Here is a 120313-nt window from a genome sequence, read left to right on the forward strand (position 1 = left end):
CAGTGACCCTACACAACAGAGCAGAACTGCTCGATACAGTTTCCAAGGAACGCCTGGCGGATTTGAACTGCTGAACTCTTGGTTAGCAGCCGTAGCATTTAACCACTAAGCCAGCAGGGTTTCTGAGAACCATTACTATTAAAAAAAAAAAAAATTTTAGAGCAGTTTTATTATACCTAAGAATCACCTGTGGGTCTTGTTAAACTGTAAATTCTAACTCAGTATATCTAGGGTGGAAATCCTGGTTGCATAGTGGCTAAGAGTTCGGCTGCTAGCCAAAACGTCGGCAGTTCGAATCCACCAAGAGCTCCCTGACAAACTGTATGAAGCAGTTCTACCCTACCCGTAGGGTCGCTATGAGTAGGAATCAACTCCACAATAATGGGTTTAGTTTTTGGTTTTATATCCCAGGTAGAAATGCAAATTCTCAGCAAGGGTTAGACCTGGAACAAACCATTTTGAAGCCCTGCTAACAACAACAAAATTATCAGTCGATGAAAAATGAAATTTATTTACTAGAAATCAATTAACACGAGCCTTCGCAGTAACATATTACTTATGTAAAATTTGTAACACAAAAACTGTGACCTACCACAAAAATTTCCAGCTCACAGAAACTAAATAACAATAATGTGTTGTTCTATGACTTCTATCATTACCACATTTGTCCTGCTTATTAAATACTTACATTATTCTAGGCCTTTGAAACAAGAGAGCAAAGAACTTACACTAGCCTTTCATTGGAGAATACGTAAGGGCTAAGGGAGGTTACGTCACACCGCGTTCGGAAAGGTTTGACCCTCTCCGGCCCGCGTAGAACGTGGCCTGGGCATCCGCTTCCTCGCCTCCCCGCAGCGCCACGGAAACGAAACTGGACCAGGCTCCGCCCCGCGGTCTCTGGGCGAGCCAATCAGAGCCCAGCCCGGGCCGATCGCGCGCCGGGTGTCATGGCGGCCTGCAGGCGCTGCTGTTCGTGCCTCCGGCTGCGGCCGCTGGGCGCCGGGTCCCCCTGCCTGCCAGGGCGGGCTCGGCCACTTACCCCGCTGCAGGTGCGAGCACTGTGGGGCGGCGCGGGGCCCCGGGCTGTGGCCGTGGACTTAGGCGGCAGGTAAGCAAGGCTTGCCGTCCCTGTCTTTTCACGAGGCGTCGTGTCTGGCCAGTCCAAGTCGTTTCTGCTCCCGGTGTAGGAAGACGGCAGCCCAAGCCCTGCCGTCCTTAGTTACCCCAAGCCTGAAGTCCGTAATTCCCTTCTGGGTTTGGAGTCTGTCTTCTCGGGCCCTCCGCCTTCCCGCTCTATCTCTGCCTCGTGACCTTTGCTTCTCGGTCCTTGCTTTTGCCCTGTTCTGGGCTTCCCTTCCAGCTCAATCCGTCTTTCCGCCCGATTGCCGTTCTCTTTATTTTCGGGGGAGCCCTTGGATGGTGCAAACGGCTGAAACGCCTGGCTGCTAACGTCAGGGCTGAAGGTTTGAGTCCCCCCAGATCTGGTTGGTCTACTTCCGAAAAACCAGCCATTGAAAACCCTTCTGAGCACACTTCTTCTCTAACACACGTGGGTCGCCAGGAGTCCAGTGGACAGGACAAGAACCGTTTGCTTTTTTTTTTTTTTTTTTTACTTTGGGGAACCCCTGGGCTCAAAAATGGGAAACATTCCAGCTTGGGATAACAAGTTGACAACGGGTGTTCATGTCTTTCAATCCAATTGATTGCCTAAAAGCGTGACTAGTATGACCCTGGGTAGCAAGGGAAAGGAAACGTCAGTTTACTGAACGCCAGTTAAATGATCCACACAATCTTTTTAATCGAGTTTATAATTAAGACGTCAGAGACTTTAGAAAAAAAAAAAAAGTTAACTTCCCCACTGTCGGAACTGGTTGGATTTTGAACTTGTGTTTCTCTGGTTACAAATCCATGCTTTTTACAGGGGTCCATTTGCAGAATTCACTTAAAATTTTTTAAAACCTTGAATCGTTTTTAGAATAACTGGAACTGTTAATGTTTACTTTATATGTTTACATTGTTTACTTTTTTTTTTTTTTTTGGTACAACCCTGATTCAGACTGAAAACCAAAAAATCTGGCTTTGATTCCAGGCGTTCCTCATAACTTCCTGAGTGATTGACCTTGAACATGTTCCTTTATCACTTTTCTTGCAGCAAAATGAGGATATTAGAATAGATTAAGTGTGAAAATTTCTTCTGTAAAGGTCCAGATAGTAAATATTTTGGGCTTTGTGGGCTACATATTGTCTCTGTCCTATGTTCTTCTTTGTTCTTTGTTTTTTTAAAGAACTTTTCAAGAAATGTAAAAACCATTCTTAGCCTAAGGATTGTACAAAAATAGCTGACTCCTAGGTTGACCCCTAGACTAGATTATCTCTAAAGCTCTTTCCAGTGCTGACCTTCTTTAATGCTCATTTTTGCCGGGGAGGGACTTCTTTTGTTAAAGATCTGCACATTCTTCTTTGAAGAAATGCTCCCGAACATTTTACTCAACGAACTTGTTTGTGCTAGGCACCAGGGACCCAAAGCAACAGGACAAAGGCCCTGCCCTCCACATTTTCTCTCAATAGTTAACTTTGACTCTTTCATTTAGGAATCAACCTGGACCTCTCCTATGCTGTGTCATGTGTTGGAATAAGTGGCATGCCTTCTGGGTAAAGCAGTTCTTCCATCTTAGTCTTAAGTTTGTCCTTTGTAACATTTATTGAGTAGCAGCTCCAAGCACTTTGTATTTGTTATCATATGTGTTCTTTACAACACCATAACCCTAACCTAACCTGTTGCCATTGAGTCCATTCTGACTCATGGCAGCCTTACGGAACTGTCCCAGAGGGTTTCCAAGGAGTGGCTGGTGAATTTGAACTGCTGACCTTATGGTGAGCAGCCGAGCTCTTAACCACTGCACTACCTCTGTTCCTACAACACCCTAGGAGATCGTATATTACCTATTTTATGGTTGATGTAGAGGGGAAGGATAACTTTCTTTAAAAAGCCTACTCTGTGGTAGGAGTATTTCAGATAGGGTATTTAATGCTCACGTTATCCTTTGAGGCAAGTATTTCATTTTCAACTCTAAGCTTTTATTGAGCATCTACTGTGAAGAAGGCACTGCAGACTCAGAGTTTTGAGGGAATGATATAAACACAGGTTCAGCACTGGGGCAGTCATTGTGGGAGAGGCATGCACAGGGCCCTAGGGAGCACAAAGGAGTATTTGTCACACGCTCAGCTTTTCCTTCTGTTGTACATAATGTCGCTATGAGTCGGAAGCGACTCGACGGCACCTAACAACTAACGGTAACAAGCTTGCTATTGGGAGGCGAGGCTTGAAGGATGAAGAGGAATCAGCAAGGAGAAAGTAGCGCAGAGAGTGATGTGCGTTTGCAAAGAGATGAAAGAATGCGTAGTGCATTTGAGTAGCTAAAAAAATTCAGTATGGATGAGGCAGAAGGTAAGATATGAGTATAGCAGTGTAAGCAGGTGCCAAATCATAAAGGTCTTTTGGTTTTTGGTAGGCTTTTACTGGGTGTTGCTTGATGGATGTTAGTTGGTTGGATTTCATATCATGCTGCAAAAATCCAGATGGCTAATGACGTAGAGCATCTTTTCATGTGTTTGTTGGCCGTTTGAATATCCTTTTTAGGATGTCTGTTCAAGTCCTTTGCTCATATTTTGATTGGGTTTGTCTTCTTGTTGTTAAGTTGTAGGAGCATTTTGTATGTTTTGGGTATTAGACCCTTATTGGATATTATGGTTCCCAGAAATTTTCTCCTGATCTGTAAGGCTATGTTTTCATTTTGTTGATAAAAATCCTTTAATGAATAGAAGTATTCATAAAAATTTTGCGAGGGCCCATTTATCTGTTGTCTCTGCCGCTCATGCTTTTGTTGCACTGCCTGATAGCCCATCGCTAAAAACTAAGTCCTGCAGCTTCACCCCTGCTTTTTCCTCTAAGAATTTTATGGTGTTAGTTTTCACATGTCAGTCCTTGATCCATGAGAGGTCTCTGTTCTTAACGGTCCTTCTTAAGGACATGCTCCAAGAGTAAAAGAAATGAGAAGTGTGTCTGCACTGGGGCCGGACAGTCAGTGCACAGACATGTATTGGGTACCTGCTTTTCTAGATCGTAGGGACATAACATAGATGAGGTCTGTAACCTCAAGAATCTCTGAAAGACCTTTGACCCTTCATTTCCTTTCTCCAAATACCAATCAAGACATGTCTGTGTTGCAGTCTGGTTAACTCCAGAATGAGTTGATCTCACTCGCTCTTCTGAGGCAAGCCACAGGGCCTTCACCTGAACCGCTGCTGATGCTGAAGGCGGTAGGAAGCTGTAGGGAGAATGTAGGTTTTGGAGTGAGGCAGACAAGGCCTTACCTCATGGCCCCAGCACTTCCTGACTCTGCCTTCTGACAGCCTCAGTTTCATCATCAGTGTAGATGGGGCTAGGATGCTTACTGCAGAGGATGGTGAGAATTAAAGGGTCAGGCATGTGAAAGCAGCTCATGTAGTGCCTGGTACATAGTCAGATTTGAACTTGATCTTCTGCACACTTTTGTAACTCAGAATGTTTCTGATTTACCTTGTGGATAGGGACCTTGCTTGTATACCCACTTGTCCCCCAGGTTCTTCCCTTTTAGGAAAACCTTTAGCTCTGTACCCCTAAAATACTTTATCTCTTATTTAGAATTAAAGCTGTGCCCGTGGTTTCTGTATTCTGACTTAAGCAGCTCTTAAATTTCCCTTGTGCTTTTGGTAATGGTTGTGAACTCCATCCCACCCTCCCCGTTTATTTTTTGCTGGCTACAGGGCCATGGGACTTGGCAGCCTTTAGTTCTCTTAGAATCTTTGATTACTTAATACTAAGCCGGGAATGGCATTGATGACCTAAGTCCTTCTGTGTTGAATTTTTATTTTTAAACAGAAAATTAGAAATGTCCACTGGAAAACTGGCCAGATTTGCAGACGGCTCTGCTGTAGTACAGGTAAAAAGTCCAGGTTTTATCAATTTCATGTTAAAAATGCTTACAGAGTCAGGTCCTGAGTACGTCCCCAACATCCTAGAACTCCTTGGCGTGGTGCTACTGGAAATTAACTCAGGTACTACCGAGATCGTTTCTAGTGTCAGACCCTTTCCAGACGGCCAGGAAGTCAGAAAGCTGGGTATATGAAATGACCTTTAGGGTTCCTTCCAAACTTTGGGTTCTGTTTTATTCTGGTAATGTTAATGCATCCTCTTGTGCTTTTCTAGAGAAAATTATTTTACTGTTTTGTTCAGTAGTGGTACTTGGGAATATTTTTCCTTATTTACAGCCTAAATTTCCTCATAGGAAGTAGAAGATAGAGGCCCTCCATGACCCTTTTTCCCTTTTGGTTCTGTTGCTTTCGAAAAGCCCAGTGACCATCCTAATACTGAGTGTGGGCGTGGAGAAGGGATCAGGATTGGGCCAATTGTGAACAATTACGTCATGATATCAAGGGACAACAGTTCCCCTCCTTGAGTTTATCTGGAATAAGGATTCATTCAGCTGCTGCTTGTATGTTGATACCTGATCTTAAAGGAATTTACCAATGTTGCTGTTGTTTTGTTTAACTAAGTCAGGTGACACAGCAGTGATGGTCACAGCAGTCAGTAAAACAAAACCTTCGCCCTCCCAGTTCATGCCATTGGTGGTAAGTATCTGCCAATTTATCTGAACCGTAAACAGCATAAATGGAGGATTTTGAATATTTTTGCCCAATATCTAGTGAGCGCAAAATGTAAACCTTGCACAACAGAGGAGTTTTAGATGATTCATTAAAACTTTTGAGTCATTAAAAAATGTAAAATTAAAAAAGAATATAAACTGATTACTTCACACCAATTCTCACGCTAGTAGTAAGTGTACTGTAGAATGTCCAGGTATGTAAGTTGAGAAGAACAGTAGAAATGTGAAAACTCATTGCTTTCATAGGTTTCTTTCCAATGTGAGTCTGTTGTTGTTATTGCTTGCCATCGAGTGGATTCTGTCTCATAGCGACCCCATGTGTGCGGAGTAGAACTGCTCCATAGGGTTTTCAAGGTTGTGATATTTTGGAAGCAGATAAGGCCTGTCTTCCAAGGAGCCTCTGAGTGAGTTCAAACTAACAACCTTTGTACCACCCAAGGACTCCTGATGAGTCTACAGGTATATACTTAGTGAAGAGTAAGTTCATTAGGATTTTATGGGTTTTTTTCTTTTATAAAAAGGGGAATACAATTATATCTATCACAGTCATAATGGAAAAATAGGAATATTTGACTTGACCAGAATGAGCTACCACAGGAAATAGTGAAGCTAGGTAGTCATCTGACTGCTGGGAGGGAGGAGCCTGGATTATAGGGCATCTGGCGATAAATTATGGGATTTCGTGATATCCATAATTCAATTTACAGGTGTATAAACTTTTTTTTAATTGATTTGCTGAAACATTTTTATCAGCTCTCTCCCCAAAAAATACAAAAAGTAAAAGTAAATGAAATATTCTCTCTTCTTGGTCTAGAATACGTTGTTAGCAACTTCAGGAAAATTAGTATTTGTGTAGTAGTTCTTAAAGTATAGTTTGTTACTACAAAAAGGAATCATATGGACTTAATTTTTCCCATCACTGCGTTAGGTTGACTATAGACAGAAGGCTGCTGCAGCAGGTAGAATTCCCACAAACTACCTTAGAAGAGAGATCGGTTCTTCTGATAAAGAAATCCTTACAAGTCGAATCATAGGTAAGATATGAAAACAGAAGCATCGACCCTCTCCGACATCCCTGTGTTAGCATCTCTTCCGTCTGTGTGCTACCAAAAAACCAAACCCATTGCTGTCGAGTTGATTCTGACTCAGAGCGACCCTTAGGACAGAGCAGAACTGCCCCATAGGGTTTCCAAGGGGCAGCTGGTGGATTCGAACTGCCGACTCTTTGGTTAGCAGCCGAGCTCTTAACCACTGCATCACCAGGGCTCCACTGTGTTCTGCCATATCCCTTAAATTGTCCTTCACCGCGTTTGTACCACCTGAGGTTATTCTGTATATCCCCTCAGTCCAACTCGAACTCCATGAGAGTAAGAACTTTTCTTTGTTCTCTACTTAACCTCCTGTACCTGGCAAACTGCTTGGCACAGGATAGGCATTCAGTAAACATTTATTGACTTAATGAATGATTGTATTAAGCATTAAAATCCCATTGAAGCTGTCCCCAGTACTTCATTTTCATATTCACCATAGTAATTCTTAAAAGTATTATATTCATCAGCTATTGAAATATGTCTGTAATGCCTCAAATCTTTGACAGCTCTAAATTCTATGAAATTATTTGTGATTATTTGTAATCTAAATTTGTGAGTTGAACTTCTATGGGAAAAAATTACCTTGAATCTAGTGGTGATAACAGAAATTGCTCATGTGTGTATATACATCCATCAGACACAGAATACCAAGGAAGAGTTTCTTTTGATCTGCTGTTGGTCTTAACTCTTTCCTCTGCTTGTGTGTGTAACCCGTGCCCGTGAACCAAAACAAAAACTTGCCCCCAACCCAGTCTTTAGATTGTGGGCTCCTGCCCTGACAGATTTCTGTTGTTAGGGCCTGGTATGTATTAACTGAAGCATTGACGTTTATTTATGTCTTTTTTAGCAAGTCAGACTGTTGGGATAATTTTTTTTTTTTTTTTTTTTTAACATTGACAGCTAGCTATATTATTTTTTAGCCAGGTGTTTAATGGGGGAAAAGCTTTGAAATGTAAAGCAGCTCCTGATGGTACTGTCTAATGTCTTTTTTCCCTCCTTTGGCAGATCGTTCAATTAGACCTCTCTTTCCAGCTGGCTACTTTTATGATACACAGGTAGGCTCTGATTTAGGTTTATTTGGTTCCAGCTCAAGCAAACATTCCTTATTGGAGGGTTCCAGACAAAGTGGGAGAAAAATGTAGAACAAAATCCAGATTCACCAAAAAAAGACCAGACTTAACTGGTCTGACAGACACTGGAGGAACCTCCGAGACTAGGGCCCCCCAGACATCCTGCTGACTCAGAACTGAAGCCATTCCCTAAGTCCACCTTTCAGCCAAAGATTAGATGGGCCTATAAAACAAACAGTAACACATGTGAAGAACGTGCTTCTTAGTTCAGGCTCATACTGGTATGAGACTACGATAATCAGGACAACTAATCTTTATGCCCGGGTCTTCTAAAACTCTAGTTGATAGTGTTTTAAAACCTTGTAAACATTATTTCCTTTCACCATATAACCTGTATACTTTTCTCAAGTAACCATGTTCTTAATTTGATACAAACCAATATGTCCTTGCTCCATTTCCCCCCCTAGTGACCGCTTTGCAAGGATGTCACAGCCTCAAGGAAGTTATTAAGTACATGACCTTGACACAGCGTTACACTCTAAAGTAACACATTGTTTTGTTGCACCTGTGGTGATAAACGGAAGACAAGAAGATTCTTACGTAACAGAAACAGCTAACATTTACTAAATGCTTGTGCTAAGTGCTTTACACACAGTATTTTATGTAATGCTGGCAGGGACTGTTAAGGAAGGTGCTATTATTTTTCCCTTTTAAAGACAAGGATCTGAAGCTTAATTTAAATAGTTCACCCAAGGCCAGACATTTAGTTAAATCATTTCAAAATTAGAGTTTGATAACAAAGCCCATGCTTTTAACCATATAAAACTGTTGCCATGGAGTTGACTCTGACTCACGGCGACCCCATGTGTGTCAGAATAGAACGGTGCTCCTTAGGGTTTTCAGGGGCTGATTTTTTAGAAGCAGATTGCCAGGCCTTTCTTCCAAGGGGCCTCTGGGTAGTTTTGTACCTCCAGCCTTTCAGTTAGCCACCAAGCGTATTAACCATTTGCACTCCTCAGAGACTCACGCTCCCGTGTTTTAGGCCAGTATGGTAACTTAAATGAAAAGCCTCCCAAATCAATGTAGATAATGTTTAAAGTGCTTTAAATCTTTTCCCATGTACCAGGTCCTTTGTAATCTGTTAGCAGTAGATGGTGTTAATGAACCCGATGTCCTAGCAATTAATGGTGGTAAGTATAAAAATAGAAGATAAAATTAGCATTGTTGATTTAGAAAGCAATGAAATATTTTTATTTCAGCTCTTATTTTTCTGTCCTTTTTTTAAGCTTCTGTAGCGCTCTCATTATCAGATATTCCCTGGAATGGACCCATTGGTAAGTTACAGTTTCCAAGTAGAAACGTTGTTTTTTAGTGAATATCGGTGAGCTTGTTACGGCAACGGCATTGGCTCAGATTTATTGTCTCTTGGGGAGCTGAACAGGATGGCATTCTAAAACTCTTTTCCACTCTTTTGGACATTTTAATCCTTGCCTTGGGTTTTATTTCTGATAGCAATATGTTACAGTGTTACAGATTTTATTTCCCTAGGTACTTTGACTTCTTGGATACCTCTTTCTGTTCCGAGGACTTTTCTTTATTGACTGGGAAATCATGAGTGTGTGCTCTCCCAGGATAAAACAAGCATATGCTCATAACTTACAGTTCATTTAAGGTGTAATCACACAATATAAAAATGATTCATCCAGTAAACCATTCTTGAGTGCCCTAAATGCTAAATACTGAGCTAAGCACAAAAGAAACAAAAGCAAACTAGGCTCTGGCAATGTGAAGAGTGATGAAGCAGTTTGTGCTTGAAGAATAAGTAAGGGACCCGAGAGTATGGTCCCCAGACACCCTTTAAACTCAGTACTGAAGTCACTCCTGAGGTTCACCCTTCAGCCAGATTAGACAGGCCTGTAAAACAGAATGAGACTAAATGGGCACACCAACCCAGGGGTAAGGATGAGAAGGCAGGAGGGGGACAGGAAAGTTGGTAACGGGGAACCCAGGATTGAGAAGGATCATTGCGGGGTTGGCAACCAATGTCACAAAACAATGTGTATGAGTTGTTTAATGAGAAACCGATATGCTCTGTAAACCTTCATCTAAAGCACAATAAAAAAAAATGGTGGCATACTATTAAAAAAAAAAAATAAGAGAGATGGTGTTGCTACCCTTCGTGAATGTCTTGTTCAAGGACTTAATAGATGAGTCCTGATCAAAAGGGGGGGGAAATGCGAAACTGGATTTCAAATTTCATATGGAATCCACTGAGGCTGAAGGAACCCCCATATCTGTTGCCCTGAGAAAATATTTGAACCTTGAACCAAAACTATCCCCTTAAGTCACCTTCAGACTAAACAACAGTAAAGTATGTTTGCCTTGAGCATTGTGCTCTCTTAAAGAATTAGATCAAATTGACAGCAGTAACTAAAGCATAGACAAGTAGTTTACGGGGCAGTGAGTCTAAGTCAGTGGTTCTGAAATAACACAGAGAGAGAGAGCGAGAATGGTGACACGATATGAGGAAAGTCATCCATGTCTTTGAACTGTACATGTAGAAATCGTTGAATGGGTGTGTGATCAGCTGTGTATATTTTCACCAAAAATAAAAAGAGCAAGGGAATCAGACAAATGATTGTAAAGATACAGACAAAATGTTAAGAAAATGAAAGAAGGGCAGGTTTAGTTTTGTGAGGTCAGGTTGTCAGGGAGGCCTTCTCGGTGGTCAGTGTGTTTAAGGTGAACCTTAGTAGGATCCGGGGCCTTGGTGGCGCAGTGCTTAAGAGTTATGGCATGCTACGGCTGCTAACCCAAAGGTCAGCAGTTCAAATCCACCAGCCGCTCCTTAGAAACCCTGTGGAGCAGTTCTACTCTGTCCTATAGGGTTGCTCTGAGTTGGAATCAACTTGCTGGCAACGGGGTTTTTTGGATTGGTTAGTAGGATCAGATGGTAAGCATTTGCCTTGGAGGAAGTGCATTCTAGGGCAGGAGAAGAGCATAAATGTAACCACAGAGACGTGGAAGAGATGGTCTGTTAGAGCAACTCACAGTGGTCTAGCAAGGCCAGAGGTGAGGTAGGTTAGGACGTTGTGTGGTCCTTAAATAACCATGGTGGAAGGATGGGTTTTATTCTGTGGTCATAGTCAAAGATGGGGAATTGAAGCCATCCCTGCGGTAATGTCTTGGAAACAAGGAGTTTTATTAAACAATCACCAATATTTTAATGCATTTTAGGGGCAGTGCGAATAGGAGTAATTGGCGGAGAATGTATTGTCAACCCTACACGAAAAGAAATGTCTTCCAGTACTTTAAACTTAGTGGTTGCTGGAGCCTCTAGAAGTCAGATTGGTGAGTCGTTTAAGGACTAGATGTATTCTGAATTCTTTTTAGAAGTTCTGGCTTTTTAAGTATGCATTCAAACTCTTTTATGTATGTGTTTTGTCAGTCACATAAAGGTCTTTGTTTCGTTTTATCCCTGCCCCGTCTCAGTAGTGTGCTTGCTTCATATTCAACACCTAAATGACAGGTAAGTAGGCAGGTGGCCGTTCAGCCTTCAGAAGCCAAGGCTGCAGCTGTATAGCAGGTTTTGGTTGGATACCGTGAAAGAAGCCCAACTACAGAGCTTCCCTGCTTTACGCAGGAGTTTTGCTTTTATCAAAGTGTAAGCAACCTTTTTTGTGATGGTAGCTGGGGTCCCCTAGTTGGCTTACTTGAAAAAGTATCACTGCGAAGATTTCCCAATCTGTGCTAGAATAAAATAAAATGACAGTGAGTCCGGATTAAGTGGGAGGTCAGATCAGATAACTGTTAAACAAGAGACATTTATTGGACACCTACTGTGTGGGGTAGTTCTAATTTCATCTTAAATACATATTAAAAATAAGCATGGTTGTATACCTTTAAAGGGTGAATTTTATGGTATGTGAATTATATCTCAAAGCTGTTAAAAATATGTATATGCATATTTTTCATTTTTTTTTTTAAGTGGGAAATGCCTCATTAAATATGAAAGAATATAAACCTAAATTTAAGTATCAGGGTTTCTCTATTCATTTACTGCTGTTTGTATTTTCAAACTATATTAATTCTGAGGAAAGAAACCAAAATATGATTACACCATTAAGAAATAAAGTTTTGTTAAAAATAATATTTAAAATAAATTATTAAAAATTTTATTAAAAATAGAATTAATCATGTCACAGTGTTTGAAAATGCTATGTTGGTAAAAAGTTCGACGGCAATCATCATCTTTTTTTTCCCCCCTTAAATAGTCATGCTGGAAGCCTCTGCAGAGAACATCCTACAGCAGGACTTCTGCCATGCCATTAAAGTGGGAGTCAAGTACACCCAGCAGATAATTCAGGGCATACAGCAGTTGGTAAAAGAAATTGGTGTTACCAAGAGAACACCTCAGAAGTTATTTACCCCTTCACCAGAGATGGTGACACACGCTCATAAGTAAGAACATCTGTTTGTACGGTAGAAAATATAAAATTGTCACCAGATATAATTTCTTCTCAGGAATCTCTGTTCACACATTACCTCATAAATTACACTTTCCTATCTTAAAAGTCGTTGCCAGAAACACCAGCTCTAATGCCTAAACAAGGGTGAGCCCACATCCCTCTCCAGTCCCCTCACCCTAAGTTTGAATCTCAAATAAAAGGGGCGGTAAGTTTATTGTTTAAAATTCAGATAATCCCTGTGTACCTCTGTCAGGATACAGAGAATACAGCAGAAAGTATTTAAACATCTGAGGAGGCTGTTGAACTTGTCAAAAGAAATCACATATAACCACCCACCCCTGCATGCCCGGTGCCTAGAATAGTGCCTGGTACACTCAATAAATACGAATGAATCACCAGAAAATTATTTCATACGATCTGAAATAAACTGAAAAGTTAATATTTTTGCTTAGTCTCGTGGCCATCAGTCAAAATTAAAGATTTGTATAAATTGTGCCTAATGATCGAAAGAGTTTCCTGCAATAACTGAGCAAAAATGGGTAGAACAGAAGCAAGCAAGGGTAAAAAGTGTGAAGTGTGTGTGTGTGTAACGAAAATCTAAAGTGGAAATTATTGAACAGGCAAGAAGAAGGGAGGGAGTAGTACAGTGTACGATTCTTTCGAGATGTAGAGAAAGGCATTGGAAAAGCAGGTGCAGAGATAAGCTTCAGGTAGTTATGTGTAAATTGAATATATTTGTAATAACCTGTTAAACTAAAAAAACCCAAACCCGTTGCCATCAAGTTGATTCCGACTCATAGCAACCCTATAGTACAGAGTAAAACTGCCCCAGAGGGTTTCCAAGGAGCAACTGGTGGATCTGAACTGCTCACCTTTTGGTTAGCAGCTGAGCTCTTAACCACTGCACCACCAGGGCTCCAATCATCTGTTATGTCTCCCAAATTTTTGCCTTAATATGATCATGCAGAAAAATACAAGGTGTAATTATAAGCAATTTATTGAGCTGAAAAGGCAGAGTGGGGTGATACACTAGATACAGTAAAACCTGCGAAAGCTGAAACCCTTGTAAGGCAGTAACCTGTCAGAGAAGGAAAACTCAAATATTTCCCACTAAAACGAATGATAGAAAAGTCAATGCTGGAAAACCCATGAGACCCGGAAAAACAAGGCAGTCGCCTGGAGTTCAGCTGTCCCAGGCTTCACTGTATATCACACATAAAAGCCTTCCTGATGAATAACATGCACACTGTGCAACCGATTGAATTCTTTTTAGTCCAACTGGTATATAATTTTTCAAAATGGAAAACTGTTTTTTTTTCCATTTAAAAAATAATATGTACTCATTAAAAAGTACAAACAACACGGTAAATATTTTTTCCAAGCCTTTCTTATTCTTGGATCTGTCATGAAGTTTTAAAAATCTGTTTTGTCTTTGCCTTAACAGTGTTTTATTTTTATGTAGCCAAACGTGTCAGAAATTCCGCCCCCCCCCCTCCAGTTTCAAGGACATGTTTGGGCCTCGTCTATCCAGTATTACAAAAATATTCACACATTTTTTTACATTAAATTTTTTTCTATACTTTTAGGAGTGAGAATTCGGTTTCGGTTTTTGGGGAGTTTTTTGTTCTTTTTTTTTTTGCCCCCCAAATGACTAAGCAGTTGCCCATAATATTAGTTATTAAGGAGTTGATCTTTTCTTCATTAAATTAAAATGCAAAATGGTATAGTTACATGGGTGCTGCTTTTGAGGAATGTGTTTAGTCTTGCAAATATTCGAATTCACTCTTTGCATTTATTGAAATTTGTGTGTTCTGTATCCTATAATAGATAGCAAACAGATGAGCAAGTAAAAGTTACTAGCAGATGAGGTATCTTTCAATTCTTTATGGGATGTGGATTATTAAAATTTTAGTTTATTGTTTTTACATATTTCAGTTTTGTTTGCAGTAGAAACTGCTTCACGTTTCCAGATATTGTGCCAACATTTATTTTGTGCTTAAAACAGACTTGCCATGGAGAGGCTGTATGCAGTTTTCACAGACTGTGAACATGATAAAGTAGGTGTAACTGAGTTCTGTCTTACATAATTGTTCTGGGAATTCTGTTTTGCCAGCTCACATAATTTTGTTTGTGAACATTAGTTCTATGTTTATGAAACATCTCTAAACGTAAAGCTAAAAAAAACCAAAAACATCCTTGTTTTCTTCTCTATTCTCCCTGTGTTAATAGAAATTTTAGGGAGATACCCAAACATATTTCAATGAATTATACAAGTAAAATTGCTTCTAAATCAATTACCAGTTCTAATCTTTGAAAGAATACTATTATTAGACAAATCTGAGTACTCTTACAACGTGTAAATTGTATAAGTTAAAGATAGAAATGTTCAATGTTGCCATACACGTGACAGCTGAACACAAGCTTTCTTTTAGGTTTCCAGAGACGAAGCTGTTAACAAGATAAGGTTAGAAACCGAGGAGCAACTAAGAGGTGAGTTTTATTTTTTTTAATTTAAAGAAAATAATAGATTTTCTTTTTTTTATTTCAGTTGTGAGACCTTGACAAAATCATTTTCTTCTCCTTGCTCCTCAATTTTGTCTTAGTAAACTTGTGATAATGGTACCTCACAGGGTTACTGTTAATTATTAAAAGCATGTTTCACACTGCACCTGACATAGTGGGTGCCTAGTAACTGCTGAGTTGAATGTGAAATATGCCTGATCTTTTCTAGATCAGACTCTTTACATTCTAAGGTGGGATTCTGTCATTTGAAAGTCCTGAAGGTAAATCCGGATTTCTTGATCTCTAAAACTGCAGATTTACGGGAATTAAGAGTCAGTCCTTTATATCCATATCTGGCACATAGTAAGTGTTCCATAAATATCAACTGGTGCTATTGCTGTTATTGGAAACCCTGATGGTGTAGTGGTTAAGTGCTACAGCTGCTAACCAAAAGGTCGGCAGTTCTGATCTACCAGGCTCTTCTTGGAAACTGTGGGGCAATTATACTCTGAACCATAGGGTCGCTATGAATCGGAATCGACTCAATGTCAATGGGTTTGGGTGTTTTTTTTTTCTTTTCCTATTATTAATATTGTGTGGCATTATAAAATATAGATTTTTAGAGAATTTAACTCTAGAAATTATTCAATAAGGTTTTCATTGTCTAAATTTTGGAAGTAGATTGCTAAGCCTTTCTTCTTAATCTGTGTTAGTCTGGTGGCGTAGCTTCCAGCAGCATGGCAACATACAAGCCACCACAGCACAACAAATTGACAGATGGGTGGAATTCCAGAACACTTCATTGTGCTCATGTGGAACCTGTACACGGATCAGGCTTCAGTCATTCAAAGAGAACAAGGGGATATCACATGGTTCATAATTGGAAGAGGTGTGTAGGCAGGGTTATATCCATTCACCTTACTTATTCAGTCTGTATGCTGTGCAAGTAATCTGAGAAGCTAAACTGTATGAAGAAGACCACCGCATCAGGACTGGAGGAAGACTCGTTAACACCCTGTGATGTGTAGATGTTAATGACTCATAATAACCTTGCTTGCTGGAAATGAAGAGGACTTGAAGTACTTACTGATGAAGGTCAAAGACTACAGCCTTCAGTATGGGTTACAACTGAACGAAAGAAAATTAAAATTCTTACAACTGGACTGACAAACGACATCATGATAAATGGTAAGGAAATTTAAGTTGTCAACAATTTCATTCTACTTGGATCAACAGTCAGGACCCATGGAACCAGTCAGGAAATCAAAGCTGTGTTGCATTGAGCAAATCTGCTGCAAAAGACCTCTAAAGTTTTAAAACACACAGATGTCACTTTGAGGACTAGGGTATGCCTGACCCAGGCTGTGGTCTTTTAGGTTATCTCATACACGTGCAAAAGCTGGACAGTGAAGATGAAAGACAGAAGAAGGATTGATGCATTGGACTGTGGTGTTGGCAATGAATATTGAATATACCATGGACTGCAGAAGAACAAATCAGTCTTAGAAGGAATACAACCAGAATGTTGCTTAGAAGTGAGAACGGTGGGACTTTGTCTTACTTCTTTGGACACGTCATTAAGAAAGACCAATCACTGGAAAAGAACATCCTGTTTGGTAAAATAGAGGGTCAGCGAAAGTGAGAGAAACTCTCCATGAGATGGACTGACATCATAGCCGCGACAGTGAGCTCAGACATGCCTGTGATCGTGAGGATGGCACAGGACTGGACGCCATCCCACTCTGTTACACAGAAGGTCACAGTGAGCTGGAGTCAACTAAACAGCAACGAACAACAACTAGGAAGTATTAAGCAGAAGATGTTATTGTATGATATTAATCTCACAAAAACTGAATATGAACCAAGTCTGACATACAGATCTTATAATTTTTTTTTACAAATAGACAAGTATACCCTCACATGAGTATTTTTCTTATTTTAAGATTAAAAACTCTGCCATTAGCTCGGTTTTTCTTTGTGTTTGGTATTAAGGCTTTTATCTGTAACTGCCATTGGGAAAGTCTTTTCTTACTACATTTCATCCTACGTATTAAGAATGAGAAGTTGTGTAACATGTTGCCTTACTTAAAAAGAAACATGATTTTGTATTTGTGTTAACACGTAGCAGAATATATTCATGATTCTCTGGGTTAATAGAATAATATTGTAAATGTTTGATACTAATTATTTTCCTTTCCAAATGCGACCTGGTTAAAGTATCAAAATTTTTATTAAAGTATAATATTCAGAATTATTCTTGCCTGACGAAGATAAAGATCCCTGGGTAGGCAGATGGTTTGCACTCAGCTACTAACTGAAAGGTTGATGGTTCAGACTGACTAAGCAACACGACAGAAGGCAGGGCTCGAAATCTGTTTCCATAAAGATCAAAGTCAAAAAAAAACCCGCGGAGCTCAGACTACCCTGTTACACGTGGGGTCGCCATGAGTCAGAATTGGCTCTATGGCAACGGGTTTGGTATTGGATTTTTTTGAATGAAAATCAAGCACTTAATATAGCTCTTTTTCTGTGGCCGTTTCTTATGTTCTGGTGACTTTATGTTTAATACACCATACACTTGAGATGAACCATACTTAAAGTTTGCCATAAATTAATCAAAAAAAAAGAATAGCTTAATGTTCTAAAGCCTAAGCTTTGGGACAGACAAATCTCAAGGGCTGCAGCTGTACAGATCACAGATGTATCAGTTATTCCAATTTTTTAGCCTCAAGGTTTTTTTTCTTCTGTAGAATGGAGCAGCCATAGAATTTACTTCATGAGTTATTGTGAAGATTGAAAGTGTTAAAACATGTAAAGTGCCTGGCTCATGAAAGCACTTGATAAATATTAGCTAAAAATGTTGATGTGAATTCGTAATATATAAAGAAAATTGCTCCCCAATTTGCAGATAAAGATAAAAATTCCTAACGAAAAAGAATAAAGGTGACTACTCTTAAAACCGTCAGTTAGACCTTCATAATACAGTTGTCTGGATTTGTCAGGGAACAGTACAGCAGGGAGCTAATTCCAGAGCAGTCTAATTGTGGTAGAAGGCTAACGAGCTCCCGATACCGGTACATATGAGGTATTTATCACTTGGCGTGTCTCCCCTTCCTGAGAACAATTGGTCCACTTTGTTTGCCCGACAACTAGATGTTCAGAGTCAGCTCCCTTGGTTTACTCCCATTAATTTGATGCTAGAAACTTAAGAGAAATGCTGTCTTCCGAAAAGAGAAAACCTTTGTTTTGATTTGTCTTTCTTCTATAGAAAAATTTCCAGAGGCCGATCCGTCTGAAATAATAGAGTCCTTCAATGTTGTTTCAAAGGAGATCTTCAGAGGTATTATTTTGAATGAATACAGAAGGTAAACATATCCATTTTTGATGGAATTGAAGCATGAGCTGTCTCTGCAAGGTGCACTGAAATGCTGTCTGCCTAAAGCAAGGAAATGTTGGGTTTTTTTAAGTGAACAGTAAAGAATCCTGATATTTATTTCATAAATGGGCACCTATTAAAGCAAGAATATGCAGACCGTGTGGATGTGTCCATCTGATTTGTGTGTGGAGTGGTGGTCACAACCCTAGCTGTCCGTCAGAATCACTGGTGGTGCGTGTTCATGCAGGTGCTTGGGTGACAGCCCTTGAGGTTCTGAGTCAGCAGTTGTTAGGGTGGGGCTCAGGAATCTATTATTGTTTTTAAAGTTCCGCCAGTGACTACATTACCCAACTGGAGATGAGAGTTTCCTAGGAGGGATAAAGAGATAATAGGTGATTTTTCTGATTTCCAACATTGTTTTACGTACGTACTTCCTTTATCACTGTAGGTGCGATGGTCGTGATTTGACTTCACTCAGGAATATAAGCTGTGAGGTAGATACGTTTAAAACGCTACATGGATCGGCATTATTTCAAAGGGGACAAACACAGGTAATACGTGTAAAAAGCTACAGTTATTTGCAGATTTAGGATCCTTTCATTAGATAAAAATCGTGTTACAGAGCGTAGTTGCTGCAGGTTTTTATCACGTGAAATATATTACAGTCATACAGTCAGTGTCTCAGTCCTGTTCCCTTCGCTTGCTTAGACACCACTCTTGTGTTGACTATGTCCAGTTCACTGCCTTTTTACGTATACGCGTATCGATTGTTTTAGATATGGAATTATGCTTTTTACCTTTTTCTTACACTAATCACTACTGTAATCACTAATTTTTGCCATCCTAATGGACACAAGGTAGAGGTACCTTGTTGCTTTGGTTTCTGTTTCCCTGATTATTAGTGAGGCTGACCATCCGTGTCAGCCACTCACCAGTCGCTGTGTAAACCATACCCAGGGGCACTGCACTGCCAAGGGGCACTCTTCACATAGATGCTGTTCCCAGGAGTTATGCAATGTGGTGGCCCTGATGCAAGTTTTCTCTTTTGTGAATTGCCTGCCTGCTCACACCCCTTTGGCCTATCTTTTTCTTTATATGGCTGTCATGGATTGAATTGTGTCCCCCAAAAAAATATTTGTCAGCTTGGCTAAGCCACGATTCTTAGTACTGTGTGGTTGTCCTCCGTTTTATGATTGGATATAATTACCCTTCATCTTGTAATGTGTTATAAATCCTAACCTCTGTGTGTTAATGAGCAGGGTCAGTGTGGTGTGTATTTTAAGTCACATCTTTACTCAGGTCATACCTTGCTTGAGCCACACCTTTTATCTTACAAAAGATAAAAAGAGAGAGAGAAGCAAGCAGAGAGGAGAGGGACCTCTCTGCCATTAAGAAGAAGAACCCGGGAGTGGAGCGTGTCTTTTGGACCCAGAGTCCCTGCATTGAGAACCTCCTAGACCCAGGGGAAGATGAATGCCAAGACACGTGGAAATCTCCAAGGAACGTCGGGCCCACAGATGGTGAAAGGAGACAAGGACCTTCTCCCACAGCCAACAAAGAGAGAAAGCCTTCTACTTGAACTGGCACCCTGAATTTGGACTTCTGCCCTTCTAAACTGTGAAAGAATACATTTCTGTTTGTTAAAGCCGTCCATTTGTGGTGGTTCTGTTACAGCAGCACTAGATGACTAAGATAGGATCTGGTACCAAAAGAGTGGGGCGCTCCTCTAACAAGTATCTAAAATGTGGAAGTGTTTTGGAATTGGGTAGACGTTGGAAGAGTTTTAAGGTGCATAACAGTAAAAGCCTAGAATAGTTTGAGGAGACTGTTGATAAAGTTATGAACGTCAAAGGCAGTTCTGGTGAGAGCTCAGAGGGAAGTGAGGAGAGCCGTAGAGAGAGTCTCTACCGTCCTAGAGAATCCACGTGGCGCCCGCAACAGAATGTTGCTGGGAACGTGGATGTTGAATGAGCTTCCGGTGAGGCTTTAAAAGAAAACAGTGAACACGTGATTGGGCAGTGGAGGAAGGGCGATGCTTTTATGAAGTGGCAGAGCACTTGTCTGAATTATGTTCCAAATGTTTGGTAGAAGGTAGAACTTGTAAGAAATCTATCTGGCTGAGGAGATTGCTAAGCAAGATCTTGAAGGGGCTGCATGGTTTCTCCTTGCCACTTATAGCTAAATGCAAGAGGAAAGAGATGGACTTAAAAATGAACTGTGCGAGATGAAAACAATTTAAACATTTGGACAGTTCTTTTGTACAAACTAAGGACACGTGCCCTAGAATGTCCACCAAGGTCATGGCTACACAATCTTTTGTTGCAGAAATCTAGCCTGTGACTGATGGATCTAACTACCACAGCAGAAAACCCATCCGCTTAGGCCGAAGGGGGCAGAGAAAGAATGAAACAAAGGAATGCTGTCAGCCGCTTGGAATTCTACAGGCAGGAAACAGGCACAGGAGCTACCTCTGTTGTCCTCTAAGAAAAGAAAAGGAGCATCCCTGGAGTGGCTCCGAGATCAGCAGAACTGTTGGAAGGAACACAGGAAGCAAGGCCTTCTCAGTTTTAAAGGACGGGGTCACAGCCTCCTAGGTTTCAAAGAGTCACATCTTCACCAACTTGGTTCTAGAGTGTAGTGCTGCCATTAAGGTGTGCGGGGAGGATGGGGCCACAGCCCAAAGCTGAGGGGGTGGGGCTGCCATGCCCAGGGGGCAGAAGAGCAGGGCCAAGGGGGCACGGTCGATAGACTAGGAGAATGGGGCCTCCCAAGGCTGAGGAAGCAGAGTTGCTATCCATGTTTTATCTTAGATAAAATGAGAGAGAAGCAAGCAGAGAGGAGAGGGACCTCACTACCACCAAGAAAGAAGAGCTGGGAGTGAAACGCGTTCTTTGGACTCGAGGTCCCAGTGCTGAGAACCTCCTAGACCCAGGGGAAAATTGATGCCAAGACACGTGGAAATCTCCAAGGAACATTGGGGCCACAGAGGTTGAAAGGAGGCGAGGACCTTCCCCCGGAGCCGACAAATACAGAAAGCTTTCCCCTGGAGCTGGTGCCCTGAATTCAGACTTCTAGCCTCCTAAACTGTGAGAGGATACATTTGTTTGTTAAAGCCGTCCACTTGTATTTCTATTATAGCAGCACCAGGTGACTAAGACAGTGGTTTCCTGTGTTTGTCCTGCTATTTTGTAGTAATTTCTTAATGTGCTTTAAATATTAATCCTTTTTCTAGAAACAAAGCAGACTTTGTATATGTTTTCTCCCTCCCTATCCTCTGTCCTTTAGCTTCGTCTGTGAGAGCCTACTCTATGTCTAGAGCGCACCTGAAATCTTCAGTTTTGACGTAATCATTCCTTCTCCTTTTCACTTTTGTGGTTTGTGCTTTTAGAGTTATATTTAAGAAACCCTTCCTACCCCAAATCACAGAATGATGCACCTACTGTTACTTCTGTAGCCTTAGAGGTTTTCATTTCTCTGTCTTGGAATTCACACTTATACGTGGTTTGAGGTGAAAACCTCCGTTGTGAATCAAGTTTACAGTAATATTTGCTAATAATCCATTTTTTCCCAAAGTTTATAAATTTAGTTTTAAACTCTATTCTCTTTCATCATTCCGTGAGTTTTCTGGGCCAGTATGAAACTGACTTAATTATGATTTTGGGATATGTCTTAATACCAGAAAAGGAAAATCCACCCTCTCCCTGCCCCCGTCAAAAAAAAAATTACATTAGCTATTCTTGTACATTTGTTCCTTTATATAAATTTTAGAATTATATCAAGTTTTCAAAAAATCCTTTTAGGATTTAGATTGGAATTTATGGATTAACGTGAGAAAGAAATGATGTTTTTCCCGTTTAAATAAGACTTTGCAATGAATATAAGCTATCTCATGATTTGGGTTTTTTTTATTATTATTATTCTGTACCATAAAGTTTTTAAAAGTATCTCCGTTAAGATATTCAGCAAACTTTTTTTTTTTTTAATCCATTCTGACAGTCTTTGTCCTTTAACTGGAGTGTTAAAGTCCATTAATGTGTATTTTAGTTAGTGTTATGTTTAATTTTAGTTCTGTCATTTTTATTACATGTTTTTGTTTGACCTCTGTCTTTTCTCTGTTCTTCCTTTCTGCCTTCTTTTTGGATTGAATATTTTGTATAATTTCATTTTCTTCCTTAGCTTCTTTTTTTAAAAATTATGTCTTGTTGTTGTAGTTGTTGAGAATTTATACAGCAGACCGTACACCAGTTTCAACAATTTCTACACGTGCAATTCAGTGACATTGATTACATTCTTTAAGTTGTGCAGACATTCTCACCTTCCTTTTCCTCATTGTTCTTCCCCTATTACCATAAGCTCACTGTCCGCTAAGTTTCCTGTCTGATCTTTGAAGTTGCTTTTGTCAATTTGATCTTATATAGATAGTTCTTAAAAGCACAATGCTCAACGCAGACATAGTTAAGCTAAACTAATGTTTAATTTTAAGAGGACTTCAGAGGATATTTTTGGTTTCAGATTTAAAAATTATCTCAGAGCAATAGTCTCAGGGGTTCATCCAACCTCCATGGCTCCAGAAAGAGTAGATTCCATGGGAATTTGAAATTCTGTTCTGCATTTTCTCCCTTTTGATCAGGATTCTTGTATAGAATCTTTTATCACAACGTTCGGTAATGGTAGCCAGGCACCAACCAGTTCTGATCTCGTGGCAGAAGAGGCAGTTGTTTATGGAGGCCGTTGCCACACATCCCATTTGTTTTCCTCCTGTTCCTGACTCTCCTTCCTTTGTTGTTCTGCATGAATAGATACCAGTTGTTGTACCTTGGATGCCACTTGCAAACTTTTAAGACCCTGGGCACTACACACCAAGCTAGAAGATAGAACACATCCAGTAAACACAATATTAGGCCAATTTACTGAGATGTCTCATGAAACATGACCCTAAACCTCCAAACCAAGAAACCAAATCTTCTTTAGCCTCTTGAGTTGAACATGATTAACTCATTCGTTTTCAGCCTTTTAACATCTTGTAATGAATGTCTTTAGATTCATAAATTCCCTTTTAAGTACCGTTTTTGGTGTTTCCCACAAATTTTGATCAGGAAGATTTTTATTACGATTCAATTCAAAGTATTTCTTAATTTTCTTTTTAATTTCCTCTTTAATTCAAGTTATTATTTGGTAGCTGTAGTTTACTTTTAGTTTCTAGACCAGGAAACATTTGATAATGTCAGGAGACTTTTTTGGCTGCCACATCCAGGGGAGGGGGAAGGGATACTGCCAGCATCTAATGGGTAGAGGTCAGGGATGCTACTAAATATCCTGCACCACCAGCTTCCCACACCGATGAATTATCTGGCCCTAAATATAAAAAAAATTAAAAAATAAAAAAAATTTTTTTTTTTTTTTAAATATCAGTAGTGTCAAGTTGAGAAGCTCTGTTCTAGACATAAGGGGTATAGAATGCACTTTTTTTTAATGAAAAGTTTCAAATATACAAAAGTAGAAAAATATAATGAACCTGCTGTGCCTGTGACCCAAATTCAACAATGATGAACTCATGGCAAACTGTATTTTGAAGCAAATCTGAGGCATCATTTCATTTTATCCGTAATTATTTCAGGGATTAAAAAATTTTAAAACATAGCATCATTAACACACCTAAAATAGCCATTTCCTAATATCCTTATGTCTCAATGTTCCCACTTACTCAAAGGTTCAGTAATTTTTTTAACACGCGGTTTGTTTGAATTAGGATCCAAATAAGGTTCATACATTACAATGATGTGATACGTGTCTTAAGTCTCTTTTAACGTATGGATTACCTCTTTCCTCTCTTTTTTTCTTTCCTCATAGTTTGTTAAAGAAACCAGGTTGTCTTGTGAGGTTTTCCGTGAACTAGATTTTGATGACTGCGTCCTTGTAGTATCGTTTAACATATAACTTGGTTTCCCCTGTATTTCTAGTAAACCGATAGTTAGATACAGAGACTTGATCTTTGGAATTCAGTTTTCTGGCAAGACTGCCTCATAGATGGTCGTATTTATGCCCATCAGGAGGCATATGATATCTGTTTTTTTGCTCTGTCTTTTGATGTTAATAGCCATTGAAACTTGTTCAAATCATGGGATTTTTGACTCTCCTTTGTTACTTGTTTCTAGCTTTAATGGCATCATGGTCAGAGAACGCAGTCAGTGTGGTATTGAACCTTTGCATTACTGAGGCTTCCTTTGTGGTCAGTTTTTATAAATGTTCCTTCCATACGTGCTAGCAAAGAATGTATATAATTTTGTTGGGTAAAGTTCAGTATATGTTTCCAGGTTGAATGTATTGTTATTCAGATTCCTGTGTTTTTATTTAATTTTGTCTTCTTGATTTATCAGTTTCTATGAGAAATGTTAATATCTCCAACTACAGTTGATTCCTCTAGTTCTCTGTATCCTGTCAGTTATCACTTTGCAGGTTTGAGTCTATATTGCTAGGTGCATGTATGTTTGCTCACTTGTTTATTTCACAAATATTTATTGAGTATGAACTGTACTAGTAAGGAGCCCTGGTGGCACTGTGGTTAATACAGTCGATTGCTAACCGATAGGTCAGTGGTTCGAAACCACCAGCAGGTCGTTAGGAGAAAGATGTGGCAGTCTACTTCCATAAAGCTTTACAGCCATGGAAACCCTATGGGGTCGCCATAAATCAGAATCAACTCAACAGCAGTGGTTTGGTTAACTGTACTGGTGCCAGTCACTGTTCTGGGCAATTTCAAAAAACAAGACTACAACTGTGAATATAATACAGCTACGTTGATTATGTAGTTGCCATCATAGCATTTCTTCAAAGATTCACCAGCAAATTAAGTGTTGCTTTCAGGTTATTGTAAATGAACCTTCAAATTTCCATAATTTTATAAAGTACTGTAAAACTTTCTAATTTTTTGAGCATTCTGATTACTTTAATTCTGTGTGAGCTCCTGGAAGCAGCGATCACATCTAACATATTTGCCCTCCACCCCAGCACTTCTAGCACAGGGCTGATTGTAGGTAGTCTGTGGTGTTCAACACTGGATCATTGAGATTTAGACGTAACTTGAGTATTCATAGAGTGAATAAATGTTTACTACATTAAGTACAATGGTAAGCTTTGTGTAAAAGGTGCTTCTCTTCTGCTTTTTAAGAGCTAATTGGGTTCTTCAAATACTTTGTTTTCATCTTTGTTGTAAGTATATTAAAGCCTGAGGACTTTTTTTTTTCTCTTTAGGTGCTTTGTACTGTTACGTTTGATTCGTTAGAATCCAGTGTTAAATCTGATCGAATTATAACAGCTATGAAGTAAGTTTATGTTTTTGGATTATGACATTCCAGCATATAACTTAAGTTCATATAGTATGTTTGTACTCTTTTTTTTAACCTGTACCTCTGTAGTTCATTTTTCTGTTTACATAACATCGATTTTCAGTGACCCTCGAGAGTTTTTGTTTTGTTTGTATTGTCTCTGACTTACTGGTTTGTGAACAGATACTGGTAAACCATTTAACCCCTTCACATGAGCCCGTTTACTTTATTCTCTTGTCTGTAGAACCGTTCCTCAGGACAGATTTCCTGGGTAATCTTGAATGGATGGGCTTGTGTATTGTAACAAACAAACAAAAGAGCATCAATTATGGGAACAGCCCCAGTTGCTGAAAAGAATTAAAAGAATTGGGAGCTGTTAAATTTGAAAACCTTGTCCAGGCACAAGCCACGTTGGATTTTGTATCTGGAATACTTGGCTCTCTTCCCTGTTCCTAAAAAATGAGCAATAACATCGTGTTGGTCAGCTTTAGGTGATGAGAACTGGTATTACAGCCCCCCACATTCCTGCCTCAGAGTCCAGGGACGCACAGCCACGGATACTCTCTTCCTCAGTGTCTTACAGGGCTGCTCCTTCTCCCCAGTTAAGGGTCCCAGACCCAGGGGACTCTGCCTGCCTCTTTCCACTACCCAGCTGATAGCCTCAGGATAGCCTCACTGATTTTTTTCTTAGATCTGATAAAATTGACAGATCTCAACATAATGATAATTGTTTTGGAAGCTCTTATACTTTGTATTTTATATTCCATTCTGGGCCAAAACATTGTTGCCCTCCCCTTCTTCACTTTGGCTTGTTTCTCTTCTAGGGAAGACAACACAGCTTAAGAAGAGAGCGCACTGGGTTTGGCCAGGGCCCCTCTGTGTTCTAGTCTTAGGTCTGTCTGTAAGCATGTAAGCGAGGGTCTCGTGCCGCTCAGCCATGGTGGCCTTTGGTTTCCTTGTAAAATGCAGATGCTGGACCATATGGTTCCTGTCTGCCTCTCTAGCTCCCAGAGTCTGATTCCTTTAATCTTTGGAAGGAGATTTGGTGTTTCGATGTCTTTTCCCAGGTCTGCAGTTTACGGTTGTGCAGAGTCTGCCCTGGCTCAGAGCTTCTCTAATTCTTCTGCACAGGGAGGTGCCCTTCTGTAATTCCACCAAAAGGGGGTGCTGTTGCTGCTAAGGCTCCGTCTGTGCCCGTCTTCTCCTCAGTTGTAGGTAAAGCTGGTTTCCCGCTGCCGAGAATTAAGCCTTTGTCATCCTTATTTTTCCCCAGTGTTCCAGATGGAGTCACAGCTGTTCACTTTTCATGCTCTGAAAAGAGTTTGCCTGTCAGATCTTCTGATTGCCCCAGTGGTATCGTTTCGGTTACTGGTCCTGATTTCATGTTGACTGGAAGAAAGGGCGCAACTCTGAGATTGGACTATTGTGGTCCAACATCGCGGATTCTCTCAGTTCATGCTTAAAAATGTCCACCGTTTTAGTATTCAAATCTAGATACTTAAGTGCCTGTATTGGAAACAGAATTGTTTTTCTCAATCAGCGAAGAATTCATTCCTAAGCTCCAGAAAAAAATAACGTCTCGGCATTTATCTTCCTAATAACCCTGGTTTTCCTTTCAAACCAACTCTCTTTAATAACCAGTGGTGTTTTTTTTTTTTAATTAAGATTTTTTCATTTATGGAAATAAAATGTTTGCATCTATATACTGTGTAACATTATGCTTTTCATTTGCAGTGGAATAAAAGATAAAAATTTCATGCTGCACTATGAGGTAAGGTGAATTTTTCCCAACGTTTTATTATAAAAAAGCAAAGTTGAAATAAGTTTTCCAGTGAACACCCGTATGCCCACCACCTAGGTTCCCCCACTGACATGGTAGCTTTGACAGTAACCGCTTCCCGGCCTTTCTAGTGGACGCCCCTAGGTACTATACTTTAGTCCTGTCCATTTTTTAAAAGTTGATATATTTAACCGCTTCCCGGCCTTTCTAGTGGACGCCCCTAGGTACTGTACTTTAGTCCTGTCCATTTTTTAAAAGTTGATATATTTAACCGCTTCCCGGCCTTTCTAGTGGACGCCCCTAGGTACTGTACTTTAGTCCTGTCCATTTTTTAAAAGTTGATATATTTAACCGCTTCCCGGCCTTTCTAGTGGACGCCCCTAGGTACTGTACTTTAGTCCTGTCCATTTTTTAAAAGTTGATATATTTAACCGCTTCCCGGCCTTTCTAGTGGACGCCCCTAGGTACTGTACTTTAGTCCTGTCCATTTTTTAAAAGTTGATATATTTAACCGCTTCCCGGCCTTTCTAGTGGACGCCCCTAGGTACTGTACTTTAGTCCTGTCCATTTTTTAAAAGTTGATATATTTAACCGCTTCCCGGCCTTTCTAGTGGACGCCCCTAGGTACTGTACTTTAGTCCTGTCCATTTTTTAAAAGTTGATATATTTAACCGCTTCCCGGCCTTTCTAGTGGACGCCCCTAGGTACTGTACTTTAGTCCTGTCCATTTTTTAAAAGTTGATATATTTAACCGCTTCCCGGCCTTTCTAGTGGACGCCCCTAGGTACTGTACTTTAGTCCTGTCCATTTTTTAAAAGTTGATATATTTAACCGCTTCCCGGCCTTTCTAGTGGACGCCCCTAGGTACTGTACTTTAGTCCTGTCCATTTTTTAAAAGTTGATATATTTAACCGCTTCCCGGCCTTTCTAGTGGACGCCCCTAGGTACTGTACTTTAGTCCTGTCCATTTTTTAAAAGTTGATATATTTAACCGCTTCCCGGCCTTTCTAGTGGACGCCCCTAGGTACTGTACTTTAGTCCTGTCCATTTTTTAAAAGTTGATATATTTAACCGCTTCCCGGCCTTTCTAGTGGACGCCCCTAGGTACTGTACTTTAGTCCTGTCCATTTTTTAAAAGTTGATATATTTAACCGCTTCCCGGCCTTTCTAGTGGACGCCCCTAGGTACTGTACTTTAGTCCTGTCCATTTTTTAAAAGTTGATATATTTAACCGCTTCCCGGCCTTTCTAGTGGACGCCCCTAGGTACTGTACTTTAGTCCTGTCCATTTTTTAAAAGTTGATATATTTAACCGCTTCCCGGCCTTTCTAGTGGACGCCCCTAGGTACTGTACTTTAGTCCTGTCCATTTTTTAAAAGTTGATATATTTAACCGCTTCCCGGCCTTTCTAGTGGACGCCCCTAGGTACTATACTTTAGTCCTGTCCATTTTTTAAAAGTTGATATGTTTTTTAAGTCTATTCAAATGTACAGGTTTTACCCCATCACATTCTTGCCTGTTGAAGCCCCAGAGCCACGTGACCCGTAGCGCTCCCCACAGCCTGGGTGCTGCTGTTTGCATGCTCATGGTGCACCTCGGACACCCCCCCACCCCCGGCCCCTCCTGCAGGCTGGCGGCTGGATCCAGAGGCTTGATCAGATTACATTCCCTTTCTCCTCTTATTGTTTTTGTTGTTGTTGTTAAAGAAACTGGAATACCAGATTTTTATGGGGGATCTTCCAATTTTTAAGTGATAACAACTAATTCATATTTCCTTAAACCAGCATAGCAGTCCAGTTTGCAAACTCTGGCTAAAATATTTTTTATTCCCACATTAAATAATTCCATTGTTAAAAGCTAAAAATACACACACTATATGGAAAAGATGTGCGCTTCCTCAGTATGCATTTTTTATTAAAAAACATTAATACTGAGACATTATGGAAATGATGACATAATTCCCCGTAATCATCTACTTTCCACCTGCTGAGTCACAGACACACTAGAAATAGCTACTTTTAGCGACTTGGTGTACATTTTAGATGTCCACACATTTTCGGTATATATGTTAGTGTGTACAGTTTTTTTCTAACAAAAATGGGATTGTACTATTTTGTAACTTGTTTTACTCTTTTATTAAGATGTCCTGGGCATCTGTCCATCTCAGTTATGGATGTTTTCTTTTTTTTAAGTTTCCTCCTTATGCAACTAACGAAATTGGCAAAGTTACTGGTGTAAACAGAAGAGAACTGGGGCATGGTGAGTACAAATCTGTACGCTTAATCCAGTATTCTTACAGAGGCTTAGTACCTTCGTTGCTCATTGTTTTCTGTTCCAATTTAGGTGCCCTTGCCGAGAAAGCTTTGTATCCTGTTATTCCCAAAGATTTTCCTTTCACCATAAGAGTCACATCTGAAGTCCTAGAGTCAAATGGTATTGCAATATTTTTTTCCCTAGTGGAACATACCAGATTCTTTGTTATCTTCCTAACTTTTCAGAAGTATTGTTACATTATGTATATTCTTACAGGGCCCTAGACTATTGTAAGAGAAAACGTGTTTAGTTAATCATATACCTACCTGAATCTCTGTTCTTAGTTAATAAGTTGTTTTGAGAGCAGTATAAAAGAGTGATTTCTCTTCACGTGTCACTAATATAATCTAATTTTGGTTATTTGTTTGTTTTTACAAACAAACCTCAGGGAAAGGCTGTCCTGGTGAGAGGAAGGGCCAAAATAGAGTGGTCTGTGAGGGGATGCCCGTCATATCACAAGAGAAGAAGGCACTACAGGGGGAAGTGGGGCTAAAACATCACATGTAACTCAAAAATCAGTCCAAGAATCAAGAAGAAATAGTCATTGAAGGCAGGGAGGGCACAGAGTTATCCTCAAAGGTCCAGCAGACATAGAAAGATCAGGTGGTCACAGGTTTTGAGGAGGAAACACCAAGGGAAACTTAGAATTTAAACTGAAGGCTTCTGTATTCTCGACTGGGTATGACTAGGCTAATGTGCTTATGGCCCAGTGAGAGCCAGAGCTCTCTACCTTTAACTGTCGTCTGAGTCAGCGAACCAAAGAGATGAGTTAGCCCTTCTAGAAGGTTTCTTAGAATCAAAATTTCTGTCACAGAACTTTGTGTGAAGATGGAAATGTTCTGTGTCTTGCTGTGCAATACAGTAGCCAATGTGGCTAGTACCGTGGAGGAACTGAGTTTTTTTATTTTAATTAATTTAAATGTGAGTAGCTGAATACATCAGAACATGCAGCTCTGTGTTTGTGGTTTAGGCCGTACCTGCTTTTATAAAGAAGGAAGAAAAAACAATTTGAACGGCCAACAGTAACAATTTTCTACATGAAAAAAAAGTCGGTATCTTTTAAAGCTATCATTTCTTTCTGTAGGGTCATCTTCCATGGCGTCTGCATGTGGCGGAAGTTTGGCATTGATGGATGCAGGTAAAAGGATTGTGTCTCAAATCTAGGAACTCAGACTTTATGCATACCTGATTAGATAAATACAAGATTTCTTTAAATTGGATTTTAGTAGGCTGGGAGGGCTCGGATTAGCAAACCAGACCAGAGCCAAGATAGCTGCCAGGTAGAGCTTCAACTCTACGAACATCTGCTGGATATGGCTGGCTAAAATCAATATGCCGTGAAAATTATTTTCTTGCCTGGCGACCCAGTGACCTTTTGCACCTTCCAAAAGGTGGAGAGCTCTGGGCTTGGTTCTGGTCACTGAGAAAGTTATGTTAAGCAAGAGTATTAGGATCCATAAGGGAAAGCAGCCGTGTAATCTTCCCATCAATTTTGTGAGCCACGAAAAGATAATGCCACTCCCAGAAGGCACGCTGCAGGTGGTTCACCATAATGCCCAGGTCCGAAACACCATATGGGAAAGTCAGCACTGGCACTTAAAGCCAGTTTCTGCCAGACAGTCACCGATGATGCTATTTGTGGACCAAAAGGAAAGAAACTCAAGGCCACATGGGGAGCTCTCTGATAAGGTCACATGCTTAAAGCACAGGTATGAAAGATGGATAACTGGGACGATGTGAACACGTCTAGAAAGACTGACACCTTGAACAGGCTGAAGCAAAAAACGCTAAAGGCAATTAAAGGCATTTTTCTAGTGTGCTCAAGGGAAGGAAAGCATAATTGATATTTAAGGCGGGGGTGGTGAGCTGTGTCGGGGGTAGTCAGCTGCTTCAGACAGACAGCTATATTTCATCTGGTTTAAAGGTGGAGTGATTGCTGACCAGGCAGATTAGGAGCAGAGCCCCTATTTCAGGTCAAAGGAACAGCATGTGTGAAGTCATGAAATTTGGAAACAGTGTAGTGTGTTTCTGGAATGTATTCGAAGGAAGCGTGGAAATAATGAACTGGAACCAGATTTTGAAGGCCATTGCATGTTAAGGAGTTTGTACTCAGAGCTAGCATTTCCCAACTCTGTGTTCCGTGGAATACTTGTTCACAGATTGTTGATACTTGTGTGGCATGAAAAATACTTATTCTGTTCTAAAGGAAGTTTAAGCAGGGTGAAGCAGGCTCGTTTACTGTGGGCTAAATAGCCTTTCTATGCTGATGTGTGTACTGAATAGCTAGGGTCAGGGTACGTGACTATTTCCCAAACTTCTTGACTGCAGAGCATCTATTACCTATAAGCAGGTAATGGGGAACGTGAAGGGTTTTATATAGATTCAGATCTGCATTTGGGGACTGAGTTAGTTTTTCCTATAGTTCAGCTGATGACTCTGGGGGATGAGGTTGGGGTTGGGAGGAGTAGAGGAGGGGAGAGACTATAGTCTGGGACTCAGGCAGGGAGACTGTTGCCCAGACAAAAAGTGACATGGAGTTCAACTAAAGGAGAGGCAGTGGGTATTTCATTGTTTAGGGGAAAAGGCAGCTTCCTAAAACAGTTATAGGATGAACGAAACATATCTTTGTGACTAGATGGGATATAGGATGTAGGAAATGTATTGATTCCGGCCCGAGTGTCTTAGTTGCTTTCAACCAAGATATGGAATGCAGGAGGAAAATCATTTATTAGGGGTGATTCAGTTTTGAATATAGATATTTAAGGTGTTTTGGAGACATCTAGGTAGAGGCAAATTGGATATACAGGTCCAGGGCTTGGCATAGAGAGCTAAGCTGGAGGGATAGATTTGTGGTCATCATCGTAAGTGGTAGATAAGACCATGGGTGTAGGTGAACGTGCTTGAAATGAGATCCCTACTGCACTTCTTTATACCAAAATAAGTTCAAAGTGATCAAAATGTAAGTGCATTTTAAAAAACGAAACATAGATTTTTTCAAAATCTCGGAGAAGAAAGCCTTCTAAGCAAAATTTAGAAACCATGAATTGCATAAAACTTTAAGAATTCAGCACAGAAAAAATCACCATTAAAAAAACTCAACAAACTAGAAAATAATATTTTCAATAGATAAATGTGCTGTTCATGTTGGAAAAAAAAAAAAAAAACCCACTGCCGTCGTTCATATTGAAAGAGCTCTTATAAATCACTAAGAATAAAACTAAAAACCAAGAAGAAAACTTGTGATGGGCATTACAGGCAGTTAATAGAAAAAGAACTATAAATGGTTTATAAACTGAAAAAAATGTTCAACCTCGCTTATAAAAATGGAAATCAAACTAAAAACAGTAAGCTACCATTTTACCTCTTAAGATTGGCAAAGATCAAACAGTTTGACAAGAATTGACAAGGATGTGGAGTAACAGCCCTTCATAAACTTGGTAAAAGTATAAAATACTGTGCACTCTTTGGAAGGCAGTTGAACAGTGTAGCAAACGTAACAGTATAACGAATGTAACTGTGTAACGAACGTAACAGTGTAGCACAACAGATAACTCTACCCTTTGAGTCAGCAATCCCACTTGTAGTATAGCCTGTAGACCCTGCAGCCATTGAAAAAAGTCAGGGAGAGCTTTGTGTGGTGGCAACTGTCAATGTCTAAGATAAATTGTTAAGTGAAAAAGGCGAAGGGCAAAATAGTGAATGCACGTGGTATACACCCATGAGTAAAGAAAATAAGAGATTACACTTAAACCAGTGGTGGGTGACTGCCCATGGGGAAGTGGACTAGGGTTCAGCTGGAAGGATTTACCAAATATATATTGTTACTTTTTGAAAAAAGAAAAGACACCATAGGCAAAACAGGAAAGAAATGGGTTACTTTTAATTGAGTTTGCTATTAGAGGGGTTTCTGCCAAGTATACTGATGATCTGTTAGAATTCTTTTAAGGGGCTTTATATATTCAAGACCCCAAGCCCTGGTAGCACAGTGGTTAAGAGCTCGGCTGCTAAGGAAAAGGTCAGCAGTTCAAATCTACCAGCCACTCTTTGGAAATCCTATGGGGCAGTTCTACTCTGTCCTATAGAGTTGCTGTGAGTCAGAATTGACTCATTGGCAATGAGTTTGGTTTTGGTTTTTTTGTTTGGTTGGTTGGTTTTTGGTTTTATGTGTTCAAGAAGAAATGAGCTAGTCGGATCACCACTTAAGACTTTTCCAGCTCAGCTTTGGTAATTGTCAATCTAGAGAACACTATCCATTTACACTAAATGTCATCAGAATGATAAACACGTGTGCTGGGCTAATGTAACACATTCCACGCAAAGGCTCTTTCTCCCGATTACAGGGGTCCCAATCTCATCTGCCGTCGCTGGTGTAGCAGTTGGATTGGTCACCAGGACCAACTCTGAGAACAGTGAAATAGAAGACTATCGTTTGCTGACAGATATTCTGGCAAGTGCATTCACACTCTCGGACGTTTAATGGTGGGGGTGACCCCTGCTTTATAGCATCCTGTGCTTACAAGAACACTGGCAGTCCCGGAGGAGCAAGGCACTTACTCCGTCCTCCCCAGCATGCTCGCCTGGGTTATTATAGGATGATAGTTAAGACTAAATTGTCGTTGTTGTTAGGGCTGTGGAATCCGTTCCGACTCATAGCGACCCTGTGCACAACAAAATGAAACACTGCTTGGTCCTGCGCCATCCTCTCAATTGTTGCTATGCTGGAGCCCATTGTTGCAGCGACTGTGTCATTCTGTCTCATTGAGGGTCTGCCTCTTTTTCGCTGACCCTCGACTTTACCAAGCACGATGTCCTTCTCCAGGGACATCATGGCTCACTTTCAGATATTCCTGAATTAATCCTTATGCACTTATGGCAGGAAACGTGATCTAAAAACATTTCCAATGAAAGTATTTGTAGCTTAAAAAGTCAAACTGGAGACACTAGTTTAATGTAAAAGATTTATGTGTGATCGCCTACTTCAGAAATTGAAATGCTTCTATAAATTTTTTTTTTTTCTTTAACTCTTCTATAGTGACTGTGGGTGAATTTTGTTTTTGTATAAAACTGTATCATAATGTTTTCAATTCCTGAAGGGAATCGAAGACTACAATGGTGACATGGATTTCAAAATGGCCGGCACCAGCAAGGGAATAACCGCGCTTCAGGTATTTTTAAAACTCGGGGGTTTTTTGGTTTGTTTGTTTGTTTTGGTTTGTTCTGTTTTTGTGATATTTAAATAATGTCATGAATCAATACTCGTGTCATGTTCTGGCTCTTCCAAATTAGGCCGATATTAAATTACCTGGAATACCAATAAAGATTGCAATGGAGGCCATCCAACAAGCTTCAGGTAAGCCAGTGTACCTGACTCACCTTTCTTCGCTGTCTAGCTTGCTAAATGAGAACTATGATTCCCATTAAACTTAACATAAAATACTGTTTAAAAATGAAATTTCATGGAACTTAGATCAAGAAATATTAAGTTAATGAGCACATGACTACCCACAAGAATCAGTGAAAATCTGATTTTTTACAAACTAAGCAACTCTTTTTAAGATAGGATTTATGGAGAAGGAATGAGTAATATTTGTTAGGGTAACTGGGGTGTGGAGAGCTTTACTAAGCTAAAAAGTTCAGATTTTACTCCATAAATGCAGCTGTATCAGGTCACATTTATTTTATGTAGTTAGATTTATTGTGTTATTATCTTTTCTAGTGGCAAAGAAGGAAATATTACAGATTATGAACAAAACCATTTCAAAACCTCGATCATCTAGGAAAGAAAACGGACCAGTTGTAGGTAATGCATTAAAATTATTACTCATGTCATGATAAGATAAATAATATATGAAAGCATATTACTGGTTTTAAAATGTTTTAGTCCTTATGTAAAATGAAAATATTTTATAGTTAAAGTACTTTGAATTGGGGGAGACATTCTTGGACATTAGAACTTTCAATATTTTAGTCAAGTAAACCGTTTTTCTATTTTTATACTGAAATATTTCTACATGTGTCTAGGTCAAAAAAAAAGAAAAAGTGGGAGTGACCAAGACATGTTTTGGGTTCATATATGTGTTTGAATTATTTATATTTTTGTCTGTATTACATTTCAGAAACTGTTCAGGTTCCATTATCAAAACGATTACGGTTTGTTGGACCAGGTGGATTACATTTAAAAAAACTTCAGGCTGAAACAGGTAAAAGTTGTATTTAGTTTGGGATTTTGTTATTAATGCTAGACCATGTAAGTGTGCCATTTTACCTCTATTCTGTTGCTTCAAAACTCTGTGTTTGAGAAATAAAGAGAAAGACCAGGAGAAAAGGATATGACATGTCTTCACTGTAAACCTTCTGATGCCTCTAGTAGATCAGCAAATGGTCATCTTTAAATACATTCAAGAAGAATGATCAAGAAGTCATCAGTTTTTAAGGCAGCACTTTAAACACCTAGAATAATTTTTAGTTTTCACTTTAGAGGAGTTATGCTTAATTATCTTTTACTATTTATTATTTTTGCTACTTTCACTTAGATTTATTTACCAAAAACCCAAACCAAACCCAGTGCCGTCGAGTCGATTCTAACTCATAGAGACCCTATAGGACAGAGTAGAACTGCCCCATAGAGTTTCCAAGGAGCGCCTGGCGGATTTGAACTGCTGACCGTTTGGTTGGCAGCCATAGCACTTAACCACTACGCCACCAGGGTTTCCCTTAGATTTATTTAGATGCTTTTATTTAAAGAGTATATTAGAAATACCAAAAACAAAACCAAAGCCTTTGCCGTTGAGTTGATTCGGACTTATAGCGACCCTGTAGGACAAAGTAGAACTGCTCCATAGCGTTTCCAAGGAGCGGCTAGTGGATTCAAACTGCCGTCCTTTTTGGTTAGCAGCCAAATGCTTAACCACTGCGCCACCACGGCTCTACGTTAGAAATAGTATGCTTTTTTTTTTTTTCCTGGAAGCAATCTTTGGGTTACTTAGTACTCACCAGCTTTGAGGTTACTGAAGGAGGGTGAGAAGCAGAGCCATCTTAGCCAGTTCTTAAGATTGAGGATGGAGAAAGGAAACTCACATGATTTCGTTCCTCCCATCTGTTGGCCACTCCAAAGGCTAAGAGGGAGAGAGGAAAAAGGTGAGAAAAGGGTTCTGGAATAGTTTCTACTCATAATTAAGAGAACAAAGCCAGACTCTCCAAAATTAGAATTGATTATGGGTTCCCAGAAATTGGGTAGGCTGGTGTATCCCCAGGACCTAGTGTAATGCCAGATACATAGCAGATACGCAGTGTGTATTTGTTGGTGAATGAATCCCTCGTTCCCTGCTGCCTGCAGCAGTGATTAAACAGCACACTCCTGCCCAGCTGCTCTCAGGTCCCACTCCTGCACTCACCTCTGCTTTTCAGACTGGTCTCCACCGAGACGGTCAGGTTAACTTGACTCTGTTAAATTTATCTTTTTCAAAGGTGTAACCATTAGTCAGGTGGATGAAGAAACGTTTTCTGTATTTGCACCAACACCCAGTGCTATGCATGAAGCAAGAGACTTGATTACCGAAATCTGCAAAGATGACGTAAGTATAGATGGTACGGTAGTTACTTTTTTCTACTTATTGTTGCTGTTTCCTTTATGAATCTTACGGCTTATTTTCCACTTACAGCAGGAGCAGCAGTTAGAATTTGGAGCAGTGTATACCGCCACAATAACTGAAATCAGGTAATTTAGAATAATATACTTCCTTGCTTTTTGAAGCTGTGGTATCACAGTGATTAAGAGCTCAGCTGCTAACCAAAAAGTTCCGATCCGCCAGCCACTGCTTGGAAAACCCTATGGGGCAATTCTACACTATCCTGTAGGGTCACTATGAGTCAGAATCGACTCAACGGCAATGAGCTTGGTTTTGTTGGTTTTCAAAAGATTTATATTACAAGGCCAGGTTGACTTATCGTATTTATTTTCTTTGAAATTGTAAGGTGTTTAGATGATATATCAATTATTGTATGATAATTATTTTCTAAGGTAGAATATGTTTTAGAAAAGATTTTTGGTAACATCATTCTGTGATTACAATTATAGTAGATTCTTCTAACTGAGTTTTTTTTAACCAAAGCTTCCACCTTTTAACTCTTCTCAATAAACAGATCCAAATAGACTCAGCAGTATATATATATATCCTTTATTTTTTACTTATTTTTTGCTTTTTGGCAGTTTCTTGTAGGCTTGTTTATAGATAGTACTACTTTATACCCAATTAGCACATTTTAAAGAATACCAGTTTATAACTTAAAAGCATTTTTTTTACCAGCTAAAAAGATTGGATTTTCAGGATCAGAAAATCCCCTTTTTAAGGGGAAAAAATCAATTGAGTATAGCATGAATATACAAAGCTGTTTGAAATGATTGGTAAAGGGCATTAGGATAATTTGCTTAATATTGCAAGTGAAAAATAAGGAAACAATTGCTTATTTTAGGAGAATAGAGGAAAAAGGAAGAGAAAATTTTTAATGAAGAACTTTTCTCAAATTACTACTTTTAATAGGTTGATGATAATTCTACACTATTTTAAAATAATACAATCTGTTTTTTTGGAAAATATTGTTAAGAGAAAAAGAATATTCTACAAGCTTTTTTACTTCCTTTCCTTTATCCTTTCTTTGTCCTTTGCCCCCAGGTATTTCAATAGAAGGGTACATTTTCTGTTGAAAAATAAACATGTGTTTTAGCCATTATAGATTTTATAGTTAAAAAAAACAATTACTGGTATGTGGTTTTTTCGGGTTTTTTTTTTTTTTTTTTTTTGGTGGTTGTTAAGTTTTTGTTTTCTTATTTTCTCCTACAAAAACAGTCACAGTTTGATTATCGATAGATAATACAGATACTTGTCATTTTACCGGGGTTGTTATTTCCTTTTTGTAGAGATACTGGAGTAATGGTAAAGCTGTATCCAAATATGACTGCCGTGCTCCTTCACAACACACAACTTGACCATCGGAAGGTAAGAAGCAGAAAGAAAGAAGTGAGGAGGGAGGGAGAAAAGGAAGCAGAAGAAAAAAGACAGATTTGATTATTTTGTAACTGCCTTAAAATTACCATACTGAAATTACCTAGGTTGGTAGGAATTTTATACTTTGTCTACCGTTAGCCCACGCGTAGAAAACCAAACACGGCAGAGACGCTGCTGGCTAAAGTTTGTACCTTATTCACCACAGATACTCCATGCTTTTCCTTCCGTGACTGAACAGACATGCCTCTCGTGTGTTGAGGTGGAACAACTTCTAGAGCAAGCGTGCAGCAGTTGCTCAAAATGTCTAGCCACAGCCCTGTTTTCCCAGTTTTCTTCTGGTCAGCCAGTCATCACAGGATGGCTCTTAGGATGTTTTAAAGTTTATTTAATCTTTGCTGTAGCTCATACATCTGGAAGACTAAGCACATAAGAATATTCCAGAAAATTATGGGGACAGAGGGAGTAATATGGGTATCTGTCTCACCAAACATTAAAATGTGGTAAAAGCTATGGAGAATGAAACGGTGCGTTACTAGCCCAGAAACAGATGATACGCAGAACAGGAAATTAAAACAAGAAACTAGAAACAAACCAGTTATATACATAGGAACTTAATACATGCTGTGAGGTGCATTTTAAGTCAGTAAAGAAATGGTTACTCAGTAAATATTGGTACAACTGATAATCATAAAGCAGGATCTCTACTCACTTTTACACTAAAATTCTGTCTGAATCGAAGAGCTAAATGTAAAAAAGGGATGGGGGGGGGACCCTAGGAGGGAAAAGGGCAGTAGAAGAAAGTATGAAGACCTTAATAATCTTGGAAGTGGAAAAATCTTTCTCAGCATGATATTAAAGCCAACAACTTAAATAACTTGATAAGATTTGACCTTGTAAATGTTTTTTTTTTTAATGATTTAACAAAAGTTATAACGAGCAGGGTTGAAAGAAAAATGAAAAACGAGGGGAAAAGTGCTTACAGGATGTGTACCATGTGCTTAATATACAGAGGGCTTTCATAGCTAAGTAAGAAAGATGAGTGTCAGGAGTAAAAGGAGTAAAGAACACGGGCAGGCAAATCACTTTAAAAAAAAGAAGCCAACCAAGAGACACGAGAAAGTATTCAGTATCACCAGCAATTTTCATAAATGCAAATAAACCAAGGTACCATTTTTTAACTTTCAGATAGCTGAAAATTCCCAGTGTGGGTACGAGATGGTGGTAAGGGGTAGACATGCTCATCACTGTTGTAAACCAAACCAAACCAGTTGCCATCGAGTCGATTCCGACTCATAGCGACCCTATAGGACAGAGTAGAACTGCCTCATAACGGTTTCCAAGGAGCTCCTGGTGGATTCGAACCACCAACCTTTTGGTTAGCAGCCGTAGCTCTTAACCACTACGCTACCAGCGTTTCCTCATCACTGTTGATGGGCGTGTAAATTGGGACAGACTTTTTGGAGGGCATTTGTGTGCGTACTTTTGGACCTAGAAGTCCCCTGCGTAGGACTTTGTTATGAGACAATAAGTAGACTGGATAAATACATCCAGAAAGATCATTAAAACACTGCAAATTACTTTTTTCCTCAAGTTTTTATTTCAAAGACTTTTAAACCTACAGAACAATTGGAGTAATAATATACTAAACACTCATGCTTTTCATGTGGACTCACCAGATAGTAACGTTTGCAGCCCTGGAATTTAAAACCGATGAAATAGCCACCTTTAGGGTATTGGCTAAATAAATTACACAATATGAATATTCAACTGTAAACCTTTTTTTTTTTAGATGAAAAGATGACTACAACATAACGGTGAATGAAAAATCAGCAAATTATAAAACAACAGGTGGTTTTTTTAAATGGAATACACACACAGGAGATGCTTGCTGGAATATTCACTGGGGTGTTAGTAGTCTTCTACAAATACAGGGGCTTCGAATACTTCTAGATACTTCTGTATTGTTTTAAATCTTTACAATTAACAGATTTTACAGTCAGAAAAATCAAAGCTGTCTTCCACTTGAGGAAAAAAATGTGCATTACCGTGAATGCTAGATAACTCTTCACAACTGCTAACAGGTTGACGTGTCCTCTTTCAGATTAGACACCCCAGTGCCCTGGGATTAGAAGTTGGCCAAGAAATTCAGGTACCTGTGTTCAGCCTTTTAGCATTGACATTGTCAGTTGTACTTGAAGTTTTTATTACTGTTTTCAAAAAGTAAAATGAAAGAATAGAACATTTATGGCATGTATTTGTATGTGGTGCTTCTTTTTTTAAACTTCAGTTTGCTTAAGCAAACTTATTCATGATTTAAGACGCAGTTATTTTCCTCAAGGACCTTGCTGTTTGGTTACAATAGTCAAGTTTAGAGCTCTTAAAAATACATGAGCAGGCCAGTGACAGTTATACAGGGGCAGTGATTGGAGACAGGACATGAGACCCCTGATAAGATATCTTGGTTGAAGGCCTTGCGTGTCATATTTGAGGAGCTGAGACTTTAATTGCTTTCCCACTACTTGAGGCTAAAAGTTTTCGAGCTTGATAAAAGCCATGTTGTTCAGGTCTAGAATTGTGATAACAATTGACCTTTTTTTTGTAGTCCTTTATGAGTGGATGAAAGAAGTCATTACCAGTCTCGTTTTTGTCGCTGGACCCCACTCTGTTCTGGTTATACTTAATACCCCTCACCTGGGTAACTAAGACCTCAAGTTTATTCCCAGTCTGTAGTCTCATTGTTCAAGTAGCCTCCAGGGAAAGATGGCAACTAAGACATAATATCTCTATGTAAGGTTGTGTGGTCAGGTTTTTTGTTTGTCTTGTTTCGTTTTTGATATCAGAACTTCTTTCGTTCTTTTTTAGTATCAGGGACTTAAAAACTGCTGCATTTTCCTCTGGCTTTTATTTTCCACGGTCAAGCCAAAGAAACTCCAATGTGATGGTCCTCTGAGGCAGTAGTGAAAACTGGAATGACCTAAGCGTAACCCTGTTTAGTTTATAGCACAGTCAGACCAGGAAAGGCCTTCTTGTCTAAGATCATTCACCATGGCTTGGATTGTTTCCCGATATAGGGACACAAGGTCCCACAGCTTCACGCCTCTATTTTCTTCTAAGAATTTTATGGTCTTAGTTTTCACATTTAGGTCCTTGACCCGTTTTGAAATAGTTTCTGTGTACAGTGTGAGGTCTGAAGAGAATAAAAAGGTACTGATTAGTGTAACAGAAGATTATAAGCGGTCAACTGAATGTCCCTGTCTCTATTCTTTTTTTATAATTATTACTTAACCAGATTACATTTATTAAGTATGTCCCTCCAAGCAGCATCAAGTTGTGCTTTCAGTGAACAAGTAAAAACATCAGTCATTGTCTTAACCAGGCCATGTAAATTTAAACATCTTAGAATTTCTGTGCTAATCACTGTGCTGGAGCTTTAACGCTGTTTCCTTAACACAGGTGAAATACTTTGGACGTGATCCAGCTGATGGGAGAATGAGGCTTTCTCGTAAAGTGCTTCAGTCTCCAGCTACAACTGTTGTCAAAACTCTCAGTGACAGAGGCGGTATTGTCATGGGGGAGCCTGTCTCACAGTCGTCATCTAATTCTTCCTCGTGATTTTTTAAGAGAGTTCTAGGGTGATAATCTATAGAGCAAAATTTTAGGACTATCTTCCAATGTGTAGATTTATATATAGTATAAATATATTCCAGTTATCTGTCCTAAAATACTCATTTACGTGTGCCATTTTTTCTTAGAGAGTAACTTATATTCTCTTATCCTTACTTACGTTATAAATCAATAAATATTTTTTATTAAAAGTAAATGTTTATACATCTTAAAAAAGAATACCCTTTAGTACCCTGTCTGAAAAACTTAGAAACAATAGATCACATTTGCTACTCTAAGGGACCTCTGTCTACACACCTTATTTTTCCTCTTTACATACTGTAGAGACAGTTTTCCCATAGGCATTTGACAGCTCACCTCTTTGCCCAACAGCTTTACTTACCTGCAAATATTTCACAGACAAGAACTTGCCATTTTCTTCTTTTTTTAATTCTACCACTGGATCACCTACACTTGGCACCAGTAGGTGCTGGAAAATGTGTATGTAGTTCCTAGGTATTTTGGACCACGGCTATGCACAACAATCACTGAACCTGGGTGAGACCCAGAACTTTCAAAAGTAACAGGAATGTCGGGGATTCTTTGCTCCTGTGCTAAACAGATGGAAGGTACCATCTTCAAAGCTAGTGCCTGTGACTCCAGAAGCGGCATCAGATATAAAAAGGAATTGAGGGAGCTGGTGTGACCTGTTGTTTATGATATGGTGCCTTTCAGATTGGTCACAAAAGCATAAACATAGTGAAGTAAACCTTATAAACTTTAAAACCAAACCAACTGCCATCGAATCAATTCCGATTCCTAGCGACCCTACAGGACAGAGTAGAACTGCACCATAAGGTTTTCAAGGCTGTAAACCTTTACGGGAGTAGATGGCCACATCTTTCTCCCAAAGTATTATAAATGGGACAACAGATAAGATGGTAATTTTTTTTTTTTAATTTGCCTAAATATGTGATAAAATCATTTACTCATCAAATAGGAGCTGTGTCATTTTCCTGAGTGTGTTCCTACCGGTAGTGTGTGGATATCCTAGGGAAGGGTAAGAGAAAGAGGTATCGTGATTTTCAGTTACTAAGTAGATGTCGGAAACAGTCATGTACACAGGTTGTTGGTGTAACTGTTAGTGATAATCTGTGAGATGCTCACTGCCATCATTTAAAATGTCACATCTTAAATCCAGAAATAAACAGCACAGAAAGGCCATAATTTAGAAATGAGTAATCCTCCTACTAATCTGATTAAATATTTGTAAATAAAAGACTCAGGGTTAACTAGTTCATAAAATACTAAAAATGTATCTGGCTGAATCAAAGGTTAGAAGCTAAGTCCCACTCCCTGTGGTGGACTGGAACCAGGGCTTCCAAGTCATCAGGAACTAAGGCAGTTCTCCCTTGCTACTTCCCTGTACAGCCTCATGGCCTCTCATTTGTGATTCTTGTCATACAACTGTTCTATTCTCCGCAAGCCTGCTATCTCAGTGTGGGGCAAAAGATGGCTGTCCCACAGGAAGTTTGTGTGTCTATCAGTTCAAGTTCTTTCTCCTGAAGAAAATGGTAGCTCAGCTTGAAAAAGGTGTTCAACCTGGTTAGGGTTGCCAGATAAAATGTAGGATGCCAAGTTAAATTGGAATTTCATATATCCAGCAAATAAAATTGTAATTTAAGTATATCCAATGCACTGTTTGGGATATACTTATACCAAGAAATTTTATCCATGTATCTAAAATTCCAATTTAACTGCCCTATATTTTTATTTGCTAAGTCTGGTAACACTGAACCTAGTCTAAACAGCTGTGATCAAGAAGTGTAGGGAGCAGGAGGAGGAACTAAAGGCAAGTCCATTAAGTTATTTGATTTAGAGGTTACAAGATTTTCCTTGTAACCTCTATTAAAGAATCCCCAGTGTTTCACGAAAGCCAAAAGTGAGTAGTTGGCTGTAGTTTCTGATATTGTGGCTATGAAATTTAATGCCATTCCCAAGGATTCATAAATTAGAAGAGTTGATGTTCAAAAAAATATAAAAATATGTAAACCATTATATTTTTAATAAAATGACAGAATATAGCAGTTTATTAAAAAGATTGAACAGTATGACCAAGTTGATCTACTAAAAGAATGCAAGGATGCATAAACATTAGGATATAATTCACTACAGGCATACCCTCTTTTATTGCACTTGCAGATACTGTGTTGTTTTTTTTTTTTTTTTTACAAATTTAAGGTCTGTGGCATCCCTATGTCCAGGAAGTCGGTAAGCACTATTTTTCCAACAGCATGTGCTCACTTCGTGTCTCTGTGTCACATTTTGGTAATTCTCACAATATTTTAGACTTTTTGTTATTATATCTGTTACGGTGATCTGTGATAAGTGATCTTTGATGTTACTATTGTAATTGTTTTGGGGTGCCACGAACTATGCCCACATAAGATGGCAAAGTTAATTGATAAATACTGTGTGTGTTGTGACTGCTCCCCATCCCACCCTCTCTTTCCCTCTCCTTGGGCCTCCCTATTCCCCAATACAGGACAATACTGAAATTAGGCAAATTAATAACCCTACATTGGCCTCTTAAGTGTTCAAGTGAAAAGAAGAGTGGCACATCTCTCACTTTAAATCAAAAGTTAGAAGCGTTAATGAGGAAGGCATGTCGATAGCTCGAAATAAGCAGAAAGCTAGACCTCTTGTGCCAGTTAGCCAAGTTGTGAATGCAAAGGAAAAGTTGTTGAGGAAAATTAAAAGTGCCACTCCAGTGAACAAACGAATGATAAGAAAGTGAAACACCTTATTGCTGATATGGAGAAAGCTTTAGTGGTCTGGAATAGAAGATCAAATCCGCCACAACATTCCCTTAAGCCAAAACCTAATCCAGAGGAAAGCCCTAACTCTCTTCAGTTTTCTGAAGGCAGAGGGAGGTGAGGAAGCTGCAAAAGAAAAGATTGAAACTAGCAGAGGTTGGTTCATAAGACTTAAAAGGCCATCTCCATAAGGTAAAAGTGCAAGGTGAAGCAACAAGTTATCCAAAAGATGTAGCTAAGATAATTGATGAAGGTGGCTACAATAACAGATTTTCAGTGTAGTACACAAAACAGCCTCATATTGGAAGAAGATGCCATCTAGGACTTTCATAGCTAGAGAGAAGGCAATGCCTGGCTTGAAAGCTTCAAAAGACAGGCTGACTCTTGTTAGAGGCTAATGTGGCTGGCTGGTGACTTCAAGTTGAAGCCAATGCTCTTACCATTCCAAAAATCTTAGGGCTCTTAAGAATTATGCCAGATCCACTCTGCCTGTGCCCTATGAATGGAACAACAAAGCCCGGGTGACAGCACATCTGTTCATGATGTGGTTTAATGACTATCTTAAGCCCACTGTTGAGACCTACTGCTCAGAAAAAGATTCCTTTCAAAATATCACTGCTCATTGGCAGTGGAGATGTACAAGGAGATTAATGTTGTCTCCAGGCCTGCTAACACACCATCTATTCTCCAGCCCATGGATCAAGCAGTAATTTAGACTTTAAAGTCTTATTATTTAAGAAATACATTTCTTAAGGATATAGCTGCCACAGATAGTGATTCCTCTGATGAACCTGGGCAAAGTAAACTGAAAACCTCCTGGAGAGGATTCATCATTCTAGGTGCCATTAAGAACATTTGTGATTCATGGGACGAGGTCAAATACCAACATTAATAAGGAGTTTGGGAGAAGTTGATTCCAACCCTCACGGATGACTTTGAGGGGTTCAAGACTTCAGTGAAGGAAGTAACTGCAGAGGTGGTGGAAACAGCAAGGGAACTAGAATTAGAAGTGGAGCCTGAAGATGTGACTGAATGGCTGCAATCTCATGATAAAACTTTAGCAGGTGAGGAGTTGCTTCTTATGGACGAGCAAAGAAAGTGGTTTCTTGAGATGGAATCTCCTCCTGGTGAAGGTGCTGTGAACACTGTTGAAATGACAAAGGATTTAGAATGTTACGTAAACTTAGTTGATAAAGCAGTGGCAGGGTTCCAGAGGACTGACTCCAAAGCAGTTCTAAATGTGGGTAAAATGGTATCAAACAGCATCGCATGCTACAGAGAAATCTTTCATGAAAGGAAGAGTCAAACGATGTGGCAAACTTAATCATTGTCTTATTTTAAGGAAATAACCTTCAGCAACCACCACCTGATCAGCCAGCAGCCATCAACATCCAGGTAAGACCCTCCACCAGCAAAGAGATTACGATTTGCTGAAGGCTCAGGTGATGGTTAACAATTTTTAGCACTATTTTTAAATTAAGGTATATGCATTTTTTTAGACATAATGCTATTGCACACTTAATAGACTACCAAAACCCAAAAAACCCAGTGCCATCGAGTCGATTCCAGCTCATAGCGACCCTATAGGATAGAGTACAGTGTAGTGTAAACGTAACTTTTATATGCACTGGAAAACCAAATACCTGACTCACTATGGCGATATTCACTTTATTGCGGTGGTCTGGAACCAAACCCGTAGTATCTCTGAGGTATGGCTGTATATAGATTACCTGAGAAAAAACATGATCACATCTGCAAAAAAGGCAAATGTGGAAGAGGGCCCTTCTGTAACCTCTCAGGGCTCAGGGGTGTCTACAGAGCCCTCGGGGGCACCCATCAATGTATCCCCGTCCCGTGTTTCAAAGCTTCGGGTTTTTACCAGGGCCCTGACCACACAGGTCGAGCACTCAGATGTCTTTAGAGCTCTGTGACTCTGTCAAATCCCACGTCTGCTCCTCAGCCATGCCAGCTTTTCTAGTGCAGGAGATAAGGGACTCTGAAGCTCCCGAGAGGCCGTCTGACTCCGCAACTTAGTCTTTAACTGTCTGTTAGCTGCCCTCAGTTTCTCATTATCCCTCCACAGAGCATTAGTACAACTTGGTAATACCCAGATATCTCTGCTGTACTTGTCGCCATTGTCTCCACCGCATCTGTCAAGCGCCTGAATTGTTGCAGAGACAGCAGCGTTCTCTTCCCTGGGGAAGTTTTCCTAGATCGCTGCTCAAATCTTGAGCATTCTCTTGTGCCAGAGACTGAGTAAACCATCCCCAAACCCCATCTTCCTGCCTGTTTTCTTGGACTACTCCCAGTACCGCCTATGTCAGTCTTGGTCTTCAGAGAAGCAGATACCAAGAAGGGATTAGACATGCAAGATATTTATTGAGGAGAAAAAAAAAGTGAAGGATAGAAGAGTCAATGAAAGCCTTCAGATCATGATGCAGGTCTGACTCCTGTAAAAGGAGGGAGGGAAGGAGGAAGTATTTGACAGGAAGGGCCTCAGCTTTAGACTAAAGTTCTAAGAAAACCTCAGCTGGGCTAATGAGTTCCCCAAGCCAAAGAGGCCAGTTAGAGGCATTTTGCATCAGGCAAGAAAGGATAAATACTAGTCCTCTGCCACGGTGCATCACTGGCTGGGAACAGCTCAAGGGACTTGTGGCCTCAACACGAATGCAATGGTGGATCCAAAAGGGGTGGGAGCTGGCTATCGGTCAACTATGCTCCCTGCAGTAGATTCTCTTGAAGGAGATCTGAACGACACATGTCTATGGCCACCACGCCAAGCATGTGATACTACTAGCACCTAATGGGTAGAGGTCAGGGATGCTGCTAAACGTCCTATAATGCATAGGTCAGTCCTTCACAACAAAAATAATCCAGCCCAAAATGTCAGTTATGCCAAGGTTGAGAAAACTTCCTCTAGAAATTTAACCTACGAATACACTGACGTACATGAAGTAACTTCTGCGCAATTATTTATTGTCTTAAACTATAAACGATTAGAAATGATACATAAACAGGAGACTGGTTAAATAAATTCCATCTGTACAATGAACTACTACTATGTAATCATGAAGTATGTACACTGACCTTAAACATTTTCAACATGTTTTTTAAGTTAAAAAAAAAAAAAAGGTGAACAGTATTATAGTATTTCAATATTTGTGGAAAACAGGTGACAGATGTAAATATTATATACATTTACTTGCAAATGCATAAAGTATCTCTGGGACAGGACTGACTACATACTTTGCAGGGCCCCGTACCAAATGAAAACGTGGAACCCTTGTTCAAATACTGATTTCAAGACAGTAATAAGAGAGCATTAAACCAAGGGCAAGCCCTACCCCAAAGGCCCAAGCCTGCTTCCAGGGTCTGCATTTCCCCAGTCCTGTACTAAGGAGTGGCCAAGGGATGACTATATTCAAGGATTGCAGACAGGGCTCAAACCAAAGGCTGGCGTGTCCTTAGGTGTGCACACAGGGCTATCCCAGTGCAGAATGGAGCCAAGGGGTGAGGAGAGACCGGGGGGCAGGATAAGATTTCGAGGAGGGGGGAACTATCCCAGAGGGAGACTAGAACTCTAAGTCCACCAATTCTAAATTCTAATCTGGCTTGCAGGTCATTATGAAAATATATTTGAGGTACATCCAAGTTAGTAGAGAATATATTTAACAGCTTACCTGTAAACTTACTTAGACTTGTGAATCCCTGTGACCTGAACGAAGGTGTGCCTGAGGATCCAGCAGGGGCAGAGATGAGTTCCTGGAGTTTAACTCTGTGTTCCCTTATTTCTCTGCATCTCCAGACTTTAGGGAGATACCAAAAAAGACTAAAAGGTCCTGTTTCTCCATAGCTCAAAAAAGTCCAGTAAATCCACAACTCAAAGTGAAATTCCAAGGTTCTTCAAGGTCCTATATGATGGCCCCTCTCCCACTCCTGATTTCCTTTCCTACCATTTCTCCCCTTTCTCACCCCACTCCAATCACACCAGCTTCCTGCAATTTCCTCTCACTCGTTAAGCATGCTGCAGTCTCAAGGACTTTGCACTTGCTGTTCCCGCTTCCTGGATCTCTTCTGCTGAGTTCATGCATGGCTGACTGCTTCCCTCAGAAAAGCCTTCCTCGACCATCCTATATAAACGGCATCACCTTTCCCGAACCCACTCTCTATAACCTTCTGCTACTCTTTGTTTTCGTCATAACATTTACCAGTACCTGGCATATATTTGATTGTTTTCCTACACTAGAATGTAAGCTCCCAGAGAAAAGGGACTTTTTCTATTTTATTCATTGTTTGCAACAGTGTCTGACACATAGTATGTGCTTAATAAATATTTGTTAGATGACTTAATGAATACAGGAAATAACTCATGCCACTTAATAATTTTTTCCAGGGTTAGATCTATTTATGGGATATTGACCTCAACATGTACGGTGTTAGTGACTTCTGACTTCTCATTCTTGTAAATTATAAGTTCTTCGAGGGCAGTAGCACAGTGAGTTTGTTCACACTGTTCTCTCTGCCTTAAACACCTTCGCTAGCCAAGTTCACACTCAGAGATCCTCTGACATCAGGCTCAAAACTTATTTGTGTAATGCTTTTTCCTGACCTTTCCAAGGCAGAACTGTTATTTTCTCTGGGCTTAAAAATACATTTGTCTACATCCATCATAGCAGTTATGTATGCTGTGTGTCGTCCAGCCAATTCCAACTCATAGTGACCCTACAGGACAGAGTAGAACTGAGCCGTAGGGTTTCCTAGGCTGTAATCTTATGGGAGCAGATCACCAGGTCTTTTGTCAGTGGAGTGCTAGTGGGTTCCAACCGCAGACCTTTCAATCACAGACTTCCATCCTAGAGTTTAACCCCTTCGTCACTAGGGCTCCTTTGTTATGTATATTAAGCCAAAAACAGACCAAATCTTGCCCTGGAGTTGATTTCAACTCCTAGCTTCCAACTCTTAGCCATCCTATAGGACAAAGTAGAACCGCCCCACAGAGTTTCCAAGAAGGGACTGGTGGATTCTAACTGCCCATCTTTTTGTTAGCAGCAGAAGCTCTCATCCAGTACCCACCAGGGCTCCAGTGCGCCTACTTAAAAAAAAAGAAAACCACGCCCTCCAGTCCACTCCGACTCATAGCGACCCTAAGACAGTAGAACTGCCCCGTAGCTCTTAACCACTCTGCCACCTGGGTTTCCGTGTGCATATTAGAACTACTGAATTGAAGTACTTTTACGGAGATCACCTTTAGATTAAAAATTTTTAAAGCAATGAATCCAGGTTTAGAAGTGAGAATGTGTGTCAGGCGCCTGTTGTGTGCAAACCACAGAGCAGTCTGGCCAAAACACAAGCACGTTCCGATAAGCAGAGACTACAACTCCCGAGAGGCACTGCAGGGTCGCCTCTGGGGCCAATGGGTGGTGAAGAACCCGCGGCCTCGCCAGCTGGGAGGCTATGACACAACGAATCAAGGGATTCCACCCAGAAAAAAAAAAACAAAACCGGGGGTAGGCAGGAACGACACGCCAGCCTGGCCGCGCGCGACCCCCGGGAATTCCGCCGCGCTCGCTCAGCGCGGAGGATCCCGCAGCCCAGGCGCCAGCTGCCCGGAAAGACCAAAGGACGGCCTGGGGGTGTCAGGACGGCGGCACCCCGCCACCTCCCGGCCCCGGGCGGGGACTCAGCGCCCGCCCGAGGCTGCCAGCGCGGGAGGAGCACGGTCGCCTGCGCGACGCGGGCCGTGCTCCTCAGCGGCCGGCTGCTCAAAGCCAAGCGGGGAGGCGCCCTGGCGGGACCCTCAGCGCCCCGAGCGCGCGCGTAACTGCAGCAGCCCCTGTAAGCGACTGGACTGCTTTTCGGCTCGGCTTCGAGGGGCCAAAGTTCCTTTGTCTTCCTAGAAAGGTTTCTCTTTTTTTCCTCGCTCAGGCTGATAGAGTGAGCGTCCATTAAGCAGTCTGAGCACCTCCCCTTCCCTTTTGCTCCCGGTAGTCCCGTCCAAGGCTGAGTGCCTCCCGAGTTTGCTCAGCTTCCTCCCGACGGGCGGACGATCAGCAGCCCGCGGGCAGCCAGCAGCCGGCGGCCATCCTCTTCCCCCGGCGGAATCTCGCGGAGCCTGCCGGGGCGCGGGCATCGCGAGAACCGCGCGCTAGCCGAGATTTCGGGCCCGCAGGCCGGGCCAGGAGAAGAGGAAGTCCCGCTTAGGCCCGCCCACCTCTGTCCCGAATCCCGCCTCGCGAGAGCGCCGAGCACCGCCGGCCCGGCGAGCGCGTGCAGACGCGGACGCTCCGCGCGTTGGACGCGTCGGCCGCCGTAGCCCCTGCGAGGACAGCCCGTACGAGGCTGCTGGAGGAGGAAGAGAAAGGCAGAGAGAATCGGGTTACAAGATGGCGGGCGTGTAGTGGTGACCGCGGCGGCGGCGGCGGCGGCGGCGGGACAGCGAGCGAGCTCTGGGGGCAAAGGGCGGGGAGGGTGGGCGTGTGCGGGGGTGAAGCGAGAGGCAGCGGGGACTCCAGGCGGAGGGGTCTCGGTGGCCGTTGTCACCGCTTCCCGCGGCTGAACCCCGGGAGCCATGGTGAGGTCGGGCCTCTCCGGAGCCGCCGCCGCCGCTGCCGCCGCCGCCGCTCCCGTCTCTCGGGCGTGAGGGACGCGGACGAGGCGAGCGAGGAGGCGGCGGCCGGAGCGGCGGGGGCTGCCGCCACCATGTCGGATACGCGGCGGCGAGTGAAGGTGTACACCCTGAACGAGGACCGGCAATGGGACGACCGAGGCACCGGGCACGTCTCCTCCACCTACGTGGAGGAGCTCAAGGGGATGTCGCTGCTGGTTCGCGCCGAGTCCGACGGTAAGGCTCCCGGATGGCGGGGCGCGGAGCCTCCAGGCGGGGCTCGGAGCCTCCAGGCGGGGCAGAGCGCCTCCAGGCGGGGCGCGGAGCCTCCAGGCCGGGCAGAGCGCCTCCAGGCGGGGCGCAGCCCGGGGCCTCGGGCCGGTCCCTGTTAGCCCACCTCGGGACGTCGCGCTGGCTTGGCCTCTGTGCTTCTGTCCGGTGAAACGACCCCCTGCCGGACGCCGGTCCCCTGCCCGTCAGACGTTGGGGTTTCCCCTCCTTCCTCTGCGGTCCCCCCCTTAATAAGAGGGAAGAGTTGTGGGAGAGAAGGGAAGTACCCAAAGACAAGGTAACGAGAGATCTCCTCGCCCCGGAGACTCTCTTTATGTTGTTTTCTTACTGATTGTATGTCAGGTACGAAAGGTCTAGTTAAACTTTTCTTTCCCGTGTTCTTTTTTTTTTTTAACCGGATTTTACCAGCGGGCCCCTGTTGCCACAGTCGACAGGTGCTGGGGAAAACCAGAACGCATCTTTGCCCGTGGTGGCCGCAGACTGTTGCCACGATACACGCACTCAGCAAGCACAGACGTTTCCAGCCTGGGTCCCTCCAGGCTGCCTTTGTGGAGGGTGCCGTGAGAAAGGGGATCCTTTACACCTTAAACGGTCTAGGATACCTGAGTGGCTTGTAAATTCCTATTCATCGATTTATTGTACCAGTCGTCGGTGAACTGTTTTAAAATTATAAAGTGGAGCGCTGTATTTAAAGCACCTTTTACGGGGTAATCTGAGCTCTGCTCTATTTGAGCAACTGATAACTTGCAGATAATAGAAAAATAACAAACTTAGATTTATTCTTGGCAGGCTTGGTACGCTTGCATTTATTATTTAAGTAGTCATGGGTGTTTATTTCTAAAGGTGTCCTTGTTTTTGTTCTTAAAAAAAGGATAAATGTATTACTGTAATTTGTGAATCAAGTACTGAGATCCCTGTCGTGGTACTTTGTAATTTGTTTTATTTGTTAAACTGGAAATGCAATAAAAACTTATGATTGAAAGAGTTTGGCTTCAAGTGGTCATTTAGGTCTTAACATTTTCCTTTCAATAAAACTTTAATAGTTATCTAGTTTCCTCATTTTCTTGGTTCCATGTTCGTCTTAGATGGATATTTTTTTAAGGGTGTAAGGGGATAAGGATTATATTCTAAATTAAAAACGAAGCCTGGATCTGGATAGAAAAATACAAATTGGAATACGTCTTATGTATCCCATAAATAAAAAAAAAAAAGACATACTTCAAAATATGTCTAGCTGGATGAAATGAAGAGGCGAGAAAAGGGTGTGTGTGTGTGTGTGTGTATTTTTAAAATGAGTTCTTATTTTTTATTTACTGAAATTTATTTTTTACCTTTCAGGATCACTACTCTTGGAATCAAAGATAAATCCAAACACTGCGTATCAGAAACAACAGGCAAGTAGTTGTTTATCTTTAATTTGAAAGGCTTCATCTGTCATCAAGGAGTATTAATCTGACAAAGATGGGAAAGCTTTCCTGATAGAACAGAAAACATGTTTGATAAAGAGTTACAGAACATGTGTGTTTCCCTTGCACCTTAAAAGTTTCCGGTTGAAAAAGGAAAGTTTTTGTGCTGGCTGAAGTTTATTATCATGTTTGAACCAAGCCACTGGTTTATGTTAGAATACAATGTATTCATTAGTTTCGACTACAGTTAGTCAGGTTTTTTCTACACCCTGTACTGTAACCCTGTTGTTCTGAATGACATTTAAAGGAAATGGAATAAAAGAAAATTCAAAGGGGTACCTTTAAAGCAAGGAAAGCCTGTTTGTGGTGTGAAATTACATCCTTTGACTCAAATAGAGTGAAGTAAAAGCATTTAAATCCTGTTCTTTAATTATTGTATATTTTTAATATAAAAAAATCAATGGATGCTTTACGAAAGTGTACGCTGCTGATTATGTAACATTATCTGTTAACATTTATTGTCCTTTTTGGGAAAACAAAACTTGTGTTTGTTGTGTTTTAGCATGCCTACTTATTTAATCTGAAAATGGAAGCAGTGATTCAACCTTTTTTTTAGTCTGTGAATGTTTTCGTGTTTGTGATCAAATACTTTGAAATTGAGAAGTATAGAAGACAGTATAGTGGGTGTTTGTGTAACACCACCAGACTGAACACGTTACCATTATACCGTATTTATTTCAAATCTTTTTGTAACCTTGAACATTATGGATAGAGTTAAAGCCCCCTTTGTACCCGTTCCATCTACTCCCCACCCTCGCCAAAGGTAACCACTATTCTGAAACTGATGTATTACCTCTGTACGTGCTTTTATACCTCTTCTGCATATGTATGTATCCTTAAGCAACATGTAGTGTTGTGTGTTTTAAAACTTGATACAATTGGTTTCAGACCCTTTTGTGTATTGTGCAACTTGTGTATCTCACTCCCTGTTATTTTAGAAGTTTATTCATGTTAATGATGTAGATCTAGTTTTTTTTTGTTTGTTCCTTTAACCACTGTATAGTTTTCTGATGTATGATATACACCTGTTGTTAGACATTGAAGATATTTCCAGGTTTGTTTTTTTTTTTTTTTTTTTTTGCATGCGTCATGTGTAAAGTGAATGTGGCAGAGATTTTTGAAGGAATGAGAAATTTTAGTGTTACATTTGCGACAGGAATGGCTACCATCTTCAAGTTCTGTTAAGGAAAATGTGGATGCCCAGAGCCACCTACTTCACAGTCGGAGGAATGAACTGTTGTCTGTCGTACAGCTCATTGATAGCACGGTGATTGCTGTTAAACAGTTGTTGTGTGTATGCATCGCATTCTAATCGGTTTTTGAAATATTTTTAAATTTTCTATATTCAATCGATAGCTTTTTTCTCTGCTTATAAAATGCTGTTTATTTTTTTAATAGAGAATCATATTAAACATTTGTCCTGAATTGAACTCCTGGAGATGTTTCCTATACCTTAAACGTTTTAAGGCAGATGTTTAAGTAAATTTAATTTCTAAGTTGGCCAGGCAGATAGTTACTCTGTCTTTGCACTGAATTTTAGCACATAGCCACTTTTGGCTTTTTGTCCGCTTGTTAAGAAGTGCTAATATTTTGTGATTGTTCAGACATTTTCCCCCCAATTTGCATGAATGTAAGATTCTCAGGGATTTGGTTTTTAAATGGGACTTAGTCGTAACAATTCTTTACAAATTAGTTATTATATGGATTCTTCTCAGATTGGGTACAAGGTCCTTTAGCTGTTGTTAGTATTGGAAAAGTCACATTATTGTGGAAGTTAACATGTAAGATAGTTGTTTCCCAGCACAGTGAAGCTTTATTTTTTTAATTGTAGGATGTAGTTTTATGTGTAGTGTTACTCAGTCAGGAAGTTAGTTCTAGATAAAAGTGTTTTTGAATACACTAAACATATAAAGTATTGGAGAAAAAACATGCTTTGTTAAAAACAATAAATTTTTTTATACTATTCGTAAAATGTGTTCTGTAACTAACCACATTTAAATAATCTGCTAAGGTTTTATTTTTTAATTGAAATATTTTTACTAAATAACATCAAAGTATATAGGAGAACTCTTTGGCAAAAAAAAAAAAAACCTATGGAAAAGCTTTGTATCTAAGAAGAAAAATCTGTATGAATGGTCCCTTTTTTCTTTATTTTTGTTCAGATTTAATGCACTTTTCTAGTAGAAATCAGAGTCATTCAGGGGTTATGTTAAACATTGTTTCTTTGTAATGGATCCAGTTTTTCATATTTTTACCATAATTTTGTTCAATTTTACTCTTTATCAAGTTACACAAATTGGGGTTTCCAGATACAGTAATATTTTTCTAGGTTCATTAGAATTATTTTTTCTAAATGTCATTTAACTTATCCAGTAAATAAGAATAGAAAACTGTTCATTGCCAAAATTTACATGAAGTATATTGTTCATTAGTGATTTTTTAAAAAAAAAAAAACTTGAGCAAGTAAGTGAGGAATTTGTAATTTATAGGATATTGTACTGTGTTAAAATACACTTAATAAGTTCAGGGAAGAATACTTAACTTTTTTTAACATTAACAGTTTTAAAATGAGTGCTGAATAGTGGGTTCCAAAATACCTCTTTTTTGAAGAGAGAAGTACTGATTTGTGGGCCCCAAATAAGTTAGAATGAGTTGAGTTAAATGTCAGACGACTGAATAGGTCATCGCTGACCCACGTCACTTTCTTGCTTACTCTGCACAAACCGAGGTAGTTAATGGGAAGAAGATGCGCTTACCCTAGAGGAGCCAATAAACTTGTGAAGTGTTTAAATAAACACGCTGGGAAGAGCCAAGAATGATTATACAATGCAGTATGAAACGTATTGCTTGATACGTGTCAGCATTTTAAGTTATTTAAAATCAATCCTGCTGATCCTGACGAAATCAGAAGCAGTCATAGGGATATGTGCCCTTTATACTTAAACAGGATTTTGTGCAGTTGGGGTTAGGAAAAAAGGGCAGGGAAGTCACCCTCCCCCATTCTATTTAAAGGCATAACAGATGATACATTTACAGAATTATAATAAAAAAAATAGAATAGCAGAAAAGTTTGTGTTTTACCCATTTTCACCAAAAGTCTGTGAAAGCATTTCACAGATGAGACAAGGCACAGAAAGGTTTAAGTTTCTTGACCTTCATTTTACCACCACCACCCACTGCCAGTGAGTCAGTTGCAACTCACAGTGACACTATAGGACAGGGTAGAACTGCCCCATAGAGTTTCCAGAGAGCACCTGGTGGGTTTGAACTGTCGACCTTTTGGTTAGCAGCAGTAGCTCTTAACTACTACGCCACCAGTTTCCGTGACCTTGATTAGAGAGTAGTTATATGCCAGCACAAAATCTAAATATTTGTATTTCAGACTGGTCAGTAGGAAATTAGAAAAGGGAGAGTGATTTGGGTTGGAATCATTAAGAAGTTTTCACTCTCCTTGGTGGGGTTTCTTGGAGGAATTAGGACAGGGAAGGAAACAGTATACCTACTAGTACAAAAGGCATTAAGCCTTTTTTGCAGCAGAGGTTTCTTATTTGAGAGCTTGGTTTGCTAAACAAAAGAGCCACTGTAGGTTCTCCAGTAGGGTCCTAACATGATGAAAGTGATAGTCACTTTGATAACAAATGAATAACGAATTGGTGTGTCTGTGGGGGGCCGGGGGTGGAGCAGAAGTGCTCTAAGTAGCAAGACTCTTTAGGAACTTTGACGGTAATTCAGATACAAGAAAAAGTCTATTGCAGTGTGGTAAATGGAAAGAAGGAACAAAGCTTTAGTGTATTTCCAAGAAAGTACTGGAAGATCTGGTGAATAATTAAATGTGGAAGAAAAGGAATCAAAGGTTAAAGCCAGACCCGTTGCCGTGAAGTCAGTTCCGACTTGCAGTGACCTTGTAGGGCAGAGAAAACTGTGGTAGTTAGTGAGGAGAAGATGTAATCACCTTAAAGGAGCCCATAAACTTGTTAAGCCGCACCAAGGAGCAGCTGGTGGACTCGAACTGCCGACCCTTTCTTTAGCATCCAAACTCTTAGCCACTGTGCCACCAGGGCTCCAAATCAAACGTTACTGGTAGTGTTTTTAAGTCTTGGGGCCAGGAAAATAACAGTTTTTTCTAGAAACTGGGACTGGGAAATTGAGAAGGAAAGAAAGTTTGCCATGGTCATTTGGTCTGAGGCGTGTGTGTTTACAACAACAACAAAAAACAACTATTTGTATATTTTTAAAAAGTCATTCACATAGTCAAAAATCGAAAGGTATTTGATGAAGTCTCCTCCTCACCCCAGGCAGTTTCCTTTGCTAGAGGCCACTCATGTTACCAGTTGCAAATATATCTTCTCAGGTTTTATGCCTGTGTAAACAAATACGCTCACAATCACGAATCTGTCCTCCCTTTGACTGGCATTTCTGGTAGTATACTGTACTGTTTTGTGCCTTGCTTTTTTCATGTAGACTTTGATCTGATAGTAAAATAAACAGAAAGATCTTACAATGAACATCTGGTGCTAGAGCTAGCTGGGTAAAAGTTTGGGACAGGAGATGCTGAGAATCACCAAGTGCTATTTTTAGCTACAAGAAGGGAACTCCTTTAACGGAATAGATATAAATTGAAAAAAGAACAGAGCTTACAACAGTCTTGTTGAATGTTCACATTTATTCATTCATCCAGTATTACCTGGTTGAGTGCTGCTAATGAGTTGATTGTTGCCTTTAGTTTGGATTTTTAAAGTTTATTTGAAAGCTTTGAAGGGTTTTCAGCAGTGGAATAACGTGATTCAGAGTACTTGGTAACAGCGGTGTGTGGAATTGGAGAGGAGCAATAAAAGAAGTAGGAAGACCAGGGAGATGGCTGCGAAGTCTAAAGCAGAGAAGATGTCAGATTGGATTAAGGTGATGGTCGTGGAGGTGGAAAGAGGTGGATGAAATTGAGGTGTGTGTTGAAGATAGAATTTTCAGGACATGCTGATGGATTAGGTGTTGGTAATCAGAAAGAAGAAAGATCCATTATAGAGGAAGAACAAACAAGTAGAACAGAGAATCAGGAAAACGTGTTGTCTTCCAAACCAACAGAGAACAGAATTTCGGTAAGGAAAGGAGGGCCGGTTAGTCAGCAAATGGCTGTTTGTTTCATATCCTCCCAGAGAAAGATTGAGAACATTCTAGGCTTTGGTTAAAAGAATGTCACTGAGATGAAGGTAGATAGAAGTGCTTGTGTCTGTCTCTTAACTTGGCAAAATTATACAATAAAGTTGATGAAAAGAAAGCCCGAAAATAATACAATAAAGTTGGTGAAAACAAAGCCTGCAGGGAATGGACTGAGTGTGCAAGAGAGAAAGTATTCTCTCATTTGATTAGAGTGTTGAAATGACAGGGTGGTTTTGTAATGAGTAGAGTCTGCTCTGCACTTTGATCTCTAACTCAGGTGTGTGGATAGAGGAAGTGAGTGATGAGGTTGGAAAGCTTAGGCAGGGTGGAAGGTAGAGAGACATCCTGGGTGGTGGTTTGGAACGGGTACCAAAGAGATAGGGCAGAGTAGAGCTGCCCCCATAGAGTTTCCAAGGAGTGCCTGGCGGATTTGAACTGCCGACCCTTTGGATTGCAGCCATAGCACTTAGCCACCGCGCCACCAATGAGCAGTATCTGGAAATTGGATGGGAGAGCTCTTTTAGAAATCCAGACAAACGCTTTGATAAATATGATGCCTCGGGAGAGAAGCTTGGGAAGCAAGTGGTTAAAACTTGGCAAGCTTTTAAAATTTGTTCATGTTATTTCATAAGTGGCGTAGTATGAAGAGTGTGGGTTTTAGAGTGATAGTCTTAGTTTTTTAATCCCGTTATTTCTAGCTATGTGATATTGACCAGATTTTCTCTCTGAGCCTTGTCTTTTTAACGGGGGTCGTACCTACCCCATAAGATAGCTGTGAGTTAATTGCTTAGCACAGTACCCAACATGTAGTAAGCTTGATAAGATCATTATATTGTGTTCATAATCTTAAAGGAATACTAATGTAGACATGATTTTCTCATTTTTTAATGGGGAGGGAAGATCAAAGAGGTTAAATAACACGCACAATGTCAAAGAAATAGTGGGCATTGGAACCGTAAGTAGCATTAAGGTCCTAATGTTAGCCGAGGGTTATTCCCATTATATCAAACTACATCAGATTTTGGGAAGGCTAAAGTATTACTGCTATTCGTGAGCCTTGTCACACTAAGTCTGTCTTAGACTTTATGTTATACTCTAAAAGCACCAATGGCCATCAAGTTGATTCTGACTCCTGGCAACCCCGTGTGTGTCAGAGCAGGACCTGGCTTCATAGGGTTTCAAGTGGCTGTTTTTTTTATATCACCAGGCCGTTCTTCCAAGGTGCTTCCGGGTGGACTCAAACTACCAGCATTTCTGTTAGCAGCCGCGCATGTTAATCATTTGCACAACCCAGAGACTCCCAAGTTGTACTTTACTGTCTTTAAAATCCACTCCAAAAAGAGTTCAGGTCAAGGGAGGAAGTACTGAAGGGTTACGTGCCGCATTATGTGTCTAGTAAACCTTACTAATTTTCAGACTTTTTAATTGATTATGAGTCTGCAAATTGAATTCTGTCAGTATGTCAGTACTTCGCCTTTGGCCCGCCCTCTTTTGAAGTAAGTGTTCCTTTGAGAAACTTCAGCTTTGTCGGTGCTGAAGGTAGGGGGCAGAGACAGAGTTAGCCTGGCAAATAGGCTCTCAAATTCTTCGTGACACTGAGTGTTATTTATGTTAATAAAGTGAATCAGTACAATAGGGGAAAATGAAACAGATAATCTGTTAATTTATGAGGCCCTTTTAATGTGTCACAGATACCTCTGTGAATATGGTTTAAAAACTGTGGACCCTTTCCGCCCCAAAAAAGACATTATGCACCAAGTTTTAAGGTATCGTTTAGACTATGAATTAAGAGCTGATTTAAACAGTATTCAGCTGTGGAAGAAATACGTATATAATGTTTGAAAACAACTGTTTGTTATAATAAACCTACATGGTGAAACCTGATTTGATAAAGCCTAAAAAGTTGCCAAGCTTCCCCAGCCCATGTCTTACTCCCATCCTGGGCTTAGGCAGAATCTCCTTCCTTACTGTTTTAAAGAACCAGACCAAAGAGAACTGACTTCTTTGTTCATGTAAGCTCATTTTAGATCTTATTTCCACGGGGACACAGTGGTGATTAAATGTTTTGGTTAGCAGCAGAAGACCCATGGGCTTTGCTGGGTTTAACAGAGGTGTTCATAATGGCCCAAAGAGGTGAAAGTACCACGCACAGATGAGCAAAAAATATAGTATCACAAAGTACAGTGATTGAAAACAGACTTTTTTGTGAAAAATTCACCTTTGCTCTAACTAGGCTTTTTGGTCATATAGGACCCTGCCATTTGACACTTTATTCTGTTTTAAACGTTGTGCCAGTTGTGTGTTCTCTCCCATAGGAGTCTTTACTCTGACCCTTGGGTTAAATAGCTCTAAGGAGTGCTTCTGGGTATTTTATTACCGAGGCAATAGGCTGCGTATGGGGTTGGGGTGGGGAGAACGGGATGGAAATCGTCACCCATTTGGAATAGGTACGTAGAGCTGAAAGGTCTACTCTCACAACACTATCCTAGCCCTTTTAACCTAGTGGTGTACTTGGGTCAGTTTCTCAAATTTGGGTTATCAGAAGAATTACTCAGAACCCTTATTAAAATAAGAATTCTTGGGTATCACCCCAGACTCATCCCCAGGGAAAAGGTATAGAAATCTGTATTTTTAACCTTCTCTCAGCGTCATCTCTCCGTTGGAGAAAGGTTTTGAATATAGATCGCATGTAGTTTCTTGGATTTTTGCAAGCTCAGGAAAAAGAGTTTAGGTTATAGAAAGGAAGGAAAGAACCAAAGAAAATGGTGATGAGTAGCGGGGCTCAGCGACCTTAATTCAGACTTCAGTACTTACCTGGACCTTCTCAGAAGGTGGATTGGAACCAAAATGGAAAGGACCTTGGACAACTGGATAAAAGTTTTGGATTTCGTTCTGTAGTACCAGTGATCTACGATTTGAAATAAATGATATGAAGCATTGGGGTTTGAGAAGAAACCTTTTATCTGTATATTTTATCAAAAGAATGAAATTGCGTTTTGCTAATACTTAAGTATGGTAAGTCAGATGGTCAAAATCCAAGAATACGCATGGTATTCTGAGAGAAAAGTGTCACTTACCCGTTGTGAGTTACGGGTAGCCTATGTGTGCAGGTGGAAACCCTGGTGGCATAGTGGGCTTAGTGCTACAGCTGCTAACCAAAGGGTCGGCAGTTCGAATCCGCCAGGCGGTGCTTGGAAACTCAATAGGGCAGCTCTACTCTGTTCTATAGGGTTGCTATGAGTCAGAATCGACTTGACGGCACTGGGTTTGGTTTTGTTTTTTTTTTTTGATGTGTGCAGGTAACTTTATAAACTGACCTAACCCTAATAAAACAAACAAGTGCCTTAAAAAGGATTGAAAGCAGTAATGTGCAAATGAACAACTTCGTACATTCCATTTTCCAATTACTAACAGATGTTAGAGACTTCAACCTGCTTACTTTAGACACGTCATCAGCAAAGACCAATGACTGGAAAAGGACTTCATGTTTGGTAAAGTAGAGGCCAACAAAAATGAAGGAAACCCTCAGTGAGATGGATTAACACAATATCCGCCACAACAGACTCAAACCCTATGGGATAGTTCGGTTCTGTTCTGTAGGGCTGCTATGAGTCAAAACCGACTTGACGGCAGTGGCTACACATAAGGTCACCGTGAGTCAGGGCTGACTCATCGACAGATACCAACAACTAAACAAGAAAATGGTGAAACTGACATTTACCCCTGGTGTAAGCCATCTGTTGACCTGTGATAAAACAGAAACAGTGATACAGATCTGACAAGAAGTTGCCCCATCCAAGAAAATTCAGGTGATTTTAAATAAGAATTTGTGCCCACTGTCACGTGTGGCATACCGTGCCCTAAGCGTATATCGGGTCTTGGGATGCCAATTTATGATAGTATGGAGCCATTACAGTTCAAACGTTTAAAAATACTGCTTATATTAATATGGTCTTTTATTTATATTTTAGTGTAAAGTATTACTATGAAACCAGAAAAACAAACCCGCTGCCATCGAGTCAGTTCCAACTCATAATGAGCCTATAGGACAGAGTAGAACTGCCGCATAGGGTTTCCAAGGCTGTAAGCTTACGGAAGCAGACTGCCATATCTTTCTCCCACAGAGCGGCTGGTGGGTTCAAACCAGTAACCTTTGGGTTAGCAGCCCAGCGCTTTAACCACTGCACCTCTGTGGCCTGTGGTATTGCTGTACTAATATTCCCGGTATATAACGGAGGTGTACAGTCAAAGAAGTTAAATTCTGCTGTGTATATTCTCAACAACAAAAAATAAATTATATTCTTTTTAAAAAAGTTTTGGAGACCACTGTTGAGGAAGCTGTTTTGAGGGGGGCTCTAAGAAGATGATTCGGGGACTTGGGGTGGGGGGGTACAGGGAGCCCGAGTGGGTGCCCCGGGGCTTTAACCAGAGTAGGAGGCTGTTAAAATTTTGTCTGTAGAAAGGGTTTTACTGATGTTAGTAAAAGGGTTTGAGAACCTCTTTTGTAGATGTGGGGAACCCCTGAATGTTTTGAAGCAAAGGGGTGACCTGATAACATTTTGGAATGATAGATAGCTCTGGTGGCATGTTTCCCTTCCAAGAAGTATAGTCAGCCAGAAAGTAGAAAACATTGCTGGCTGTTGCTACCTGATTACACAGCAAATAGAAAGCTTGAACCTGAGGCCTAGAGTAATTCAAGGGTATTTTTCATTTATTGGTTAGAACTAAAGAGTGCTAAAATGTTTTGAATTTTGAAGATTTTCTTTATTAATCTGGGGCTCACTTTTATATTTCTGAAAATCAGGTCATAAGTATTAGATGAAAAAAAATTTTTTTTTTTTTGATGAGCTACTATTAAATATAAGTTTTTTATGGAATGTATGTTTTTTGTAATTAGGGTGTAAACTCAATTCATGTACATTGTTTAAAAGAGTTTTAGCCATATTAAACTTCAATTATTATGTATCCTGAAAAAAAGATTGTCCATTTCTTTAGAGTATTGCATAGTGATTTTAGTGCTTAAACATTTGTGTGATGTGTACTGTTTAAGTTCGAAGCTTAATTTTTATTACAAGGGTTGACACCCTTTTCCTCAAAGCATAGCTGACCATCTGGTAGGGATATCATTGAGGTCGTCCTGGGAGAGAAGTTACCTGAACCTTGTGCTCTTTACTTTTTCTACACCCTAAACCGTTGAACAGGGCGGTGCTGGTAGTATGTGTAGGAAGAACAAGTACTTCATTTCACCATGTTTTGCTTTCCTTAAAATTCTGACGGCTTTTCAGATTTTTAAAGAAAAAGGGGTGGGGGCAGAAATAGGAAGTGTTAAACCTTACGATATTTTCAGCTAGTAGCTTAGTTAGAACCAGTTGACAGCCAGCTAACAGGGAAGGATAACATGTAGGTGGCCAGTGAATGGAACAGCTGACTTTCTGGAAACAACAGGAAGTAGAGGGTTGAAATGTCCACATTACAGTTTTGGCCGGGAGTGGCTGGCTAACCTTTGTATTTGACGTCTTGATAACCTAAGCCAGAGGCTGCTAATTTCTGTCTTAATATTTTTCTGGCTTTAGAAGATAACTCAATGTCATTTTTAGTACCAAAGCTAAATATTGTCAATATGTTGCCAGAGTTTCAAAGGGTAACAAAATACAGTTTTACAATTGATTGTGACTATAATTATAATTAGAGCACGTTTGTCATTGCTGTGCTGTTTCCTGTCTTCTTGATATTTATTTACGCTTTACAGTTATTTCCTCTGTGATGATGTAGAAACCTTTGTTTTTAAACAGGACACATTAATTGTTTGGTCAGAAGCTGAGAACTATGACCTGGCTCTAAGTTTTCAGGAGAAAGCTGGCTGTGATGAGATTTGGGAAAAAATCTGTCAGGTAAGTTTCTTTTAAAAATATGTAACCTGTGTTTATATGCATTGAATTTCTTTTTCTTTTCCTTCAAAGATGTATTAAGTATTAGAACATGGACAGATAGTGTTTTAATATGAGAATTTTTAGCTCAACCTGGAAATTTATATTTGATAGCAAATTCTTTTAGTTAAAATTAAAAAAGAAAATAAAACTTAGACTTTAGATTTTGATAGCATATATGTATAATTAATACCAATACCCTGTGAAGTGGCAAGATCTTTAAACAAACCAAAAGATTAAATAGTTTTTAAGGGTTTTAGCGGGGTCGTGGTGGCTTAGTGGTAGAATTCCCGCCTTCCATGTGGATGAGCCAGGTTTGAGTCCTGGCCAGTGCACCCCCTGTGCAGCCACCACCCATCTCTCCGTGAGGACTGCGTGCTGCTATCATGCTGAACAGCTTTCACGGAGCTTCCGGACTAAGATGGGCTGGGAAGACAGGCCAGGTGATGTGACTCCAAAGATCAGCCAATGAAAACCCTGTGGAGCACAACGGTCTTATCTGCAGTCATGCGTGGGGATGACACAGGACTGAGCGGCACCTCACTCTGGGGTCACCATAAGTCGGGCTGACTTGACAGCAGCTAACAATAAGGCTTTTAGATTTTTTTGTTTTTTAAATATGTGGTCATCTGTTTGCCTAATGTTTATGAATACTGTGTGTCATGCATGCACTAATGATCAAAAGTACTCATGACTTCAGCTTGTGGGAAGTTTCAAGCATAGCAAGATATAGGATCTGTAGTAAATCTCAGGTTTTTTTTTTTTTTTAATAAATTATTTAAGAACACTTTTAGATTTACAGAAAATTTGAGCAGACGGTAGAGAGGGAGTTCCCATACACCCCCATCCTGCTTCCAGCCTTGCACCCAGTTTTTCCTACTGTTAACATCTTACATTAGTATCATACAGCTGTCACAACTAATGAACTGATATTTGTTTGCTCTTTACGTTCTTAGTATTATCGACATTTTTAACTAAAGTCATGTTGTCTTAGTCATCTAGTGCTTCTGTAACCAGAAATACCACAAATGGGTGGCTATAACAAACAGAAATTTATTTTCTCACAGTTCAGGAGGCTAGAAGTCCAAATTCAGAGTGCCGGCTCTAGGGGGATGCTTTCTCTGTTGGCTCTGGAGGAAGGTCCTTGTCTCTTCTGAACCTCTGCTTCTGGACAGTCCTCACATGGCTTGGCATCTCTCTTCCCCCATCTCTGCTTTGCTCACTTGTTTAATCTCTTTTATATCTCCAAAAAAAAACATGACTCTAGACACACATTAGTCTGTCTTGTGTCATTAACATAACAAAGACTGTCCATTCCCAGATGGGCTTCTGATCACAAGCCTAGAGGGGGAAACAATTTAATTTGTAACACGTGCTTTACTCAGATTTCCTCAGCGCCCTTTTTTTTGTTTAGGGCACCCCATTAGGCTCCTTTTGGCTGTGGCAGTTGGTAACTGAGATTTTAAATTCATGACGTTCATTTTAACTGCTGTTTTCTATAAATGGGAGATCAGTGGCCGCCTAGTGCAGTTCTTTATTATAATAGTTTTGTCTGGGCTGCTGTCATCTTTACTTCAATATCTGCGTACATCAGCTTTTCCGTGTAGCAAGTCCTACCACTGAAGGTTCTTGAGATAGTTTTATGGAACTGACCACAATCGTTTTATTTCCCCTTGAACCTCCCAGTACCAGTGCCACACAGTGTAATAAAGGGGCTCAAGAAGTACTGCGTGAACCTTCCCTTCCCCTGTAAGACTTACGTGACATGTAGGTCCTAGATCACTAAAGTTCTTAACTGGGAGTATTAAGATTTTTTTTCATAATACATTTTTAAAATCTTGATATTTTAAGTTATTCATTGTTTTGATGGTGTTTTCTTTCCTAACTCGTATATGACTACTATGTATCATGTATTGCTTTAGCGTTATTTACATTATTAAATAAAAGAATTCCACTTGACGCTCAGTTGAAAGCACTAACTTGTAAATATGATTTTGCCTTAATTCATGCAAGACGTAGAAAAGAATCAAAATTGTTTTGTTAATTTTTTTTGCCTGTTTTTACATGTATGTACAGTAATTAAAAAAAATACAAACCCATGGTTGTTGAGTCAATTCTGACTCATAGCGACCCTATTGTACAGAGTAGAACTGCCCTATAGAGTTTCCAAGGAGCGTCTGGTAGATTTGAACTGCTGACCTTTTGGTTAGCAGGTGTAGCCCTTAACCACTACGCCACCAGGGTTTCCATGTACAGTAATAGAAGGTCCTAATTTTTAACCTTTTGGTCCCATGTGCTCCACAAGGATTGAGGTTAAATTTTATGTGCAGAGTTTTATGTAAAGTGAGATTTGAGACTTAAAAGTTGATCTGTCTTGTAGACTTAAACATACGACGTACACTCAGCAAGTACCTCTTGTTTGGGTCTTGATTCAGTGAACTTAGATCCAGGCTTCAAGCCAGTTCAAGATGGTTCGGTCATGGCCAGCAGAAACACTGGCAGCAAACGCGTCAGCTCTTGACACAGGTGGTATAGGAAACAGGCAGCGGTGCCCCACTTGAAGGTGTCAGCCTACTGCGCCACTTTAAATGTGCGTCAGCTGCCACCTGTGAGCGGGGTACTGCTCTTGTTTCCTACTGGGGTCAAAAGCTGTTGTGCAAGAGATTTGGTTGCTATGCAATGCATATGCTCTTTATGTTTCCATGAGCCACGACTGACTGGTTTGAAGCCCTGCTTAGATCATGCATTCATTTGTGAAATGGAAGAAAACTGGTCTTTGAAAATAATAAAAGCTTATTGAAGGATGTAGTGCTTTTAAAATCTCCAATTTATAAAAAAGATAACATTATAGTAATATTTGTAAGGGTGTTCATAATAGTAGTAAGAGTGTACAAACTGTTCAGTATGCAAACAGTGCCATTAGGCTAACCTTTTTTATTATAAATTCCTGAAAAGTTACATTTTATTTTGTATTCTCCCTTCTGTCCCTAATACCAGCATGGTAACTGGTGCATATTATGCATATACTCTCTATTTAAAAAGAATAAATAAAGCAAAAGATATTTCAGAACTAGGGAGTAGATTTATATATCCAGTGGAACATAAATTTACATGATAATATTTTCCAGTGATCAGCATATTAGATTATCCCTTGGCCATACCTTAGCACCTACTGTTTAATACATGTTTTTGGGTATACATATATCCTTGAAGACTTCATAATTTGCCCTACAAATTTTTGTTGACGTTTATTCCTCATTGTTGTCACTCGGTACAGTTTGGGAAGTCTCCAGAACCACTCTCAATTCACTAGGACTCCCAGAACTCACCAGAGCTGTTATATTCATGGTCACTGTTTAAACAGTGAAGTGACACACATTAAAATCAGCAGTGGGAAAAGGTGCATAGGACAGGGCTCAGGAGAGCTCCAAGCACAAGCTTCCTGTTGTCCTGTCCCAGTGGAGTTGTGTGGACAGGTTTACTTCTCCAAGCAATGATTTGTGGCAACATGCATGGAATGTTGCCAACTAGGAAGCTCACGCAAGCCTTGGTGTCCTGGGTTTTTATTGGGGGTTGGTCATGTAAGCATGGGTGACCACCTTTGTGACTGACCTTGGACTCCAACCCCTCTAGAGGTCAAGCTGTTATCACATGGACCAAGGGCCCCAGCATAAACCTCCTTGTTAGCATACACCAACTGGTATAGCCCAAGGTCTCCAAGCAAACAAAGACTTTTATCAGGCAGGGCTTAGAGGTTACCTCTCCGGAGCTGGGAAAGGACAAAACCTTTCTTTGGGCAGGTTAGTTCTCTGTTATACAACTCAGTACTGTACTTTTGAGATCTGTGCATGTTGCTGAATATACATTTAGTTTATTGCTCCTAAATACTCATGGTATTCCACAGAGCCATACATTACGTTTTCTTTTTTAATTCTGGGAGGTCATTGTTGATGTTTGAAAGAGCCAGTTCAATTTCAGTAAAAGCCCTATTAACTAAGTTATTTCTTTACCCTTGTTATGGATTGAATTGTGTCCCTCAAAAATATGTGTTGTAATTCCTAACCTCTGTGCTCTTGGTTATAATCCCATTTGGGAATTGGTTGTCTTTCTTATGTTAATGAGGTAGGATTGATGTAGGGTATATCTTGAGTCAGTCACTTTTGAGATATAAAAGAGATTAAACAAGCAAGCTAAGCAGCAGAGATGGGGAAGAAGAGATGCCGAGCCATATGAAGATTGTCCAGGAGCAAAAGCTCAGAGAGACAAGGACTTTCCTTCAGAGCTGACAGAGAGAGAAAGCCTTCCCCGAGAGCCGGCGCCCTAAATTCAGACTTCTAACCCCCTAAACTGTGAGAAAATAAATTTGTTTGTTACAGCCATCCACTTGTGGTATTTCTGTTATAGCAGCACTAGGTAACTAAGAATTTCTTACCTAGAAGTGCGGGTGCTGCTCTAACAAACACCTACCATTTGGAAGTGGTTTTGGAATTGGGTTAATGGGTAGAGGAATAGTGGTTAAGAGCTACAGCTGCTAACCAAAAGGTCGGCAGTTCAGATCCACCAGGCACTCCTTGGAAACCCCATGGGGCAGTTCTGCCCTGTTCTGTAGGGTCACTATGAGTCAGAAAAGACTTGACAGCTTAATAGTTTGGTTTTTTGGCTTAGTAATAAAAGCTTAGATTGCCTTGAAGAAACTGTTGGTAGAATTATAAATGTCAAAGGCAATTCTGGTGAGGGTTCAGAAGAAAGTGAGGAGAGCTATAGAGAAAGTCTTTGTCATCTTAGAGAGTACATATGGCACCAGCAACGGAATGTTGCTAGAAATGTGGACACGAAATGTGCTTCTGGTGAGGCTTTAAAAGAAAACGATGAACAGGTGATTGGAAAATGGAGGAAGGGTAATGGCAGTGCTTTTCATGCAGTAGTAAAGAACTTTTCTGAATTTATGTTCAAATGTTTGGTGGAAGGTAAAACTTGTAAGTGATGAACTTGAGTATTTGGCTGAGGAGATTTCTAAGCAAGATCTTAAAGGAGCTGCTTATACTAAAATGTGAGAAGGAGATGGACTTAATGAACTGTGCAAAATGAGAACAACTTAAAGATTTGGAAAATTCTTTTGTACAAAGTAAGGACACATGTCCTAGAATGTTCACCAAGGAGGTGTCTACACAATCTTTTGTTAAAGAAATTAAGCCTGTGACTGATGGATCTAACCAACTACCACAACAGAAAACTCATCGTCTTAGACAAAAGGGGGCAGAGAAAGAAAAAAAGAAAAGAACAGTTGTCTGCCTCTTGGAATTCCACAGGCAGGAAACAGGACAAAGGAGCTTCATCTCTTGTCCTCCAAGAAAGGAAAAGGACCATCCCTGGTGTAGCTCGGAGATCAACAAAGCTGTTGGAAGAAGCACAGGAAACAGGGCTTTCTTAGTTTCAGAGGGTGGGGCCGCAGCCTCCTAGGTTTCAAAGAGTTGGATTTTTACCAACTCAGTTCTGGACTGTGGCGCTGCCATTAAAGTGTGTCAAGGGTATGGGGCTATTGCCCAAAGCTAAGTTGGCGGGGGGACACTGCCATGCCCAAGGGGCAGAGAACAGGGCCTACCGGGCTCAGGGGGTGGGACGGCACTCAGATGGACTAGGAGAATGGGGCTGCACAAAGCCAAGGGAACAGAGCTGCTGCCCCAGTGGATCTAGAAGGCAGAGCTGAAGCCCAGGGTCGAGGAGCCTCCACTCAGAATCCAGAGGGTGTGGCCAACCCCCAGAATCTGGAAGGCAGAGCCATTGCCCGGGTAATCCCAAAGGACAGAGACTTGTCTTCAGACCTTGAGACCTAATGCAGATGATTCCGCCGGCTTTTGGACTTGCTGGGTACTGTTATCCCTTTTCTCCCTCCGTTTTCTCCCATTTGTAATGGAAATGTCTACCTTGTGCCTATTTCACTGTTGTACTTTGGAAATAGATAACTTGCAATCTAGATTTCATAGGTTCACAGATAGAGGAATTTTGTCCCAGGATGAAATATCCCTAAAGTCTCACATGTTTGATTTACACACTTCAGAAGATGGGATTTTAGACTTGGAGTTGATTTAAGACTTTTGTGATGATGCGATGGGGTGAATATTTTTTAATGTGGCAAGGGCATGAATTGGGGGGGGGCCAAAGGGTGGAATTTTATGGATTGAATTGTGTCCCCCCAAAATAGGTATTATAATTCCTAACCTCTTTGCTGGGGATTATAATCCCATTTGGGTATCAGCTGTCGTTGTTATGTTAATGAGGCAGGACTGCTGTAGGGTATATCTTGAGTCAGTCTCTTCTGAGATACAAAGAGATTAAACAAGCAAGCTAAGCAGCAGAGATGGCAGAAGAGAGATGCCCGGCCACCCGAAGATATCTCAGGGTCCTCCTCCAGAGCCGGCAGGGAGGGAAGGCCTTCCCCTAGAGCCGGCACCCTGAATTCAGACCGCCAGCCTCTTAAACTGAGAAGACCGCCAGCCTCTTAAACTGAGAAGATGAACTTTTGTTAAAGCCACTCACTTGTGGTATTTCCGTTAAAGCGTCATTAGATGACTAATACCTCCCCTTATAATGAAGATGTCAAACAAAGAAAGCTCTTCTCTGGAAAAGTTTGGCAGCTCAGAGAGCAGTAAGTATCTTTAGGAGAACGAGAGAACAGAAGGAACCACTGGAGAGGAAGGAATTATAAAACAAGGACAAAGGTATTTGGTACGTATTGAGCTTTTAGAAATCATAAGGCCAAAAGTACATATGGAAGTGTTAACCACAGAAGAAGATAGGGACATTTTCTTTGAAACAGATGAAGGAAGTGGAGACAGAGAAGGATGTCGGAGGGATTTCAATATTGTGGACCTCTGTTTCAAAGGAAGCCTCATGTTCTGAGACTTAAAGGTGAAGTTATTGTTTGAGGGCTGAAAAGGGAGGTGGAGGGCTTAAAGCAACAACTGGGGAACTAGGATAGGAGATTAATCGGGTGTAAAAAGGAATTTTCCACTGAGAACCCTATTGTTTTTAGTTCCTGTTGAGGTGATTCTGACTTACTGCGACCCCAGGTATGCAGAGAAGACCTGCTCCATAGCATTTTCAAGGCTGTGACCTTTTGAAAGCAGATCGCCAAACCTTTATATCGAGGCATCTCTGGATGGGTTCGAACCACCATCCTTTCAGCTAATAGTTGACCACTTAACATTTTGGGCCATCCAAAGACTCCAACTAAACCCTCTTGATAGTGTAGATTTACCATGAACCCATTCAGCACAGTTCGTTGGCTGACTTTAAGAATGTTGAGGTCAGGTTATGTCGTGGTAACAAAATCCTAAGTTTCAGTGGCCTATCCCAACAAAAGTTTTATTTTTCCCTAGTGCTTATTTGACCGGTGTGGGGTGGGGTATGAGGAGGGCGGGCTGTGCTCAGCAGAGCCATTCAGGGCCTCAGACTGATAGAGGATTCATTTTAACACTTCGGCAGTTATTGCAGAGTGTAAAAGAAAAGTGGCAAATCAGAGCGCTGGCTTCTAAACATTCTGTCCTGAAGTTACATATGTCACTTCTGCCCACATTTCATTGGCCAGAGCGAGTCACACAGCTGCGTAGCTTCAAGGAAGGAAGCAAGGAACTCGTGTGCTTCAAAAAAGAGAACCAGGAATACTTGGTGGACAGCGCTAATGGCATCCAGATAGATATTTGGGGTTATCTGGGATTGACAGATGAGATCAGTGAGATTTCAGTTTAGGAGGAAATCCAGGAAGCCTGTAGGGATTAATACTAGATACCACAGAGATAAGCCTGCATTAACCTAGTAAATGCTGCTGGAGCTGTGCTTTTATTCTTAAACATGCACAAACTATAGTTATTCGGAGTACAAATTAACTCATAATGATTTCCTCTTATTCTTTCTTTATAACCTCTGGCTCCTTCTTCCTTTCCCACCCTCACCTCACACTCCACTTCTCTTTCTCTCTCTTTTTCTTGGTATTGTCGTAGAGTCTTCTGGCTTTAACTCTTGCCTTAATACCAAGTCTCTATCCCTATTCTTCCTGAGTAGTAGACTCACAGATTTTGTTAGCCGCTGGGCATTCAAACACCTCAAACTTAGTAAAACTGAATTCTTACCAACCACTCCTCCTTCAAAGGAGCCATAGTCTTTCTAATCGCACGTTTAAAGTTATAGGGTCATTTGTCATTCCTCCTCTTTCTGGCACTATTTTAGTTATCTAGTGCTGCTATAACAAAAATACCACAAGTGGGTGGCTTTAACAGACGAAATTCATTTTCTCACGATTTAGGAGGCTAAAAGTCCAAATTCAGGGCACCAGTTCTAGGAGAAGGCTTTCTCTTTTGGCTCTGAGAGAAGTTCCCTTGTCTCTTCAGCAGCTGTGGGCCTGGCTGTCCATGATTCCTGGGTGATGTTCATGTGGTATGGCATCCATCTTCCCCCATCTCTGTTTGCACACTTGCTTGTTTGATCTCTTTTATATCTTAACAGAGATTGATTTAAGACAAACCCCGCACTAATACCATCTCATTAACATAACACAACTCATTCCCAGATGGGATTATAACCACAGGTGTAAACCAAAAAAAAAACCAAACACACTGCTGTCAAGTCGATTCTGACTCACAGCAACCCTATAGGACAGAGTAAAACTGCCCCATAGGGTTTCCAAGGCTGTAATCTTTACCGAAGAAGACTGCCACATCCTCCTCCTGCAGAGCTGCTGGTGTGATCGAACCACCGACCCGTCAGCAGCCAAGTGCTTTAACCACTGCGCCGCCAGGGCTCCTTACCACAGGTATAGGGCTGAAGATTTACAACACACATTTTGGGGGAACACAGTTCAGTCCATAACAGGTACCTGTCCCCATCTGTCCCACCATTGCTACCCAAACTCAGTTGTTTGTGTAGACTTTAGAATAATGCCTTACTTTGTATCTTCAAACTTACCCCACAAAATTGATGCAGATCAACTTTCTTAAGGGCAGTTCCGCACACGTCACTTCCCTGCACAGTAACTGACTGGGCTTTTCGTGACCTGGCTTCAGTCCACTTTTCAGTTTCCTGTTTGCCACATGCATGTCACCTTTTCCCATTTTTCTGCCTCTGTAGCCTTGCCCTTCAGCTTTGAGTAGTACCTTTATCCCCTGTCTGAATCTCACCTGTCTTTGAAAGTCCACATAAGATCACAAGTGCCACTAATTTTATGATCTTTTTCCCTGGTATCTCCTCACACCCCCACAAAAGGAAATTTCCATTCCTCTAAGTTCCTGTAACATTTTATCCAAGCTGCTGTTAGGACACCGTTGCTCATACTGCTCTCATGTTATGTGTCAGTTTCCCCATGCCCAGCTACTCCGATGAGAACTCAACAATAAAAGAAGTGCTTTCGTCCGGTTAGGAAGAGAGGTACCTTGTGTGCCCCGGCATATCTACTGCTGCTTTCTCTGAGCTCTTAGGTCTTTTTCCATGTGTTGGTTGCCTTGCTGGATTTGGAAATTTATGGACCTTTTCTACTCAGTGTATTTGGGATGTTTTGAAGTGGAAAAGAGTGAGAATAGTTGTATTCTTGTGTTAAAACAAGAATTCATGAGGAGTAAAGTAAGCTTTAAGCATTTTTTGTTGTTGAATGGAGTGATTCATTACAGAAAATTTGTTATGAGTCACACGTATCTTGAGCAGTCTGTCAACCTTAGTCATGAATGTTGGACTGAATGTCCATTACAATGTGATTTTGACTTTTGTCTACATACTAGAACTTGGAGACTTGTATCACAGGTCTTAAGTAAATGCCCTTTTTTTTTCTTCTAACGTGAATTTCAAAAGTAATTTGAGGAAAATCTCGTTTTCTCACTCTCGAACACACAAGGAGTGGAGTTTTAGTTTGGTTTGAACTCAGTAATGTCCTTGTCAGGCCAGTGCAGTGGTGCGGTCGGTTACTTGAAAAACCACACTGGTGATCTTGGGGGCCAGCAGAAGAGTCACCTGTTGCGGAAACCAAAATTCTTAGGTGTAGTGAAGCTATTAAACACCTGCGTGTGGTTGTTAACGTAACTTAACATAAATCTACATAACACTGGCTGAAACATTCAGTTATCAGGGATTAGAATTAACCTTAATTTATAGGTTGGGAAATTTAGAGGGGAGGCAAGTCTGCAGTCAGTAGCCTAGATTCAAATAATTGGCTCTAAACTCGGTGTGTTTCCCTCCGCTAGACTTTACTTTTAATTAACAGTGATTTTTATATAGGGTCTCTGTGAGTCGGAATCAACTCGACGGCAGTTTTTGGTTATCTTCCTAGTTGGGTCTTGGTGGGGTAGTGGTTAAGAACTCAGCTACTAACCAAAACGTCGGCAGTTCAGATCCACCAGCTGCTCCTTGGAGACCCTGTGGGGCAGTTCTGCTCTGTCTTATAGGTTCAGTATGAGTCGGAGCCGACTCAGCAGTACCTAATAACAACATATTCCTAATAGGACCCTGGCGGCATTGTGGTTAAGTGCTCGGCTGATAACCAAAAGGACAGCAGTTTGACCCCACCAGCCAATCCTCAGGAGAAAGATGTGGCAATCTGCTTCCGTAAAGATTACAGCCTTGGAAGTCCTATGGGGCAGTTCTGCTCTGTTCTGTAGGGTAACTATGAGTTAGAATTGACTTGACGCAGTGGGTTTGGCTTCTTTGATATTTGGTATTCCTAGTACTGATTCTTTACGAGGTATTTTTACTTACATTCAGGGGTCAATGATTTGATTTCCAAAGTTTTGAATTCTTCTGTGTTTTAAGGTAACCAGCTGTACTTGGGTATTTTTAGGTTCAAGGTAAGGACCCATCAGTGGAAGTCACACAGGACCTCATCGATGAATCAGAAGAAGAACGCTTTGAGGAAATGCCTGAAACCAGTCATCTGATTGACCTGCCCACATGTGAACTCAATAAACTTGAAGAGATAGCTGACTTAGTTACCTCGGTTCTCTCCTCACCTATCCGTAGAGAAAAGCTGGCTCTGGCCTTGGAAAATGAAGGCTATATTAAAAAACTACTGCAGCTGTTCCAAGCGTGTGAGAACCTAGAAAACACTGAAGGCTTACACCATTTGTATGAAATTATTAGAGGAATCTTATTCCTAAATAAGGCAACTCTGTTTGAGGTAATGTTTTCTGACGAGTGTATCATGGATGTCGTAGGATGCCTCGAATATGACCCTGCCCTGGCTCAGCCAAAAAGGCATAGAGAATTCTTGACCAAAACTGCGAAGTTTAAGGAAGTTATACCAATAACAGACTCTGAACTAAGACAAAAAATACATCAGACTTACAGGGTACAGTACATTCAGGACATCATTTTGCCTACACCATCCGTTTTTGAAGAGAATTTTCTTTCTACTCTCACGTCTTTTATTTTCTTCAACAAAGTTGAGATAGTCAGCATGTTGCAGGTAAGTAAACTGAGGCATTCTTACAGAATTCTGTTTTGTGATCTTTGATTGCTTTCATGGTTCCAGCTGGTGTTCATCCCGTCTTATTATTTTTTAATTTTTTTTAAAGATTTGTTTATTTCAAATATACTGTCAGGCTTACAAACAGAATTTTATCTTGTGGTTTTATGAATTACTGTTTTTTAATGTGACTTTTTATATATTCGAATGTTCTGTGATGCAGCTTTTTTAAAACTATCTTTTATTCCATTTTGTGAGACTCAGAAATTACTGGTGTGTGTTTGAGAGAGAGAACATACGTGCCATGCACACACCCAAGTTCAAAGCTTCCCAGGTAATTCGCGTGTGCAGTAAGGATGAGAAACATTTAGTAATTTGCAGGGAATGATAGTTAGGTTATTTACTGTGTGGAGTTGATTTTGTTCTGTCTCCTCGAGTTGTAAAATTGGCGTTTTATTTACCCTCTGACAGTATGTAGTAAACATGATTTTGAAGATTTGAGGTATATCCTATTGTACTTACCGTTTCCTACCGTACTGCCTTTGGTATTTCTATATCAGTCACTGAGTTTATTGAGCAGCTGCTGTGTACTCAGTCCAGCAGTTCTCATCCGCAAGACCCTTTCAGAGGAATCTGGGGGATTCTTCCTTATCTAGCCAGTGCGAGACTGTCGTATACTTCTGCGTATACTTGAGTCAAAACAACATTGCAACACAACTAAGTGCTGAAGAAGATATAACAATCTGGTTGTCTTCTACTAAGCCAGACATTAAAGAGATTTGCAAATATGTGAAAAAGGGCAAATTTTCTTACTGAATATCTTAAATTTTGGATAATACAGTTGTTTTCCCCCAAACTGTTATTTTCATAAACATATAATGAGTTTATTTTTTTAATGAATTAAATGTTTTTAAGTTTCTCAGTTGGATTTCAATTATTATAAAGATCAGCACACATAAGATATATAATAAAAGGGGAGTCCTCAGTAATTTTTAAGAGTTTAAAGGGCCCTGAGACCAGGAAGTTGAGAATCTCTGGCGTAGTATTCAGTATGACAGCCCAGTTTATGCCACTTCACTTACTCTTCACCTTTCTGTTATTATCACTTTACTTCTGGTATAGGATGCACTTCTCCAGATAATTTCTTAACCTGTGATTTCTTCTTATTCCAAGTAGTGTGAGGGAAGTTAGACCTACAGATTAGCTTTCATTTGTAATATATGGACCTGTTTTTATTTTTAAGTCATATTATTCAGTCCAGGGTACCATCTTACTGACAGAAAAGCCATTTTAGTCTCAGGAGATTGAAAATAGAGCCATACTCAATACCCTTGATGGACAGGACCCAGTGACAGAAGCTCCAGTGTGGTTTTCAGTGACTGCATTTGACTTCAGGGAGGTTTCCAAATCTGTGATAACCAAACCAAACCCATTGCCATCAGATCGGTTCTGACTCATAGCAACCCTACAGGACAAAGTAGAACTGCCCCATAGGGTTTGCAGGGAGTGGCTGGTGGATTCCAGCTGCCAACCTTTCGGTTACCAGTCACAGCTCTTAACCATTGCCCCACCATGGCTCCAGATCCATGATATCACAAAGTAAATGCTTTTTTATATTTAGAAAATAAATTATGTAGAGCTATTTATAAATATTTGCAGTACTTTGTATATCATTTTATATATTTTGTGCTTGGTGTTATTGTGAAGGCTATAAGTGAATTATATGAATCAAGTGAAGAGTTTTTTTAAAAGCAAGTTTTACCCATTTCTGGCCCATGAGATGCATTTTATGAAATGTCCAGATACGTTGAACTACCCATTATTTAAAGCATACAGAAAATCTGTGTTTTATCTAAGGCTTACCACTTAGTTTTTCTCTGTGCCAGCAGTGGTCCTGAGTGGTATTTTCAGCAGCATGTGAGAAGGAAAGTAACAATCATGGCCAGTGGCTGTAAGGCTCACTCACTAAAACCCAGTTCTAAGGTTTCCAAGTAGAAGCTTTTTGAGTAGGTACTAGGTACTGCCAGGTACCCTCCTGGCTCTCTGCTGTTCATATAGGTGACTTCTTAAATGAGTATTGACCTGCTGTTGCATGGGTTATGTAAAACCCTTTGCCATCGAGTCCATGCCAACTCATAGCAACTGTATAGGACGGAGTAGAGCTGCCCCATAGGGTTTCCAAGGAGCGGCTGGTGGATTTGAGCAGCTAAGTGCTTAACCACTGCGCCACCAGGGCTCCCAAGTTGTAGAAGGCAAATGAAAATGTAAGAGTTTGATTTGACTGAAGCAAAGTGAGATAGATAGTACAGAGGTACATATAAATCCCAGCCTGAATTCCTTGCTGAGGAATTATTCGACAGTGCGTAGTATGGCGTCTGGCCCCTGCTGTGTACTCTAATACAGGTTGCCATCTTCTTAAGCATGATAGGGTCCTGAGGTTTTAGTTAACTCAGATTTTCCAGCTAATTGCAGGTTAAAATCTCTTGTGCTAAAATTTGAGAAATACACTAAAAATGTTTTGTACATTACTAAAAGCCAATAAAATGAGTTTATTTCCACACAGACAGCTACAGAATAAGATCTTTTCACAACGGGAAGTTTGTTTCCCATCTGCTGAGATTTATGGAGGACGGGAATGTCAGATGTTGACATTTTAACACACAACGTCCATTTCCACTATTCTGTAGCAAGGAGTCGCGGTTAAAACAAATCCAGCAAGATCAGTTTAGTTTTTGTTTTTTTTTTTTTGACGTATCTTGCAGATCTCAAGCTTTCAGCATTGAAAGAGAAATTCCTGAACCTGTTACCCCAGCTACTAACCGAATATATAAAACCTTCAGGTGCCTTAAAAATGACAGAAACATCTGTTCGTGTGATATGATCCTTTGTTTGATTTTTTTAAGGTTACTTTTAGGCTCAAAAGTAGGACTCAACACATTAAGTGTTACGCTGATTAGATGTGGCCCGTTCGTGTGTGTGTGTGTGTGTGTGTGTTGCATTGGTTTGGATGATAACTGAACTACTTAGAAACCTTTCCTATGGCTGGCTGATTTGTTGGGGAGAGAAAAACGTCCTTACATGGGAGACCTAGATGCTAAATCCATCTGTCACTAGCCAGCTCCGTAACCTCAGATAAGTCTACGCTTTGGGCCACAGTCTCCTGAAATTTCAAATTGAGCTAGGCCGTCTCTTCAGTGCAGATCTGAGTCTAAATTTTTGTGTTTACGAGATTCTAAAGAGTGACTGGGGTCTGGATTTTTTGTTTGGTTGATTTTTGCCTTGTTTTTACATTATTGCAAAGACAATAATTTGATTCAGATTTTTTAGAAGCAGTCTGTTTTACACAAGGTTTTGTTATGTTATCCAAAAAACAGCCATAGACAATTTGATTTATATAGTTATTTTTATTAAAACAAAAGCTCTTAAAACTAAATGGAAAAGAAAACTAAAATGATCTAATAAGACCAGTTTAATTACTTGAGAATAAAGAATTTAGAGGGTAACATTCCAACTGTATTTATAGGTTTTAAACTGTCAATTAATTGTTTTCTTAATGTGTTCATTGCTTGAAGGATACTCTAAAGAATAATGTTAGAAATCAGGGGGAAAAAAAAAAACTACAGATCAGAAAACATTCCCCTGACAGACTATACTGTTTGAGGTTCCTCAAGTAGTATTACTTTTTGCCATTCTAACTGTTAGTTCACACGTACTGAAACTTGTAAGAAGAATTTAAATGGGAAATTACTATTATCAAGGAGTTGGAACTTTTTTCCCATGGAAATATTCTGAAAAAGTTACAAATCTCCAGACAGGAAAGGAGAGATTGGTCTGGGAAAGATTGAGGAATATAAAAACTCATAAAAGGTATAAATGGAGGTAAATTGTACTTATGCATCAAAACCTAAAATACTGAGACTAAATGTGTTTGGAAAAAAGCCGATTTGAGGGGTAAGTAAAAGATTACATATGCCTTTGATTCAGGCTACCACGCACAAGGTCCAAAACGAGCCAACGAAGCAAAAGAAGCAGCGTTCTGAGTCAGATTGAAGAAAGGGTTTATCTGTCTTGGTGTTCTGTCCTCGCGTCGCACCAGTTGATGTCAGTGGGAGAGCATGTGCTGTTCTCCGTAACTGTACCTAGTGTTTCTCGTTCGCTTACTCACATGTACTTCACCTTATTTCAAAAAAACATCAAGGGATTGATACCACTTCATGGACGATCTACAGTCCTTTACCTGCTGAGGTTTGATTTTATTATCAAACATACAGGTATGACTACTGCAAACATTTAGAAGCATGCTCCTTTAATTAAGAGAAATTATATTTCATGAAAATTAAATTTTGAAGATAAAACTTGAAAGTACTAATGATTTTCTTTTAGTAGATTTTGATGGAAATCTCTAAAATGAATTTCAATATTTGTGCCAGTTTTTTTCTTTGTCATTTAATAGTCCATACTCATTGTAGAAAATTAGAAAATATCAGTAAACAAAAAAGAAAATCATAGTTCATCACCAAAAGATAACCACAGTTAACATTTTCATTTATATCCCCTCTAGTCTTTGTATACACAATTTATATTTAAAAAAAAAAAAATACAATATATAACTCTGCTGTATTTTTCTGTTTCTCTTTTTAAAGAATGCTCAGGAAAATTAACATTTATTAAGCTCTCAGGTGTTAACCTAAAGGTCGGCGCTTTGAACCCACCAGCCGCTCCGTGGGAGGAGGATGTGGCAGTCTGTTCCCTTAAAGATTACAGCCTCGAAAACCATACGGGGCAGTTCTCCTCTATCCTATAGGGTCGCTGTGAGTCGAAATCAACTTGACAGCAATGGGTTTAGGCATTTTTTTGGATGTTGTAATATCTCAGAGGCATCAGTATGAAAAGCAGTTGTTGTGTTTTGTCATTTAGGTGTATGCTTGGGGAGCATAGGAACACATAAGACTCTGCCACAGATGGCCCTGGGTTGTTCTGTTCCATGAGTTCTTGTGTCTGTAATTGTCTGCCGCCAGAGGTCAGCCTCCTTACTGTTGCACCTGTGCCCCCACCTTGTCACTCTTCTCCTTGTTTTTCTAATTGCCTGTGAACTAACTGACAGTGAGATCCTCAAACTTGTTTGCTTTGTTTAGCTTCAGAGTGAATAATCGGCTCTCCAAGTTTAAGTAAATGAGTTCCCATGCGTGACCTCTAATATGTATTTTTTGTTTTTCAAAGAGTATTTTATAGTCGAGGTTTATGGCTAAAGGAGATAAAATGTATTTGTAACAAAAATTGAGTGGTGTATTCAAGTTTTGAAAAATTGTAGCATGAATATACCCTGGGTTTCAGGATGAAAATGCTATTGAGTTTTCAGCTGCATTCATTATAATTTGTGTAAGTCATGTAAATGAGTGTAATCTTATGTTTTCATTAATACTTTTTAGTAACTACCTCTTCTTACGCAGGAAGATGAGAAGTTTTTGTCTGAAGTTTTTGCACAATTAACAGATGAGGCTACAGATGATGATAAACGGCGTGAATTGGTACGTTATTTATTCTTGAAATTCAGACCCTTAATAGGCACTTACTCTTTTGGCATGCACAGCTTTTATTTTTTTTAAGTAATATTTTATTTTGTCAGCTTACACAGCAAATCAGGTTCTCATTTAACAATTTCTACACAAATTATTCCGTAAAGTAGGTTACATTCTTCAGTGTCATCGTCCTCATTCATACTGTTCTGGTTGTACCATTTCCAGTACTCTGTAGTTTCCCTGGAAACCCTGGTGGCGTAGTGGTTAAGTACTACAGCTGCTTACCAAAGGGTCGGCAGTTCGAATCCAGCAGGCGCGCCTTGGAAACTCTATGGGGCAGTTCTACTCTGTCCTGTAGGGTCACTATGAGTTGGAATCAGCTCGATGGCACTGGGTTGGTTTTGTTTGTTTGTTTGTTTTTAATAGTTTCCCTGCCCCTTTACCTTCTCATCTTCATTTTAGAGTAATTTTTGAACATTTGGTCTCATATAGATGATTTCTTAAAGGCTCTCATCACTCAATTCTTTATGAGCCAATCTATCATTTGGCTAACAGGTGACCTCAAGGGATAATTTTGGTTTAAGGTTTAAAGACTGTCTCGCTATAGTCTCAGGTAGCTCTCTAGTCTCAACTGGTCCAGTAAGTCTGGACTTTTTAAGAATGTTTTCTGTTCCACATTTTCTCCCTTTTTATCAGGATCCTTTGATTATGGCCCTGATCAGAACAGGAGGTAGTGGTAGCTAGGCACCATCACGTTGTTCTTGTCTCGGGGTAGATGAGGCTGTCATTCGTGTAGACCACTAGCTCTGTAGAATATTTTCTTCTCTACGAGTAGAGACCAGTAGTTGTGTCTTTGAAGGCGGCTCGCAAGTTTTTAAGACCCCAGACACTACTCACCACATTGGAATGTGGAACATACACTTTATGGACTATACCATGCCATTTAACTTAGTTGTCCCACTAGACTAAGATCTTAAGCCTTCAAACCCAGAAAACCAACCTCACAAGGTATTTGGTTATGCCTAAGAAGTATTGATAACTATGTCTCCTATGTTGGTTTATTATATTTATGAATATACATGCAGGCACAAACATACCTGTATGTACATATGCATATACATACGTCTGTGGGCATCTATGTACTCAGGTTTATACCCGTACGTACACATGCTTGTGTACATATTTGTGTAACTACACACATATTTTTCTGTTGTTGCACAATTTTATTTGTTATATTCTTTACCAAAAATGGCCTTTTCTCTTGTGCACTTCTTAGTGACAGCATTTACCTTGGTCAAGTTGTGTGCACTTCACCCACATTTAATGGCTGTCTTTCCCATCACCAGAAATAATAAGTGTCTACTATCTGGAAAGTGCTTCCCTCTCTCCCACCAACCACCTGTCCATGGTGACCAGCAGTGAGCATTGGTCTCTGTACATACATCTCTTCTCCCCTCTCTCCCACCAACCACCCGTCCCTGGTGACCAGCAGTGAGCATTGGTCTCTGTACGTACATCTCTTCTTGTGGTCTTTTAGAAGTGTGATCCCTTTTATAAGAAGTGATTGTTCTTTGTGATTGACTTACGTCGCTCAGCGTGATGTCCTCCAGATTCACCCACGTTATAAGATGTTTCGAGGACTCATCATTCTTTATGACAGCCTAGTATTCCGTTGTATGTAGAGTCCACATTTTGTGTATCCATTCATCTGTCGATGGGTGCTTAGGTTGTTTCCATCTTTTTGCTCTTGTGAATAGTGCTGCAGTGAACACAGGTGCACTTTATGTCTGTCCCTGTCTCTTTTATTAGATCTCTAGGATATAGACCTAGAAATGGGATTGCTGGATCATAAGGTACTTCTGGCTTTTTGAGGAAGCGCCATAACACTTTCCGTAGTGGTTGTACCATTTTACAATCCCACCAGCAGTGGATAGGAGTTCCAGTCTCCCCACATCCTCACCAGCATTTGTAGTTTTATGGATTTTTTTGATCATTGCCATTTGTGCAGGGGTGAGATATGGTACCTCATTGTAGTTTTGATTTGCATATCTAAAGGTTAATGATTACCACCATCTTGTATGTATGTGTTCGCCGCTTGAGTATCTTCTTCAGTAAAGTGTCTGTTCATGTCCTCTGCCCACTTTTTAGTTGGATTGTTTGTCTTTTCGTTGTTGATCGGGGCATGCACAGCTTTTAATACTGAGTTTGTTAACTTCTCTTAAGAGGCTTTTTTAATAATTAGTATGAGAGGAAACATGTATTTAAATTCAACTTTAAAATAATCTCAAAGTTTCTAAGTTTGTTATCTTCTATATTTTTGAAAACTCGAAGATATCCTGATGTGTTTTTTCTTTCCCCTAGCAAATGAGTGGAATGAATATGCCTTATAAATCCACAGTTAGATAAGTGGTCTATGTTAGGACAAACTACAGACTTACACATTCTGAGGGTTGTAGGTACTCACATTATAGAGACACTGTATTTTTAAACAAGAGGTAAGCAGAATGTTCTTAATGACGAATAATCTGGCTCTTTGGAAATTTTTTTTTTTTGTATGTGTTTGTAAGTGCTTTTTTCAAATATAAACCAAAGGGAAAGTGATTGCTATTTTTCAGCTGCTTGCCATTTTTTTCAGACATTATAATCATATATTTGGGGTTTCAAGAAGTTGTGAAAGACTGCTGACTTAAAGTCATCCATCATGTTTAGATGTAGTTATTTATTAGTAGCCTATTTGCTTTTCTCATTCTTAAAATTAGTGTTTTAGACTAAGGGATTTCTAATGTCGTCTCCAATTCTTAAAACTGAATCATTATTTAAGGGCTCCCTGGGAACTCAGCCACAATTTATTGTAGCATGGCTTCTGTGAAAATACGTGCTCTCAATTCCAGACAACCAGCTTACCTGGCACTCTTGGAGGTCATTGTAAATCGCAAGTAGCGGACATAAGGCTACCCCTCCTGAGGTTCCACCTGTGATATATACGGTGTAATTGCCTTAGGAAACTAATTGGTCAGTGACTGAGGAACAGTCCCAAGTTGACTTTTAATGGGGTGCTAGCTTACAACATGTTCCTTCATGTGGGTTTCAGAGAGCCATGATACCCTGGAAAAAAGAAGTCCAGCAGGATTCCGTATTGTCATGTAGATCACATTCCATCATGCTCCCAGGTTATTTTTATATGTTTGTTGACTTCTCACTATTGTTTCTGACATTACAGGTTAATTTTTTCAAGGAATTCTGTGCATTTTCTCAGACATTACAACCTCAAAACAGGGATGCATTTTTCAAAACTTTGGCAAAATTGGGGATTCTTCCAGCTCTTGAAATTGTAATGGTAATTATACAGTTTTCTGCTCATATTTTTGAAATTGTGAATTTTTAAGATTTATATTATGGGTGGGAAAGTATTCATTTTAATAATGCATATTAAATTTCATAATACAAGTTATTCATCTAACAGTGAATTACTACAAAAATGTTTTCAGATCTTATTAAATTTGTAATATAAATATGTAATCCCTTGCATATAATATGGCTTCAAGTGAATAAAAATCCTACAAGTCTTCAGAACTGTTAACCCTTGTTTTAGTATGAGTGTTATGTGTACTTACTGTATGAAAAATTAAAACCGAAAAAATTGTTTAAATATTTATTCATTTAAAAATGATAACCCATTATATATTAACCTGAATGACATAACTTCTATAAAAAATTGACTTTTTCAAAACAAAAAATATTGAATGAGAACGATTTACATTTTGCACATCCCTTTAGTATCTGGCTTACTAGATGATACGTAGATTTTCAGACGCTTCTGTCTTTAGCCTGCCGTAGTATCACATGTCACCTAGCCTCTGGGAAAAAGCCCACTGTACTTTGGATAGAATGAGACCGAAAAAGGTAAATAACATGTTAATATTTTTATAGAAATAATTGTAATCTCATGTACTTCCGCAAAGGGTGTTAGACCTCTTGTCAGGATTCCATGAACCACATGTTGAGAACTCTGGTTTAGAGGATGTTTCCAGAACACCCTGGAGATTTGGTAATTTCGGAATGATGTGTTAGGGAAAAGCATTCAGGTTCACTGTCCTATAAAACTAAGTTGTGGGAAAGGGTAAAAACGCCCAAAAGCGTTTATTAGGAGAATTACAAGGATAGAATCAGTTACCAAGGAGTAACCTGGCCCATCCAGGGCGAAATACACATTCTGGATGATTGTAATTAGGACAGGTCATTCAAGGATTTGCCTGTGTTGAAGACCCCCCGCCCCCGCCCTGCAAAAAAAAAAAAAGACAACCGAATTTCTGGTCTTTTTAAAGCATTGCTCTGTAATCCCATGACGATTCTTAAACTTAAATTCTCTGGATATATGCCTTTGCTCTGAATAAAAACTGGTAGGAACTAATGATTGGTTAAGCTGCCTAAAAGTTTTGATAATAGAAAAAAAGGAAAAAAAAAAGGGTAGGTTCTAAATTTTGATTCCAGTAAAATGTTTAAATCTAAAAAGGAGTTGTGCATGGATGTGGGAAAGAAAAGGGGAATGCAAGGCTAACTTTTTAACTGTCTCCAAGGAGCCTGATTTTCCTTTCCCCTCCCAGGGCATGGATGATTTGCAAGTCAGATCCGCTGCCACAGATATATTTTCTTACCTGGTAGAGTTTAGTCCATCTATGGTCAGAGAATTCGTCATGCAAGAAGCCCAGCAGAGCGATGACGTGAGTAAATAGCACTGCAGTTCTTTCTGAATTGCCTGTGGCAAAGTTTTTGCAAACTCTTGAGAGAAAGGGCATTAACAATAACCTTACTCTTTTTTGAAGCAAAATAATGGATTTCTGATCAGTTGTAATTTTGGAAAGTTAAGAATATATGACAGTTGATTTGTTTATTGTAAAATAGATATTCAAACTAGTGTTGAGGTAAATAGATTATAAGAGAATCAGATTCTTAGATACTGGTCTTAAAGCAAGTTTCAACTGCTAATAAAATGTCATCTCAAGCCCTGCGGAGACTTTCACCTCAGGCACTCATTCACCTATTGTTGCGCCTTGTTGGGTGCCCTCGAGTCCAGCTTACAGCGACCCTGTGTAATCACAGTATAATTATCTACATAACCACAGTACAGTTATGAAAATCAAGAAATTGGCAGTTTTACTGTACCGTTACCTGCCTGCAGTCCTCATTCACATTTTGTCAGTTGTCCCAGTTAATGTCCTTTTGAGCCAAGACAAAAGCAAAAGGTCTCTGGCCCAGTATCCAACAATTGGGTTTGTCTGATATTTCCTTGTGATTATCCCATCGCCGTCTCAACAGTAACTGTTATGGGTTTTTTTTTTTTTAACTTCCGTGTGTCATAAAATTCCCCAGTTTTTAAAAATGGGCCGTAAGTTTTATGTCTAAACTGTACTGCCATTTCACATTAAGTTCTCCTGTAGAATTTAAGGAACTACTCTAGCTCTTTTCTAACCTGTCAGAAAGGGTTGAAAGAAGTACGTATCGTTATCGTCATACTTGTGATCCATTCATATTGCCACAAGCGAATTTTATGTGCATAGAATTTTTTTTTTAATTCTTCCATTTATGTTTAAAAAAAAAAAACTGGAAATGTTTCTACAGCATTCCTGAGTGATTTTGATGATACTATTTCAGAATATTCCTTCCGCACTTGTCATTTTTTCATTCTTCTCTTTTTTTTTTACTATGTTCATTGAATCTTAAGATACACGAATCTTACCAGGAAGTGTCTGTCAGCAGAAGATTCTTAAAACTAAGTCATGACTGCCACTTGGCCGATGGTGACTGGAGAAGCCATTGATTATAAGATATACTCTAATTTCAAGAGGTTAAAATTTTAAGAAATCTGTCATGGAGTTAGTGAAAATATATTCTTTATCTTTCCCCATCAGAAAATAGAGGTACTGAGACTCTGGATAAAATATCCTGAATTCCATGTACAAGTACCTGAAACTTTCCCTCTTAAGACGGCACAGCAGCTGTTGCTGATTGTTTTGGGCAATATTACAGAGTTCTTAAACTTACTTAAATGTACTTCCAGAATAAAAGTACCTGCGTCTTTAAAATGGTATGAGGTTAGAGTGTGATGAAACCAGACAGGAGCCTCATTTTCTCTAAAACTTTGTTTTAGAAACTATTAAAACTTTGAAACATCTCCCAGAATTTGTGGTTGAACTCACTTAAATGATACTATTTAAGTAAGGGGTGGACAAACTTCTCTTAAAGGGGCAGATAATAAGTTTGACTTTGTATGGACAACTACTTAACTCTGCCATTGTAGTGCAAACTGGCCATAAATAGTTTGCAAATGAAAGTGACTGTGTTCCACTAAAACGTTACTGTAGTTTGCTGACCCTGATTCAGACCCTTTCACCGAGTACTGCTGGAGAATGATGGTGGCATTTAGAGGCCGATTCTGAACGGAAAGTTATAATTGCAGAAGCTAGAACGGAAAGTTATAATTGCAGAAGCTACGTGGCAGTTGAAAAAATAAGAGAACACTGGAATAAGCAGACATTAATGGGAAGGAAGTTGTTAAGGCTATAAATTCATGAGGGTGTTGTCTAAAATAGACTGGTGCCCCAGCATTGGAATGAATCCGCAGGGGTTACTCTGTAGTGATTTGTATTAGGATCAAGTCATTGTTTGACAGCCTAGGTATTTTCCAGTACAGTTTGCCTGACATCTTTTCATTTCTGCAGAAACTACTTTAGTATGAGTTTTCTAACCTGGGCAATGCCATTGTTTAGAGAAGAAGGTGGAAGAAAAGAAATTCAGTTTGTACTTGTTGTGTGTAGTGCTGGTAAAGAAATCCAGCAGACACTTAGAAATGGCGTTTGAAGCTTGGGAAAATGGTCCAACCTCAGTGATCTGGCTCATTCCCTCGTGTCACCAGTGGAGAAACAGGCCTGGAGGAGTATGTAAGGTCACTGAGCTAGCTAATTATTGGCAGTACTGTGGTCAGAGCCTGGCCCTCTTGATTTTGCTAGTCCTTCTGCTCACCAGGCTTGCTTTATTGTATTAACTCAGAAATAAAACATGCCTTGCAGACCGCTAAGTTCCTGGTAGTGATGTTCGACAATTGACTATCTTGCTTAGGATGTGATTGGTCACTGTTTCTGCAAGTATGTTATCTTACTTTTGAGTGGGTTTAATCATGCATTTTAGTAGACTAATTTTAATTTGTCAGCTGAGCTGAGAACCTCAGAGGTAAGAACATCTTGCCGTGCTGTACTTCTTTATGCAACATGATCTCTAGGTCCATAGTTAATTCCAGTATGCTAGGAGCAGGTTTTTTTACTTAGTTTGGCAGAATCCAGTAATCTTATAAGAATAAGAGAGGGCTCATCTCGTTTGTTTCTCATCTCTTAGTGTCATTCATTGGCTGATGTCCAGCATCTTGCCAACCATAATCTCATAGGTGTTACCCGTTTTGGGGTTGTTGCAGATAGAAGGGTAAATCCAGCTCCTGTCACTCCATCTTGGCCAGAAGTGGAAGTTTGATTTGAGATACATATATATGTATGTGGGTGTATATATATATATATATATATATTTAATATAATTTATTTTTTGTTGTTGAGAATATACACAACAGAACATACACCAATTCAGCAGTTTCTGGATGTGCAATTATCAGTGACATTGATGACATTCTTCACGTTGTTCAACCATTCTCGCCCTCCTTCTCTAGAGGGTTCCTCCTCCGTTAACATAACTGATTCCTAAGTTTCCTATCTTTCCAGTTGCTGTTGTCACTCTGGTCCCATAGAGATAGTTCTTAAAGGAGCACAGTGCTCAAGGCAGACATCCTTCACTAGTTAAGCCAAACTATCGTTTGATTTTAGTTCAGGGGATAGTTTTGGTTTCAAGTTTAAAGATTATCTCAGGGCAGTAGGTTCGAGGGTTCATCCAGCCCCCATGGCTCCACAAAGTCTGGAGTCCATGAGAATCTGAAGTTCGTTCTGCATTTTCCACCTTTGGATAAGAATTCGCCTATAGAATCTGTAATCAAAATGTTCAGTAGTGGTAACAGGGCAACACCCAACTTTGGTCTCATGGCAAAGGAGGCAGTTGTTCATGGAGGCAGTTAGCCACGCATTCCATTTCCTCCTCCTGTTCCTGACCCTTCTTCCTCTCTTACTCCAGGCGAATAGAGACCAGTTGTTTTGCCTTGGATGGCCACTTAACAAGCTTTTTGATGCTGGGCAGCACACAATGAACTAGGAGGTAGAATAGAAGCACTAAATGCGTTATTAGGCCAGTGAACCAGGATGTCCCCTGAAACCATGACCCTAAACCTCCAAACCAAGGAACAAAACCCCATGAGGTGTTTGTGGTACATAAGTAACCTTGACATTTATTTTTAAAGTAAATTTTATTGCAAATGACAGGTCCTTATTTGGGGATTGGGCACTTTGTGGATTCATGTCTTTTGTATTACTTTCTTTCATAGTTACCCATGTCTCTTTAGAATGAGACTTCAGATCATGAGAAGACAGACTCATCAGATAGATGTGTTTAGAAGCCGTCTTGTCTGGAGGCTTTTATATCATGAAGTGTGAACACAAAAAAAAAACAAACCTAGTGCCGTCGAGTCGATTCCGACTCACAGCGACCCTATAGGACAGAGTAGAATTGTCCCATAGAGTTTCCAAGGAGCACCTGGCAGATTTGAAGTGCTGACCCTTTGGTTAGCAGCTGTTGCATTTAACCACTATGCCACCAGGGTTTCCATGGAGTGTGAAAGCTGGTGTTATTGATTGTAGGAAATTCCCAGCACTGCAGCCCTTCACCCTGCCTCCTGTTTTCCCCGTTTGGGTCACTTTCCTGATTTTTCCTCGTCCTTCCCTCTGCAGTGACGCTCTAATGGTAAGCCAGAGGAGTACCATTTTACATGAGCATGGAAATGTTTGTTCTGTTCTGCCCAGCATGGTGGTCACTCACTGCTAAGCCCTTAAAATGTAGCTAGTCTGACTGAGATACTCACTGTAATTTAAATAGCCTCATGTGGTGAGTGGCTGTCTTATTTATTAGACAGCAGCAAACCAAAAAACCAAACCCAGTGCCGTTGAGTCGATTCCGACTCATGGCAACCCTATAGGACAGAGTAGAACTGCCCTGTAGAGTTTCCAAGGAGCGCCTGGTGGACTCAAACTGCCAACCCTTTGGTTTGCAGCTGTAGCACTTAACCACTGTGCCACCAGGGTTTCCTTAGACAGCACAGGGCTACAGTATTTAATATCTATATTACTAGTCTAAACAGTGGCCTTTTATCTTGTAGCCATTCATCGTTGTAGCAAAAGAATGTCTTAATGAGATGTCTATTTTAGAAAGATAGTTCTCCCAGCATTGTGGAGGACAGATGGGCGAAGAAAGGCTAGTCAGAACTGGGGTCCTGATGAGAAACAAGGAGGGCCTGACCTGTGACAGTACAGAAAGGAAGAAGAAGGAAAGTAGAAGTGAATGTGTCACGTAGGAGTGGGTTTGGCTACACATATCAGAAAACCCAGCTCGTAATAGTTTCACCAATACAGGTTTTATTTTATTCATGTCACAGTAAGTCAAAGAGCAGCTCCACGAGGCCATTAGATACCCAGCTCTGTGATGCCAGAACAACTCCATCTTCTGAGTCCACCATCCTGAGCTTCTTGTTTTTATGCCTGTTACTCAAGGTTGCCATATTGCTGTTCCATGTTCAGGCAGAAAGAAAAGGAAAGGTCGAAGGCCGAAAAAATGTAGAGAGCTGGACAGCTTTTCTGTTTCGTTTTAACCCTCTGGTGCCCCCAATAATAAACATATTCCCAAGTCTACCGACTTGATGTCAAAGCTGTTTTCTTTGGCATGGCCAGATACTTTTTGATCTACTTAAAAGCATAGGATTTCTACTTAAAAGATACAAACAGAAGGCAGATAAATAATAATAAGTAATTTTTTTTTTTAAAGTAATAATAGCTCTTTACTTCAAGACCCAGGAGCATGTACTAGTGTAACAGTTGACGTTAGAGCGTTGTATGTCACATGTGCTCACACTCACCTCCGCAGAGAGTTGTGTACTCGCGTATTCTCATTTTTTTTTTGCTAGAAAGGATTTTCTAGGTAGAGGCTGAGATGGTCTGTGTTTTGGGGTCACACACGATGTGTGGCCTTGCTTGTTAGTGAACTTGTAAATTCATGCCTGAGGCTGAGATCTAGTGTAAGCATCTCTTAGAACCTCCAGAGAACAAGAATTGCTGGTAAGTGATTTTGTTCTCCACTTACCTAGATTGCTGATACCATAAGCTGTGGCACGTTCTGCGTTTTTGGTTTTTTTTGAGCGGGGGGTTTTTTGGGTTTTTTTTCACTCTAGTGTGTTTAGGAATTGACAGCAATGGGTGTTTTTTGTGTGGTTTTGTAGTGTGTTCATAGAACTTTAAGAAACAGTAGGAAGAAAAAATTTCCAATCAGCTCTTCCATTCTTCTTTATGCAATTCTTTCAGTCAGCGTTTTTGTCTTATATCTAGATGAGATCTAATGGAAACATATTTTCTTTCAGGATATCCTTCTCATTAACGTAATAATTGAACAAATGATCTGTGACACCGATCCTGAGCTAGGAGGCGCTGTCCAGCTAATGGGACTTCTACGAACTCTAATTGATCCAGAGAACATGCTGGCCACAACTAATGTAAGAAATTTTTGAGATAAAAAACATTTTGGTCTGGTCAGTTTTAGGTGGTTTTATAATAAAACTTAGAAAAACAATAAGCACTTAAGTATTTGTATCCACAATACCCTTGTAGCAATTCATTTGCAGCAAAATACAAGATTATGGAGCCTATTAAATCTTAGTGAAATGTTAGAAAAGTGAATTTATGGCCTCTGGCCTCTGTATAGCTTTATGTTAACTTCTTCAAAATTAGTATGTACTGAGTGATCCCCACTGCATAAAAAAGGAAGTAAAAAAAAAAAAAACTCTTAGGGAAGTATTCCAAGATAATAGTAGTTATCTCAAAATGATGGAATATTTTTCCTTTATCAAATTCCCTTGTGATTAAAGAATATGCGTATTATTTTCTAAATCATTACAAGTTTAGGGGCCCAGTTTTGCAAAATACAGTGGCAAAAAGATTTAAAGGCAGTATTTTTCAAATGTCCAGATAATAAAAATAACAATTTAAAAAAACAGATCTAAATTTCATTCTGTTTCCAGTGCCTTGATAATTGAGTCATTGGTTTTTCAGTAGTGGAGCCTGGGATTCCACATTTTAAGCAGTTGAGTTGCCATCGAGTGGCTTTTTTTTTTTTTTTTTTTAATTGTATTTATTTTATTGTTGTTTGATTGGTTCTTCGTTGCATTTCAGATCACAAACATGAGAAAAATTGTTTTGAATACTTTTCCTTGGAAAATCTTTTCATAATGTTATTTACTTTTTTCTTGCTTTGATTTTTATTTAACATATAACCTGAAATGGAGTTGATTTTTAGTTCTGCAGAAATAAGGTTGAGATGAACGTTAACTAGTTTTTTGGTTCTTCCATGGTATCTTAAAGGTTCTGTTGTTTGTATAGGATCTGCACTGCTAATTCTGGAAGATGTTTTGTTAATTACAAAGGTAATAAAGTATTCATTTTTTAAAATTCTGTGTTTCAGAAAACTGAAAAAAGTGAATTTCTGAATTTCTTCTACAACCATTGTATGCATGTCCTCACAGCACCACTTTTGGCCAATACTTCAGAAGACAAATATGAAAAGGGTAGGGTTTCTTACTTCTCTGCTGATGGTTTTTGCTTTTAGAGAAGGGTGAAATAAACATCACAACTTACAGGCTGTTTATTTGCTACTAAAAATGTAAACTGCAATATAGAATCTTGATTTCCCTGGTGTTTGAATGTCTGTGGGAGAAAACGATACAGAAAATGTGGCAAGAAGTATCACACAGTGGGGACGAGGGATGTAGAGACTTAGCAAAAGGAAATTGCCCCCAAAGCTGGTGGGATTGGTGTCCACGGGAGTGAGGCACAGAAAATCGAAGGGAACTGCCATTGTGGCAGTAGTTTGGCAATATAGTAAACACCCTTTTATTTCACCACGTCGGGATCAGGAATTGATTGAGTAATCAAAAGTTAGTTACAGTGGAGAACAGTTAACCCCAGAAGAAACATAAATTCTTTAAACATTTTAACGTAATTTCTAAATGCTGATCATTTGCCAATATTTTATATAGAGATAAGGCTTTTTTTTTTTTTTTTTTAAAGTATGTGTTTTTGATTGTACTTTCGTATTTTTCTTGCGTAAACTACACCGGTGATTGATCAGCTATAACTTCTGGCCTCGTTCATTAAAGTGTAGTGAAAACCTCAAGATATTTTTGAAGCATTCCGAGTACACAATCCTACTAGGGTTTTAAGTATTTCTCCCTAGGTTTTCATAGTTGTGTATAAAATTTGGCAACAGTTTTTTTAGTTTTACGGTATTACGCATAGCCATAGATGTTGCAGTTCTCTCAGATTTCATCAGTCTATAGTATTATGTCATCATACTGCCAGATATCACTGGCATAAACAAAGGGCTCTGTGATAAGCATACAACTGAACTGGTGAAATCAGGAATGTGTGGGGGCATACTAGAGCATCCAGGCTGTTCTGCAGTTTTTCTTTATACTCAGTGCTGTTTTTAAGATCTGTCCATACGGTTGCCTAGAGCTCTTACTCGTTTAACTCCTACGTGGTATTCTCTCATGTGGTCGTGCTGCACTTTAGCCATTCTGCTTCTCACGTACATTGAAGTTGTTTCTAGCCTTTTACAATTGCCGACCACGGTGCTCCTGTGTACAGTCCTGTGATGTGTTCCTGTGTACATGTGTCTGCATGTACTCACGTGTGCCTAGAAATCAGAACTTATTTACATTGTTCTACTTAATTTAAAAATAAAAATCCAAATATACATGCCTTACCTCTGGTTGTAGTCTCACTTTGTATTAGGATATTTATGCTACATTGTCTTTTAATGATTCCATATCTGCACCCAGTTCAGTAAAAGATTTAATATTTGCCTGAATCAGCTAACTTAATGATTATTATGAGGGTGAAATGAGATTATGATCGAAGACGTACTTTGTGTGTTGTAACGTGGTAGGGAAATGAGAGAGATTGTTACTGAAACAGCTCATTTTAATTTTTTTTATTAGATAATATAGTTGGATCTAACAAAAACAACACAGTTTGTCCAGGTAAGTGTAAACTCATATTTTATGAACTGAAACACATTGAGTTTTTTCCTGCTGAAGGTGTAATACATTTATACAAAGCTAAGAAGAGCATATTTTCAACATAAAATCCAAGAATAGATTTGCATTTTTTTTTTTTTTAAATCTATTTTCTCCAATAGAAAGAAATTGTAGTTGGAATTTTTTTTTTTCTGTAAATTTCTACCTGGGTTTCAGGCATTCTTTTGAGAAAGCATCTGAGAGTTGAAGATTTTGTTTGTTCTTGCTGATATGTAGTAAACTAAGACCAGTTAGTTAGGAACCAGTCTTCATGACAACGTTATGCTTAGTTGCTTTTTATGAACCTGGTCTAAGCGCTGTTGCTTCCGTCTGGAGTACACATACCAGATCCAGGCCTGGTCACACTGAAAATACATAACTCTGTGTGCGCTTAGCCTCCTGTCTTTCCTCCCAGGCCATCACCAGTCCGAAAGCCGACGTCAGTCAGGCCAGCCAGTTTCAAGCAAGGAAGCTGTTTAGAGATTAGACTGGTTAGAGATAGAATAAGGAATTTTGTGTCCTAATCTGGGAAAGTAAAAATAAGGCAGTCTTTTATAAATAAAACTTCGGAATTGAGAAATTGTTTTTAGTGGCGAGGGACTAATTCGAATATTGGCTATGTTATTGGCTGTTTTACAGACTGCTCTGGAGCAAGTAAAACGACTTGCATTTAAACTTGAAAAGATCTCTGAAATATCAGAATTGTATTTCATGGATGTTACAGTCATTCCGTTATTGAAAAGAATCCACAGGATATCTATGTCATGTGTGACCTTCTTGAGTAAATAAAATAGAAGAACTATGTGATGTCGCTTATTTTTCCTATTCTACAAGGCTGCTGCTGCTGCTGTTAGGTGCTGCCGAGTCAGTTCCGACTCGTAGCGACCCTGCGCACAACAGGACAAAACACTGCCTGGTCCTGCGCCGTCCTCAAAATTGCTGCTCTGCGTGAGCCCATTGTTGCAGCCACTGTGTCAGTCCGTCTCCTTGAGGGTCATCTTCTTTTTCGCTGACCCTGTACTTTACCAAGTGTTGGGGAAGCACTCCAGAATCATTCTACGAATGTATCAACCAAAGCCTCTTGAGGAAAACATAAAAGACTAGTTTATTTAAGTAGGCCTTTTCTTGTGGACGTTAGGATTGGATGTTAAAAGCTTGATGTTAAAACACCTCGTGATGTAAAAGATACTGCACCAGATGAAAGGTCTGCCTTCACCTCAGAGCTCCTTGCGCCCTGTGTGGGGCATCATACGTGTCAGATACAAAGCCGTGTTACACCATTTCCTGATGGCTGTGTTGACTTTTGCTTGGATATTGTCAAGGAGCGTACAATAACTACATTTATTAGAGAAACATTGCCAAGAAAGTATCAATGCCATGAGGGCTTTCTTATCGTGTCTGGAGGCTTTTTTTGTTGAGTTTTTCTTCCTTCTTAACATTAATAAATATTTTATACAAATGTGAGAGCATTAGAAATTACCTACTTAATAGGTGTAACTTGTAATATTTCCGGAGAAGTCTGCTTAATGAGAAAGTAGATCTCTATAGCCTTTTTACTTGGTAGAAAAATGAGAGAAGATACTGTTTAAATTTTGCTCTGAAATGTAAGATGTAAGGAAACCCTGGTGGCATAGTGGTTAAGTGCTACGACTGTGAACCAAAGGGTCGGCAGTTCAGATCCACCAGGTGCTCCTTGGAAACTTTATGGGGCAGTTCTACCCTGTCCTATAGGGTCACTATGAGTTGGAATCGACTCGACGGCACTGGGTTTGGTTTTTGGTTTGTAGGGTGTAGGCTTTATTTATACACTTTATTCAGGTGTATTTGTAATGTTTATTCTTACGTGACGACTTTGTTTTGTAGATAATTATCAAACAGCACAGCTGCTTGCCTTAATTTTAGAGTTACTCACATTCTGTGTGGAACATCACACATACCACATCAAAAACTACATCATGAACAAAGACTTGCTAAGAAGAGTGTTGGTCTTGATGAATTCAAAGCATACCTTCCTGGCTTTGTGTAAGTAACAATTCGACTGAACATTCTTATAAAATTCCTTATGGAACATGTTTTCAATAGAGATAATAGTTACCCATTCGAATTTTTTTTCTTTTAGCCATGTCTATGTTATTTTAAAAAAGGTGATTGTGAGAAGTATTAAAATCTTCTGTTCCCTGTTTTTGTTTAAAAAGTTGAGAGCAGTAGGGTGTAGTGGTTCCAGCCCCACGTTTTGCTCACATTTCAGTTCTGTCAGCTTGTCTTCTGATACAGCCCCATGTGGGATGACATCATTTCATTGATGGAACTGGTCCTGCTGCCTTCTGAGTCTGCTTTGTCAGACTGGTGTTTCCTAGTGGTTCTTTGTATTTTTTAGATGTGGCCTTGAAATGTTTCTGTGTAACTCAGATTATTTAGTGAACCTGCAAAATAACTTAATGGGCAGTCTCTCAGACCACCTGACCAATAGCAATTAAACTTAAATTCTTTTGTTGGCTCCAGTGTTGATTTTTGGCAAACCCTAAAATCCCTTGGTCTTCATGAATCCCCCTTCAAGTAGAGCTAAAGAAACCTCCCCCCTCCAGATGAAGAGCACCTTGTGGGGTTTTTTTCTGACCATAAAGATTATAGTCAAAATTTAAACTTTGGATTCAATGTATAGAGAAAAGATTAGTCTCCTAACTACCTCTTTTTTTTTTTTAAATGCCTTTTTTCACGTGCATATATAGGGGTTTTTTGTTTTGTTTTGTTTTGTTTATTCAAAACAGGATCACAATAACACATTTCTCAGCCTCTCAGTGCTACTTTAGACCAGTCGATACGGTGTGGACTTTTTTTCCCCCAGAGATAGCTGAGTAACATTTCTTTGGCTGGTTCTTCCACATTTTGGTCTCTGTTCTCCAGTGGATGAGTTGTAAGGTTGTTTTCAGTTTTTTGTCACTATGATGACACTGTGGTCAGTAGCCTAGTACATAAATCTTTTAAGTGCTGGATTACCTATTTATTTCTATAGGATAGATTCCCAGTATTAGGACTGCCAGGACAAAAGGCTTATATATTTTTAATAAGTCCTTTTAAATTTTAATTTAACATACAACCACCAGATTACTTTCCCAAAAGATTGAAGCACTTCACATTCTCCCAGCATTTAATGTTACTGCTTTAAAAAAATGCTGTCAGTCTGATGACGAAAAATATGGTATTCCACTTTTACGTTTTCTCTGACTATAACCTGTTTTCATATTTAGTGCTGTTTGCATTTTGTCTATTGTGAATTGCCTCTTTTTCTTAGGAACTGTTTGTATATTAGAGATGATAACATCTTTCATGTATTGAAAAAAATGTCCCTATCTCATTATCCTTTTGTCTTTGACTTTATTTATGGTATTGTTTTTAATAAAGGAGCAAAATCCTTTATGCTGACAAATACGTCTTTCCCATTTAAGGCTTTTGAGTTTTCTGTCTTAGGTTAGTCTCCTATGTCCTGAGATTTTACAGTCTCCTAAACTTTCTTATAACTTTATTATTTCATTTTTTTATACTTATGTAATGCATCTGAAAATTGTTTTTGCATATGGTATGACGTGAAGGTCTAGCTTTTTTCTCTTTAAGATGGATAACCAAGTGTGCCAACACCTTTATTAAATAAACCATATTTCCCCCCTTGAACTGAAATATCATTTTGTTGTGCAGTAAATGACTTGTGTTTATTCCTGGACTATCTAGTTCACTGGATGAAAAAAATGGGAATGTTTATCCTTATGCCTTTACAGTACCTCTGTTGTAAGGTTTTTTATCTGCTAAGTTCACTTCACTTTTCTTTATAATTGTCTTGATTGCTCTTGTACACTTAGTCTTCTACAGTAACTTCAGAATAATTTTCTCTAGTTCTTGCTGATTGGAATAACATTAAATTTTTATATTAACATTGGAAGGATTGATGTTCTCATGATAGGTTTTTCCATGTCTTTTTTTTTTTTTTTTAATGACTGTGGGGTGCTCCCATTAACGTGGATATATCGTAATTGACCCAGTCTTCTATTATTAAATGCTTATATTGTGTCAGGATTTTCATTATTCTAAGTGACGCTGTCGTTATCTGTAGCTCGGTGGGCTGGTCAGTTTACTCACCAGCAGTGTGAGGCGCCTTTTTGCTTACACCTTTGCCAGTGCTCCAGCCTTTTCCGTCTTAAGGAAATTCTCTTATACTCTGCAGAAAGGAGGTGATGTTACAAGTCTAGCACTTCTCCCCACACTTGTTTGGTGTTACAGGTAACATATGTTTGTGCCTTGTGTGGCCTATTTCAGTTTTGTACTTGGTATTATTTAAAACCTCGGGTGATAGTCACAACTTCTTCATTTAATGACTTCCAGTCCGTTCAGCAGAGGGTTGAAGTGAGAGACTGACTTATAAAATCAGGAGCCTTGTGTTTTAAAAATATATTTGACTAGTGATAGCTGTGGAATAAATTAAACTATTTAGGAGAAAGGTTGCAAGGATCAAGAAGCAAAAATAAGTTACCAAAATGACAGTCTTTTGTGCTCTATAAGAACTTTAGCAGTAATACTTACTGTCTTACTCACTAGGGAAAGACCAGTTAAAAGGACATTTTCTTTTTAGTGTCTTAAATTGTGAAAAGCCAAATTATTACTGCTGGCTTATTTGCCTATTGCTCTTTTACAAATACAGTCTGATCTGCTGTAGTGCGTGTGTGTCATACGTGGTTGGTGAACACGGGAATGGCGTCAGTGTAATGTGGAGGCAGGGCTAGTTCACAGGTGATTTTCCCAGGCAGGTGGAGCTGGGACAGTGGGAGCAGAACCGTAGCTCTGGTCAGAAACGTAAACCCTTAGCTCGCCTGCTAAACGGGCAGCGGGAGCCCCTTCCCCCAGACAGGCAAGGCAGCCTCGGCTTGTGCAGGGTGCACCACTCCTGTGCCCACCCGAATGACAGCCCCGCGAGTTCTCAGGACAACTTCCGGCATCGTCTCAGCATCTTCCAGCACTGCCACTAGTACTGCCAGCGTTTCCGGTCTCTGCCTTCTGAGCATCTTTAATCTCGTCGTCTCAGCATCTTCCAGCACTGCCACTAGTACTGCCAGTGTTTCCAGTCTCTGACTTCTGAGCATTTTTAATCTCTCCACCATGGAGCTGCCTGCCAGAGAGCTCATCTCCCAGATACCAGTTATTGGGGTTTTTTGTTGTTATTAGTTCTGGTTAGACAGTTGCACAGGTTTTGAGTGAATTTCTGAAAATTCTTTTTCTCAAAGTCGAATTATTATGGTCCAGTTTTGCTTTTTCATTTTAAAAGAGCATATATATTGCTTTATGGCGAAGACACTTAGATAATAATATGTAGTAAGAACGTGAATTTATTCTGTATTTTTAATTAGGTGCCCTTCGCTTTATGAGGCGGATAATTGGCCTTAAAGACGAATTCTATAACCGGTACATCACCAAGGGAAATCTTTTTGAGCCAGTTGTAAATGCTCTTCTGGATAACGGGACTCGGTACAATCTGTTGAATTCAGCCGTGGTTGAGTTGTTTGAATTTATAAGAGTGGTAAGTTTATATTAAAGGATTCTTAGTTAAGTAAAAATACATGTGAGCAACGTGATTTCTTCATTCCTTCTGAAATTGTTTATTTCTTGTGTCTTAGAATCTATTTCTCATAAACTGAAATGTTAAAAATCAGTTGTTATTTTTTATTTTCACTTGCCACATGGTTATCATTAAGGGACGTTAATATCTTAAATTGTGAAATGCAGCTTAGTCTTTTAGCTCATATTTATATTCTTCTCACTTCCATCCTTATTGGCCACATGTTTTAGGATTACATGGGGCATATGTGGACATTTTAGTTAAGCATTGCCATTCATGCCATCTCTTAGGAAAAGGTGGCTTTCTAATGTAGGGTTAGTGACAAAAATGAATAGAAAAGTTGAAAAATCATTCCTTCGTTTAACATGGACACAAAATGTATATAAGGTAGGGTGGAATCTCAAGTTGAGTTTCAAGTTGAAGAGACCCGGAAGTTGATATAGTGCTCCAGGTGCCTTATTTTACAAATGAGGGAATTGAGACACCCAGAGTAATTAAGGGACTTATTCAAGAGCATCCATTCGATTAGAAGCACAGTCAGAGCTAGAAAATATGTCCTAACTCAACTTCAGGCCACAATCAATTTGTCATAAAAATATCTGAAGGAACTCTTTGTGAATAACGGGGATAAGACAGCTAACAGCTGTGAAACCCTTGAAGCAGATTACACACAACATATACATACTCAGGAAAGATGGCCAAAGACTAAAACTTGAAAAAAGAAGTCAAGGTCAGAAACACCTTCTCTGGTTTTGTGTTCTTACAAACCAGGTCTCTGCTGACGGCATGCTACCCTCATACGAAGCTGATTTCCCTGACTTGATTTTTTTTTTCTGTTAGTAGCCACTTGCCAAGAGTATGATTTTTAAAAGGACGGAGAGGCTTGAAGTAGATAGCCTTTAGCCTTAGAAAAGAGGGAACGTAGGCAACCATCTCAGTAGGTACCTGAACCCAGGTTCACAATGCACTGTTCTAATGAATCTGAGGAGAACTTTTTCCCTTTAAAATTTTTGGTGAAATACTGATGAAATGAATGAGTTGTAGGGTTCACAGCCCCGTTCCTATCTCCATGATTGTTTTTCTGAAAATAATTTTGTTCGGTTGGTGAGGGTACATCGAATCCCAAAACTGAACTTGCCTTTTTTGTTCAGCGTAGAACCCAGAACCATTTACCCCGTTTTCTTCTTTGCATATTTTTGTATTGAGATGTCTAAGGGAACTTGGAAAGACTTAAAAACCTTAATGTAACCAGATTATGGTATGTCTTCTGGAGAAGTATCCTGCGTATTTATTAGCTAGTATTTTATTATCTATAAAGTCCTGAGTTAGAGTTTTAATTTTTTTACAAAATGAGTCTGCTTTGATCTCCATGGATTTGCAGTGATTAGATTGGTTCACCTAGAATTTTAGAAGAAGAATTTAGAGGAAGTTATTTTCGTCTCTAGGTAAACCGCCATATAGTTTGTCAGACTCTATGTCACATAGTCTGGAAGTCTGTGCCTGTTTAGATGAGGCTTGTCCCATTACATGGCAGTTAAATGTGAAGTCATTAAATAACACCTAATGTTCGCTGGGGAGCCGGAGCCCTGGTGGCACAGTGGTTAAGAGCTCAGCTGCTAACCAGAGGTGGGCAGCTTGGATCCACCAGCCAGCCGTTCCTTGGAAGCCCTATGGGGCAGTTCTGCTCTGTCCTGTAGGGTCCCTAAAAAAAAAAAAAAAAAAACTAGGAGTCAGAATTGACTCGACGGCAACAGGTTTAATGTTTGTTGAAAATAGAAACATCTGCTTCCTAACCAGCTGTGTACTTTTGATCAGGCCATCCAGCCTCCCTTGGAGCCTCGATTTCTTTTTCTATAAAATGGGGGTTATAAAACTTGTCTCACAGAATTGTTTTGAGGACCAAATGGAATTGTATCTGAAAATGCTTTTTAGATTGTAAAGTGCTGTGTAAATGCAAAAAAATAAACAGAAGACCTAGACTAATCCATTTACTGCTCAAACATTCTAGTTCCCCAGGAGTGCTCTAGTGTATTGCATCTCCTTTTTTCCGTTCTCTATGGAGTCCTGGCTTTTAGAAGGTGATTTTGAAAGCCCTCTTTTGATCAGCTTTAGAATGACAAAGCTGTTTCCTAACAAGCATTGTACTATATGTGAAATGTGAATTTTGTGCTTATACAGGAAGATATCAAGTCTCTCACTGCCCATATAGTTGAAAACTTTTATAAGGCACTTGAATCGATTGAATATGTTCAGACATTCAAAGGACTGAAGACTAAATATGAGCAAGAGAAAGACAGACAAAATCAGAAACTCAACAGGTATTGTTTAAGTATATTGCAATTATAGCCTATAAAATTGTGTCCAGAATCGTTTGTAGTTTGGATCTTACAGGAATTTTCTTTTCATCACTAGATAGCATAGGGCTGTAGAGGAGGTGAGGGTTTCTTCCCCAGCCCTGAATCCTTTACGTGACCAGTTACTGCCCCAACTATAAATCAAGATAAATTTAGTTTAACGTAGCTTAGTTTCCAACCGTCTCTAAAGTCGTTCGGAGTATTCTCTGGTTACGTCTTGTGTCATGACTGAGATGAGGAGATGATTGTGATATAAGTTATACTGAGTTGAAATTACTTCAGTGCCTCTGGGCTGCACATATTTTTCCGCAACTTTAGTCTGGTCATGAACCTTAGATCGCTACTCAGCATTTGTGGTGTGTTTCTTACAGTGTACCATCTATATTGCGTAGTAACAGATTTCGCAGAGACGCGAAAGCCTTGGAAGAGGACGAAGAAATGTGGTTTAATGAAGACGAAGAGGAGGAAGGAAAAGCAGTTGTGGCACCAGTGGAAAAATCTAAGCCGGAAGATGATTTTCCAGACAGTTATGAAAAATTTATGGAGACTAAAAAAGGTATTAAAATCCTAAATTTTGGTAAAACACGAAAGACACGAATCTTGTACTGAATCACGCCCTTTTAAAATTATGCACCTTTTCCAAATTTGCTTGGAAGTTCTTTACGTGTTTAAAATATTTTTCTTGAAACTTTACATTTTCTGATGCTATTCATCTGCAGTTTAGAAATTGCATTGTCTGCTTACACTTTGCCTTGCATGAGTATCGTTGGCTTTATTTCTGTACTGAAATCTCCGGTAATAGTAGAGACCATGTAGATCTGTAGAAACCTTCCAGACTACTTGTTGTTAGGTGCCATCGAGTCAATTCCGACTCATAGCATCCCTATGTACAAGTGAATAAAATGCTGCCAGGCCCTGTGCTGTCCGCACAGTCATTGTTATGCTTGAGCCCATTGTTGCAGCCAGTGAGTCAGTCCGTCTTGTTGAGGGTCTTTGTTTCACTGACCCTCTGCGTTACCAAGCATGATGTCCTGCTCCAGGGACTGGTTCCTCCTGATAACATGTCCAAAGTACATGAGATGAAGTCTCCCCATCCTTGCCTCTGAGGGGCATTCTGGATGTACTTCTTCCAAGATAGATGTGTTCATTCTTCTGGCAGGCCATGGTATATTCAGCATCCTTCACCAGCACCATAATTTCCAAAGGCATCCGCTCGCCCTCAGTCTTCCTTATTCATTATCTGGCTTTTGCATGCATGTGAGGTGATTGGAAACACCACGGCTACCATACCATACTGCTGCCTTTTGTACCTGAGGAAACTGAGCTCAAAGAAGTAACTTTGCTCTTTGAATTTTTCAAATCATTATAAATGTTGCATAAAGATATATCAAGAGAAGTAAAATTTCTCCTCCTGGCTTTCAATATGTTTAACTTGTTTTATAAAACTAATATCTCACTAGTATTTTTTAAAACAACTCATCTCTCTACTTATATAGCCTGAATAATTATCATTATTGGAATACTACCCTGCATATATTATCTTAAATATTTAATAAAAATTTGTAGTTTGAAGGAAAAAAACATTTCCTGGACTTTATATAAGTCTGTGATTTCCAATGTGAAATTTTCTAAAGGCAGTTCTCATAAGTACTATTTCATTTATTCATTACATTTTCCCCGAAACTGTTGTCTCCATCCTCACTCATTAACGCCGTAAATGCTGTGTGCTTGAGCCTGCGGGAGCAAATAAGCCTGCTGAAATGTTCTAGGGAGTCAGGTATCTCTCACGGTCAAATTCTCCTACCTTTACTCTTCGCTGCCACTGCCCTTGCTACTGTCAATAGAACCAGTAAGGCCATACTTGGAGGACTGCATCTGTTCTGGATGCCACACTGTTAAAAATCAGACAGAAATAATAATAGTAACCAGATTGGACACCTCAGACATAAAGGAAACATACAGGAGCCTGAAATATCCAAGGAATAAAGGACTATAGGCGTTTGAATTGTTCATTTGTGGGAGAGGTTAAGTTACAAGGAGCATAGAAGTGGAGGGTCAGTGAGTGGAAGCTGCAGGAAGACATTAGAAGGCAAAGTCAGACAGCTGATGAGTCTTCGGAAGCGTACCCTGGGTGCGGCAGTGTGGGATTCTGGCATAGGATGGCTGATTTTGTTGTATGGTTATTCAGGCCCTTTCTAATCGTGAGGTTGCCAAGATTCCAGCTTATGAAGACTTAGCACTGTACATATCATGCGCTATTCTTCCAGCTCTTAGAAAGGAAAAGCAGTGTTTTCTGAGTTTTAACGTGACTGTCCTTTTCAGATGCATTCACATAGCGGTATACATTGATACAGGTTCAAAATTCTGCTTCTATTTTAGCAAAGGAAAGTGAAGACAAGGAAAACCTCCCCAAAAGGACATCTTCTGGTGGCTTCAAATTTACTTTCTCCCACTCCGCCAGTGCTGCTAACGGAACTAACAGTGCAAACAGTAAATCTGTAGTGGCTCCCACATCACCAGCAAGTTCAAATGGATCGTCTTCCAAAACTACAGGTCTGGCTGCGTCAGTAACAGCCTCCAAGGTATGTGACAAGGCACTGCGGACAGGCTCTGTTTTTTTAATCTGTGAAATTATTTCCTGTTTTCTGAAGAAAATTTGGGTAATAAAAGCAGTTTTAAAGACGAAAAAACAATGTACATTATCCGAGAACATGACTGCTGATGTTTTATTGATTTTTCTTCAGGTCTTTGGGTTTGTTTATATGGCGCATAATTTAGATCCTTCTACAAACAGTTTTGTATCCTGCATTTACTTATTTTAAGAACTTTTCCGTAGTATTAGAACGTTGTTGATGATCATAGAATTTCCTTTGATTTAGCTGTATCATAATTTATGTAAGGATGCCCTCTTCCACCCTCATTCTCTTTTGGAGCACTTAGTCCTGCCTGGTGTTGCGTTGATGTGACTGTTGGTGTGGTTGTGTTTTAATTTATTTCCTGGATGAATTTGGGGAAGACTGTCTTCCCACATGTTGTCATTCCTCTCCAGAAGGTCTCTACCACTTTGTATTCCCACAAGCACTATATGGTATGTATGAGTGTGCCCGGCTCACCGCAGCTTTGCCAGGGTTGTTATAATTATCTTTCATCTTTGCCACTTAGGTAGGGGAGACTGTGTATACTCTCTCATCCCTAGTTGTGTGTTCTTTGTTATTAGTCAGGTTGAATCTCAGCCTTTTGAATTTGCTCCTGTGTGAGTTGTCTGTTCGTAGTCTTGCCTTTTTGAACTGGCTCCTTAGGTTTTTCTTACCGTGAATTGAGTCATTTAGTTATTCTCATAGCATGTATATTCCCACTGGTTAGTTTTTTCTTTTATAAAAAAGTTTAAATTTTATATGGAACTTTTTACTTGTTCTTTTCCATTTTTTATTCTTGTATGTAACCATCCTTTTTCCCCAAAAAGAGTGGCTTGAAATAAAAAGACCCAAATACAGGACGACTGTTTGTATCAGGGTAGAAGACAAGAGGAGGGAAATGCCATAGTAGTGGGAACGTAACTGAAAGAGTGCTTCTTATTTTGAACACAGAATATAGGTTTGAGTTTAATGTTTTACAAAACGTAAAACTTTTATTCAATATTGCAGTTAGATAGGCTCTTGGCTCAAGATCACAGGAATAGTATTTTTTGGTGGAATTCTTCTGTGCAGTTGTTTGAAACACATTTTATGTTTTCAACTAGCAAATTTTAAAATTAATTTTCATTTTTTGATAGGGCAATTTAGTATAATATCCTGACACTATATTACGAATATGTGCTGTGGAGTTACACTGTTTGCGTTCAATCTTGGCTCTGCCTCTTTCCAGCTGTTTGACTTTGAGTAAGTTATTGAATCTCTCTGGACCTTACTTTTCTCATTTTAAATTGGCATGAAACAGCACCTACTTTGTAGGCTTGTTGTGATGATTATATTGTTTAATATAAATAGAGAACCTAGAACACTGCTTGGCACCTCCTAATAAATGTTAGCTTTTCTTTTTTGAAAAAAAATATGTATGCGCCTATTTTCTAAACTCAATAGTACTGAAAGGCAAATTTAAGTTACAAGAGAAAAATCAGTCCTCTGTTCTTTTGCACAGAGGCACCCCTGAGCTCTTCTAGCTGCTGCTTCTCTTTTAGACAACATGCTAATGCTGCTGCCTTGCTTTACAGGCTTGGACGAGGCTCACTAGCTTTCAGTTGTTAGATGAGGACTTTCTCACATGCAAGGTGAGCGTCCCTTCGCACGTGCTCACCTTCGCTACTCCCTCTTCCTGTAGCACGATCTTTGTTTACAATAGTATTAGATGATTTTATAGTTATAATGTCAATATAATATTGTTTATTGAGTTCTTTGTAAGCGTTTGCCTTTTCTGGAATAATTGCCATTGTTCACATTTGTTGCAGTAGTTACACACCTCTCGCTAGTTCTTGCCGTACCTCTCGGGTTAGTTCCCACGTAGTCTCCCCCTCGGAACACCTCTCTGTTCCACGCTGTGAACAGTCTGTGTCCTGATCCAGTCTAGCTTGGTTGTTCTCTAGACCTGCCATGTAGCTGTCACCTGGAGGCTTCCTCGGCTGCTGTACTAGGACTCTGTTGTCTCTCTCGTTTCTCGTGCCGTGCCACATCAGGATCCCACGTCTGTTCTGTTTCTTGATGTTTTCTCTCATTTTGGTGGAGCAGATCCTCTAGTAGTTTTCTGAGAAAAACCCTGTAAGAGGTAAAATTTGAGGCTTTGTGCCTGCGAGGATGGCTTGATTCTGTCCTCATGTTTGACTGACAGTCTAACTGAGTGTAGAATGAAATGGGAAACAATTTTCTCTCAAAAATTTTAAGTTACTGCATCACGAAGTACAAAGATACCCTTACTCCTGATCCTTTGTATGTGATTTTTACTCTTCGTCCTGGAAGCACTCAGGGTTTTCTCTCTGTATTCTGAAATTTTGTGAGGATAATCCTTTGGTCATTCTTAGCTGAGTGAGCAGTTGTATCTTTTACTTTTGTGGAATTTTATGCTCTTTTTCTGTAACTTACTATTTGGATGTTGGGCCATCCGGATTGATCTTAACAATTTTCATAACTTTTCTCTCCTGTAACTCATTTCATTGTCTTCTTGCTCTATTTTCTAGCATGTTCCCTTGAGTTTTTATTTTATTGTCCTTCCAGATACTTCCTTTCTTAAGAATGAGCAGAATCACATATGAACAGAAGCCCATTTTTCACCCTTTTTGACACTAGTAGCAACTTCCTGAATATCTTCATTCTGCATCTTTGAGGGCAGGGGAGTGGAGAGAAAACCAGAATTTCTTGGAAAACAGATTAATTGCTCAGTCACTGTAACAGAATTTGAAATTAGGCAGGATGAGAGTTCACAGAAGTGAAGCACTGACCCGACTGACTACAGTCTTCATCCGTGAATTGGCAACTTTCGAGCGGTAAAGGCTCTTCGCCCTTCGTAGCTGGGGGCCCTTCAGTTTACCCAGTTTAACCATCAGTTTTGATTACTACAATCAGATTGATTGGTTCTAAAGGAAATGAAATAGACCAGGTGTGAACTCGTTCACCTTTATTTTCCTTTGCAAGACACCCTAAAGCTCTAATGTGCTACCAAAAATACTTTCTAGAAGATGTGAATGCTGTCAAGATGCAAAATACTACTTTAGTTGTATAGGTGGAAACCACGCACATTTACCACGAGGAAAAATACTTAGAAAATCTGAATGAGATCAGTGAATGCTTGAACACTTGCCACAAATTCCCTGAAGAAAACCCTGCATCTTGCTTTTTCTCTTCCATTTTCTTGGGCAAACTTCCCATATCAGGACATAAAAATCTTCCTGCAGGTATTCCAGTGTGTGGCTATATTTTAATTTATAACTAGCCCCAATGATGGACATGAAAGTTTTTTCCAGTTACAATCTTTGCTGTAGTACATGATCTTCTATATATGTTATTTCCCATGTGTATTTCTGTGTAGGATGCTCACTATAATTTTAATAATTATTTCTGAATATAAACACTCAGTAAATAGGAATAAAAGCATAATTTCTTAAAATGATATATATGTCTCCTACCAAAAGCTAGCTTTGTACTTAAGGAAGGATATTAGAAATATTTCAGAGACAGGATACCGCTGTCACCACTGTTATTTAGCCATTGTCCTGGGGTATTGGCCATTGCAATAAAGAACTTAAAGCTATAAAAATGAGGAAGGAACTATGAAAGCTATCAGTTTTTCTGGTGATTTTTAAAAATCATGCTTAAGGAAGATCTGCCTAGTTCTTACTTCTCTGAGTCAGGGATGGCTCTTAGGTTTATTGCCATAATGAATTATAGTTTCCTAGTTTCGAAACATCCTTCCATACATAAACTCTACTTGATTTTAATTTTGTTATTTAGTTTATTGGTTTGTTTCAGAAAAAAAAATCAATCTCTACATGGGTGTTTATTGTTACCATTTGGTTTGATCCCCTCTTTCATAGTGGTGATCCTTAGATTTTCTTTCATATTAAAACTTGAGGCAGATTTTTGACAAGGGTGCCAAAAATGAACAAAAAGTAGCCATCTCAGCAAACAGTGCTAGACCAACTGGATATCCCACATGCAAAAGAATGATGCTGGATTCCTGGCATCACATCATGTACAAAATTTAACTCAATAGATAAAAACAGCCATGAGTCTTCATGACCTTGGATTAAGCAACGATTTCTGGATCTGTCAGCAAAGCACAAGCAACAAAGGAAAAGAAAAAAAAGATAAATTGGAGTTCATGAAAAAAATTTTTTTTTAATTGTGCTTCGAAGGACACTATCAAGAAAGTGAAAAGAAAACCTTACAGAATGGGAGAAAATATTTGTAAATCATGTATCTGATAAGGGACTGGTGTCTAGAATATAGAAATAACTCCTATAACTCAACAAGATAAATAACCCAATTCAAAAATGGGCAAAGGACTTGAACAGACATTTCTCTAAAGAAGATACAATAATGGCTCATGAAGACATGAAAAGATGTTCAGCATGGTTAGTCTTTAGGGAAATGCAACTCTGAAACCACAGTGAGATATTGCTTCATGCCGATTAGGATTGTGTTGATCAGAAAGAGGGACAAGAGCAAGTGTTACAAGGACGTGAAGAAACCAGTTCACACATTGCTGATGGGAATGTAAAATGGTGCAGCCACTTTGGAATACAGTCTGGCAGTTCTCCAGAAAGTTACACGTGTGAGTTACCATGTTGTTGTTGTCAGGTGCCGTCGGTTCCAACTCATAGCGACCCTCTGCACAACAGAACGAAACACTGTCTGGTCCTGAGCCATCCTTACAATCGTTGCTATGCTTGAGCTCATTGTTGCAGCCACTGTGTCAGTCCACCTTGTTGAGGGTCTTCCTCTTTTCCGCTGACCATGTACTCTGCCAAGCATGATGTCCTTCTCCAGGGACTGATCCCTCCTGACAACAAGTCCAAAGTATGTAAGATACACTCTCGCCATCCTTGCTTCTAAGGAGCATTCTGGCCGCACTTCTTCCAAGACAGATTTGTTGGTTCTTTTGGCAGTCCATGGTATATTCAATATTCTTCGCCAACACCACAATTCAAAGGCATCAGTTCTTCTTCGGCCTTCCTTATTCATTGTCCAGCTTTCACATGCATATGATGCAATTGAAAATACCATGGCTTGCGTCAGGCTCACCTTAGTCTTCAAGGTGACATCTTTGCTCTTCAACACTTTAGAGAGGTCCTTTGCAGCAGATTTACCCAATGCAGTGCGTCTTTTGATTTCTTGACTGCTGCTTCCATGGCTGTTGATTGTGGATCCAAGTAAAATGAAACCCTTGACAACTTCAGTCTTTTCTCCATTTATCATGATGTTGCTCATTGGTCCAGTTGTGAGGATTTTTGTTTTCACTATGACTCGGAATCGACTCAACGGCACTGGGTTTGGTTTGGTTTGGGTTTTGTTTTCTTTATGTTGAGGTGCAGTCCATACCAAAGGGTGTGGTCTTTGATCTTCATTAGTAAGTGCTTCAAGTCCTCTTCACTTTCAGCAAGCAAGGTTGTGTCATCTGCATAACGCAGGTTGTTAATGAGTCTTCCTGCAATCCTGATGCCCCGTTCTTCTTCATGTAGTCTAGCTTCTTGTACTATCTGCTCAGCATACAGATTGAATAGGTATGCTGAAAGAACACAACCCTGGCGCACACCTTTCCTGACTTTAAACCACGCAGTATCCCCTTGTTCTGTCCGCACAACTGCCTCTTGATCTATGTAAAGGTTCCTCGTGAGCACAATTAAGTGTTCTGGAATTCCCATTCTTCACAATGTTATCCATAGTTTGTTATGATCCACACAGTCGAATGCCTTTGCTTAGTCAGTAAACACCTTCTGGTATTCTCTGCTTTCAGCCAGGACCCATCTGACATCAGCAATGATATCCCTGGTTCCACGTCCTCTTCTGAAACTGGCCTGAATTTCTGGCAGTTCCCTGTCGATACACTGCTGCAGCCATTTCTGAATGATCTTCAGCAGAATTTTGCTTGCCTGTGATATTAATGATATTGTTCTATAATTTCCACGTTCGGTTGGATCACCTTTCTTGGGAATAGGCATAAATATGGATCTCTTCCAGTCAGTTGGCCAGGAAGCTGTCTTCCATATTTCTTGGCACAGATGAGTGAGCACCTCCAGCACTGCATCTGTTTGTTGAAACATCTCAATTGGTATTCCATCAATTTCTGGAGCCTTGTTTTTCGCCAATGCTTTCAGAGCAGCTTGGACTTCTTCCTTCAGTACCATCGGTTCCTGATCATATGCCACCTCTTGAAATGGTTGAACATCAACTAATTCTTTTTGGTATAACGACCCTGTGTATTCCTTCCATCTTCTTTTGATGCTTCCTGCATCATTTAGTATTTTCCCCATAGTTACCATATGACCTAGCAATTCCACTCCCAGAAGAATTGAAAGCAAAACTTGTACGTGAATGTTAATAGTATTATCCATAATAGCCAAAAAGTGGAAACAACCCAAGTGTCTGTCACTGAATGAATGGATAAATAAAATGGTACATCTATACAGAGGAATATTATTCAGCCATGGAAAGGAATAAAGCACTGATACTTGCTACAACATAGATGAACCTTAAAAACTTGCTAAGAAGTCAGACACAAAAGGCCATGTATAATTCCATTTGTGTCCTGAATAAGCAAATCCATAGAAGCAGAGTGGATTAGTGGTTGCCAGGAGCTGGGGGAGTGGAATTTAAATTCTGCTCAGTATGCAGAATTTAAACTTATTCTTAGAATTGTATTTATTTTCAGCCTGGCCTCTGCACTACAGAGTCCTTCTGGTTCATTTATCTGGAGTCGGTGGTGGTGGTGGTGGTGGAGCAGGTACCTGCTGGCTCTCGGGGTGGGAGTGACACCCAGTTGGCTGTCCCACTGACATCCTCTGTCTTCCCTGCCCTCCCCACTGTCTTGGCACATTCGCCTCCTGGTCTTCTCTGGGTTCTTCAGGGCAAATCAGCTTGGTTCTCACTCCTGTTTCTCATCTCTGTCCCCCTGCACGTCCTTGGTTCTCGGCTTCCTCCTCTGCTTAATGAGTTACCTCGTCGCTGATTTTTCTCTTCCAGAAATGTTTGACAGCTTTTATTTGATATTTTCTCCTCTCCTCTCTTGGTTTTAGTTTGTTTGTTTGTTTTGGTCTTTGTTGGTATATACTTTTTAAAATTACTTGTAATTTAACGAGGCTTCAGGAGAGACTAGAAGCAGCTTAGCGATCATGAGCTACCCTCTAATTATACAAACGTTAATGCTTTAAGAGAAAATACCATTAAAAAAGAAAAAAAAGGCAGATGAACTTGACTTATGAATACATATGCAAACATCTTTAGAACTTAACATAGCAGTATGTGATGTTCCATATACAAAGATGGTTCTCAATATGATCAATTTCTTTTTATTTTTTACACCATTTATTTTATTTTTGTTGGGCATATACACAGCAGAACATGCACCAATTCAGTAGTTTCTACGTGTACAATTCAGTGACAGTGAGTGCATTCTTCAAGTTGTACAGCCACTCTCGCCTCCTTTTCTGAATTGTCCGGCCCCCATTAACATAAACTCACTGCTCCCTAAGTTTATCTGATCTTCCAAGTTGCTGTTGTCAGTTTGATGTTGAAACCACCAGCCTTTTGATTAGCAGCCAAGCACTTAACCACCATGCCACCATGCTCCTCAATCCCAGATAGATCTTCAAAGAGCATGATGTGTAAGGTAGATACTCTTTGCTAGTTAAATAAACTGCTGCTTGGTTTTAGGAAGACTTCAGGGGGTGTTTTTGGTTTAAGGTTTATCTCAGAGCAGTAGTTTCAGGGGTTCATCCAGCCTCCATGGCCCCAGAAAGCCTAGTGTTCATGAGAATTTGAATTCTGTCTTTCCCCTCTTTTGGTCAGGATTATTCTATAGACTCTTTCATCAAAATGTTCAGTAATAATAGCCAGGCACCACCCACTTCTTCTGGCCTCAAGGCAAAGGAGGCAGTTGTTCATGGAGGCAACTAGCCACACATTCCATTTCCTCTTCCTATTCCGACTCTTCTTCTTCCTCTGTTGCTCCAGGTGAATAGAGACCAGTTGTACCTTGAGTGGCCATTTACAAGCTTTCAAGAACACAGGCGCTATGCAACAAACTAGGAGGTAGAAAAGAGCGCTGAATAAGTTATTAGGCCCACGTATAATGTTTGAAAATCAGGAAGTGTGACTCCTCCTACTTTATTGTGCTCTTTCAACATTCTTCTAGCTATTCAAGGCCTCTTGCCATTCCATATGAAACTGAGGATTGGTTTTTCCATTTCTGTAAAGAAGGCCGTTGGCATTTTGATCATGGTTGCATTGAATATATAGATCATCTTAGGTGGTATTGACATCTTAATATTAAGTCTTCCAATCCACGAACATGGAACATCTTTCCATTTAAGTCGTCTTTAATCCTTTTCAGCAGTGTTGTATGATTTTCATTGTGGAAATCCTTCACATCGCTGGATAAGTTTATTCCTGATATCTTATTCTCTTAGATGCTATTGTAAATGGGATCATTTCCCTCATTTCCTTTTCAGATTTTCATTGCTGATGTATAGAGACGCAACTGATTTTTGTTTGTTGACCTTGTATCCTGCAACTTTGCTAAATTCCTCTAGTAACACTAGAAGTTTTCTAGTGGCCCCTGAGGGACTTCCCATAGTTCAGATCATTTCATCTGTGAACAGAAATAATTTCTTTTTTTCCAAAATGGATACCATTTCTTTCTTTTTCTTGTCTAGTTGCCCTGGCAAGGACTTCTAATACAATATATTAAAAAGAAGTGACAAGAGCACCCTTGTCTTTTCCTGATTTCAAGGGGAAATCACTCAGTCTTTCTCCATTAAGTATAATGTTTCTGTTGGCTTTTCGTATATGCCCTTACTCATATTGAGGAATTTCCCTTCTATTCCAGTATTCGTGAGGGTTTTCATCAAGAAAAGGGTAGATTTTATCAAATGCTTTTTCAGCATTTATAGAGATCATGTGTTCCATTTCCTTTGTTCCGTTGATACACGTTACACTGATTGATAATGTGACGTTGAAGCATCCCTGCGTTCCGGGAGTGAGTTCCCTTTGGTCATGGCGTGACTCTCTTACTATGCAGTTGAATTCTGCTCGCTAGTATTTTGTTGGAGATTTCTGCATCTGTATTCAAGGGGTATTTGTTTGTGGTTTCCTCGTGGTGTCCTGTCTGGGTGTCAGGATTATGCTTGCCTCATAGAATGAGTTCAGGGTATTCCTTCCTTCTCTGTCTTTTGGAAGAGTGTAAACAGGACTGGTGTCAGTTCTTCTCCAAATGTTTGGTGGAATTCCCAGGTGAAGGCAGCTGCTCCAGGACTTGTTTTGTGGGGAGGTTTTTGATCACTGATTCAATCTCTTCGCTTGTTACAGGTCTGTGGAGATTTTGTTTCCTCTTAGGTTAGTTTGGGTGGGTTGTGTGCTTCTAAGAATTCGTCCATTTCATCTAGTGTATCCAGTTTGTTACTGTACAGTTTTTCATAACATTGTCATTATTCTCTTTATTTTTATTGGATCAGTTGTAATGTCGCCTCTTTCATTTCTTACTTTGCCTGCTTGTATTCTTCTCTCTCCCCCCCGCCACCCCCTGACAAGTCTAGTCAAAGGTTTATAAATCATATTGTTTTTTTCCGTCTTTTCTATTATTTCTCCTCTGATCTTTGTTATTTTCTTCCTTCTGGTAGATTTAGGCTTGGATTGTTCTTCTCTTTCTAGTTCTCAAATTGTAGAGTTAGGCTGTTGATTTGAGATCTTTTTTTCTAATGTGATTAATTTTATTAATAAATAAGAAAAGCCATTATTAGAGACAAATTTTTAAACAGTATAACACTCTGAGGAAACAGCCCCAAATGTCCCCCAGGGAATTCTTTAAGTATATGATGGTTTATTCATACTGTGGAATACAACAGTTAAAAGGGATGAAAATAGATTTGTATGTACTGACACGGAAAGTGTGGTGATATTTTCAGGTGAACACAGTTGTGCAAGGGTAGGTATAATTGCAATCTGATACTCATTTATAAAAACAATAATACATTTATAGGCGTATATTAAGTCTGGAATCTATCAAACTTTTGACAGGGTACATCTCTAGATTACAGGCCTTTTTACTTCCAGCATTTCACACTTTGTATTGTGTAGCTGAATTTTTCAGATAGAGTATTAATCTTAAATAAAATATCATTTTAAATGTTAACCATTTGGGACCGATATATTTATACATTATGATATATGACCCTAAGCATTTTGTTAACTTGCTGTCATCTTTGTGAAATCACATTATTTCTTCTATCTCCGCCTCTTTTGCAATTTGTCTTAGAAACCAAATAACAAAAGTAATGGTAATAATAGTATAGCAGCTAATAGCAATTTTTGAACGCTAACTACATAAAAATGCTGTGCCAAGTGCTTTACATGTATTGTTTTCAATTTAATATTCAAAATAGTTCCGTGAGGTACTGTTACTATACGAAATTTACGGATGAGGAGACTAAGGCATAGAGAAGTTCAATCACTTACCCACGGTCTGGAAGCTCAGATGCAGGGGCATTAGAATTTGAAGCCAGGCAGTCAGGCTTACAATCATTATATTTGTAAAGTTTGCCCTGCTGCCTCTTTCTTACCCAGGATTCTTTAAATACATGTGTCAGGCTGAGAAAGCAGCAGCAGGATTCTCACACACACACAGTGTGTAAGTTTTATTTCATTCACGGCCTCCTGATATCTGTCTCTAGCTGCTCAGAGGCCTTTTTTTAATTTATTAATACTAGTGTTGCATTTATAGTCTAGTGAAGTGTTAGTGCCAAGTGCCTGCGTTCTTTGGATATGAAGCTGCTTAGTCCTACTTGTTTACCCCTAGAGGTCTAAAGGGTCTGAACTAAACACTGTGCACAATAGACCCCTTAACCAGTAGGACACGTCACTAGGCTTCACGGAATCAGTTCAAAATGAATGCAGACATTTGTGGGCACAGGTAATTTTCTGAGTAGTGTGTTAAAGGCTTAACAGGATTTTGAAAGGTTCTGTTTATCCATTTATTACTCACAAGGCCAAACTCTGGATTACCTCCTTTTTTTTTTTTTTGCTTAGCCCTCAGATTTTTAGTGATTAGTTTTTAGAAACCATTTGATGAGTTTATTATCTTCAGCCATTTAAACTTTTTTTTTTTTTCAAAAGTAAAAAGCAAAGACATATTTAGCAATGAAATACATACATGATGAACAAGGAGACTTGTCACTGGCTGCCTGTCATCTTCTGTAGTGTAAAACAAGAGAAATGAATGGATATATGTGATAGTATAGAAAATTTTTAAATGATTTCTTATATCTTTCACAGTAACTGTTTTTACTAACAAGTTTGCTTTTTTAATTTATATATGTTAAAATTTTTTTTTATTCATTAGGGAAGTTTGGTTGGCTTAGTGGATTATCCAGACGATGAAGAGGAAGATGAAGAAGAAGAGACATCCCCCAGGAAGAGACCTCGTCTTGGCTCATAAAGTCGTTACTGGGGGACCCTCAACACGTGGTCTTACTGAAATGCTGCAACTGTTCAGTGAGCTGAAAATTGGAATCAGAAGCTTTCTCACCTGAACTTATAAATATACAAGGAGTAGCAACAGACAGTCTATCGCTAGGACGGTTTAGTTCTGTATAAAACCAGGCTTCCCAGGAACTTGATCGCTTGCTACTAATTAAGGGGTTTGCCTTTCAGGTTGTCAAAAAAAAAAAAAGGTTAGTAACCAGAACCTGGGAGGTGATTTCTCAGCAAGGAGAGTCCCAGGTTTGGGGACGGTTTAGGGAAGGGAAGAGGTTGATAAAACAATGTTAATGCAGGATTGCTCCAGGAAGTACCCAATCTAGAAACAATTGTAAAATTTCAGTTGCAGACCCAATAACATTACTTGTATAATGGTGCTGGCCATGTTCTTTTAATCAGTTGCCTCTTTTTAAAAGAAATTTTTATGGAAAACACGTTCTATCTATCATAAAAAAATGAAATGAAGCTGTTGGGACCATCACTTTGAAGATTTCACAGAAATTCAGCGTGAGAGGTCTTTGGAGGGCAGTACACCCTGTAGTATGGGGCATGTTGAGTTTTATACACCAGAAATTTTCAGGAGCTGTTTTGATGAACACAAGCAAGCATGATTCAAAATGGGCAGTGTTATATAACACAACTTCAAAATCAGGACTTTTAGAGAGAACTGATGCCAAGAATCAGTACAGTAGGATCCCAGAGGGATTTTCCCCTAGAAACCTGGGTAGTGACTAGAGCAGGATGTTTCCAGCTGCCTACCAGTGACCGTATTTTGTGGAAGATACTTTGAAGTCATTTTCTGCTTCGTTAGTAAAGTCTCTCTCGAGAGCTGCAAGCAAGTTTTAAAGTGTAATTTATAAAGACTAACATACAAATAGTGCTGGATTACATGGCACTTAATATCCAAAAGCCATTTTGGACCAAGAAGAAGTTACCTAAGCGTCCGAGTCAGCATGCATCGCGTAAAGATTTTCCACAAACAAGCAAGGGTGCAACATGAGAGCTGCTTTTTTAAAGAGTAAAAGCACATTCCATGTACGTAAATGAATTTAACATAATCGAGGCAAACTGTTAAGAGGTTTTATTTTTAGAACAGCAAGTTAACTGTAAATATTTTAGTGTTACTGTGCTCACGTATGATCTGAGATCATGCCCAAGTGAGAAAAAACGTCCCCAAATTACAATTTAATGCATTGGGAAAAAAAAAGCTACAAACAGTAATTCTAGCTGCAATCTTTAGGTCACCTTTGTAATGTGTTATGGGTCCATTTTTCCTGGAATAGCTTAAACTGAAGCAGTTTACCCTGTTTTGGAGATTTTGTAGTTAATTTTAATTTTGGCTATTGTTTGGAAAAAATGGGCTGTCTGTGTAGATATGAAGTATAGTTTTTCCATAAAACAGATGTTTATTTTGTATTAAAAATACCACTGTACTTGTTTTACACCATTTGTATACATGTGGTGATATTAATGCGGAACTGTAAAATTCAGGAATTAAAATGTGACCCTGTAATTCCATGATTGTTGCTTTTGTTTGGTCTGTTGTAAAGATAAGTTAACCCTATTTTGAGATCTGTCCATTTTACCGGATCCTTTGAAAGCCAGTGAAATTGCCCGCAGATATTTATCGTATACCACTAGGTTGCACACCAGACTAAAATGAAAGAACTCTGAGTCAACGAGGGTCAGCTGTACTACTCACAGCAGGTAGGCCACGGGCAAGTCAAGTCTCTGGGCCTCGTGGGGCAGGAGCGCCACGGAAAGCTGCTGTTTTCCTCCATCTGATTAAAGAGGGGGCCTGTGATGAAAAGGTTCTTCCACCTCATAAAGAAAGTCACTCAGGGTATTTTAAACTAAGATCAGTCAAGTTATCATAAGAATACATTTCCTTTTAAGCAGCTTTTATCAAGCCCCTTCTCTCTTCTGAGCTCTTACGGAATTTTTTCTTGTAATCTAAGCAGCCCAGGCCCCAAACATCTCTGTATCTATCTACTCTTGGCTTTTCCTAAGTGACTTAGTCCAGTAGGAGGTATTGGCTTTAGTTCTTACGAAGAGTTCTCTAATTTTCCTTCTGAAGGACGGCCACGAGTCTTGAACAATCAAATCATCAAGCTGAAATGTGAATGTTTTCTTGAACTGCAGGATAACTGTTTTCATGGTACGAGTGTGCTTACCCTCAGTGATATGACAAGACAAAATAATCCCTTGAAAGAACAACTAGGAAAATTCCACGTTAGCTGCTTCTTCAAAGAGTACCCTCAGGCACATCTGAGTTTTTATATCTTTAATTTATATCTTCCTTCAGCTGAGTGGGCCACAGGCCACATTGGTGTGCCTAAGGCCCTTTTAAGATTCTCTCTGTAAACTGTATCTGATACAAAGACTATTTTTAATAAAAAGTTACACGAAACAGATTCCTGTGTTTTATTCGTCACTAGCTTTTCCTCTTGTCCACCTGGTGATAAAAGTGTAACAAAGTACTGATGCTTTTCCTGCAGGTTGAAGGTTGGTAGAGCTGAAGTGACTAAGTTTTGTTAAACTAATTTGGGTGTTCCTTTTTAAAATTTTATTTTAAAAAAATTATCTGTAATATAATTGTAGATTTGGGGAGATAAAATGGAATTAGAATGTAAACCTCAGGAGCTGCCAGTAAATGGGAAAGGGGGTGGGTGTGGGATGTCAAACCACTACAAGTTTCTGAAAGAAATCTGTGAGCAAACAGACTACAGAAAACTATTCCAAGACCTCTTCACACACAAAAGACTTACTTACACCTGACGGCAGTGTTCTCTTTATCAGCTTTTGGGATAGCTTTTCTAGTAAGAGTGCAAAATTGAGTATTTTTAACATCCTCTGTGTCAGTTTTCCAAGTCGTGTTTGTCCCAGCCTCAAATGTTGCTAAAATCCATCTTACTACTACCCAGGACAGCTCCTCTTCATGGGACTGCCACACCCCCGCTGTACCTGCAATTACTCTGACCCACCTGCTGGTCTGCACACAGTAGCCACACATGTTCTTAAAAATGAAAATTTTGCTGATGTAAATTTCCCACTTTCTGGTGACTTCCTGCTGCCCTTGGAAAAGGTACAATCCTTGCATTCCGGGCAAGGCCCTGCAGTCAGCATGTGCCAAGCGTGTTTCACATCCTGCCTGCCCCCCTGTTCTAACCTGCTCTAGCCATGCTGACACCGCAGCCCCTCAGCGTGAGGCCGATCGTCAGTCTGAGCCAAGGCCTGAACAGCTGCCTTCTCTCCCTGCGGTTGGCCTTCCGGTCGGCTTACACAGCAGTTTTTCAAGGTGGCCAGCCCGGCTTAGGCCACTCTGCACTTCTCAAGTTTTGTTCTTTGGGCCTTCTTCACTAGCCCCGTGCGGGTGGGGACCCTGTCCATCTAGTTGACCACTAGGTGCTTAGAACCTAGCACAGAGCACAGTGCACAGGTAGGAAGTAACCAATTTT

The 120313-nt window shown here is 39.8% G+C and overlaps 3 protein-coding genes and 1 long non-coding RNA gene across 5 annotated transcripts; 2 read left to right on the top strand and 2 right to left on the bottom strand.

Annotated features, from left to right (window-relative positions):
• The first annotated feature begins 905 nt into the window (after window positions 1-905).
• Window positions 906-44464, top strand: PNPT1 (polyribonucleotide nucleotidyltransferase 1). The gene is made up of 28 exons (XM_049870518.1): window positions 906-1108; window positions 4922-4982; window positions 5596-5670; window positions 6634-6739; window positions 7802-7851; window positions 8993-9056; window positions 9153-9200; window positions 11104-11217; window positions 12141-12327; window positions 14341-14392; window positions 14768-14825; window positions 18106-18202; window positions 18662-18764; window positions 25465-25535; window positions 27273-27309; window positions 29510-29576; window positions 29661-29750; window positions 30715-30768; window positions 33971-34077; window positions 34724-34795; window positions 34917-34980; window positions 35347-35430; window positions 35747-35830; window positions 37098-37204; window positions 37292-37347; window positions 38548-38626; window positions 40737-40784; window positions 42089-44464. The coding sequence occupies exons 1-28, from the start codon at window positions 948-950 to the stop codon at window positions 42245-42247; spliced, it is 2355 nt and encodes a 784-aa protein (XP_049726475.1). The 5' UTR covers window positions 906-947; the 3' UTR covers window positions 42248-44464.
• Window positions 35826-42092, bottom strand: LOC126068131 (uncharacterized). Its single transcript, XR_007515564.1, has 3 exons — window positions 38827-42092; window positions 36624-36745; window positions 35826-36080 (listed from the first exon to the last, which is right to left on the bottom strand). It is a non-coding gene; the product is annotated as an uncharacterized LOC126068131 (long non-coding RNA).
• A 6787-nt stretch (window positions 44465-51251) lies between the features above and the next one.
• LOC126067915 (putative uncharacterized protein FLJ40606) lies at window positions 51252-51755 on the bottom strand. The gene is made up of 2 exons (XM_049870151.1): window positions 51595-51755; window positions 51252-51498 (listed from the first exon to the last, which is right to left on the bottom strand). Exons 1-2 carry the CDS (start codon window positions 51753-51755, stop codon window positions 51252-51254), a joined length of 408 nt encoding a protein of 135 aa, XP_049726108.1.
• Window positions 51544-118373, top strand: PPP4R3B (protein phosphatase 4 regulatory subunit 3B). Of its 2 annotated transcripts, none has more exons than XM_049870521.1 (16): window positions 51544-51895; window positions 53288-53343; window positions 64362-64460; window positions 75316-75939; window positions 81390-81467; window positions 84679-84795; window positions 86063-86179; window positions 92011-92142; window positions 93108-93210; window positions 94645-94686; window positions 96586-96744; window positions 100116-100285; window positions 102503-102642; window positions 103071-103234; window positions 105058-105260; window positions 116719-118373. In XM_049870521.1, the coding sequence occupies exons 1-16, from the start codon at window positions 51754-51756 to the stop codon at window positions 116812-116814; spliced, it is 2442 nt and encodes an 813-aa protein (XP_049726478.1). In that variant the 5' UTR covers window positions 51544-51753; the 3' UTR covers window positions 116815-118373. The 2 variants fall into 2 exon arrangements, with proteins under 2 accessions (XP_049726478.1, XP_049726476.1); XM_049870519.1 differs by having other exon boundaries at window positions 51545-51895; window positions 103050-103234.
• The last annotated feature ends 1940 nt before the right edge of the window (window positions 118374-120313 follow it).

Source organism: Elephas maximus, chromosome 26 (assembly GCF_024166365.1).
Source record: "Elephas maximus indicus isolate mEleMax1 chromosome 26, mEleMax1 primary haplotype, whole genome shotgun sequence".
In the NCBI taxonomy this organism is placed as follows: domain Eukaryota; kingdom Metazoa; phylum Chordata; class Mammalia; order Proboscidea; family Elephantidae; genus Elephas; species Elephas maximus.

What these genes read in the sequence shown, in the direction of transcription:
- PPP4R3B (XM_049870519.1), top strand. Translation starts at nt 51,754, where the DNA reads ATGTCGGATACGCGGCGGCGAGTGAAGGTGTACACCCTGAACGAGGAC. An exon ending in AGATAGTCAGCATGTTGCAG is followed by an intron (nt 75,940 to 81,389) that starts GTAAGTAAACTG and finishes CTTCTTACGCAG; the next exon opens with GAAGATGAGAAGTTTTTGTC. An exon ending in AGAAGACAAATATGAAAAGG is followed by an intron (nt 93,211 to 94,644) that starts GTAGGGTTTCTT and finishes TTTTTTTATTAG; the next exon opens with ATAATATAGTTGGATCTAAC.
- PNPT1 (XM_049870518.1), top strand. Translation starts at nt 948, where the DNA reads ATGGCGGCCTGCAGGCGCTGCTGTTCGTGCCTCCGGCTGCGGCCGCTG. An exon ending in CCTTACAAGTCGAATCATAG is followed by an intron (nt 6,740 to 7,801) that starts GTAAGATATGAA and finishes CTCCTTTGGCAG; the next exon opens with ATCGTTCAATTAGACCTCTC. An exon ending in GGCCATCCAACAAGCTTCAG is followed by an intron (nt 34,981 to 35,346) that starts GTAAGCCAGTGT and finishes TATCTTTTCTAG; the next exon opens with TGGCAAAGAAGGAAATATTA.
- LOC126067915 (XM_049870151.1), bottom strand. Translation starts at nt 51,755, where the DNA reads ATGGTGGCGGCAGCCCCCGCCGCTCCGGCCGCCGCCTCCTCGCTCGCC. An exon ending in GGGTTCAGCCGCGGGAAGCG is followed by an intron (nt 51,499 to 51,594) that starts GTGACAACGGCC and finishes TTGCCCCCAGAG; the next exon opens with CTCGCTCGCTGTCCCGCCGC.